The sequence below is a fragment of the Melanostigma gelatinosum genome (assembly GCF_949748355.1).
Source record: "Melanostigma gelatinosum genome assembly, chromosome: 15".
NCBI lineage: Eukaryota > Metazoa > Chordata > Actinopteri > Perciformes > Zoarcidae > Melanostigma > Melanostigma gelatinosum.
This window is the reverse complement of record NC_136648.1, coordinates 16,625,797-16,748,834: the sequence shown is the minus strand read 5'-3', so window position 1 is coordinate 16,748,834 and position 123,038 is coordinate 16,625,797. Positions and strand designations below refer to the sequence as shown.

Below are 123,038 nucleotides of genomic sequence, written 5' to 3'. Positions count from 1 at the left end.
TCAAGGGTCATTCCTCGGCCGTCTCCTCTTACTGATCACATCATTATTATTCCATGCAATAAATATTTAAGTGGTGAACCCAACTACCTGTCGTCCTTTCTCCAGTGAGATGTCCCACATGACATGACTATTGTCAAAGCATTACGAAACCACAAAAGGAGACGTAACACAGCATGCAGGGACAAAGGCACAAGGAGTAGCTATTTGCACGGCACTCTAATGACAGAAGATTGCCTTTACTGCATCATGGGAGTTCCCTTTATGCAACTCTGCTGCGTATAAAACAATCGGAGGTGCTTCACTTGCAAACATCATAGTGGTACAGTAAAGCAAAGAAAGAGCTGACAGCTGAGTCCAATGTTTCATTTCCGAGTGTAACAACCTCCCTTTAATGTGGACCACACAAACCGGTCTGAAGCAGTCTGCTGCAGAGAAGAGTTGTTCATCCTTTGCCCCTGCATGTATTTCTTTGAAAAATGAGGGCCTCTGCCGGAATCCACTGGTACAGCATGTTGTTTACCAAAATGTGTGTACCCCAAGATATCCCAGCATTCAGTGGACTCATTTTGTCTTATCAAATATGATCCATTGTAACACTGTGCTGCACATGCTGTCTGACCTGGCTTCCCACCAGGGATGCACTATTCACAATAGTACATTCCGGGAATCATATGCAACTCCCCTCTGTAATGTTTACTACGTGGCCTCGCTTGCTGATGGACTCACAAGTTGAATATTTATCCAGTAGTCACCTTTAAATATTGCCACACCGCCCTTCTATTTTCAGTCCGTCTATTGATTTGGTTGGTTAAACAGCGGGCCGCATGCAAAAGGGTAATATTCACAGAACAGGTCAAAGACTGGGTGACAGGAAACCGGCTTTATCTCCACACAAGTGTGCATGGTAGCCGAGCGTCACCGAAGAAGCCGAAAACAACATTGATTGGCTTTGTTAAGGGCTGGGTATCGGGAAGAGTGATTGATTAGACCGGCCCTGCATGAATGCACATCAGGCCGTGTCCCGGGGGTCACACATGCAAACACATGCAACGTTTTCCTGTGCTTTGATATTTTCCTCCGAACTGCACTGGGATCCTCTCTCCGTGCGCTCTACTGTGTACATTTCCTTCTCCCTGGGCCCACATATAGATTGGTGAAAAGGGAGGTTATGCAACAGCCCGGCCACTTGAATAAAGTGCCATTTACTGAGGGTGAATGGAGGAGTTAAGAATGGCGAGGGACACCATTGTCAGTGGCCATTGATATGCAGAGCACCGTAGCGTTAGTATTCGGCCTCTCGTTGGCTTCAATCAAAATCTGCTGTATCTGTGAGGAGCTTTCTTCACCATGTCACCCTCAAACTGGCCCAGTCAGAGAGAGCCAGCAGGAGCAGCCCGGCCGTCACGAGGCCCACCCATGCATGGCACATGGAGGACCAAAACACTCCTCAGAATGAAGTTTACCTGATATGTTTTCAGATTAAATCACATGTTCAACGGTACTCTGAGAACTCTGTTACCAATGTTGAGTAAACACTTGCAGGGTCGCAGGGAAGGCCTAAAATAGGTTGCTGTATCGTCACCAGTGAAATGAAGCAATCACCAAAGGTGGACACTGAGTCACAGAATCATTGGCATTTCCTCCTGCACTAAATAAGGTCAATGCTTTTATTCTGACAATGAGCAGTGTTTTTCTCTTTGGTTTTCTGACATAAATCAAAAAACAGTGGTCTGTTTGTAGCGCCAACATTTTCCAGTCACAGGGTACATTTGGTAGCTGCTGTGATAGAAGAGAAATCCAGGTCAAGTGTCTGCTGAGAAAGTTTAGCATTACTCATAATTTGGCATACGACAGAGAGCTATCAAAAAAAAAACAAGTTCATTTTAGCAGCAGTCTGCAGTCTTACTGAGGAACCGTAAAACCAGTATTTGGCCGATACAAAAAGGGTTGGAAAGGCCGAGGGAAAGCGGTCTTTTCACAGTTTTCACAGAGCATGGGGCCTACTTTTTGTGGAAATCAAAGCTTTTTCCAATTAAAGTGCTTATGAAAAGAAGGCCGAATACACAAGGGAGGGTTTAAAGGGCAAATGGTGACTTCCATTTATCCCCCTTTTTTTGGTGACAAGTAAACTTTAACTGCGGTTACACCATGACACGTCTCCCTGACCTTTGCTCATACACATGGGAATATCCTCCTCAGGCTGCATCTCCCCTATAAACCTGCGCACCTCCAGAAGGCAATAAATTGTCCAACCTCCAGCTGACTAAACATTTAATATGTTTTATGAGCCTCGTCGGTGAAGGCCAACAGGCAGAAGAGGTTGTGTTTCACGGTTGTAACGCAACATGAACCTGGAAGCAGTTGAAAGGTGAGGAAACAGGGGGTTTGAATGGTGCAGCGCTTCAGTTAGTATGTGTAACACAGAAATACCCCTTGATATGCAGCCTCTGTGTTCTTACCCCTCTGTTACTGTATGTTAAGATGCATCTGATAAATGGGTCACACACAATCTTTGTTGGTTTAATCCCAGCCGCGTTTTATGTAACTTTGAGCTGAAACTCATAGACGTGGCCCTGGCGCCCTCCAGTGATAAACGCTTTAAACACACTTACACGCTCGTAGAGGAGCCAGATGGAGCTCATATTGAGTGGTTTCTCAATGGCATCTTGATGTGATGTGTTATTAAAGGATGAGGAGCTTTCCCTGTTCGCTTCTTCGGAACACGTTTCCAACGAGCCGGACTGAGATGTTTCACTGCAGAGGGCGATGCCACAGGGGCTGAAACAACAAGCTGATCAGTTGATAATCGTTAGTTGCATCTCTAGCTGTGACACTGGAAGGACTGGTTGGTTTGGCATGGAAGGACCTTCTTTCTGACACTTCTGGGGGATCGTTTCTGATTGACGTCTTGTTGGTTTTCCCACAAGCTGCTGTTATAGAATCTTCACAGTCTCCCTCTTGGAATGAATAATGCTTGTAAAGACAATCACGCCCCAAAGGAAAGGCGGCTATCCCAAGACTACACTGAACCTGTTTGAAATTTAAACATATAACCAATCCAGTTGGACATTTTTATTCATTTCACTTCATGATGACACCAAAACGCAGTGTAGCAGGAACACGGTGTTGTGCCACACATACATAATGAGCAACCTCATGTTCTAATGAAAGAGCCTTTTTTTATTCATATCTTTTGAAGGATTCACATTTGAATCGTCACTTTTGAAAATAAACAAATTATAATCTTCACAAAAACATTCTATCCGTACATTTTCCCAGATTTTTGTCGAAGTGCTACACAATTTAGACAGATAACACCGATAGTTCACAACGGGGTGTTGTTGTGCATTTCCATGATCTCCGAACATGCAAAAGTAAGCTCAGCACGTCAGACGGCTTACACAGCATGGAGGTTTACGCTGTTTAAGGGAATGCTCGCTTCACTGAGCTGTGTCCGTATGCACGTGTCCACTCTTCTGCTGCTCCACATACATTTCTGCGGGGATGGAACATTTAAGCCGTTTGCATGCATTTGCAATACCCATAAAAAAAACTAAAAAAAACGTTGAGGCTTTCCGAATAATATGGAATAAAAACCCAGAGCTTTCTGAAGAGAAATGCTATTGTGCACTTTTGTTATAGCCCTCATTGGTTTGATCCTGATAGTTCAGTCTAAGGCAACTTTTCCTTTCAAAGGAAATCAGGGAATGTCTCTTTTGACCAGTCGAGTTCACAGTGATGGGGGAATTAGTTATTTTTATGCAATCTGAATATCTAAACTATGTGTCAGACTTCTTGGCTTGCCTCTGTCGTACATACAAAGTTCAGTGGCGGTTAAGTTCTAAGTTTGTCACATCAGACGTTAAGAATAAGAATTCAGTACTGTGACATTCACATGTTCACATTTGTAAAGCGTTCCTGCGTGGAGTCCCACCGTGAATTGGAATTCGTGATGGCAAAATCGTCGTTATGACACATTGGTAGGTGAGGTATGGCCCTACTCCGCTTGGAACGCGACCTTAACTGCATTGCACCGTTTATGAATGACTGTAAATGTTATGATGAACGTGCCCTTAAAACTGTGAGTTGTGATCACCTTCAATGGAAACTGAATGTGAAATCAGAAAAGAAAGCGGTGATGTGTTGATGTTGGCGCGATGACAAAAATGTTGACGTTTCCACGATCCGACATCATACACGGTTACATGTAAATATACTGTAACAAGCTGTTCAATATGGACCGTTATTCATTACAAAGGTGTTGGGTGTAGACAAGAAGTGTGTATTCTTACTTGTGAAAAGAACAATAACTACAGATCATTTATTCTCAGGTGAGAGAATATTGCTTTGGGACTTCTGTGAGTTAAAATATCTTATGCCCCCAAAAGAAGTTCAGCACTGAGAATGGCACACAAAATGTCAAATGTCACAACAGACGTACCGGCACAGTTCACTGTTGACCTTTCACATCTAATCCTAACGTGTTCAGAACAGATCAACAATCAATATTTTTCATGCCAGCCCTCTGAAATCACTGCTGATGGGTGCGTAGCAGTGAAAGATAAAAGTTGTTGATAGACTGTTCATAAGGCCCCATGTTAAAAAACAAATACCATGGAGGGGAAAACAAACACACAGCACAAGAGCGGTAGGAATTTGAATTCCAAATCTTATGATCCACAAACACTTGGATGTTTCATTAACTTTGCATGCTAATTACCAGTTGGCTGCGCAGCAAGGAAATCAAAAGCATTCTGTACACAACCAGAAATATGGCACTACGTAAACTAGAGGACACGATCACATCCAGCAAGCCCTCGGCCCAGAAGGATATTTACACTGGCAGCTCCGGCCTCGGAAGAGTTTCTGCTCTGCTATAGGCGACCACTTCTTCACGCGGCAGGTTGAGCCTCACCTCCCCTCCTGCTGCCGTGGAGGCTGAGTAGACTGCGGTGGCGGAACCAGAAGGGGGGCCATTGGTCTCCATGGTGAAGAGCTTGCAGGGTCCTGGTAGGGCCGCGTCAGGAGCCTCCTTTTCTGGGCTGGACGCCCGGGACGAACCCGGGGATGAGGTGGGGCTGAGCTGCACAGCTGTGGTATCCTGCAGCGTGTGCTCGCTGACCTCTATTTCAAACGCTGCCCCACCAGCCAGCCCGCCGTGTCCCATCAGCCCCGCGCCCCTGCCGCCCACCTTGGACCTCCGTGAGCTGTGGGGAGGGGGGAGGCGGCTGCACACGCAACAGGCCCCGAAAAAGGAGAAGGCCACCAGCAGAAGGATCGGTCCGATGATGATCGGGGGATTGGCAGAAGGCACCAGCGTGCTGAAGGCGAACGCTCCCACGAGGGTGATGTTGAGTCCAGCCAGCATGATGCACAGGCCGCAGGCACAGCAGAGCGCCGGAGAAGGTAGGCCATGAGGGCGAGACGTCCTCCTCGTCTTCTTCGGCTCCTTTTTAGGTACAGAGGTGCCAGTGTTTCTATCGGTGATGACCATGTCTTCTCCTCCCGAGCTCTCTCTCTTCCACTGTGTTATCAAATCTCTCCGTGTTTCAGTCCACACTCTTCCCCATGGCAATGTTTAAACAAATTCACAGCCAGGAACATCTTTGTCTGTAAATGACAAAACAGCTGTTAGAGTATCTTTTTGGATGCACACAAGAAACACTCTGATAATCCTGCTCTTGTTCGGTCCACCAGTGTACTGAACAAATATCGAATGATCATTGTGTACTCCCTGAGAGACTTTGTGTAATGAGCTCTGAACATGCATCACTCTGCCCTGCTACTCCTATAAATTACACATTTCATGAATAAAATCTGATCAGCTAAAAGCTGAATACACTGGCCACTATGCAGGTGAGTGTTACGGTTGGCTCAGTATTGCTGTGGTTAATATCATAGAGACACCGGAAGCCTGTCTCACACGTATACGGGGAAGGACTGCTGAAAATACTGAGCATTTAAATCAACTGGACTATGTTTTAAATTGGATTTAGCTTCTTTTGCTCAATTTTCATGTAAAACAACACACACGACAAGTACAGAGCACATCATACCAAAAAATAAATAAAAAAAACATTGAAATAAATTGGTGGGACCGTTAATTGGGAATTTAACCATCTACACTGTTGCATTACAATACAAATGAGATGCATGCACCCTGTGACTCTTGCACCATCATATTGAAAAACAAGTCATACTGCTTAATAATTAAAGAGGTTTGTTCATAATTGCTGCTCATTCGATAGGTCTGTGAAGTAAAATGTGTGCAATGGCACTGCAGCTGCTTCATTTAATGGCATCAAGGCCACGGTGTGAATGGCTTTTCAGTATTTAGTTGCAATCTAATCAGCCCTGTCACAGTGCAAATGAAGAAAGGGGGTGTGGGGAAAGGATATCCTTTTTGTAAATGTGTATATCAGTAAAACTATGACCACGCATGCAAATACAAACAGTACGATTCATTGTGAACTAGGCTTTGCTTAGAACACATTTAAATGTACAGCACAGATGTGTTACATTCCTGTGTAATTAACCCGTAAAAAAAAAATCTTACCCTGTATGTCGATGCACTGCAGGTCTTTCCATTGTCTAATCAGTAGATGCCTAATTACCGCGCGTAATTACTGAGAGGTTGAAAGGACGCATAAACACCAAACGAGGGGTTTTCATCCTGCCTTCGTGGCTTCGCGGCGCTGAGGGCACAAGTCATGACAGCCGTTCAATCGGTGGCCATGGAAACACAAAAAGCAACGCGATCCGACCTGCTGAGGAACATACCACGAGGAGAAGAGGGGACAGATCTCTTAGGTGACTGAGATGGCATCTCTTCTGAGTTGGCACACAGACGCAACACCGCGCGCTGCTCCCGATGTGGACCGAGACGCACGCAGCAGCACCGGCGAGGTCATCCTGCGACGGAAACGAATGGTGGGGTGACCGGGGACCGGGGAACCGCGAATACAGGCGAGGTGTCTCTCCGGTGGTGGGCGTGTCGTCAGATCATTATTGCATACATTTTTGATCCGCCGCGCAGAGCATCTTCTCTCCTCTGTGAACCTCTGGATGCGACTCTCCTGTCTCCTCCTCAGCCATCCTTGTGTGTGTGTGTGTGTGTGTGTGTGTGTGTGTGTGTGTGTGTGTGTGTGTGTGTGTGTGTGTGTGTGTGTGAAGGGGATGATGAAGGTGAAGGCTGTTGCACCGTGCCTGTGCTCACTAGCTCCCCTTTACTTACTTGTTGCTGCTTTTTCTTTAAATTATATTTTAAAATTAAAGCCTCAAATTCATTTTTTTAATGTAATTTACAGTCGGTTTCTTTGTTAAGGTGTTTTCAGTCATACCATTAAATAATATGATGCCACTTTTTTATGGAGGAGTCATAAGTTGGAATTAATGGCTTAATTAAAGGTTAAGAAATCAATTAAATGTAAAAATAAAGTAATTAATTATAACTAATTAATTACTTTGGTGAAAAATGTCACCACTGTTAAGTCAAATAAGTCATTAATACGCCATTAATAAATAAATATGCCAACAGGTTGGCAGTTATGAATGTCAGGAAGATAAAATGGGCAAGTGTTGCCTAATAGGCCAACAAATTCAGTAAGTTGTATGTAAATAAATCATTAATTACGGGTTCAGAAGTTCATAGGTTGAACTGTCTTTGTAATGATTTAAAGAGCTAAAACCGACATAGCAAATGTCCTGCTGGAGGAGGATAAACACCACCTGGCAACCCAGAATCTGTTGTTATGAATAAAGCATTACCTCTTAACTCTTCCGTTTGTTTGCTGAGACCGTTCATGCAGCCTTTGGTTTGCAACCCGACCATTGAAATTCAATTCACATTTATTGCGTTGGGCAATTCTAGATTGATACCTCGAAAATCTCTTTAAAAGACTCCTGCAGGCTCCTCTGGCTACCGTTGCTGACACAATTCATGCTCGCAGCACGCCACCGTTATTGTCAGAGCGCAGCATTCTTCCCCATGCAGCAGTCATTCTGCCTTTGCCATCCTGAATATCAATGTATTACGTTTCACTGCGGGGGTGCAGTTCAGTGTGCGCGTGCAGCAGGATGTAACTGTTTGCGTGTCGGTCTGTCTGCACACATGTATTCCAATTTATTTTGCTCACGGCAAATACGAGCAGGGGAACTTGAGCCGACACTTGTACGAGTCCCACCGTCACATAACGACCGTTACCATTTCTTAATTGGCGGCTGAAGACATTGTGAGGCGGTGAGATGAGCTGCACACAAGTGGGACTACTTGGCTTACTTTGTATTCACTCATTAGCAGGAAGTTTGGAACTACTTCTCAAGCACTCACGAGTTCATCTTTGGAGGTGTTTATTCGGCCACACAAGTACAATGTCAGGAGGTCATCTCAACAAACGCTCCGCAAGTTCAGCCACAATTCTACAGAAGACCATTATCTTTTGCCCCACCTTTGAAAGCCACTTCATGACGAAGATTTAGCAGGGAAGTTGAATAAAATTGGTCCGTCAGGTCATGTGATGACATCATGGCAGGTCTTGATCAGAAGGCGGCTGCTTGGGCTTCCGTCTCGATAAGATGTCTGGCATGTCTGAAGATGTCCTGCAACACGCCAGAGCAGGACTCACGTAAGCAAAGGGATGATGTGTCTGATGAAGCTGAATGAAACATCTCGAGGCAAAATTAGAAGATTAGAAATTAGGAAAGTATTTGTCTGTCTTTATCTGTTGTGTTACGTCTTCCCTCAATTTGGGACAACCCGTCTTACGTTCTTCCCCGAAGTCATCTAAAAATGTAACCGATAGTTTTGAAAAGCCTGCTCTGCATAATTTGTGTGTTGGTATGTCACTAATGCAATGAAATGAACACAACATACATTTTACATGCGTGTCCCACACAATTTGTGGTCTCTGTGGATCATATGAAGCTGAAGTAAGAAAACTAGCATTGGCATTGCAAGACAAACGTGACCTTAGTAGTCTCAATTTAACAATATCAAGCTTTGACAAATGATTATTTTAAAATTTTCATATATGTCAGTCACAGGTTTGCTAAAATGCTTGTTATGGATATCCGAACATCCAAAGTGACTGTGAAAGGAGGTGATACTTTGTAATGTTCCCTTTTGAAAGTCCCCATTTCTCCTCTGAACACAAAAGCACATGTTCTTGTGTGAGGTGTTTTGTTTGCTGGTCTACCGACATTTTAGCTCTGTGATCGAAATAATATATGAGTGCAGAGAATACAGAAACATAGTCCCTCATGTAGCATGGCTTAATCACCACCGCGCCCTTTATATTTAGCGATTGATCATTTTGTCCATGAATTAGTGCAACAGCTTAATCTTGTCAAGGTAAACTAGGTTTTTTGGCACCTCAACATCTTCTCTTTTAAACTACGGCATAAAGAAAAGGTTACTGGACACGTCACAAAAAGAGCACCATCGAATACAATTAATAAGCCATCAAACCGCGTAGATCAATCTCATGCCTTGCAGTGACCGCCTTAAACCCGAAATTGACTCTGAGAGAGACTGCCGACACACACATCGAAACAGTGCAGGTCAAATCACTGCACTGCTCTGAAGTCTCTGTCTGGCAGGGCGTCATGATCTCATTACAATGAAATAAAAGCATGACTCCTGAACATTATCCTAGAAAGATCTGTGTTACTATAGTAAGTTAAAGCGCTTGTTCCACTTCATAAGGGCAGTTAAAGTTAAAGGCAGCTGAGTTAACACTCGGCTTTATGTGTCATTAAAAGTCTGTTTCAGTGAATTGATGTTGGGGCATTTACATGTGGATTTATGATGCATCCAAAACAATCTCGCAGTGTTAGGTCAACAAATGACAAAGTCAGTGTGTGAAAATATTCTAATGTTGAAACGATCAAGGGAAAATCAATGATGAACGCAGCATTTAGATTCTGGTGAGGTTGATGATCTGAAAATGTCCCCACTGTTAAGTCAAATAAGTCATTAATAAGTCATTCATAAATAAATAGGCCAACAGGTTGGCAGTTATAAATGTCAGTAAGATAAAATGGGCAAGTGTTGCCTAATCGGCCAACACATTCAGTAAGTTGTATGTAAATAAATCAGTAATAACGGGTTCAGAAGGTCAGAGGTCGAGCTGTCTTTGCAATGATTTAAAGAGCTCAATCTGACATAGCAAATGTCCTGCTGGAGGAGGATGAATGGAGGGAGAGGAACCACTCGGTTAAGGTGACATGTTCTTTCGTGTTAGAAGATGACAGCAGAGGAGACTTTCAATGGGACGTTATCTTTCTTGCACTTTATGAATGTCAACCCGCTTCTTGCTCTAATCCACATTAGTCGCATGTGGAAAAAAATTCCCTGCATAAATAATATTGTCCACGTACCCCTCATCTGGGTTGGTCTCAGCCATCGGTCCGCCCTCCACAAAGGTTCCCATTCGACTCTTAGACCGCTCCAGATTTAGCTGACTCTGAGTCCCTGTCGAGAGCACGGGAGTCAATTCAAGTCCATTTTATTTATACGTGACACTTTCCATGTAGAGCGTGTCGAGGCCGTACTCTTTAATTTACAGAGACCCCCAGGAGGTCTCTCCAGGAGGATAAACAGAGAGATTGATGCCATGAGGAGGAAATGAAAGGAGAAATTGCCATCTCACTGCTAATTGATAATAACTCCTGACCAACGCTTTTCTATTTCATCAGTGAAATTTAACCGGAACATTTGGGTTTGAAAATAATAATACATGTGTTTTCTGTACAAACGACAGTAAATCTGTTTATTGCATGTTCTACAAAGATATTCAGGAAATGAATTCAAGAGTTAATGCTGGATTGTATATGATGGATTATGCCCAAATAATAGAATGAAAAAATATTAAGAAATATTTCTTGATTCATACACAAAGCCGGTGTGCTGAAAGAATAAATCTCTGTTAGAAATGATCATGGAGAGATGCTCCACATGTTTCTTAATAAATCTCTAAAATCTCTGAAATGAATTAAAACCAGATTTACACAAACAAACGACCTCTATCACACATGAAAAGATTTCATATCACTGACTTCCAGTGTTTGCTTTCAATATACAAACTATTTAGTGTTTTCATTCTAGTTATTTTCACTGGAGCACAAACTCGTGTTCGGTTCTTGTGTCTTGTGATAACATTCATGTGGCCATATTTACATGAATGCATTTCCAGTCAGATTCTCTCATCACTGTGAATATTTTCTCTTACATCTTTCCTCGATCTCATAATGTTTTCCATCCAGGTCAATAAAAAGTGGTTATGAAAGAAGTAAACTCTCTCTCTCTCTCTCTCTCTCTCTCTCTCTCTCTCTCTCTCTCTCTCTCTCTCTCTCTCTCTCTCTCTCTCTCTTTTTTGTTGTTGTTTTTTTTCTTTTCAACTGCACCCCGTGCGATATTAGTAAGATGACTGATGCTCTGCAATAACCACATAGACCCAACACCTTTCTCACTGGTGTTAACTATCAGCTCCACAGTGTGCAGACCGGTGTCAACACATACTGGACAGCTCACTAACAACAACATGGATATGGTTGACTGACTTTTCTGTTGAAACATTGCGCATCAGGCTGGCTCCACACTCGCTCACCTTCTCTTCGTAGTGTCTCTACAGGTTGAGCAGGAGCGGGATTGGCAGGTGTGGGGTGCACTCTGAAGTTCCCTGGGTTGTTAAGACAAGAGACGAAGTAACGTGTGACTTTAAATATCTTTAAAAGTGTTTCAATTGATTGTTCAAATCAAACAACGTACCGAAGGATGGAAGAATATGGTTGATGTTCAGCCAGGCTCTTATGAAGGGGTAGATCGATATGAGCAGGCCTGGAAAGCAGACAGCAAAACTAAATTGATGAATTACATATAAACACTGCTTTTATTATAATGTCCGAACCACTATTGGTAGGATAAATAACCAGTAAGAACAGATTAACTGCAATGTTGGCGCGACTGATTTGTCACAATCTTGTACTCAAAAGAAATGATAATCAATCATGTTTATTTTCTGACCGGTATTTGCTCTAAAGTGGGCACACCAGAGGGCAGAGCAGCTCTTCATATAAGCTGAGACATCACATCAATGACAGCCTTCGATGAAATAGCCTTCAGACATTTTTACATACAGAGTGTGATGTTACTTCCTGCTCAGCTCCAAGTATAAATTAATATCTGAACCGCAGGGCCTCTCAGTGGCACTCCGCTCCAATTCAACAGTTATTGATTTCCCTTATAAGCCACAAGAGTCGACATTAAACCCCGGCAGGTCCGGAGGGTGGCTGTGACGAGCCTGAGTGTGCTCAAAATGTCATGCAACTGCAGAAGGAGTGAAAAGAATCTGTCGAGGACACTCTGTTCACACTCATTAGTCAGCCTGTGTGTCGGAGCCCCAAAACACATAATTAGATGCTACTTAGCTGCACAAGTGCTGCACAGAGTGAACGACTCCATCAAGCTGCTGCGCTCACTTTTTGATTTGCCAAACGCTTGTGCACATGAATTATTGATGAATTATTGAAAGCTGATCAGATCAACGGTGAGAATACATTTACCATTAACTATGCATGCTGATGTTGTCGTCGTCGCATCGAAAGCCCTGCCCTTCGCTCTTTCTCTCACTCCTTTATCTGGGCAGGGAAGCTCCTCTGGCTTTCAGTTGGTTCCAGTTACACCGTTGTATCAAGTGATCACATGGTGTTTTTTTCAAGAGCGGCAGAGGGGAAATGTCACAGGGCAAAGAACTTTCACTAATTTGGGATTTAAATTAAAAAAAAAAAAAATGTTCCTCAGTTTGCCCGTTGGATATGAACGTGTCCTCCTCGAAGCAGACAATACTCTGAGGAGAATATACGTTTTACTTCCTCATTGTTTGGGGTGTCACAGATTGTATATGTAGAGATAACGATTCTTACTAAATACAATTTTTTCCCCTCTCAACTTATTAAAACACAATATCTGGAAAAGTTCCCACGTGGCACTTTCCTTTTTACACAGCCTAAACTTGCATATTCAATGAAGGTGACAAAACATTATTACATCAAGTAAGGAAATATTTCTTTATTGGGTATGCATGGAAAATTATATATTTCTTTTGTTTTTCAATAAATCATTCATAAAAAAAATGTAGAGTAGGTTTTCCTCCATATTGAGGAAAGTTAACCTGTTAAAATCCATCAGCGGGCTGGTGGATAGGGGTGGTGAGGGGTGAATGGTTGGTTTTGAATGATGGTATCAGGGTTAGAATTATTATGTGATTACCCATCGTGTTTAATAACCAGGTGTCACAGACTAAAAACAGAAGTATGTAACATTTTCCATAGAGGCCTCCAAAAGAAATTATGGAAATGTTAAAGCTATTCTCTTACAAATTAAGAAAAGTCATGAAGTGATAAAATAATGTTTTTTAAGCAGTTTATAGAACTCTTCATCAATATATTGTGACACGACAGAAAAAGATTCATGGAAGGGAGAAGCTCAAAGTATCATGACACAAAATACCGTTCCCACAACTGGGTCAGCAGTTCCTAAAAACTTCCACACACACTCACCGAGGCCTCCCGCTCCCAGGAAGATCCCTCCTACAGCATCGGCGTCACACTGCCTGGATATCCCGATGATGATGCAGCCCGCCACAATGCTGAGCAAGGCTGATCCCACCCGTAGCCCATGGTACTCCCCAACGCTGACGGGGTTCATTCAGCAGGTGGAGGCCCCCCCACTTGCTCCTCAGACACACACACACACACACAGACAGTGAACAGTCTTGATACTATACTCCGCTTCAGGCCCTCACTGCCAGTTGCACCTTCACTGACATCTGCACCAGCCTCCCATGCTTTCACTCTCTCTGACACACTTCTCTGGCGAAGCCTCCATCTCCGTTCTCCAAAGCTCAAGACGTCTCATGCATCTTTAAAGACTGAGCTCTGGTTTCCGTTGCCACCGAATATTAAAGCTTGATACGTGTGCCGCAAATCTGATCACAGCCCTCTTCCAACCAGCACTGGCATCCATAGCAACACATACGCAATGAATGGCTCGAGTGTCATTTTGGTGAATATGAACACTAAAATGACGAAACAGCTGTGAGGCATGTCTTTAGCATGTGCAGAGTGTCACGCACTTAGAAGTACAAGGCCAGAGCAGCACAGAGGCACAGAGGGAGATGGAGAGAGAGAGAGAGAGAGAAAGGGTGACAGTTAGAGAGACGGAGTTAGAGTATGTGCTACTTGTGTGATTTGTCTGTGAGCTTGAAGGGAATGTGTAATGAAAGGTTCAGAGAGTCCTCTACAGTGGGGGCCTGAGGCCATCCACAAAGGCCTGCAGTTGCCATAGGAATAGCATATCCATGGCAACAGAGGGAAAATGAGGGTAAGCAAGATTAACACAGGCGAATAGGATAACAAATTAACTTAGTGGGGAGAAATAAAAACACGTTTCCTGTTGGGCAAGTCTATGTCAAGTCTGTATATGTCTACATCTATTATCAATCCATGCTGGATATATGGTGTGTGTGTGTGTGTGTGTGTGTGTGTGCGTGACATAGGCCGCCTATAACTTTGTGACCCTTTAAGCGACCCATTGTCAAAGGTTATATCTTCGTGTGTCAACACTTGAAGAAAATAAGAAGAAGAGTGTTTGCTATGTTCTCTAACCAGAAAGTCAAGCTCCCTCAAAGTGTGAGTGCATAAGAAGGGAAATGTTAACATCTTGAAGCAAAATTGGAGTTAAGGTAATTTCTGGGACACTAAAAAGAAATCAGTGGTGTTGTACACGATGATATGAGATGAGCATTGAAGGATGGCAGGCCTGTACTAAAGTGGCACACCATCTCTAGTGTTCACATAATGAACACACTAAATCACCACAGCTTGAGCTCAGTCCGGGTTGAGCACATTCATTACATGTGAGGCAATACAGGCATTTACAGCTCTGTATATGTAGTTTTACAAGATTATCTTGGAAGCCGCAATTCTGAACATACAGTAAAGTTGTTTGATTCATCATTTACATCATTCATTAAATGAATAAATTAAGCCTGAGCGATGTAGTGGCACGATCAAAAAAGGATGCGTTGGCCGGGAATCGAACCCGGGTCAACTGCTTGGAAGGCAGCTATGCTAACCACTATACCACCAACGCTACACAGTAAACAGAAGCGTCATAACCATTCAAAAAATCTCAGCGATTGGGTCGTTCGCTTGAATAGATTGTGTGTTTCAGTCAGTTTCTAGCGAGAGAGAGAGAAAGAGAGAGAGAGAGAGAGAGAGAGAGAGAGAGAGAGAGAGAGAGAGAGAGAGAGAGAGAGAGAGAGAGAGAGAGAGAGAGAGCGAGCGAGCGAGAGAGAGAGAGACGACCTGCTTTGCTATGGAGGACAGAGTATAAGTCAATAAATACAGGAATAAATAAATAAATGCAGAAATAAATGTATGCATACAGAAATGAATAAATAAAATAATAAATAAATGCTGAAATAAATACAGAAATATTTAAATGCTGAATTAAATAAATAAAAGTTGACACCTAAACAGGACATAAATAAATAAATCTATTTCTACATTTCTGTATTCCTTCATTTATTTATTTCTGTATCTCTGTGTCCGTATGTTAATGAGGTAAGCAGGATTGGTCAAGTAGGGGAGCAAGACAGAAGCAACCGATTCCTAGCAAATCATCCCTGTAGACGACGTCAAAAAACTATCTAGCAGCACTAACGGCTTCCACAGTCTGCAGCTGGGACTGACCGCCTGTGAGTGCTTTGGGACGGCAGAGGGGCTCACGGCAGCACCCGCTGTTCGTTGAGGACAGTAACTGCAGAACGATATGTGAGTCAGAGTCTCCAAAACACCACAAAGGTCTTCAATAACACGAGAAAAAAATCGCTAGATTTGTCGCTCGTTGCTTTTGACAAAGAAAGTGGCCAAGGGGATTTGGAAACTCGCCAGATTTAGCGAGAAAGTTGTCAATTTGGCAACACTGGGCTGACTTCAACGATACTGTGCAAGACAGAAGTAGACCAGAAGCATCACACTCCTGTGACCAATCCTGCTTTAGACAGAGGTTAGGACCTCCCACTACATTAGCATACAGACACATAAATGAATACATTTAGGTGAAGAGAAATGTAGAAATAAATATATTTGTTTATGTCCTGTTTGATTATAAACATTTATTTATTTATCTATACATTCATTTATTTATTTCCATATTTATTTCAGCAGTTATTTGCTTCTTTATTTATACTTAAGTCATATTCTGTCCTCCATAGTATTGTACAACGTGTTTTACATTTATGTGGATCATTCATTTAGGTCCTAAATTTTAGGATAACTGATGTCATCAAGGAAGCACAAAACACTTGGCCAGTAAGGGTATCGAACCCGCGACCTTGGCGTTATTAGCACCACGTTCTAACCAACTGAGCTAACAGGTCAATTAACCTAACAATTAAGGCATATATCCATGTATGGCGATACATTTCGCTCGAGTGTATATGTGACATCATAGTCTCAGTCCATCAATTCCTACTAATACTCATTCTGAGTGAATAGGTAATTGACAGGACTTCGTGGCGCAACGGTAGCGCGTCTGACTCCAGATCAGAAGGTTGCGTGTTCAAATCACGTCGGGGTCAATTATTTTTGTTCCTATAGATGGATGGATGGATCCTCCTCCCGTCAGTTTATTCCTAGATAGATAGATGGATGGATGGATGGATGGATGGATAGATAGATGGATATGTTAGATAGATAGATAGATAGACAGATAGATAGATAGATAGATAGATAGATAGGTACTTTATTTATCCCCAGGGGGAAATTAGTATGTTACAGCAGCAAGACACACCAATTAGCAAAGTAGCAGAGTCACCAAAAATATTAAGTATTAAAAAATGCACAATAGAATAACAGAGTAGGACAAATTAAAATATCAGAATATAGAATATATAAGATAAAACAACAAAAATGCACAGTATATACAATGAAATAGAATGGTGTTGAATTATCTGACTAGGTGAAGAACAGTAGTGCAAAAGTCAACCCCAGCAAACAACAGTGAAGCAGTGTGTAGTTATGTGGAGGATGATCTGGCCAGAGGTGATTTATTGTAAAGTCTTATTGCAGTGGGCAGGAATGTTCTCCTGGATCTTTCCTTGTGACAGCAGAGCTGAATCAGTCTGTTGGAGAAAGTGCTCCGCTGTCCCTGCAGGAGGTGGTGGATAGGGTGGTCTGGGTTATCCAATATGGATTATAGTTTCTTCAGTGTCCTCCTCTCCACCACCTCTTCCAAATTGTCTTGTTTGCAGCCAATGATGGAGCCGGCCTTCTTAACCAGTTTGTTCATTCTGTTGGTGTCTCCGGCTCCAATGCTGCTCCCCCAGCAGACTACGGCGAAGTACAGTGCACTGGCCACAACAGGCTGGTAGAACATCTCCAGCATCTTGCTGCACACGTTGAAGGATCGAAGTTTCCTCAAGAAGAGTCGACTCATCCCCTTCTTGTACACAGCATTGATGTTGGTCTGCCAGTTCAATCTGCTGTCGATGGAGACACCCAGGTACTTGTACTCCTCCACCATGTCTACATCCTCTCCCAGAACTCTCACCGGTTGTGGAGTTGTCGTCTTCCTCCTGAAGTCGACCAACATCTCTCTGGTCTTGGCCACGTTCAGACGCAGGTGATTTCTACCGGCCCACTCCACAAAGTCATCCACAACTGCCCTGTACTCCTCCTCCCGTCCGTCCCTCATACAGACGACCACTGCAGAGTCATCAGAGAACTTTACTCATTTAAGAAACATATTTTCAGCATAAAAAATAAATGCTGAAGTAGATAGGTACATACATATATCAATGCTGAAATAAATAAAAATAAGAGATCACATTAACTGAAGAAACCAATGCATAGATAAAGAAATATGCATTCCCTCGAGGTTCTTTAATGCATGTTCTCTGGTAATATCAAAGCATTTTCCAGTTATTTTATTGATTTCAATTAATACTTTTTTAAATTCACTTCATTTCATTTTCAAACTGAACTACTGAACTGAAAGAACTCACTTGATATGTATGAGCTGCATACATCTACCTGAAGGGATAGTAGGACACTGACACTGACAGTGTCACACAAAAGACTGCATAATATAATTTGATAAAAATGAGAAGGCGACATACTGACAGCAAGAAGGTATTATCCAAACCAAAACGTGGGCTCGTCCGGGATTTGAACCCGGGACCTCTCGCACCCTAAGCGAGAATCATACCCCTAGACCAACGAGCCGTGAAACGCATAGAGCGCGATGAGTTGTTAGACAAAGACCTGAACAAATTCCGGCAAAACTGATGCCGTTCTGTTGGCAGGTTTTCAACATATAATAGTTTCCTTACCTTTGTGATCACCTACCATCGGATTGTGGCGCCTCTGGCAAATTCCACGACACTTTAGTACTACATCAAAGCCACCTGTTTCAAATTCGGAAAATACATTTTTTTGCAAGAGTGCAGCGAAATAATTTATTTAGGGAAATATATTTTTTGCAAGAGTGCATCGAGCTGGATTGGATCGCACTAGAGTTAAGCAACATGTAATCTGATTTAGTTTCATTGCAACAACAGCAGCTCGAGTTAATACGGAATGGGTGTTTCCAGATATGTATTCATATATTACGTAAGCGTCCAGGTAACATTTTGGGATGGATAATGTAAAATTGGTTACCTTAAGTCTTCATAGCAAAATGGATTGACTGTTGCCACATTATTGAATTAACGTTACATTAAGTTAGCTAGTTTGCAACAGTTTGACTTGTTGTAGTGGGCGGAAAACAGCACTTTTCACAAGATTTTGAGATATAAATGCAACTTTGTTTTAACTCAGACAAATATGGCCAAAAAACGGAAACCAGATCCATTCCGACATCTTATTGCCCGTAGATTCTGTTTCCATCTGCAGATATCTGTTTATCTTAATTACTTTGGTCCATACACACAAGGAGGGTGAAGGTCAACGAGGCAACAAACTGTGCCAGCAAGCCTAGCAAGGCCCAAGTTTACGCGAATCAACACACTAGTGAAACCAATCCTGTTTCAGACTGAGGCCCTTACCTCATTAACATACAGACACATAAATAAATAAATGGAGATGAATACAAATGTTGAAATTAATTCAAGTGCTATCGTGTGTAGCTTTGTATTGTGTGTCTTCGTGTGTGTTCTTTTTTTGTATATCTTTGTATTATGTCTTGACCTTGTACTGTTTATTATTGTGCTTTCCTTGTTTTAACCTGAAGGGACTACAGATGCGAATTACCTTAAAACTATAATCTGGCACGGTGCATCAAATGGTGACATTTATGTTTTAAACTGTACATGGTCCCTTTTCAATAAAATAAATAAATAAATAAGATATTTGTTGATCTATTCCCTGTTTCATTATCAACTTTTATTTATTTATTTATTTCTGCATTTAATGCTTCTTAAACACCTTTTGTCCTCCATTTCGGCGCATATAACAGTGATAAATACAGTATAAATACAGTGATAAATACAGTAATATTCACTCCACTGTCTGAGAATATGTACCCGTCAGCAACACGGCATACGGGGTTTATCTGTCGTCATGTGACCCACACTCAGCCATCTTGTGGAAAACGAAGAGAGAGAGAGAGCCACACAACTCGCATACAAACCTTGTGCTGTCAGAACAAGCCGAGGTAAGACAGCCAAAGTTTAATACACTAGCAAAGAAAATTCGTACATTTAAGTACAGTGCCATGTCATAGAGTCATGTGCTGATGAGCTGGGGGTGCTTGGGGACTGTTCTTAAACAACCATGTTTACTTGGCCTTGCAGCACCGGGCTCCAGTGACTCGGTGTGCTGGTCCGGGCCGCCAGTGTGGGACGTTTTGTCAAGGAAATGTTGTTGTGGATCCGGTCTGTTCGAAGGCCGCGTGTAGCTAGTTAGCCAACCTGTTAGCATGCTAGCTACAAGTGTTGATCATAGGGATTAACTCATGTGTCGGAGCGGTGTTACGTGTGTTATACAACGGTAGACTATAGAACAATACGTTCTCTCCTGTAATAACCGAATTTAGCGGCAACACATGTCGATCTTCACGTATGACATGCACACATTAGCGACGATGGGTTATAACACTGCTAGCTAGCTAGCTAACGTTAGTTGGCCAACTGCTGATAGCTAACGCGCTAGCATGACCACCGTTTGCTATGAAATATACACTGGTGTGGCAGCAGCATATAGCAAGTGGTAGTTAAACTACAACTCCGATTCCACCTTACAACACAACCGTTACTCTATTGTCAACGTTTAACCATTGGGAGATGTGTGGGCTAATGTCAGTTACTTGTGTCATGAGTTTCAACGTTAGCTCAATTATCCATGTTAGCTACTCATTTGACTGGTTAGCTTGCTACGTTAGCTAACGTCATGTTGGTAACGTTAAGGATGATTTCCACTAAACCTTTCCAAATGATCACCACTACTCGAGCCAGCGTGTGACGTTAACATTAATCAGTCACGTAAATAATAGTAATATAATAAAAGCTTCAGTAAGGTTACAATGTACAACATCAGAGCGGGTATCTGCTGAAATAGCTTAGCTATTTGTTTAGCGTTAATGTTACACGGTGGAGTCAACAATCCTGACAACTATGCAAGAATATAGTGATCATTTTTTTTTTTTCAGCTGACTGAAGCAGTTTCCCCTTATTAACAATGGAAGTCCAACAGAACCGTACAAATAAGAGTTTTTATTGGCGATTCGGCAGTTGGCGAGCTTTGGCTCTTAAATAATTTCAAACAAGTCGTAACATTATGTCGTCTTCTAACTTTATGTTCACACTGGCAAATGTGGGAAGTGTGCTGGAGAATCGGTACAAATGCTGCTAACTTAAGGCATTCATTTATTGCTTTAAGTACTCTAACTTGCACGTGGCTTATCCTGGCTTCCATATGGTCAGCGGTACTGTCTGTCTACTGTCACCGTGTGTGCCTGATGTCTGAGCAAGCCTCGCGATGTAATAAGTCCTTGCTTTGAAGCCTAGTTACGTGTAAGGGAAAGTCTTAGCAGTGGAAAACGACACACAAGTAAACAAACAGCTAATCTTGTTGGCAAAACGTGATCATTCTTTTCTGGTTATATGCTGAAGTAAAAGGTGTCTGGCAAACCCTCTTTGCAGACTGGGAGACTTCCTAAAATAGCTTTGGCATACTGAAATTGAACACTGCTTGTGTGCTAGTGGGATGGGCTGTTGTAACACATTAAAGCAGGTGATAAAACCTTAAGTATTTCTCCAAATTCTGTTGGTCAGATTTATGCTGTGATGAATACATTGTTAAATACAAATATTTACTTAAACTAATATGGTAAAACATCATAGGTGTGGTTATTCCTTTTCTGTAGATATAAATTGATTGCAAATGTATTTGGGATGGAAACAGGATTGAAGTTTAGTTATCCAGATGTTAAGATATAGTAATTGATTTTGAAAGCGCTCAACCCCCCGATGCAAGACAGCGCTGCGGGGACTTAATGTACATTTATTGTCTTGAACTTGTTTTTTTCAACACTAGAATGTGCCGTAACAGTATATACTGAGTGGTACTAATCCGTTCTCTCCCTTTTCATATTTGTAGAACTTCAAGGAAGAATGGCTGAAACCCAGACACTTAACTTTGGACCAGAATGGTAAGTAAACTAGCATGAATTTCATGATTAGTCTGCGAGAAATGATTTGTAGGTTGTGAAACTGCTTTTCTGTTGGGGCCCAGTGCAGCTTTTCTATACATGTTCAGACATGTCAAGTTCAGCTTATCTGTTGTCTCCCCTTTCTCTGTCCCTTCTGCTTTTACTATGCCTTCTCTCTCTCTCTCTACAGGCTCCGTGCCTTGTCTGGAGGAGGTAGTGGCGGTGGTGGTGGTGTCGGAGGTGGCTGCGGGGTCGCCTCTCCACCCCTCTCACCTGTATTGCGAAAGTATAAACTTGCAGACTATCGCTACGGGAGAGAAGAAATGCTAGCACTTTATGTAAAGGACAACAAGGTTGGTAGGCCCATGATGTCCGCAGCTTAGCTGTCGATGCAGGCTTGAAGTCAACATGATTTGCATACACATTGTGTTCCTGCCCAGATTCAATTGACATCTTATTTTGGTGTGTTATAACATATTCTTTCAAACCTTCATGCATCTTGACAGTGAAACCTGTGATTGTTTAGATCCCTATAGACCTACACGATAAGGAGTTCCTGCCCATATTGCAAGAGGAGCCCTTGCCGCCTCTGGCTCTCGTGTCTTTTACAGAGGAGGAACAGGTAGGAGTGCTTCTATCGGGTCTCTGTCTTGGTGAAATCAGAAACACTTCCTTCTGACTTCTCGCCCAAGCTAGTGTGTGTGTGTGTGTGTGTGTGTGTATATATATGTGTATGTATATATGTGTATGTATATATATCTCAATCAATCAATCATATTGCCCTCAGGCCAGTTGGCTCCTTAATGTAGTTTATTGGATTATGAAGTACTTTTGGCAATAAAGGTACCAAAATGCAGTTCAGGTGCAAAGAGGAGAGCTAAGAGCTTACATTTTGTCTCCCTCGCTCCCCTCCCCCGTTTGTGTTTGCAGAGAAATTGTTCCATGTCTGTAAACAGTGCAGCTGTACTTCGGCTGACAGGACGAGGAGGCGGGCCCATAGTAGGGCCACCAAGAGGCCGAAGTACCTCAAGGGGTAGAGGTGAGAATTTCGTCATGTTTCCTTCTTTTAATTTCAAGGATAAGTAGCTATATTTAACCAATATTTTATTTGAGCTATTTAGCTCTTCTGTCTATGCAGTTTCAGAAGTCCCAACAACTGCAGATAGTTGAGATGCCTTTTGAAGAATCCCCCCAACTGAGACAAGGAATGTTATATTAGCACTCTGAAGGTGTTTTGCATACTCTTCCGCAGCTGCTTGAACTATTGATGCGTCTCAAACATTGAAAAAGAACTGCTAGTAGCACGCTGTATGGTACAGTGCTGTATGGTACAGTGCTGTATGGTACAGTGCTGTATGGTACAGTGCTGTGTAGACTGGGTTCAGAGTACTGCTGTTAGAAGGCCCATGTTTTGTGTTCTGGTCACAGAAAAGAAATGAGTGTCTTGTTTCTGTACAGTGGCATCTTTCTTGTTCTTTACTGTGGTTGGAAAGACCAACTAAACATTTAGGCTGTAACTTACTGACTAACTCTCAAGAGCTGAATCATGATGCTGCAAAGTCATTGGCATTTACTAGGGCTGTATCCGTATTTTTTTTTTCTAGTGGGATTTGCATGTTTTACATGTTGTATTTGTCTATTCATTCCTTCTTGTTTTTTAAGATTTCTGTCAATCCGAAAGTCCATTTGCATGAGTTCCAGTGATGATTTCGACCACATTTACATTGTCAAATGTGCCGAGTTTTCACGGTTAGCCAAAAATAGCTTTACACTTCTCGATGGGTGTTTTTTTTCTCAGTCTGCTTGGTAGGTTAGGGATAGTCACTTGATGTGGGAGGATCCTCTCGTTAGCCGTGTTTTGTGTGTGTCGGTGTCACTTTATTTTTTGCCTGCGTCATCACCATTCATATCTATTCATATCTATACAACCAATGTGTTTGAGTACAATTCACAGGTCACATTCCCAGCTTTAGGTCCAGACAATGGGTGGAGTTCAATCAGTAGCGGCAGCTCTTAACATCGCTGTGTAGGTTGTTTTGTACTTCAACTGAACTTAGTTATCTGGTCATGTCATTTCTAGAACTTTTTCTGAACTGCCTAAATTGAAGGCTGGTCAAGAAGCCACGTCATACAGAGGGTTTTATTATAAACGGTACGTAGGGAAAAAATCAATGTTAACAGTAGTGCACAATATTGTTGTTTATCATCCGACACATGCTGTGAGAATACCACAGCCTCACTGCTATGTCACTGTTGGAGGATGTTGTCTATGAATAATTGAGAGGATAAATTAATTAAAATCCACAAGAGTGGGTTTATGGTACATCATCAGATATCTGCGTATTCACCAGTGACTAATGGCTGTACAGGGTGCGTTCAGACTTTCTGATCGTCTTTTGTGGAAAACCCTCTGCTGCCGTTTGATGTTTGAGTGCAACGTTGACAATCCTAACTAAAGGCTGGTTCGTGCTCAACAGCAGCACACAGTCAATGGCAACGTGACCCCTTCAGGTCATACTCAGTCACGTCAACCTGTGATTGTTTTCAGGCCGGGGAAGAGGAGATGGAGGTTTTTACCAAAGAAGTTTTGATGACGTGGAAGGTTTTGGTCGTGGAGCGAGGGAGATGCATCGTTCCCAAAGCTGGGAAGAAAGGTATTGAAATGCACAATTGTGGAGTTTTGTTGTAAAAGTCTGCCCTTGTTTGAACCATGTATAGATGTTCAATATGAGAGTTTTTTTCTAGACAGAAATGAAACATATTATACTTTACAAATTGTGGTGTTTTTTTTTCTCCTCACCAGGGGAGAGAGACGGTTTGAAAAGCCAGGTCGAAAAGACCCAGGTTGGTGTTACATTTTGTAGCTCAAATAATCAATACATGTCAAATGAACTGGTTTATTTACTTGTTGTGTTGTCACCCTAGCAGAGGTTGCCCCGGGACATTTTCCGATGAATCACAGTAAGTGTAGTTTAATATCGAGTTCAGATTTATTTCAGTTGGTCTTAGTGACACGTTTGATTACAGTTAGTTTTTTTTTTAACTGATTGAGGTCAAGTGAGTGTGATAATCATTACACTAATGATGGCTTCACCTTTAACCGTCCCGCTACTCTTTGCAGTCCGTGGCAACTACGAGGATGGTGTGACGGGCCTACCGAGGAAGATCGATTTCACACGCTCAGAGAGCGAGAACTGGCGCTCTGCTCAGAATGGTGAGGATGATGAGGGGGGCTGGTGCCTGGCAGGGTCTCGTCGGGACAGTGAACGGTGGTGCCCCCTGAGCCCAGGTGGGCACAGCACCGACCATATTACCAATACGTCTATCTTTGATACATGTATTTGTGGTGTCCTGCTGTGTTTGTCGTATGGGTTCGCCTCCACTTTTTCTTTCGCTTTAGTGACGGTTTTGTCAGCTTTGCTTTCAGCATGATATGATGCATAACCGGTACCAATTAAGGCTCAGGTTTTGTGAAAGAGAGACGATTCAATGGTGAACTGGTCCCTCTTAATGCACATGCTCAAAATCATACTGTTACCGTGTGATTGTATGTGGATGCAGTACTGGTGGCCGAACATTTACTCCCATCTTGATGACGCTAAAGTAGATCACGTGATTCAAGATGTCGATATGAAATAGTTTAATCAGATGGGCCTCGGTCAGCAGGGTGGCGGGAACACCCGGACCAGCGACGTCGCTTCCCATTCGATGCAAGAGAAGACGAGCGCGGCTACAGGAGGCCGCGGTCGGGCAGCGGCAGCTTTGAGGACGAGAGGGACAGCCTGCCGGAGTGGTGTCTGGAGGACGCGGACGAGGAGGCCGGCACCTTCGACTCATCGGGGGCCTTTCTCTCACTCAAGGTCAGAGAAGAGTTTTGGTTAAATCAATGAATGAATGACAAAGACTTTGAAAGTAGGCATCAATGAGTCATTTATTGAACTGTGCTGTCTGTGCTTAGACTTACGGATGTATTGCTGAGTGAGTGCAGTGTCGAGTGCAACCGCTTAAGATCTATGGGACATATTTATTAGTCGTGCCCTCTCAACACACACCGGGTTGTCTATTGAGAGCGGGCACTATTAACTGGTCCAGGCAGTACAGCTCGCTCTCCATCGATGTTGGTGTGAGGTTTTGCACCCACATTTATACTCTAGCATTGCTGGGGGATGCAACCATACCATGGCAGGTGTATTAATCAGGACCCAAGGAAGTGCAGTGTCGATTGTGAAGTTGTTCGGATGAGCGGTTCTCAAGAAATCTGCGAGCTACAATACGAGACGCTATTAGCATTCCATAAATCCTTCAGTCTCGGGTGGCAGAGTGACCGGTGTTTTTTTTTCTTGGGTATTCAGAAAGCCTCCAAGGAGCCAATCCTGGAGGAGGGAGAGCTGGACTTCAAACCCTTGGAAGAGTGTGAAGAGGGCCTGGAGGAGGAGGACGGTCAGCCCAGGGAGACCAAAGAGAGGGTAGCAGAGGCCAAGAGAGAGGCCGAACGAAAAGGTCAGATAGTTTGTGTGCTTTTTGCGTTATTTTCTATGTTGTAGGACAAGCAGAGATGAGAAGTCAAATGAACGTAGTGCAAGAATCTGAATTCTACTTTCATAACTGTCTTAAATCCTTCCTCGGCCTCTTTCTACATTGTGGTGAGAAGTTTAGTTCAGCTACAAAAAAGCATCACAGATGCTGTTTTTTTTTTTTGTTTGTTTTTTTGAACGTGGGAACATTTTCTGTCGCTTTACTTTTGACACATTTAACTGATCAAAAGAAAATGCATACTTGCGACACATGCATGAGCATGCAGGAGAACTTTAGGATTTTATACCATTTTCAATACCACAGGAACTGAAGGCATACCATTTTTGTGTTCATTAAAAGATAAATATAACAAGGCTATAACATGACAAGATGACTTCTCTACGACTGCAGAAAATGCTTCTTGAAACGGTTTCAAATATTCAGTATCTCTGTATGAGAAAATCAATACTAATCTCATGTAAGCATTACTCGCAAATCCCTTTTGTTAAACGGGCCTCTGTCTACAGCTGGTAGACGGTATTCTGTTTGTGGTCGATGCCAATCTGTTCCCTTGACACCAGAATGTGGCCCAAATAATCTTCTAGAAACGGTACAGTAACTGTAACATCGCAGTTATTACTGACATAAGATTCACAAGCCAGTGTTTGTTGTTTAGGACACAAAAAGACAATGGATTGCTTGGCTGCTTTGTCCACCAACCGCCGTGATGAAATAACAATTTACCGTCAGCAATTTCAAAGCAATCAAAGCATGTGAGCATGAACAAAGAAAAGGAAAATGGCCGATGTGGAAGAGGTTCTCATGCTCATTGTGAATTACGTCAACATCAACCACAATGAAAACTGTTCCTTTTTTTTTATTTTTATTTTTTCAGTTGAGGGTCACAGTTATATTAGTTATGGTACCATCTTATATTTTTGCTATTATTATTATCATTATAAATATATTTTAGAGTTGTTGACCGCGTCGGAGGAGGCTTTACCTGTGGCGCCACCTCTTGCCCCCCCCCTGTCTCAGAGCCCCAGGTTCCTGCCCAGTCTCTGGCCCTGATCCAGCCCAACAGAACAGAAGAGGCTGAGAGGCCAGCTGAACGGCAGCCACCCCTGGAGCTCCCACCAGAGCCCTGCAAAGCCCCCCTGCACGTCCCCATGTCTAACAGCATGCTCGAGTCCCTACCCATGAACCACATTACAACCCTTGCCCAAGGTGGGATTTGAGTCTTCAATTTCACTGTAAATATGACTTCTTTCTTTTCCCCAGTTGGTTTTAGAGGCAAACGTAACTTCTGCCTTCTCCTCATGCTGTTCTGTACAGAAGTGTCTGCTCCATCGCCCAGCGTCCAGCTACCGCAGAAGCCTCTGGAGGTTCCTGTGGCAATGAACAATCCGTTGCCCTTCCCTTCAAGTTTAATGGCGCCTATTGGAAGGCCCACTGCTGTGCCACACGACACTGATGAAGATGAAAGACTGAAACACTTTGAGCAGGTAAGTTAGTAGAATTTGTACATGGAAATCTGTCGTAAGATAGGAGGGCTGTCCTCTATTCCACAGTCATAAATTATCTTTGACTGATTTCAAAGATCTCTTAAAATCTTGTACTCGTCAAAAAGGAAAGCTTAGTTTGTGAATATTATAACAGATGTAACTACCCGTACATTTACTTTCAGAGACCATACAACAATTCATACAATTTCTGTCCATTCATACAATTTAGTCGACCAATCGGCTAAGACGAAGCAGGAAGCTGTAGAATGCAATATCTTTTCTAAAATCCTCTCGCTGTGTCCTCGCTCCAACTTTTCCCCAGGAGGCAGAAAAGATGGTAGCATACCTACAGGATAGTGTGGTGGACGACGACAGACTCAGAGCGAAGACGTCAAAGAAGCCCAAACCTGCAGGCCTGCCGCTCACCCACGAGGCTGCTCTCAAGTGGTTCTACAAAGACCCCCAAGGGGAGATCCAGGGTGAGACGGGAAGAGGTTCTGTGTGCTCAAAATGTGACGTGAATGCTGCGCATTTATTTTCCACACTCTTCCCCTGACTCTGCTCCCTTGTTGTGCTCCCTCAGGTCCGTTCAGTAACCAGGAGATGGCCGAGTGGTTCCAGGCTGGTTACTTCACAATGTCTCTCTTAGTCAAAAGAGGATGTGACGAAGTATTTCAGGCGCTTGGAGAGATCATGAAGATTTGGGGGAGAGTACCGTTCACCCCAGGCCCTGCACCACCACCTCTACAGGTATGCGTTTGCTAAATGACTGTCATTCCTCATGTCCAAAGTCTAATACTAGTTGCCATTACGAGCCATGACCTGCAGGTGGTGTGGTATTCCACTCTTTCTACTCGTAATATGTTTTAGAGGAGTCCTAATTGTTTTCAGACCCTTCTTCTCGCTGACTGTGTCCTTCTCTTAAAGCAACAAAGAAAATCGTCTCAGACATTTCTACAAATATGATTTAAAATAGTTTGTTGTTGTTTGTCTTGTTTGAATGCTGTGATTTATTCCGATTGTCTTCTTATGTACTGCAGGGGGATGGTGATAAAGAGAGGTTGAAGAGGCAGCAAGAGCTCACTGCTCTCAATCTTTACCAGTTACAGCAGCTCCAGTATCAATACCTCCTCAGGTACAGCAGGCTCACATCTGACACTTTTTTGTTTGCAGTTGCAGCATGATTGTTTGTGTCATAATGACAAATGTCCAAATATACTAATTTACAAACTGCCTCACTTCCTGGACTTAATACAGAAATAGATTAAAGATTTAAAGTACGCATCAAAATGACCCAAATGGATTTGTAAAACACCGAACATTTGAATCACATTAATTGCAGATCGTAATCTAGAAACCATCTTGCATTGGCATCACACCAGTCGCAACGGCAAATTGGTCCAGGGGCTTCCTTACACCCTTACTTCCAACACTTTAGCTTGAACTACACCCATCTTCTGAGGCCAGCTACACACCTGTAACGCTTCATGACTGCGTCTTGCTCGGTTGTGACGCTATCGCGGTGACGAAACCTGTTCAAAGACAGACGTATAAAATACCTCAATACTCAAAACCACTTTAGTGGTGGTACCAGCTATAGTACGGTAGGTGTCTCCAGAATGTTGACTCCTGCTTGTCTCATTTCTGTGTTCAGGCAGCAGTATGCTCAGGCCCTGGCTCAGCAGAAAGCTGCAGCTCTTAGCTCAGCTCCTCTTCAACAGCAGCAGCAACACCAACAGCAGATCAACTTGCTTCTACAGCAATACCAGGCTCTCAAGCTAAGGTTGATATGCTACCTCTGAATACATCTGTACCTGTGCTTCAGTGTTGAGAAAGATGTAAAGAGTATTGCATGTATATTAATACGCCTGTTTTCTTGTGTTTTTGCAGAGCATCTGAGAGCCTCCTACCTCCCGTTACCCGGCCCCTGTCTGTACCAGACTCTGGTTCTGTGTGGGAAATGCAGAACCCGTCCTCTCAGGCTTCCTGCACACCAAACGTACAACAAGCTGCTCCAAACGGTGAGGTCTACCTTAAATGTTCTGCAGTGTTTGGTTCTTCTTGAGTCACATGAGGGGGACAGAGAAGGTGTATGTGGTGTTATGGCAGGTCTAATGCATCGTGTTGTATCACTCTCCACAGCGTGGGACGGCAGCAGCGTGTGGGATTTACCTATAGACTCCATGGCACAGGCTCCAACCATCGAGCAGATGCAACAGTTAGAGAAGTCAAAGTCTGCAAAGGTAAACAGTGTTTCTGCTCACTTTTCTCTTTCTAAACCTGTAACAGTCTTGGGTACCGCAGCATCCAATGAGTGTTTTTTAAAGAAGAAATGATTTGAAAGATGAAAAAAGATTGCGTTACAATAGTTATTGGGCGGATGAATCTATGATTTTAAGATGTAGGACGTCACATCTCTGCAGATAATATCATGAGGGGGTATTTTTTTCTTTTCTCATCCGACAGTTGGAGTTGGAGAGGCGTGAGTCAGAAATGAGAGCCAAACGGGAGGAAGAGGAGAGGAAACGCCTGGAGGAGGCCCTGAGGGCTCGACAGGAGGAGGAACGCAAACGCCTGCAAGAAGAGGAGCTCGCCCGGCAAAAACAGGTTGAGCATTCAAACAATATCGATCTGAAGCACCCAACGCCTTTGAGCTACTGTTTCACTGCGCTGAGAACTGACCCAGTTTTGTACATTGCTAGGAGGAAGCATTAAGACGGCAGCAGGAGCAAGAAGAGGCACAGCGTAGACAAAAAGAGGAAGAGGAGAGAATGGCACAAGAGGAAGCTCTCCGTCGATTAGAGGAGAGGCGGAGGGAAGAGGAGGAGAGAAATAAACGGGAAGAGTTCCTCCGCAAACAGGTGAGCGAATGAAATGTCACGCACTTCCTACCTCCTTTCTGGATTTGTGAAATGTCTCTCTAGAGTGCCATGTTGTCTACCTCCCCAGGAAGAGGAGCGCAGGAAGCAAGAGGAACTTGAAGCATTGAGGAGGCGCTCGGAGGAAAAGCGAGCCGAGGAAGAGGCGGCAGTTGCTGCGGCGGCGGCTGCTCTGGCCCAACAACAACTGGAGGAGCAGAAGAGGAGAGAGCAGGAGGTCCAAAGACAGCAGGAGCTGCAGAGACAGAGGCAGCAGCAACAAGAGGCCCTCAGGAGACTTCAACAACAGCAGCAGCAGCAGCAGCAGCTTGCCCAAATGAAGGTAAGCGCACAGATGATAAGCCAGCAGAAATAGACGGTACAAAAGTTTATAAAACACCTGTCCTGCTCTGCAGCTGCCATCCTCTTCAAAGTGGGGCCAGCAGTCGGCCAACCCTATCAACCAGACTCCGAGCGCCCAGTCACTGGCTGAGATCCAGAAACTGGAAGAGGAGGGAGAACGACAGACGCGGGAGGAGGTAAAGGCAGCGAGCAGCCGGGTTTTGTTTGGCTGTTTTAGTGCCTCTATGAGTTAAAAAGTAATACTTTTTGAATATATCTTGTCATTTTATTTTATTGATCCGTGTCCTCCTTTTTCCTTCTCAACCCCGCAGCAGCGACGTCAGCAACAGGAGCTCCTGAAACTACAGCAGCAGCAGGCCTTACAACTGGCTCAGCAGCCCCAGTCCAAGCTGTCTGGTTGGGGAAGTGTGGCCAAACAGCCAGTGGCTACCAAATCTTTGCTGGAGATTCAAAGAGAAGAAACCCAGCAGATGAAACAACGGAAGGAGCAACAACAACAACAACAGCAACAACAGCAGCAGCAGCAACAACAACAACAGCCGCCGCCGCCGCAGCCACCACAGCAGCAGCAGCAACAACAACCACACTCCATTGTCACCCAACAGATCCGCACTCAAAACAGAACTGTACGTGACCGACATGATACTCTGTCTTATTGGCAGTAAGGAGATGAAAGCTATGTAGCGCTGCAGGGATTTCTATTGGATTCAGCAATATTTTGACATTAAGAAATTCAAATTGAATGTCGAAAATATTCCTAGATGTCGCTTTCATTTCATTTGAATATGTAAGAAAGTAATGGGAAGATTAATCGATACTGAAACGTAGTGTGACTTGCAACCCTAGAAACCAGTGTTATGTCAGTAACGGTGTCTCACTCTCGTCACAGACGTCGTCTCTGAGCAGCTCGGTGTGGGGGTCCGGCAACACCAGCATCTGCACGAATTGGGGCTCAGACTCCAGCAGTATCTGGGGGGACACCCACAACGCTAACATGGGCTTCTGGGATGAGGCAGTGAAAGAAGCTGTTCCGCAACCTCCTCCAACAAAGAAAAGCAGCGCGCAGAAGAACAACAAAGGCAATGCCAACCTCAGGTATTTGTTAACGATGCCAAAATAGAAATGTCTTAGTCACAACCTCCTGGTGAAGCATGACTGATATGAAGGATATGAGTAATACACACAACGTAATGACTTTGTTTTGTCTTCTTCCTGTATGGTAAAGTAACTCTGTCAGTGGGCGGGTCAATAAGAAAGCAGAAGAGGAGGAAAAGCTGGTAAAGTTGTTTCAAGGGGTCAATAAGAACCCGCAGGACACCTTCATGCTGTGGTGTGAGCAAACGCTGCACACCCTCAACACGGCCAACAATCTGGATGGTAAGACTTTTAAAAATATGCTTTGCACAAGCAGTCCACCCACAGCTATTGATAAATATCTCTGTAAGCCAAACTCCCAAATGTTCTCCATCCGTCTCCCTGCCAGTTCCAACGTTTGCATCCTTCCTGAAAGAAGTGGACTCTCAGTACGAGGTGCACGACTATGTCAGGGCCTATCTGGGGGACACTCCCGAGGCCAAGGACTTTGCCAAGCAGTTCCTGGAACGTCGTGCCAAACAGAACGCTAACCAACCGGCACCGCAGAACCAACAGCAAACCCTCAAGCAGCAGCAGCAGCAGCAGCAGGTGAGCGAGACTGAAGTGGTACCAGTGAGTTAAAGGCTCAGTAGGAGGTGCCAGATGTTTTTGTCCCATTTTTCATCTCGTAATGTGACTAGAAAAAGCCAAACCAACCGTCAAACACGAGTGGTTTTGGGTTCCCTCTGTTCTACATTTTAATTGGTAATGAAATCATAATTTACTGGGACCACATCCAGTCGAGTAGTAACGTTCTGACGTTGATGGCGTTCTGCACAGGATTCTGTATGCGGTGGAACAGGATCCTCGTCACTCCATCAGTCCAACCACACGAGCGGCCAGCAGCAGCAGCAGCGCTTTGAGACGGTCACCTCTGGGAAGAAGAAAAAGAAGCAGAAGATGGTCCGTGCGGACCCCAGCCTTCTAGGTGAGAGCGAGCACCCAGCTGCTAAATCCGAAAAACCTGTAGCGACGCGTCACCGCTATTTATATCTCGCCTGCTAATTGGATCTTTGTTTGTGTTTGCTTCAGGTTTCTCTGTGAATGCGGCATCTGAGAGATTGAATATGGGAGAGATTGAGACTTTGGAGGACTGATTAGGGACTACGGCCAAGCAACTCCAACTGACTGTATCCGATATGAACAGCAGCTGTTTTACCCGAAGCCCCTGCTACGCCCCCCCCACCCCCCCGACAGCGTCCACAAGTTTCACCTTTATTTTCAGTTCCGTATTTATCAGACATACTCTGGTAATCCCTCATGAATTCCAAATTGCGGACAAGCGGTGATCTCTGAGGCAGGGTGTGTTTTCCTATTGCGTACGGACCTATACTCTAACGACCCTCGGGAGAAATGGACCGGAGCAAACTGGCCAGTGAAACGTCCGAGAGAGATCCGTCACCACACAAACTCAAGTTTCTGGAGAGGTCTGCGGCGGTGTTGGCAGAGCATCAGCTGCTTGGACCCGACTCGTGTCCTGAAATTCAGTGACAGCAAATCATTTAAATTTGGCCTCTGTTGTATGGGATTTTTTAAAGTGTGGATATATGGGTGGGGTGGTTTGGGTATTATGGGAAAAGGGTTAGAGAGATTATATCCTTTTTTTTTTTTTCTTTATTTATTGAAAGTTTCCCCCCAATGCTATGTTCACACTACGAGCAACAAAAAACTGCTACCTTGCGGTCGAGTCTCCCAAGTGTTGCTCAGGTGCTCGTTGACGTAGTTGTGTCCTGAAACGGAACTTGCTAACGGCAGTTTTTATTTTGTAGGTGGAACAGAACAGGGTGGAACAAAACCACATGATTGGTTGACGCTTAATCGCGTCATTGGAGCGCTAAAAAAATGTTGAAAGCAGCTCCACCTTGATACGCAGTGCGTCACGCAGCAGCAAGTGTCTGTTTGTAGCTTCATGTCACCGGCGGGCATTGAAAATTACTTGTAGAATGTTGCTCGTAGTGTGAATGCAGCGTTACAATTGAATCCCCCCCCCCCCCCCCCCCCCCGGTTCCTCTGCTGGGTGTTCATGGATAATGACGGCGAAGTAGAGCCCAAGGATTCGTGGCCACTTATGTCCTGTTTTAAGGACGTATCAAAAGTTCCAAGTAGTTATCTATTTCTTGTAAAATACTAGGCTGTTTAAAGAATAAACTTTCAATTCTGCATCTGTATTATAATATATGAAAATGATCTGCTGGAGTCATACTTTTTTTTTAATTGACGGTATGAAATAAAACAGTCTGCTTGGGCTGTGCACACCTGTGTCTGAACTATTCAACAACAAAAAAACTACAAATATGCAAACTTCATTTGATTTATTGTAGTTGCACGACAATAAATCAGTGGGTTTCATTTCCTCTTTGTAGATTTAAAAAACGCGATTAATTTAATGTCAAGTATGCACTACGACTCAGAGGTTGCACTTTTACGTCCTGAAAAGTTGTCAGTGTCATATTGGAGCATCTGAGCTGGGGACAATGCATCGCATCTGCTTGACATAATGCATCTGAAAAATAGATGGAAAAAGGAATGTGATACAGTAATTCTTTTTTTTTTGTAACTAAATTCTCAGGCTTGGAGGAATTCAAAATGTTTTTAATTCATTAACATTGTGAATGGTGGTAGCTGGCTTCACTCATGTAACACCTGGCATTGGTTCATTTCATGTATACATTTCCGTCTCTTAACACTGACAACTTTTCAGGAAGTAAAAGTGCAGCCGCTGAGTCGTAGTGCATATTTGACATTAAATTAGTCGTGTTTTTAAATCTACAAAGAGGAAATGAAACTCACTGATCCCTTCGCATGAGAAGCAACATATTTCTAAATGCGCACACACTTAGTCACGATACCGAAGCTGACTCCTTTATTTCAAAGCCTTCACTGTCAAAGCCACGCTGGTATTGTCACATTGACCACATTGACGTGTCAATGTGGTCTTGGAGACGCCTACTGTAGCAGGAAGTACATTATATCAAGGCTGTTCTGTCTGTGACGGCAGCGCAAGATCAAGTCAGGAAACTTAACACGTGTAGTTGTGATCAGTGAAGGTTGAGTTTAAAGACTGGTGTGAGCCGGGGGGGGGGGGGGGTGTTTAGGAAGAGGCACCCCGACTTTGCGCCATTTTGCCTGATTTTGATGAGGTGGCTCAAGATGGTCTCAAAACACACCTCAGCAATACTCCAACTCCTTCCTTACTTTCTCAGGCTAACTGCTCTTTAGCTGAGACCACGCTATTGACACTCAGATCATCAAAATAAGTAAAAGTAAGTACTGTACTTGTGTACACTTTGGCTGTCTCTCTTTATCTCTCTAAACATATACACACCACTTGTATTTGACAGCTTTAGTGACATGAGTTGCATGATGGGAGATGATTTTAGATCGCAATACTTCCTCCACCACGGCCATCTTTTTCATTTATAAGATGAACTAAAGCCGTAAAACGTCCAGCAGGAGACCTTCGTGACCCGGCCGAGGTCAGCGGCGACCGAATGTTTACCCCTCACACCCAACTATGTGGCTGGAGGAGTTTGGAGTGGGTGGGCCCTTCGATGATGTGCTCACAAAGTCCACACTGTCCAGACGGTCCTGTGCACACCTAGTCCCACCCCTCTCACCCCTCGGCTGCCTACCTCTCCCCCTCCTGCGCTCCCCGGGACTCTTCTCCTGCTCCTCTTCCATGGTCAGCCACTCGTTTGAAGTTCCAAGGAGTTTTGGGAACGTCTTTTTCGCTCGTCCCTCGCAGCCACCATGGTTCGCAGCATCTGTAGATTCCTCCTCCTGGTGCAACTAAGCCTCTTGGTAGCCTTTGTACACACAGGTAAACCCGACTTCTGAGTGTGATCGATGTGCTTTATTTCATTTCCGTGGTTACGAGATAAGTCTGATTTATGAAAAAGAATGTCACCTTTGAAACGAAAGGTGTAATGTGAGAAATTGTTCTTTAACAAATAAGGCGAAAACTAATTATATCAAGAAATTCTGAGTGAAGTCATTAGCCTCTTGTTATAGAAGAATTGGGTCATTTAAAATCAATGCTGATCATTGTTTGCACCCCGATGCTTCGTCCTGTGGAACATTGCAGAACAGATTTTATGTTCAAATAGCTTCTAGTTGTTTGCGTATCTGCTGATGTTTGGACATCTGTAGGCATCAAATCAAAGACGTGAGTATACGTGTCATTTTTGCTCTCTTTTCCACACACACTCACAGGCCTGTGATGTGATACCGTAGCCCGGTGTAAATGATGCAGTTGTTGAGACTGAGAGCTGTGAAAGCTGCTCTTTGACAGACGGGATGATTTAGTTGCTTTCCCGGTGCCTGATGTTCATATGAAAGTGAATAGCTGCCGTCCTCTGTGACTCCCGCTGTAAAGTTGAAGTGATTCTGTGTAGCATCGGTTTGAGGTAGTGAAACATCCACAAGTGTGCAATTTATTTCATGTAGGTGGAGAGATTGAAGTGGTGGTAGTAAGAAGCAGGCACAGATTTAATGTCTGCAGCTGTGAACATTTTCTTTTAAGCGTTTACGCCCAACATCACCTGGTTCTCAGCATGAGTGTTTTATCTTAACAGATAAGCACGCTCACTGTTCTTTCTCTTACTGTATTTTTCTGCTCCTCTTTGCGACATCTCTCAAATCAACTTGGAAAAAAAAGCTTAGGACACAGCAGAGCAGCGCTCTGGTGCAGAGGACACAGCACAGGTCAAGAGGGCAGCGGGACGACGGGGATGTAGCAGGTCGACAATGTCCTCCCTGTCCTGTGGGGGAAAAAACAAAAAAACATGGCTGTCACCTTTTACAAAGCCTACTGTGAAAGAAACACTATGCAGGGTTTCTAACACTGAGGTGCCATGACCTGCCTACACCTAATTCTGATAATATCCTGCAAGAATATCCTTGAAGAAACCCAATTGTAAGGTGGAAACATATTTTCAAGACTCAGTAAATACAGGCAGGAGAAATGTTCTCATTCACACTTGAGTTTCCACTCGGCAGCCATCTCTTATTTATATTTCAGAGAGAACATCATTTACAAGCATGAATGAACAGACTCTTCTATGTTAATTCTTCCCGCAGGCAGTTAAATCCAGCATGTCTCATATGTTCAGAAACCGTAACTATTGATAAAAGCGGCAAATGAAGCGCACTACGAGGCAAAGCGCAACTCTTTTGAACAAACGTACCCTCTCACATCTGAAATGAAGACACAGAAAATAAACCTAAGAGCCCAAAATGATCAGAATCCTAACGCATGAATTCACTGTCCAACAATGATGTTACCAGAGAGAATAGAGCTGAAACAAGTGTTAATAACCGATAAAGTCCATGCTCACTGATTTATCTTTTTAGAAGACAAAAATATTATATTGTAACTTTTTTATTGACATCACTTCACACCTGAATGAACTGAATTTAAAGCTGCAGGACAATTCAGTGAAATTAATGTTTCTAAAATGAATTACTTCATTTTAAGATGCACATTTTTCAAAAGCTTTCTGTTATGTCAGTTATTCTTTAATCCAGCCCTTATTGTGCTTGAAATGAGAAGAACATTGATTTATGTATTGCTATGTATTATTCATAATCCATCCAGTTAAATTTGAAAACTGAGAACAATAATTGTTAAAATATAATTGATGTGTACTTTCTTTATTTGATTTGACAGTTGTTGACTACACAGAGACATTGGTACTACTACTAGGCTTCTTCAATATATATATCTCTATCTATATATATATATATATATATATATATATATATATATATATATATATATATATATGGCACTAAATAGCGCGAGTTAGTTATTATTGTAATGTTTCGGAATTCGGACCTTTGCCCGAGGAGATTTTCTCAATCTGGACCTTTTGGAATTTTAGTTGAAGACCCCTGGCCTACAGGAAACCCACCAGTAACCATGAACCCAGTGACTGAACCAGCGTGACGTCTAAAGTGACAGAGGCTTGTACTACAATACAGAGAAGGGGTTCACCACTAGTTTTGAAACCCCATTCCTACTGTCCTCATTTCAGAATGAAAGTCAAAACACGCTGGTCAAATGTCAAATATTTTCCAATATAAACTGCGTCCGCCACCTATTTCAGGAGGGTGGAACAAGGACACACGACAGCAACAAGTTTGGTTTTCGATGCTCGGGCAGGTTGCTTTTCACACACCCGTCTTGTGCGTCTTGTCATCTCTCTGGCTGGTGTGAAATCCTGACCGAAGAGGCTTGAGGTACCAAACAAATGGCCTTCTGTGTTCTGAGAGTCTGAAATCTGTCTTCCCGACAGTCTGCCAGGTTTTTATGAGTCTGGACTTGTGTATATGGAAGGAGGGCTCTTGATTGACACGAGGAGTCATGTCTTTAAAAAGTGTGACTTATAGTGCAGTGATTCCCAACCAAAGGGTACTTCTACCCCAAAGTATAAACTCACAAAGGTAATATTGGGATTCACCCACGTACAAATAGTGATACCAGTCTTTAGTAAAGTTACAATAACTGAACTGCCGTACATTGAGCCACGTTGACGTCATGTGTTGCAGTTAAGAGGAGTTGAAAAAGTTATCTAAAAGTAATGGAAGCACAGTTGTAACAGCTAGTTAGCTAAAGGTAATGAACAATTAGTGGAAACTGAGAGAAGTGATTGGTAGACAGAGGAGGGTGGCACCCATCATGACGGATGGTGTTGATGAAGGTGTGCTTCAGCTCATCTGATATGGCCGTGCGGTACATCAGACAACAAAAGTAGCCACTGGCTAGCTGTCAGGTGAGAAGAATTATGTTTTTGTCTTTCTTGAGGCGTCAGTGATGTTAATTCCATTGAGCTGGAGTGAACTCTTCCTCATGGAAACAAACACCGATGGAAACATTGTGTTATTATTTTTCGCCTTCTTATTAAATCAAGCTGTCCAGAAGGCCCGGCCTCTTACACACAGGGACTATTTAATAAACAAGTTTGTTTGACATCCAGTTGCCCAGCCGGTGCCTGGTTTGGGCCTGGCCGGTTGTTACTGGTTGCAGCCCGACGCCCTCCGCGACCGCACAAGCCGCCTTTTGTGCGCTCGGCTGAAGGCCTCATTGATGACTGGGCTGGCCGGAGGCCCGGGCCTCCAAAACCTCCAGCCAGCTACGGGACAGGAAGCTGCACACGACTCAAGAGTCAACACGGCAGCATCAAAATACTTGCATCAGAAGGGCATATCAGAATTTAGAAGACACCAGAGCTAACATGCTGACGTTAAACACTTTATGATATATAATGATAGCATATGCAGTAGTTCCTTAGTGATCAAAAGAGATACTAAGAAGCTTATTTGACAGTGACAGAGGAAAGATAAAGCAGGGTGAAGGAGTTACTGAGGCCAAAAAGTAAATATGTAGCGTTAAATAAACTTGAGTGCAAATATGTTTGGATTCCGGTTTTGTTGGTATGCGAAGAGTTGAGGATGGGATACGTGAATCAGTGAGTAGGTGGGCTTGTGTGTGAAGAGTTGTTTTTTGGGGGGGACATGAAGATCAAATGTTCCTCTGAATTTCAAAAGAAAGATGTGCAGCTGTTATTATAAAGATGTCAATAATGATCATTTTTTTAACAGTCTCAGGGTAACTTCATGCTCCGATGGGATTAATGGCAGAGGGCAGTCTGGGGTGGAAGGAAGACAGACTATTGATTGGCAGAGACAGTTGTACACCTGAGCTTCATGCACAGTCAGCAAATCACTGCCTCTCCCTCAAGCAAGTTTGTGCTAAAGCAAAAAAAAAAAAGGCAGACTACTCCACTGAAATAATGAACCGAACCTTGGTTAAAGGAGGTTTTTTTTTGACAATTATAGACAAGCTTTGATTGGACCCTTGAAACACGGCAAGAGGCTACGTGTAGCTCAAACGGACCAAACGTCCATCCTCTACAAAGACGTCCTTATGCCCAGGCCCGAGCCGTTAACCCAGCGAGACAGAGAGAGGCTGTTGGGGTCATTACAGACGGGGGCCATGTGTGCAGCTCTGCATCACCGAGGCCTCCGCGTCCAGAAGAAAAAGTCAAACAGCCATTGGCAAAGCTGTGAGCGTGGTCAGTGAAGTGACCACCGAAAGAAAACATGCAGAAAGTCAATACGGCGCAGGAATTAAGTGACTGCATCGAGATGATCAGCCATGTTAAAAAAGAAGCACAAGTAGAACATGTTTTTGGGGGTTTTCTCTCGGTCTGCAGAGACAGTCGCAGACTCAACAACCAGAGACAACCAGGACACCATGTCTGGAGAACCACCCAGTGACGTTACCACCAAAGACCCTTTCCAGGACATGACGGAGCAGTCCTTCACCTTCGACTACGAGGACACCACTCACTCTCAGGCCCTGGACGAGGAGGAGGGTAAAAGCCGACACTTCAGGCAACAAAACTGTGTCAATCGTGTGTGTTCAAATGATTAATATTGTGTGTGTGTGTGTGTGTGTGTGTGTGTGTGTGTGTGTGTGTGTGTGTGTGTGTGTGTGTGTGTGTGTGTGTGCAGGGGTCCTGGGGCCAGGAGCCATCACAGCCATTGTTATAGCGGTCTTCCTGGGAGCGTCTGTCCTTCTCGCCCTCATCGTCATCACGCTCAGGAAATTCACCGCCTCCTAGAGTCAATACATCCCACATAGTGTGTGCGTGTGTGTGTGTGTGTGTGTGTGTGTGTGTTTGGATGTCTATGTTTCTCTTTTGTCTCTCGTCTCAATCTCTCAGCTCTTTCTTTTAATCTGAGTCGTGTCTTTCGCTTCGCTGTAGATGCTGAAGATTGTGGCAGGTCCCTTGACTGACGGTTTACAGATTTCCTCCTGTCGACACTCGTAATTGTTGCTCAACATGTCCACTTGCTACTGAAGGCTTAATGTTAGAAACTGGCTGGCTCTTCCAGTGGAAATCTTAGCATGTCTGTGTGATGCACTTTGTATTTCTCTTGGTCTTGCCCAATAGGTTTTTAATGTTTGTGGGCTGTTTGTCTTTTCTGATGTGGAGCATTCTGCATGTGTTGGCTTTTATTTGTCAGTCTGTGTCCTACTGTTGTCATTTATTAAGAAAGACACACATGAGGTTCTTATTAGTCTTTCACAAATGATTTTTAACTTGAGCCCAAATCATGTCTAAAATATTTCCTTGGTGTCCAAGTTTGTATTCTGCCATTTACAAACATTTGTAGAGTCAGAATGAGGAGGAACACTTTCGAAAGACTTCCTCATTGTACGTGAACAGGGTAGTTAGTTAAGTTGTTCACTTGTAGAGCAAAAAGAGTTAGAGCGTGGATGAATTTGTTTAGCAATCGAGTGAGTAGTTTGTTGTTGTTTTATTGGCAGGGGATTCTTAATTGTTTTAGTAACGTTAATGTATCTTTTTCTAAGTCCTCAGTCATACCATGGTAATGTCACTGCCCGATTATTTTGTAAGAATTAGGTTGAATAAATAAATCCAATAATTACGATGCCAAATGTCTGACTCCTGTGTGTGTGTGTGTGTGTGTGTGTGTGTGTGTGTGTGTGTGTGTGTGTGTGTGTGTGTGTGTGTGTGTGTGTGTGTGTGTGTGTGTGTGTGTGTGTGTGTGTGTTTTTAACACACGACCAGTGAGTCAACACAGTGAACATGATTATATTTAGAGATGATTCTTTCTATTTATTAAATATTATAACCATTTATTTTCTTTGTTTGTCAGATAGCATTTAGGTATCGTATGAAACACAGTCTTTAGCGCCAGTCCAGTGATAAAATAAGCAGCCATGTCATTTAATGCAGTGTTTCCTACACTATTTTTCTGAGGACCCACTTTTTAAAAATGACAAACCATCACGACCTCATTCACAACGGGTCTTATTGATCATGATAACAGAGAATTTGTGGATAAATGAATGTTCCTGACCATTCTACTGCAATTGCTACTTTATACTTTTAGGCAGAGTTAACATGTCCTCTCATCAGTTAAACAAGCAGAGCGTACACGAGCCTTTCATTTTAGATTCCATGTTATAAGTAGGCTACAAGCTCATTGGTGTGGCTCAAAGGTGGACTGCAGATACACATGTTTAATTGGAGGAAATTCTTCAAATGTAAGTGGCGACCCCAAATAAAGGTTCTCTATACATAATTCAGAGCATATCTAATGCCTCAACATGGCTGAGCCGGCAGCCAGCCCGGCTATGTCAACAATTTGCACTTCCAGGAAAATAAAGGCGATGGTTTCCCCAAAAATGAAAGCTATCTCACACTAATTACCCTCAACCTTTCTGATTTACGCCACATAAATATACAAATCTCCTAACTGACCAGGATTGAAGTTTAAACTGTTTTGCATTTCACATGTGAACAAAAGGAGGAAAAACAATCTTCTCAAACTTTAAATACGTCTAAGTCATCTCAGCACCTGAAACCAGGAAATCCTCAAACGCAATCACTGTCTATAAATATGCCTTTGCAGCTTCTCACCGATCTGAAAGAACAAACGCTTTGACTGCTTCGGCTTTCGGTCTCCCTTCGACACAGGAAGACTGATTTCTACCGACACACTCGTACCAACACCAGCACTATTGACAGTACTGGTATCGAAATCCCAGCACTGGAGTCATCATGCTTTATGAAGATGATCACTGCTAGATTTATTTATGAAGAGATGGAAACTAAGTCACCGTGTCTATGTCTCAGCTTCAAGTTTAGTGAACAACAATGGTCAACACGGTACACATTGTACCTGATAACATCAGCATGTTAGCACTGCCATTGTGCTGATGTTGGCATTTAGACTAGAAACCGCCGCTGTGGCTTGGCACCGTCTCCCAGAGCAGCTAACGTCTCTTTATTCTTGTTTCTCAAGTTATTCTTGTTGACTGTATGAATGTTGTAAGTGTTTTTAACATTTGTTTTTATATTATTATTTGGGCTGCAACTCATGATTATTTCCATTACTGCGTTGAGGCTTATTTTTTGAGTTAATCAAATAATAAATCTTTCTTTGTAAAAAGCAGTTCAAAGGAAATGATTCTCAGTTTACACTGAAAACAGAGAAAAGGCAACAATTCATCGTTTCAGCTCTAGTTATTGTATTTTCTGATAATAACTTTATAGACAAGATACAACTAAAACTAAACTGTGCAAATCAAATCAATGCAATAAATACAAATCAAAATAAAATGCAACAAAAGCAATAAACATGAATCGAAATAAAATCGAATAAAAGGAGTAAAAAGATAACATGAAAATCCTCACATGAAAGCCAGTCTGCAAAGATGAGTTTTAAGAAGTCATTTAAAAAAGATTTTCTCAGGCAGGTTGTTCAATAGACGAGGGGCCCTGATGGCAGAAGCACAGTCACCTTCAGTTCGAGCCCCGACTTTGGAACAGTCACCTGGAGATCTGATGATGCGGTTTGACTCATACGGGGTCACATTTCTTCTATACTTCTATGTAGCTTGGGGCCAGACCCAGATGTGCTTTGAAAAGCGATCAGTAAAATCTCAAATCAAATTCTTAAACGAACAGGGGAGCCAATGGAGAGAGGCCAGGATCGGAGTGATGCGACGTCGTCTGTTGAAACCAGTGAGAAGTGCTGCGACTACAAATGTGATCTTCTCTTCCAGCAATTTGCAGTGATCGTGTGTGCACATCTCTTTAAAAAGCATAGAAAGGTAGCTGGACAGGCTGCCCTCTGCCCTGATTTGAAATGGCTTTACACATCTAAAGACAAAAGCATGATGTTTGGCATGACTCAGGAAGTGGTGATGAAACAACAAAGGGAAAGCAGAAGTGTGTCTGGCACGAAGCAGCCAGTCAGCCACTCTGAACGTTCCCCTGAAAGACTGGCATCCGTGAGGTAAGAGCAGCAACATTTTCCACTGCACAATGTACAGAAGAAAGTGCTCGGTTAGTGTTGCATTTAAATGTTAGCACAACAGCACTTTCTTTAATTATTTTAATTACAAGCCAGACTTTCATTGTTAAGATTCTAAAATTCGAGGATATAAGTAAGGAATACGTATAAAGGAATTGCAAAATATTTTAGACTTGATATTAGTTGGAACGACATTGATTTAAATGAGCAAAGACCTCGATCTGGATCACTTGAATGGGCCAACGATGTACTGCCGACGTCTGCAAACGCTATCTATGTGAGTAACATATGCTTGATAGTGGATGATTTTACTTCTTCTACACACACCACTGAGGGAGCTTTGGGGTTTTCTTTATCACAAGATCACATTTACTGCAGCGACAACTGCAGAGACCAAAGACTTTGTATTAAATTGTGTTGAAATCACGAAAGCCTCAGATCCTTACGGTACTCTTTATTTGTGTTTGATGAAATAAATATCAACATGTAAATAATTCACCAATGTATTTCAAACAATACTTGACTTATTACTTCTAATCTAAACTTACATTGAAAATACTGTTCAGAGCATGTGAATGAAACTAATATGATCAACTTTTTTCTTGGTGACTTTGTCGTTTACATCTGAAAGCAGATACAGAAACAAGTCGACAGCTTCTGAACCCACACAACGGGGCGGTTTCTCATGGCTCGGTGGAGTGGTGTATATATTGTTCTGTGTGGGAACAAAGAGTAATGACAGGAAGGACAGATTCACTTTGAAGTCCCCACAGAGCTTGTTGAAATCAAATCAAACTATTTCCCTTGCAGCAGCAGCAACGACACCATGACAAGCAACTGCTCGCTTGAAGTGGCGGACCACCTGATGAAATATTTGGAGCTGTCCATCTACATCCCCATCTTCCTCTTTGGTTCCATCCTCAATGTTGCAGCGCTCTTGGTGTTCTGTGTCTTTCTGCGTAAATGGACGGAGTCCACTATCTACATGACCAGCTTGGCTCTGATGGACCTGCTCCTCCTCTTTCCTCTTCCCTTCAAAATGAACGCCAGCCATCACCTCTGGCCTGCCTATCTCCAACCTCTCTGTTCGGTGTTGGAAAGCCTGTATTTTGGTGGGACGTATGGCAGCATCTACACCATCATGTGCATAGCTGTGGACCGATGGATGGCCATCTGCCACCCGTACAAAGCCAAGCAACTGCGTTCACCCAAACTGGCCCTGGGGACCTGCATCGGGGTCTGGGTGCTGGTGCTGGCAGCGGTCTCTTCGACCACCTATCGCTTCAGGGAGGCCCAGCAGACGAACTTCCACTGCTTCCACGAGTTTTCAGAGAAAGGCTGGAGGCCTCCGCTCATCATCTGCCTGCTGGTGTTTGGCTTCCTGGTGCCTGCGTTGGTGGTGGTTTACTGTTCGGTCCAGACCATCTGGGCGCTTCAGCGGTCTGGCAAGCACAGCGCCCAGAGCCGCGCCTGTGTGAAGATCATCTACAGCAGCCTGAGTGCCTTCCTGCTTCCTTTCAGCCCCAGCCACCTGGGCATCCTCCTGCAGTTCCTGGTGAGAGAGACTGCGAGTTCATTTTAAGCAAACTGAGCTCTAAAGTGAAAATGATGAAGAAGGTTAAAGTAGGTAACAGATAAAAAGACAAACTCGCCTTATTTAGTAGCTGTTCTGGAGGTTTTCGTCACATAATCTTCATCAGCAAATGGGGTTTAGAACAGTTACGATGTAGACGTTGATATTTATTTTTTAACAACTTCTTGTCCATGCGTTAGCCAGTGGGGCACACTCACATGCATGAACATGCAATAAAGAGAGTGCCGCCCCGGCAATGTATGAAAGCTGTTACATTGGAGTTAGAAGTTGTGCTTCGTCCTTTGATTTTAAACTGAGCTTAATGTGACTGATGCAATCAGGACTTTTTGTTGGTGTTGTTGTTTTTTTTGCCAGGTTTGGTTAGAGAGATGACAAACCCATGCGCTTACGGTTATACTATTCTATAGGACAGATATAGACATCTTATCTTATTTTATTCAATTTAAATGTTACAAAGATATGTGCATGGAAGCAAAGAAAGCAAGTGGTGAAGCATATAATGCACTGTTCCTTTCATTTCAGTATTAAACATGTCATCTTTGACCATTATATTTCAATATATATAAGGCTGTATATCATTTTAAAAAGATCCTGGAGCTACGACATAAACAGATGAATAAAAAAATATTCAAGCTCATCACTGACGTTGACCTGGCACAAAGAGAGCGTCTTCAAAAGGCCTGACAAGAACCTGCACAACCACAACAGAGTTCCCACTGCTGGGTAGCCTCTAGTGTTATTGTAAGATGGCCGACTAATGTTTCTCTGTCCTCTATCACATGATTGCAGGTACATCAAGGAGTGATTCAAGACTGCGGCAACAAGACGAGGATCAGCCTGTTCCTACAGACGGCGTTGTGCCTGTCCAACATCACCTGCTGCCTGGACGCTCTGTGCTACTACTTCATCGCTCATGAGGTGAGGAGCCCCAAACATACCTTCAGGGTATCAACGATCGGCCAAAGAAGAGCCACCTACAGCACTTCAGAGGTCTGAAGGCACACTTGACTTAAAGTAAAACATGATATTTGTACTCAGAGGACGGCTGGAGGTCTGGCTTCATGTATTTTAGCAGGGCATTGAAACTGAAAAAGAGACGGTATTGTTTCCAGTAGCTGATGGGTGAAGTGTGGCATGCGTTTAGAGTAACGGGTCTGAGTGCGATCTCATTTAACCACAGTGTTTGAGATTAAGGCTGAGCGGAAAGGGTCTGACGAGCTCTGATACAGGATTTGGTCCAGCGACAGGAAGCCCGTATCCTCTGTAACCTCAGACAGCCCTGACACCCAAAATGTAGGAGATGGTGAGGTTGTGAGATGGCTTCATGTCGTCCATTCCTGCACACCGATTAACTGATGTGGGGTACGATTCGTTTCAAAGCAGGAAAATCATTGCAGAGCTTTGTAGTCAAAGGCGCCAATAAACTTTGGACCAATGTGGTTCAATAGCATCTCGTATATAAAATGCAGATTTGAATAAAAAGTCAACTTGAAGAAGTAAATTATCAAAACTGAAGCAAGTAGTAAGTATATTAATGTAACTTACAGATTTCATTCAAATATTAATTCAAATATTGACTTACCTAATATCAAGACACCAACCAGTTGAGATCTGAAAAAACATGAATATATGATGATTATTAATTGATAATTAGTTATAAATAATAGCTTATTGACAACATATTTTTTATCAACTCAAACTGATACTTAAAACATTGTATTCATATGGAAATTGTTGACATTGTGTTAGGTAGATCACTTAGAAAACTGGGAGCATAGCTTGAAAAATGTATTCAACCCATGCATTCTGGGAATTCTGACGTTTTTGTTTTGTTTTGTATTTGGTGTGGAGGGACGTTTGTGTGTTAATCGTGTACATTTCTTTTGTAAATAAAGCCTGAGGCTGAGTGACAAACATGTTCTGCTTGTATAGATTTGAAATAGATCTTGACCGTATCAACTATATATATAATATAAATATATATATACATATTATAGGACATGCTTATTTGTCATGACATATGTGAATATGTATGAATATAAATATGCACTTTTTATTAGTTTTTTAATTACATTTTTTACAATATAACTTCAAACGTGCAATAATATTATTAAAATTGTTTAAAGCCTGCTATTAATAGCCTCACATGTGTACTGTTGTGATATTAGTATGTTTACGAGGATTGATGTGAATGTCAGAGTCAAGCCCAAACAGGAAGTTGCACTCGCAGTACATTAGGCCGCTCTCTGTTTTATTTTGCTGACGTTGAACAGAGTTACCTTCTGGCAACAGTGGAAGGTTTTTCATAAGTCTCGATTGGGGGATTTTAGTGTGTATTAATGAAACTATAAAGCTTTATTTTATGATACCGTCATGTTTTGGTTTACTTGCATCACTTGTGTCTCGATACTTTTGCACAAGCCTCCTCTTTGTTGACTTTCTCTGTTATTGGTCTGTGCTCAATTCAGTTTTATTTCCATTTTAATTTCTGTTTCTGTTGTTTTTCTTAAAGTGTAAGTTGTTTTTCTGAAGCCATGGAGATTCTTGATCTGCTCTTTTTCTGTTCTTCAGTGCAAGTGGTCTGAAAAATAAAGTAAGCCCAGACAAGAACATAAAGACATGAATATTTATCAGAGCAAAGTCCTTCGGAGGTGGATTATGTAGATTTCGCTGACTAACATGTGTTTGTATTTTATACCACATGCACTTAGCTTTATGGCCGATGTCTGTTCTAAAACGACACGTGGCTGCTGAAGAAAGTAACAGAAATTATTACTTTACTCAGCTTTTCTCCATTATATGCATGACATGTATTTTGAAACCAAATCCTCCTCTTCCCTTTTAAAGTGAAATACATCTAACCACAAGAGATTCAACTTGTGATTTGTCACATTCACCATGGTGACGCTGCAGTTTTACGTTCTGTAGAAACATTCTCCTCAGATAGTGAGCGTCACATTCAGATACGTGTAGACTGCCCAACAGGAACTGAACTGATCGGGGCTTTGAGTTTGTTACATTGTGTCTGCAGCTGTGATATTTTATATTGGTATACTTTATAAAGACTAGATGCCTGATTAGAAGCTGCACACCTTGAAATAATCACAAAAACTACTCTACCCTATCATTTTCATATTCATGATGTGTATGATTTACTGACACTGTTGCTGATTAACATCCAATACACACAAAAGTTTGATAATTTATTCTTAAAGCAGCAAGATATTACAAGAAGAATCGACTGTACAATGAAAGAAAGTATCCAGGACAATGACATATGAGCACATGTCACATGTCTCTCAACAGACTTATTTGCTCCAAGTTTTACATGAGGAAGACACCCCAATGTTTACTAAATTTTGACAAATAAACATTGTAGAGATTATAATGCCAGAATAGGACCGATTGGGAACTGGCGAGAGCTAAAGACAACAGGCAGAATCCAAGTGAAGAGGAGGAAGAGCAGGACAAAGTGTTAGCCTTTGATATCATCTACAGTAAGTGATCGAAACAAAAAAGCACTCTTTCTAAATATTTCATATATCCTTAACACGAAGCGTAGCATCTCTGACAGCAGACTTTGGTTCCTTCTGTCCCTCTAAAGCACTGCTACTAATTACAGTCTAAAGCCTTTATATCCAAGGAGTAGGAAAGTGTGATGCCAAAGGAAATAAAGAGACAAAACAAGTCGATTTCAGATAAAAATCTATGCATGTAGCAATGTGAGATCCAGAAGAAAATCTATTTACAGTATATATTGCTTAGGAACAATCAAAGTTATGTACACCCTTCATTAATGATACAAACCAACAAAGAAAAATCTAAAGTACATGAGGTATGTTTCACTATTTCGTGACATTCAAAACTAAATAAAAAAAACAACCAAGAAACAGATATTAACATGAGTGCACCATGCAAGCAGCTTCAAAAATACCCAAACCATCACCCACAGTGCACTGGGGTACTAAATAACAACAAGGGCATTTCTAAAATAAATCTAAATCAAGTCTTAATCTGATGTAAATGAAACTAACTGACACACATTAACATCTTATGTAGTGCTTGACAAGCTACAGATATATCCAAACACATTTATAACATCAGACTGTGAATAAAAAAAAGACATTAACATCGTACATGAACAAAAACAAGAGCATTTCCAACTTGAGACGAGAAACAAAAAGTAAAACTGTTGGACAGACGGTTGCTCTTAAAGTGCAGTTCAAAGCCTAAAGAATTCAAGAGGTATGCTTTCAGAGTTGGATGGCTGTTATTTCCTCCTTAGATTTAGAACCTGTCGCAGATGACTGTCTCAACCACAAATGTGTTCTCGAAGTGCCGAATGCTGTGGCACCTCTTTGTCTCGCGCCTCTCAATACCTGGAATAGAAAAGAAGACGCATTTAGATCACTGCTCAGCAATGGAGGTTTGCAGTAGTACCGGTGATGTTATTTCTCGTGCTAAAAGCCTACGCGTGTTCCCCACAAATCACGCCCTTATATGTACTGAGGGGAAGCTTGTTGCATCATATCTCTCACACCAATGAAAGAAAGCAACGACGGAGATATCGCTGAGGCGCATCACTACCTCCTCCACAGTGTGTGGATGTGTCCGCTGCACTACCCGTGACTCACTTAGCAGGAAGTTCCCAGGCTGCGCCCACATACGCACACTGACATGATAATCAGGCTGGTAGAGATACAATGTCTGAAATGGACACTAGGAAACCCCTATTTGGTTTTGGTTATTTTCTGCTTGGTCACATTACTAAACACTTACTGGTCTTGGTGTGAAAGAGGGGGATAAATTAGCAGAAGTGACCCATCCCTCACATTTAGCATTTCATACTGCCGTGATTCAGTCGACTGGAAAAAGGAAGTGGATGTGGGCACTCACGTCTGTGCTGATTGCGGCGTCTGAGGCGGTAGGTTTCTTTGCCATAGCAGAGTCTGTGGATGAACGAGCCCAGCTGCCTCATGTTCCTCACCCTCCCCGTCACCATCATCTCTTCCTGGATGATGTAAGTCTGAGGAAGGTACGTCCCTCTCTGTGGCAACACAAACAAACACAAATTAATCAGTCGATCGGTCTGTGGGGAGAACACTGCACACCGGAAGATGGGAATATGCTGTCGTTCATCTCCAAACGACGCTTTCACATCAGCAGAGAGCGGAGAGTGTGCCTCACCTTGACATTGACGAGCAGCTCCCACAGGTTCCGTGGAGGCATCACCAAGGTTGTGTTCAGCTCGGTGATGTAGCATTTGTCCAAAGCAATGTCGTAATAAGCTGTGAGGCCCTGAAATCAATTTAAAAAAAGGTTACAACCTAAACTATAATGAAACACTCACAAGAAAATGCAATGAGAGCAAAGCAGTGAACATACGGAGGCATTGACCTACCCTCTGAAAGTCGTGGATGATATCGGCGGGGTCACTGCCTCCGAAGTGTGGCACGGGTACACTGATCTGCTCGTAGTTGTCGTCAAGGTAAATGCCAACATTCTCCTCGAGTTCCTGTCGGCCCCTCAGAGGAGCGTACACGGAGTCCTCGTAGACAACCCGGCAGTGGAACAAGCTGTCTTCCGGAATCTGCTAATGGGGCGCGATAGAGCTGAATTAGCATGTGACATGTTTTTTACTTTAAGTTGTATCTTCTTTTTTTTAATATTTGTGTTCATTAAACAGTCTGTGCCACTGGGTTCAAGATACAATCTAAGAGAAGGGATCCAGCATGAACTGACCTGAGGTATAAAGTAGTAGCGATAGACATAGATAGAGGACAGCACCAGTCCTGACATGAAGACCACCAGGCCAAAGGTGAGGCAGCAGAGGCCGGCTGGAAAAGGCTTTTTGTGCCTGACAGGAAGAACCAGCTGCCCCTGTGAAGAGAAGAGCAGTTTGGTTAAGAAAAGTCCGCTAGTTTGCCAAGAGATGTGTAAACTTAACCTGTATCTTTTGACATGATGGTATTACATGGTATTTAGTAGGACCCTGAAGCTTTCACAACATAAGGTGCAAAGTGATGAACAGAACATGTCGGGTTTTCCGTTTCTATGACGTTAATTGTGACAGGAGGTGGTTGCAAAGTCGTCAGTAATGAGAGGAGATCTGACAGACGTAGGACGTACTGAAATGAAACGTACCAGATGCCCACCCACAGTCTGCTGCCTCTCACTACTACTGTTGCTATGGAGAGCGGAAGCAGGGAGGACAGATTGTGCCAGGCTCTGACGAAGATGCTGGCACGTGGCCGTCTGGGTCTATTCTTGGAGGCCTACTTCCACACTCCATATTTGTTAGTTCCTTCGCGCCCTCAGTGGGAGTCAAAGCGAGAGGAATTGCGTGGAGGAGTCCCTCAGCGGAGGCGGACACATTAATAGATCTACACACATTGGCTCCGACGCCTGGCCTACTGTCGCAGCCAATCAGAATTCATACAGCCTGTTAGATCATGGCTTATTCTTCTGTTGACGTAACAAACGGGTGAAAACTTGTATGTGCCGAAGCGATGGATGCGTCATCAAGTTGTCATCATTGTGTACAGTGTGGTGGGAAAAAATAAGGGGGCTTAGACAGGCATCCATTGTGTGCCAGATATCTAATTATGTTTAACTCCTGGGAGGTAGTCCAGAAAGGAGGCTAAGAAGAACAGGACTTATTGTGACAAGCCCAGACATTTAATCCCAACTGGGAGATGATGATCAGGCTGGGAACATGATCAGGCTAATTCAGTACTATCTATCTATCTACTTTAAAGCAGTTTGTTTCATTTGGATCAAAATGTTGTAATACCGGTTGAGCCCTGTTGAGCAAAGGATTTGGGATATGCCATGTTGCAGATAAATTGCAGGTAATCAGTTGCTATTGTAACACAATGAGATTGTCAGTTCCTCTCTGAACCCCCCTTCAAATTAACTGAGATCCGGCTCTTACTCATAGGATACAGGAATCCCTTTGGACAAACTGGTATTTTTTGCTAATATTTAATCCTGATTTTTTATGACAATTTTGATACAAAAGCGCTATGCCTTCTGATCACGTGCACTGTAGATATACAACACACATTAATCCTGGATTCCCACTCTTAATCACAGGCTCGTAGTCTATCAGGCGCTACCTGCAGGATCCACGTGGTATAGTCTGGTGACGCCACTAACTGGTGCAGTGATTCTACTACAGTTCTGTTGTTTACTCATGTTGACAGAAACTGAGGCTATTTGCATTCCTGCCGCCTATTCTGACAAAGGGGAAGGTTTTACCTTTACATATTTGCATGTTTAGACTTATATTACATGTAGGTATGAACCATTTCGATTACTTGTGTGATATTCTGCTGAAGGCACAATTACAGGGCAGTCATCTGCAGTGTGTCCTCGCGGTGGCCAAACAAGGTGACGTAATGTCAACATCCCCTGGCTGGGATGGTCTTGTATGATGGGTCTTTTTCATTGTTATTATGACGTTACAGTGCAATAAGCTTTTTTTGTCAGGAATAGTGTCCTAGTAGTAACTGCACCAGAAAAAGTAACGTAAAAAAACTGCACTAGTGATTTTCAACCATTCAGTAGCATTAAAAAAACCAACTGCAACATAATATTTTAAGGACATCCTGGCTTTTGAATACATTTTCAAATGCATCATCAAATAGGTCACGAAGTACCAGTTCAAAATGAAATCCCAACGAGTGGCATGACGATGCATAACCATGCAAATCAAACAATCCAGCTTAAACGAATTTAGTTAATCTACTTAGCTATTATTACATATGCAAAATGTGTACGAATGCTATACTGAGACACAAGACAAATGCAACAACACAAAAACAAAAAAAAGAGTGCAAACTCACGTGAGCCTGAGGTATAATGATCTTGTCTTCATCGATCTCTTTTTCAGGCTTCTGCGCCGTAACTGCCTGGAAAGTGATCTTCACCATGTTTGTTTGGTCAGTGTATGTTTGCTTTATCCCGTTAGCTGATCTCAGTGCGCTGGTTTCATCCACCGAGCCGGGAAGATTATATAGCAGTGGACCAGTCTCGCCCCCGGGGATCGCTGACCTCAGAAGAGCGTATTCTCTGACGAACAAGCACTGTGTGGGTCTGCAGGAAGAGACGCCTCGCGGCTGTCAAAATAACAGTTCAGATCTGGCTACAAAATTACATTTAACACGAAATACGCTGTTTGTGGGCTCTTTGGTAAACACGTTAATATGATTTATGTTTGAAGCTGTTTTGTATGAAAATAAACTATTTTCATCTCCTGTTTGTTGGTATTAGACTACGTTGTGCCCTTATTCTGAAGGCAAGTGCCCGATATGGTAGTGCTTTCCGTATTTTATTTAAAGCTGCATGTCTTGTTCTCAACACGATCATCCGGAAATATAGGGTTGTTTCAAAATCTCAGCCAGCAACCAGACTGCAATAAAGTTAGCTCCATGTCACTAACACTGATAATTATAATGATGGTAATAATAACGTTTGCACATGGGCATTAGCAAGGCATGTACTGCATACAGTGGTGTACAGTGCAGTACAATGTGTGCTATAGTACAATGTATACAGTAGGTTTGAGTATTTAATGTATAGTTTATAAATTATAGTATAATGCAATGTAATATGAGTATTTAATATAGTATAAACCTGTAAGAGGACCTAAAGCGCATTTTACATTTCACTGCATGTGGCTACAAAAGGTATTAGTGTTGTAGATAATAAAAATAAAAATAAAAAAAAGTTACAAATTCTTAGCTACAGACGAATTTCAGAAATACAAATGTCATGGTCAAATCATCAGATGTAATTATTATTTTTCGATGCATGTATAAATGGCGGCCACAATCTTAACAACCAGCAGCCAGACTATCAACAGTGTACTGCAGCAATAATAGTGCTGTAACAGTGGATCACTGCAAACCAAACTTCATGAAATATATCTACCCGTTGCACAACACATGCAAATTCGCAGACCTGCACACAGCTCTTGTCACCATTTAAGAATAGCCACGAGTGTGTTCATATGATTCACAACCTAAATAATGTGTTTGAGTTTAAAAACATGACTAACTATAATTATACTAGAACTGACAATGAAAACGTTCAAATACAGGGATGATCTCTTTTTTTGTGACAGCATTGTTTCAGGCTGCTTAATCATTTTGAGAAGCTAAAGGCTCTTAAGTGTACTTCACAAATGGCTCATCACGTCCAATTCACATTATTTAATTTATTTCTACAGAGCACTCGTCCTCATAGGTGCACTGATGGCTCACAATCAAGCAAGACATCCAGCTGACTAATGATGCAAAGTGACAATTAGCAGATAGATAGTGGTGTCACACATTAAAAGAGAGTGCTTAAGAATATTAACATTAAGAAGTGAAATGGTGTTTGTTGTTTTTGCAAAAAGGAGCTTGATACAATGAAATTATCTACATGTGAAGCACTGGTTATAATTTGATTTCAGAGCAATGTAGCATGGTTGTTGTCATGCATTTCTATCTAAGATAAATGCTTTTTATTTGTTACATTATCTCATTCATTTCAGCCAAAAGAGGATCATCTTTCTTGAACCCATCTCTGTTGAATTTAACTTCAGAGCTCACGTCTTTAATCTTCATGTAACGTGAGGTTCAGACTGAAGTTGGGGACAAAAACTGACGTGACCACTGGTGACTAGCGGGTACGAGCCTTGCGCGCCCTGGATGTGTCTCGCTCTCGTCGTAGCCAGTTGACCCATTCATATGTAAATGAACCGTCATATATACCGAGCAGCATTGAGTAGCCCAGTCTTTCTGCAAGCTTTGTTGGCCGCTGGGATCGCCCGGCCATCTGTCCCATTGACGAGCTGCAACGGCTCTTTGGATTACACGCCGACCTCCAACCCAGTTGGTTTCTGGCAGCGCTTGGGTTAAACTTTTAACATGGCCCCCATCCGTAACGACACAAACGCAGCGGACGGAGGTGTTGACTGCAGTGGCATCAAATCTGACAGAAAGGTGAGGGTTTATGTGGCCACTAAATACAAAGACGCCTGTTTTGACTCGGCTGATAACTGACAAAGTAACTCCATTGTCGGTACTGTTTTTGGCAGATGAGGAAACCTCTGGTGGAAAAGAAAAGGAGGGCTCGCATCAATGAAAGTTTACAAGAACTCAGAGTTATCATGGCGGATGCAGACGTAAGTTCGGCTCCTATGCTTATATGTTAGGCCCCTGCTTTGTGTTGTGTGTTCTGCTCAAACCATTACATTGTCTACATTTGTGTTAGTTTAGCTAGCTTGTGTCGCCAGCGCTGGTTACTTACGCTTTTTTTTCACCCGCTGCAGTTACAATCAAAGATGGAGAATGCCGAAGTGCTGGAGATGACAGTGAAACGGGTGGAGGGCGTCCTGCAGAACCGGGCTCAAGGTATACATTGTTTATCGAACTAGGTTTACTTGACAGTACGCCATTAAACAACTGTTCATTGTAAATTAAACTTTTCACAAGCAAATATTAACCTAAACTTAATTTACATGACGTCATTCCGCCGAACAATACAACCTTAATTTATGACGGTTAGCGCGTTTATCTCCTAATTAACTGCTGCGGCCACAGGTGCGCGTGTGCATCTTCAACCGCGGCTCAGCCAATCAGAAGGCCAACGGTTGTAACTGTCCGTTGGAAATGTCGCTTAGCTAACTCCTGAGCTAAAGCGTGTTTTACTTCATCTTTCCACAGAAGTGGATGCCGTAAACCGGGAGGCATGCGAGCGTTTCGCTGCGGGCTACATCCAGTGTATGCACGACGTGCACACTTTTGTGTCCAGCTGCCCGGGAATCGACCCAACAGTAGCCGCGGAGCTGTTGAACCACCTCCTGGAAAGCATGCCCCTCAACGACGAAGAGAGCCTCCGGGCGTTGCTCCCGGACACTGTGGCAGAGTGCCCCGGCAATAACAGCACTTGGTCCCTGTCTGAGGGCATGTACGCGGCTCTAGTGTCCCCGGCCTCCTCCTCCACCGACGACCTCTGCTCCGACCTGGATGAGACCCACTCGGAGCACAGTCACGTTTCTTCTTCTTCAGAGGAGGCCGACAGCCAGGATGTGTTGGGCTTGCCTTCCTTAGCCTACTCCAAGTCCATGTGGAGACCGTGGTAGATTACGTCAAACAAGATCAATAGCATGTTTATAACTACACTAGATGATTTAATGCGTTGTGTTAGGACGTTTTGTGGGGTAGGCCTCAGCACATGACAATAACACTGCTGAGATGACAACTTTGAAACTTGTTGAAAGGCATCTGAGAAGCTCTTTGTGTATTTAGGGGGGGGGGGGGGGGACTACAATACAGCTAAAAATGTATTTAATAAATAAAGTGTGTAATTAAATCTGTTTGTCAGAAGTCAGAGACTTGTAGGGTCTTCATTTGGAAGTGTATTGGCCTTATATGGGCCAGCCTTCAGTGAAGGGGTAAATGCATATGTAAATATTTACTTGTTGAATATGAATGGTCTGTATAGAAGGTAGCTGTCCCACTAGCAATGCGTTGTTCGTCGTGTGTAAATTATTTTGTATTTAGGATGTCTTTAACTTTGTATTTATAAGTGTCCAATGACTTTTAGTAGGCTACCTCATCTGCTTTGCCTAAGTTAAAACTTTTTAATAAATATCTTTTTGGCTTTTAAATTGCATTTGTTCTGATTCTAGGAAAGAAATGCCACATTTCACACACAATGATCCCACTATACACCCACCCACTGCTGTTTTCAAGATGTTAGTTATTACTCTGAAATTGTGGGCTATCTGAGTGCTCTCTCTCCAAGAGCCCTTAGCACATCGTAGGCATTTGTGAGGTGTGAAATGAGTAATTCACTCACTCCTTATATAGGCCTAGTTGAGGAGTTGACAAATGGGTTTTATAACTCCACTTGACTTCAGCTTTTTTGATGTAAAATGACATGGCAACAAATAACTTGCCAGTCATGGAACTGGGCTCTTGAGTAACAATGCCATCACTGTCAGGTTATCAGTTTCCCAATATATTATATTTGTAATGCACTGGATATGGGGCTTTTCAAATGTTTAGAATTACTAATCTGTTAAGCTCTGTACACACCAGTCCCATACACATTTGTCTGCACCCTCAGACATGACCTCTGTGGCCATGAGGGCCACTGTCAGCTGCTACAACTATGAATAAGAAAAGACAGCATTCCCTTAATCTATTTCTACTCAGATGGCTCAAAGTGTCATTTCTTACACGTTCTTACCCAGGCTCGTTGGTGAAATGACGAGAAAAAAGATTAATACAGTGAGCACGTGATTACACAGAGCATCTCTATTTAGCATCACTGGTACTTCACATGTCTATTTTATGCTTCTTTATTTACACTTTCACACCACCACATTTCAAGGTTAAACAGAGCTTTTTCACCAGCTATATTTATCTGACCGCAACAGTTTTCACTTTGCAGATTCTTGAAAAAAAAACATGATTTACTATAAACTATAAGCAGTCTCGATTGTCTCTACCTTCACCAGCTACAACATTGTCCAACATATGCTTTATCAAAATGGGAAATATTGCACTTTTTACTCCAGTTTATAGATATAGTTACTTTGAGTATTTTTTTGTAAGTCGGCCCACAAAATGCTGCTTATAATGCATCAGCAATAATAATAAGCATCCAATAACAGAACATATGAGAATATTAACTTTTTAAAAGTGGCCTTTTGCATTATTAGTATGTACACTGTGTAGTACAATGAATACCATGCGTACTTCTAAAATATCACATGAGCGATCCGAGTTCTTCCACCACCACCACAGATTTGACACAACGTGACTGGATGTATACCCCGAAATATACAGTCCGTCAGTCTGCGCGGGGACCAAACCGGATTTGCGGATCTCCAGAGGTGCAAATGACCGCTGCAGGAGGGCACTTTGATCATTTAGTTCAGGTGTGAACAGTGGAGGGAGGAGAGGGGTCGCTTTGATCCGGACTGCTGATCCTCGTACCGGAGGATCAATGAGTGTCTGCAGAGAAAGACGTCAGATGAAATCTCAGCCATTGTTCCAGTGGTCGGCACAGACAGCCATTTGCATTGGGAAGGTGAATGTCACGACTTCAGAATGGAGAAGACACGTTTCTTTTTCAACATTAGGCCTATAATTATCATCTAAAAACGTATTTGTAGTATCTGTTTATAGCCCAATATAAGCACTTTAAAATGTGTATTTTCATTCAGTTCATGTCTAAATAAATGGCTCCCTCCTCACCGTTTGTTAAGCATCGATCTGCAAACAGGCAATCTTTTTCTAAGTAGTTTGTGGAGCACTCATTAACTGGCCATCGGTCCATTAAGAGCTGCAATCCAACAGCTGGCGTTTGTCAAATTTAACCAAACATGCGCTGCTCCTCCTGTATGCAACGTGTTTCAAGCAGACATTTCACAACACACCTAACCCCACTGTAAATTCTGCATCACTTTATTTAGAGAAAATTAAACAGATTCTTTTTTGTAAAAATAAGAAAAAAAAAGGTGCATTGTTGTCAGCGTCAGTTCAAATAACAGAAAGACAAATGACAAATTCAGCAAATGGTCCAAGTTGCACAGTTTCGTCTCCAACGACATCATAGGAGCTTCTTCAAAGTGAAGGAAATCTGTCCACAGTCACTTGACATCTGTCTGAGCCGCTTTACACCAGTGCAATAACCCTAAACTTCGACTTCTGAAGTGACCACACAAAACGGTAATGAGCTTCAGACACTTCCACAGGATACTCGGGAGGCTCTCTTCCACATTTATGAGGGGCAACATCAGGACATTTCAAGTGTTATGTGGCAGACTCTTAAAACTGAGGAAACATCAATATTCTCCTCACATTTTATATTAATCATCCACCATAAACAACATACTTCTCCAGTATTTCCAGTCCATGGTGGGATTTGTCCTAACGATCCCATTTAAAAAATTGATTTGACATTAAATATTAATCATCTTGGTCCTGCTTGTTTTTTTAAAGATATGTTTCCATAAATACATTAAAAACAAGAATCTCTGTATACAGAAATAATTGGTGTATGTAAAACCACATATATATAAAATATATATATGCTCAGAGTCAAAGGCTGTTACAAACATTCACACACGCATTGAAATGCATTAAATATACTGTTTCTTTAAGTGAGAGGCAAGTTTCACAGCTGATACTGAAACAAATGCTGCATGGAAATATGCATAAAGAATGAAAACTTACAGCTATTAGGTACCGTGACACAGGCAGCTGGAAAAATGGAAATTTGTCATGATAAATTCTCAGAAACAATACAACTTGATGGGTTGCTGGCTAAATGTAGCTTGCTTGCTATCTCACCTGATTGTCCTTTTCTCAGCAGTCTCACAAGTGTTTTCACCTCCATCGTGACGAAGGATTAGTAACGGATGTACTTAAGCATTTCAATTGTACACCTCTACTTCACTTCATCTCAGAGGGAGGTATTTTACTTTTTGCATCGAATGGTACAGTTGTTTTTTTTGCTACTTTTACTTGAGTGAGGAATCTGAGTTTGTTTCCAACTGGGGATGTATGAGGCGAAAAGCTCCAGCCACTGGCGGTGAGTCCATGCCTGCTCTCTGCTGTACACAGGAGCAAGTCTGTATTTTGCACTTTCCTTTCAGTGACTAAATGCAATGTCAGCAAGTCATTTGGGCAAATACTACAGATGTAAATGAGATGTAAAAGAAAGCTTCCAGTTGGTTGGTGCACATTTGACCTCAGGTGTGCTGCCTGGTGTAAGAGCACATGATGCGTTTCACTCACTGGGCTCGGCTTCTCCTGATCAGTGCAAATGCTGCGCTTTGTTTAGTGCTACAGAGAAACAAACAAATGAACACACGTCGTCACAGTGTCCGACACTCGTACATTAACAAGAGTCTTGACTGTTGAGCCAATTTTTTCTTTGACATCTAAACAGCAAGACCGAGACATTAATGAAAGGCCTGTGTGGTGCTTCATGGAACAGTTGGTCCCTCTTCACAGTCGTAGAACAAGAGGCTAAAGGGTGATGAATGTCACTGTAAAAATATAGGGCGGGTTACGTCAGGCTGGATGAGTCCGAGAGCGTTAGAGGGTTCTTCTCTGGGCCTCCGCTGGCAGCCGACCTCCCCCGTCTCTGTATCACCGATGTCCAGCTCTGGCTGATCCTCCGCCGCCGCCGCTGCTGCTGCTGCTGCTTCCCCTGAAGCGGCTTCACAACAGGAGCACGCCTGAGCAGGACAGACAAAATGAGAAGGTGAGCGGTGACCCAGAAAAATGTCTGCCACTATTTATGTTTTTATACAATATATATATATATATATATAATCCAAACACATAACAGATGAACTCTGACCAGCATATGAACAACAGTCATGTATTAAGAACAATACTGTTTCCTTAAGAGACCACATGTTACACAAGAGACACATTTTAAAGCCAAACTAAATTGTAATGAAATGAACTGAATTTAATTTGTAAAATAATAAATGATATCCTTCTACCTTGATGTCCATCGCCTTGGGCAGACCTGCCTTCTTAATCCAGGCGTGGACCGCCAACAGCTCCTTCTTCTGCTCCTCTGAAAAGCGAGGCTGATTCTTCTGCAGCAGCCTCAGCTGCTCTTGGTCCTCTGAGCACTCTTTGGATGTCACTGCAGACACAGCCAACACAAACGCATTCAATACTCGACCCAACAGATGAACCTTTATGAAGGGTTGGGTTCCAAGAGAGTTGGATGGTACAGTATTAATGCTGGAGAATCACTAAGGGTGAAAACAACAATACTCCGATTTTTGGATCGATCTTGAGCTATTAAAGTCACTGAAACCTTTTGATAACCATCTATGTGCAAGTCCACAGGATAATGGACTGTCAGGCACCTCTTATCTAGCGACCGTGTTAATGTAAGGTGGCCATCTAGTGGTCAAAAGCGGTTCCTGCAATAACCGTGCCGAGCGTTTCTGATTTTGAGAGAAACTTGTGAGGAAAAGAGCTGGATCAAGTACTTTTTCATCGTTTTTATTGCCCTACAACAAGTGGTGGTATTTTTCTAAATGCAGACAATGTCCACAGATAAGCTATCATCACACCTTTCGGATGTTTTCTGTCTCCTGGCTGCACACACTATTCTATTGTCTGTAAACAGGAAACCTGTCTATTGATGAGGATTAGAGTTTGTCTGGATGCAGCCTTCCCCTTCTCCTTCCATAACAAACAGAAGGTTGGGTAAACTATCAAACAATAGTTCCTCTACATGGCAACTATCCTACTCCTCCGTGGCTACGCCCCATCCTCCTACTCACCGCGATGGCAACTCATTGGTCATCATGATCTTGTCATCTGTGTTGGCAGTGAGCAGCCACAGGGGGTCCAGTACGTGATCTCTCTGGTCCATCTCCACAGGCCTTCCCTCGCTGCCGCTCAAGTGACCGTTGACCTTCTTGCTGTTCTGGGAGGAGTCCACGCTGCCAAAGTATTGGCTACGGTTGCTTCCTGAAACACCCAAATAGCACAGAATTAATCATTTTGAAACAAATACTTTAACGATGCTTATGAAACACATTTTTGTAAATGTGTGCTTACATCTGTAAATCTTGTAATATGGGCTGTATATTAATAAACCTAGGACTATATAGATGAGCTAAAAGTCCAAATAGGGTCAGCACTTATCACTGTTAATTAACTACTAAAATTAGAGCAAAGCTGATTGTTCACTTTGGTGTTTTCTACTTTCCATACTGCTACTTGTATTCAGTTTTTCCCACTCATTCATCTATAAAATTGAAACTTGGGTGCACACCTGTTCCACTGCCGGAGGTCCCACTGGCTGACGTCCTGCTTTGAGATGTCCCGCTGTTGGACGTCCCGCCGGCTGAAGTTCCGCAGCCGTTGGACCCTGAGCCAATGGACCCAGAGGTGGCTGAGCCGGTACCCGAGCAGGAGTCCTCGAGGAGAATAATGTCCAACATGTCGCTGGACAAAGAGTTTGCGTCGCTGTTGTTCCCGTCGCCACGTGAACTCGCCTGCAAAAAGACAAACATAAAAGCGACGCTGTGAAAGACGAGCTTGACTTCATAGCTTTGGCCAGCAGACTGTAGGACTTCCTCCATCTCCTGCATCTTTACGATACAGGCAGGTGCCGCATCATTGGCAGTGTTAGATCGCGCTTCTGCATTTCTAGACTCAACTGGGAGTATATTTCTGCAGTCAGCATGGGAAATTGTCCACCTCGTCAATCACCTGGTGCACAATACCCTGTGATTATCATAGCTACACAATAAGGCTGAGCATAGTGAGCATAGTTACTTAAAACTGGTTGTTACTGCTAATGTGCATTGTAATGGTCAAACACCCTGGGCCACATTTCATCTGAGGAGTCCAGACTGACTTGACTTTAAACACAGCAGACTACCAACGGGGGGGTTTAAACAACCCACATTGATAAAGTTCAGCGAGGTATTGAAATTTCATCCTGACAGTTTAAGAATGTTACAGGTGCTTACCTGCTTCAGCTCTCTCTCCATGGCTTGGCTGCCATTTGCTCCTTTCTCCCTTTCAGCAGCGTTATGCTCTTGTCCCCCAGAAGAGAGCACTGTGCTGTCCTGTCGGTCCACAGACTGCTCCAGCTCCAGGTTGAGGGGTGAGCTGCAGCGGGACTGGAAGCGGGGTGGGGACACCGGGGCCTCCCCCTCCTCCCCTCCTCCACCCGGTAGGGTGTCATGCTGAATGGATAGTACTCCTTACCGCCACTAGAAATGAGTTAGGAGAAAAGATGAGTTCAAATTAATGCTACAAGCAGCTACGAACGGGCCTTCGCACCTTCCCGCATGGCGAAGGTGCTGCCAGTTCTTTTTCTTCCTCCGTTCAACAGGGTCTCACCGACCCCGGGTCAGTGCTAAGGCACTTATAATGATGTGTTTGTTCAAACGAAGTACAAGTTTTCACAAATAACGCCTGTCCAGGTTCACAAGGAGGCAGTGTTTAGCCATGTTTCCCTTCATATCTGTATGAGATGTATTAATGAGAGTGGTGCATGTTCATTCTATTATTTCTGTTCTTCAGAGTTTGAAACCTAAAGTGTAATGATCTCTTCTTTCATCTTTTCATCAAAATGAGAACTTGGTTGAAGGTTTGGCTTGAGAAGAAAAGAGTGAATGGAAAGTCCTCACGAGTGCAGTAAGGTGTGCGTGTGTGTGTATGTATAACATTGGCCTGGAAAAATAATCTTATTCACAGTCCACAAGCGTACGATGTCATTAACGAATTGAAAAACATCGCGAGTGGAATGAAAGTATGAATAAAAACTACACACAGGTTCGAGCAGCAGATGGCCCGACACACACACACCTAATACGACAGAAGAAGGACTTCTCCTGCATGCAGTCAGGCGGCGATGACTCTGAAACGGGGAAAAAAAAGAAACGTTTTAATTCAAAAGCAACATGATCCAGCTGAATGCTGTTCGGGGTCTTGGCTCCAGCAGGTGATGAAGATTAATTCCATTAAAAATACATCACTGAGGAACGCAGCTCTGCACTTAAATGCAATGAATTTAAACAGAGTTGATGCTGAAGTTGATGTGCTCGCCAAAATATTTCCAGGCATATGGGGGACAAATCACATCTCATCATTGACTTATTTCGTTTTAGCCCATGAGACAGCTCAGCCTGGTCTATCCTGCTTGGTTGAGAGGGGCAAACATCATCAGTTTCATGAATAGTTGAGGTCAACTTAACCCACCGCGTTGATGGCAGCCTGTGCTCATCAGCTATACGCAGACTTACTATTCAGAGATCTCATTAACAGTCATTGTGTATTATCTAGAGCTTTGTATTGGCACTGCGTCAGCAGAGAGCTGCCTAGTCGCTACATATTTACCTGCTCCAGTGCACATGCTCCAGGAGGGCAGACGGTACGGCGTCGTGAAGCTGGAGAACACACCAACATCCTGCGGTGACAAGAACTCCACAAACTTGCTGTTCTTGAACACTTCTCTTTTGCAGTTGAGGATGGAGGCAGCCTGATCAGAAATGTAGACTATCCTTCCGGTGATGAGAGAAACTGCAACTGCAAAAATGTCCTGTTGAGGAAATTCAAATGGGGGGATAGATGAGAAAACTTGTACCCAACTGCTCAATTTAAGGATTTTTGTTCACAAACATTACACCAGTATATGCAGAGAAAAATATCTAAATATTAGTTTGAGCTTGAAGATACTCCAGTGACTCACGTTGTTTTTGAGGGTGTATTCAGAGGTAATGCTGTCTATCTCCTCAATCGTATAAGAGGACACATCCAGGCTTGAAGGTTGACTGTCATTGGTCATCAACAGCTGGTAATATTCCTCATTGGCTGCAACACACAGATAGGGGTTTTAATACAGTCTGATCACAGCAAAATATACAAAACAGAGTCGATGGTATGTGGAAACCGATATTTTGCTGAAAGCAACATGAACCAAAAAGTTCAACAAAAAGATGATCTCTCTATAGTGAAGTCAGACATTTTTTTATGATTACAAATGTCTCAGTGCTATACGCTAAAAAATGCGTCGCAATCCGTACACCCAAACTGTCAGTACTGTTGAACCTCTACCCGCCCACTTCCATCTGTAAACATTTAAGCAGGGTAGAATTCAGCCTTTACAGACCATTACCCATAGATCTGCCTCGACAATGTTCCCTCCCACGCAGAGTCACGTCTTTATTTATTTCTTGGATCTCATTTAGCTACGACGCTTCCTGATTTCCAAAGAACAGAAAAGAGATTCTTGTTGTAGCTTAATAATAGCTCTTTTCATGGAACAGACCATAAAAAAAGCACTGTGTAGTAAGACACGAGCAGAGAAGCCACAAAAGAGACGTGAATGCACTTTACCTTCCACTTGTTTGACAGCGCAGCGTGTACTTGAGGGCGTTCAAAGTGGAGGCAGCCGAATCAAAACTGAGACAGTCGTGTTGGCATCATTTTTGGATATTTCTGAAGCACAAATTTCACACACAAACACACAATGACACACCTACTTCTCACCCATCCGAGACACCTGCTGTTGCTAAGGTGCTCAGTGCCACCCCGACACTCTAATTGCTCCCCCCCGCCCCCCAGATACCACCTACAAATCTATGCCACGCAACAAGGATGTAATAGAAAAGCTATTATCCAAATATGTCTGTGTTTACATTGTAGTTTACCTCTCATGGTGTCAGATAAAACCGATTGAGAGTTCAGTTGTGTTTCAAACACGAGTCCTAGACGGCCATCACTGAGGCCTTGGCTCACCTATCTAGGGACATTAGTGAACGCCGACAAACACATCCGGTGCTGATAGCTGCATTCATTATGTCCAAACTGCGGTGATGGAAGGTTAAGTGGATGCCTAAAAGACGTCAGCCTATGGATAGGTCAAGGTTAACTACGAGGGATGAGAAGTGAAATCCAGCATCATTTTCAGCTGTCGGTCGGTTTAATCCTAAAAAAAAGGAATGGGAAAACAACCACCACTGACCTCTTGTTGCTTTCAGACGATTCCAGCAGTGCAGAGTCTTTACTGGTGCCATTGGAGCTGACCACGGACTCGTGGCCGTGGCTCTCATTGCCACGGCTCTGGTTGCCGTGGCTTTCGTTGCTGTGCGATCCGCTGGACCCGTTGCTCTTCATCTCCACGTCCTCCTCGGGGAGCGATTGGGAGCGGGCGTTCTTGCGACGCTTGTGCGGCGAGGCGGGAGGGTCCTGACCGCTGGTGTCGCTGCCCTCAGAGCGGAGGTCTAAGTCAGCCCCACCTTGGCTGTAGCCGCCCATCCGGTGGAGCTGTGCCATGGAGCTGCACCCCGAGGCCCCCCTTGGCATGGAGCTGCAGGAGTCTACATCCTGGTCCTCCAGCACCACGAAGCGATAGGGCTTGGAGTCTGAATCTTGCAACATCATGAGGAGGAGTGCCACCATAGGTTGCTGCAGCATCTGAGAGACGAAGTCAAATCTATATCTGGAAAAAAACATTTGATTTTTTTTAAGATTTTAATCAGCGTTTTAAGCAAAATGTTGATGTTTGGCCAAGGTCTAGCCAACCCTGCAGTGGTGAATTCAGCTTTCCTAAAGGAGAGAGCCTGTGAGAGATTTACTAATATTTTAAACAGTGTGTTCACCATCTTATACAATGGATTGAATTTGCATGATAGCTCACATAAGTTTACAGTGAGTGGTTCAATGAGAGTGAAGCACTGAATACTTAGTTATTCCACATTATGCTGAAATTCTGCATGATGCTGGACCACCCAATGGTGTGGCACACTAAAGGAGTCACTGATTATGCTTAAGACTGTTTTACCAAAATAATTAAGGAGCTAAATTAATTCAAAAGTCATCTTTAAGTAAAAGCAAACTATGAAAAGTAAAATGGAATCGGGTATCAGCAGTGAACCATTGAATTGTCAATACACTGAACAGTAAAGAGTTTTTTACTGATGTTTTTTATTTAGACTCTAGCAATGTCTGATACTTGTATCTTCGTGCTTTCAGATTGCTGCAGCCCAGAGACAATTGGGGGGGGGGGGGGGGGGGGGTGTTGTAACTACAGCTGAATACTAGCATGAAACAAATTAAAGTTAACTGTTAAAAAAAGTGAATACTTAAGTTGAAGTATCACCAAATGGTGGGCTATTATATAACAGCTGGCTTTAAAACACTTCCCACCTCTGACAGCTTCAACATAACTGTCAAAAACAAGTTATTATGAATGAACGAATGCTTCCAAGAGGCAAAGTCCTCTTTATGCAAGATGTTTTACCTCACAGCCAGCAAGCCGCATCATGAGACAGAAACAACCGCTCACATCTCTCATATTCTCTCATGACCCTCTGTCAGGTGCTGCTGCGTTCAACTCTTTATGCCGGAGTGCTTTTGTTATTATGAATGGGACAGCGCCACCAGAAAACACATCTACAGTGCACCACAACCATTTATTCCGGTCGGCTGTTTAATAACAACTCTGCTGCATCGCCATAGGGCATCAATGTTAGTGCGTAACGCGTCTTATGTAAACGTGAGGTCCGCAGGTCACCTGTGGTGTTTCTCCTCTCCTGCAGCATTAATAGGTTGCCCTCCTATTAACGATGGGGTTGCGTCCGCGCTGTCCCGTGGGCAGGAGGGCTGCGGGCCTGGTCAGTCTACTGACCGGGATCGAGTCTCACACTGACACAGTTATGCAACTATCACGCTTTCCCGTTCATACGTAGATATTTTACATAATTCGGAGCAGATCGCGTTAGCGCTTGATGTTGCATTTAAAAAAACATGTCAATCACACAGTAATAATGTACGTTAACGTTACATCTCGCACACGTATAAGTACAATTACACCAACCTCACTAAAAAAGAAGGAAATCCTCTCTTGATCCCGCTGTTGTTCTTTAGAGCTCTTTAAGGTACCGCGATCCTCGTGCTGGTCTGGTCTGGGTCTGACACTCCGCTCGTTCAGGTTTCCTGATACACCCCTCCGCCCTGGATCTCCAGCGAAGGCGCTGACCTCCCGTCGAGCCACGCCTCCGCGGGCTCTTCGCCCATTGGTCCGGAGAGACGTTCCTCGCTACCTCACGGCGCTGCGAACCAATAGGCACCGTCCGCCCCCACGAGGGCGGTAACGGCGACCGCCGCTCCGCGTCGCTGCTGGTCCGCGGCGCTGTCAGTCTTTTTACAGAAGGATGTCGCCGCTTAAGGAGAGACAACATTGAACACGTGGACATAAGTTCGTCAAGGATTTTTGCATCAACACAGAGGCTCATGACACTTGAAGCTTTTCCCCTTCAGTCAGCTGCAATCGTCTATTGTGAATAATTTTCCTCTCTTTTTAAACCTTACATGCACACGTGTGCACACACACAGTCAAACTCACAGCTTTCAACAAGGCCATTTACAGATCCGCACAACGGGAGCGTCAGGATCGCTTGCTTGCATGGGCTTGACACATACGACTAACTTTGTTCGACTAAATAAACACAAATTGATCCCACAAAGAGCTCAGGTGAATTAAGGAGGGCATAGAGCCGAGTGTCTTCAGTCAGCATAGATAGATATTTTTCTATTTTCTACCCCAGAGAGAATCGATGGGGTTTTGTCAAGAGGAAGCTGAGACACCAGACCCAACAATGCAGACGAGCTGAAGGCCCCTAAAGCAACCTGGGCTTCCATAACACCTCAGCAGGGCCACAGGCTCATCGCCTCCATGCCACGCCGCATTGATGCAGTAATTCATGCTAAAAGGGGCCCCGACCAAGTATTGAGTGCATTCTGTATAATGTACACAGACACACTTTTCAGTCGGCCAACATTTCTGTATTAAAAATCCTTTTTTTGAATTGGTCTTATGTAACATTCAAATTTTCTGAGATACTGAATTTGGGGTTTTCATTAGCTGTCAGCCATAATCATCAAAATTCAAAGAAATAAACGCTTGAAATACACCTCAGTGAGTCACATTGTGTGTAATGAATCTATATAATACATGAGTTTCACTTTTTTAATTGAATTACTGAAATAAATTTACTTTTCGATGATATTCTAATTCATTGAGATGCACCTACTCTGGGACAGTGCTTCTCAAATGGGGACACTAGCCTAATAGGGGTACTTAAGGGTATGTGATATTTAATTTTCATGCATCATTTCTAAAATAATGATGCTATAACAAGTTCAAGGACAAAAAGTAAAGGCAAGTTTGATAAACTACATTCAAGATTCAATATTCCTATTTTCTATGCAACAGTTAACTGCTGTTAACTACCAACGGCTGCAGCAAACAAGTTTTCTACCAAAAAATGTCATGCTGGGTACTTGTCTGAAAAAATATTTCAGAAGGGGTGTATTCCTGAAAGAAAGAATGTTGAGAACCACTGCTGTAGGACGTATAAAGCGTGAATCAAAATGACCCCAAGTAGCCGAGGCTATCGCTTGCCTTTAACCAGGCTTATTTCCATCCTGACTCACTGGTGTGAATTGATATCTCTCACACTACACTGACCTCCATTCACACATGTAAATACACTGCTGTGACACTGTCTCACCATCTGCTCTAGAGAGACGCTTTGCATGAACTGATCGTCGGGACCAGGCAGATCAGTGGAAAAGAGCCAGATGTAAGAAATCATCACTTCCCAATTAATACAAGATCCACATATTTGTTTCATTTCATTGCTTCAATCCGTAAATGTGACAATTAGCCGTGTTTTAGTGAACAAAAACCACACAGAAAGTTCTGAACACAGGATTTGTATGAGTGGGTCGGTCGATTAAGTCTAATTAAGCGACACTCTAGAATATAAAATATTTTTTAAATATCCAATTAAAGTACTGTGCTTTTTAACCGCTGAAACAAACCAAACAAATCAAAACTGTTGTTTTCTTGATTCATTGGGCCGACAGACGGAGCGGCGTCTGCAGCGTAATCCATACTCAGAATAACAAGTTTCCGCATAAGGAACAGACCAGCACCAGATGGCCACCGGTGTTGGTTGCCCTGTGCTCTGAGTCAGGCTGAGCCTATATGCAAAGAGCAAAGGTGAGAAGTGTGGCGCATGTGCAGCACATACATGTTTCAACTCCCATACCAGTCACATCCTCGTCCACTCACACATTCATGTGAGATAAAATAGATGTCCATGTAGATATCTACATGTATACACAAGATGATAGGTATAGGTGTATAGACAGATTTAAGAGGTTGTATAACATTAAGTGACATTGCTGTTCGGCTATAAACTGGAATGCGTACTGCTACTTAAATAAGGGCATGTACAGTATTCAGTGCCTTATTTAGATGTTTTTCAAACTCACCATCAGCCTGAAATGAACATGTAGGTGTTTCCAGTGCCACTGGAAACAAGCCTCAGGCTAATCCACCCTCACGCAGTCAGTGACGCAGACATCCTAATATGTCCCTGGGTTAGTAATAATAATATCCACGAAAACCATTGAGGGCTCACAAACACGATGCGACACGCAAGTGTTTCCCTTGTTTGATGGCTGAAAGTAAAACATGCGAGAACGACGTCCTTGCCGTCATCAGGGCCTCGATGAAAACAAGGGCATCCCCGGCATGAAACAGCGACCATATATGATCACCAGCGGCACTTCTAGTCTCACTCAAACAGCATGCTGGAGGCGTAAATAAGTGAGCCGGAGGATAAATCGCCGCAAGTTGTTTGCACCGAATACTGATGCGATCGTGTGGTTAAATAAGCACATATAAAAGTGATTTAACGGTGTAACAGTCTGGAGAACACTGTTACACACTGAGGCCGAGCGTGTGAATGGTTCTGACCTCTGGAGTCATGTGGAAATCCAATAGTTTAGCAATTTGTGTTTCGGAGATTTAAGCAAAACAATTTTTTGTGGTAGAATACCACAAAACTGGCATTCCAAATCACAAAAATATATATATTGTATTTTGGGCATTGAAGTCTTGACAAAAGCTATAAGGTCAGTGGTATAAATCTGTGTTCTCTAAGTCCACAAGTAACTTGATATGTGGAGGTTGTGCGTGCAGTAGGAGGAAGAGGCTTACACTCACGATAAAAAAAAAAGACTAGTGTCTTCCTCCCACTCTCGCATGAAGTGGAGCTATTTCCAAAGTAACAGTACTGTTGAACTACGTCACTAGTGGAGTTTCATAAACTGCTGCCAGAAGATGTGGGATACTTTCACATCAGGCTGCAGATAACAGAAGCGCTACGGGATGAACCGCTCCCACTCTTTCTATTTTACATTTCAGTGGTGAGGATAAAATTGGTCTGACAGTTTACTGTACTTGTCTTTTTTCTGAGCATGAATGACAGAACGAACAACAAATTGACAGATTGCGAACCATCTGTAGGTGGACAATCCGAATAAAGTTTTACTGAAACATACTAATATCATGCTTGGTGACATTGATGATTACCACCGGACACAAGGACAGCAATGAGCATCAAGGAGACACTCAAACCTGGACAATCTGTTGACAGAGTTGACGGTTATGTTGCCTGACTTGGTAATTAGTTCAGAGTACGACAGTATGTGGGTGGACAGTCCATCAACATGCATTACACTATTCCCTTTACGGTAATGAGACAGCTTTTCAAAAGTACTTTGGATTTCCAAAGTCTTGTCAGTAGAATAATGACAGCAAACTTCTCTCATTCGGCTGTTTGGAGAACGCAATACCACAATGGCATGACTACGCGACTCAAACCTACAAAAACACACAGAAAAACAATCAATTATAGAGAACATGTAACCACACTGAGGCAAATCTATTTTTTTGTTCTTTTAAGAAGGTGGTCACAGGTCATTAGCATTCTTTCCCTCATATCTACAGTTTTGATTGGATTCATCAGTGTTTCTGGAATTCTTCTAAATCAGTGTGGACATCAGGTGTAGATTATATATATATATATATATATATATAAAAAATCATATTTGTGTCAGGTGTGTCTGCCCTTCCAACAAACATGACCCAACATGTAAGGCAGAGCCACATTATGCCATGGTGCATCCCCCATTTACCAATAAAATAACTGTCAATACTGTTTCTGAACTACTCAACACACGTGCCCTGAAATGTTGCCCTGTGTACTAAGTGCATTGGACCAGTGTATTAAATCCTTAATATTCGAGCAGGAGTCTCAGATACTCTCATGCCTGTGAACGTGGTCTCCCTGTTTAGCACTTAGAGCCCAGACTGTGAACACGCTCCCTCCCACATGCAGTTTGTCAGTGACATGAAGCAGTCGGTACTCTATTAAAACTCATGGAATTCTGCAGCCAACGTGACGCAAAGCAGCAGATGGCGTTGTCTCTTCGTCAGAAGGTACATTGGAGCTGTTGCCCGCCGCCGCCACGCCGGACTGCCAACGATTAATTGTATTCGTCAGGTTATTTTTCATGCCAAGCTAAACCAGGTGACAGCTTATACTTCAGACTGTAGAAAGTGTGACGTATGAAGCCTGGTATTATGGTCACGGCTTGAAAACATGTCAGTCCCAGAGCAAGAAAATCCAAACTGAGACACAATTGAGCAAACATCCTCTCAAACATTCCCACTTTTAGGCCCCAATGTCTTGAAAATGTAGCAGAAGTTTTCAGCATCAACACTGAAACAGTCGGGCCGAGGCGCTGCCCTTTTAAGGGGAAGTATTGACTGGCTACATCTAACGGTGATTAGAGAAGCCTCGAGTCGTCTCCATAGTCTGCTACAGTGCGATTGTTCAAATTACTCACGCCAATAAAATCACACATCTTCCGACAAGGCATTTTTCTCAAGTGATTAGAGTACAGACATCTTGTAGCTAAATTAAATAATTTTATCGGTCACAGTCCGCTGGAGGACCTGAATGATCCAAAAGGTCAGCAGTTCAGAGAACATTCCTCTCAATCAGATTGCTGTTGTGACAGGATGTCCATGGCCCTTTAATGGCTAAATTCCTCCTATTGATCAGTGGATGTTTCATGATGACCTGCAGGTCACTCATTTCCATGTCTCAAGTCTGAGAGGATCCCAACACGGGAGTCAAAATCAATCAGGCATTAGTCAGCAGGCTACGAGCGCAAATTCAGACCTCGAACTGAACTCTTGTTCAGCTCCTCTTCAATGGTGATACATGGACACCATTGCTTTTGCAATTTTGAATGGAATGGGTGATGTGAATTCATTTTATCCATCTTGTAAAACAAAAGCAAAGTTTACAATGTGTTAATCACTTTGTCCTAAACAGTATACTGATGAAGAGATTCCTAAACAGTTCCAATATAATTAAAAGGGCCGGCAGGTTTGCCTTTACTTAAGGGGAAATTAAAGGGGAACACCACCCAAATTAAGAATTCCAAGGCCTGTGTCATTTCCAAAGCCCGGGAGTTCTATTCCATTTCTCGGGTTCTGATGGAGCCAGCAGATAACCGGGCCCAGACCTCCTTTTCCGTGCGCTGCTCGTAGTTTACAATCTGATAAGCAACTAGAGATGCGAGGCCGGAGTTTAGAGACGATGTGTACGACCAGATTAATTGACAAGTAGCCAGTGTACAAGCTGGTTTTAAACCAATCAAAATAATCATCAGACAACAGCCGGTGGGTTCCAAGATTGCATTCCAGCCAATGTGTTTAGCTCTCCACATGGACAGTTTACCTGCATCCAACCAAAATCATTGATGGTCTGCCTTGAATTAATCCTAACTATTTATACTCATTTTATATTGTCCGTTTCATTTTTAACAAATACACGTGCAGTTTCTTTTTCTGGAGGTTCTCTGGTAAACCCTGCATTACCAAGTACAAGCCGCAGAGGGTCACCGTGATTTTAATATTCAGTTCATTACGCCTTTCCGGTCGCATCAAGTCTTCCTGCATCTGCTGCATTGATTATTTGTGATTTCCAAAACAAAGTTTGTCTTTGAAACTATGCAGACAAGAAAGATTCAGTCCATTATATCATGCTCACGTTTCCTGTTCCGACTGAACGTGGTACCCATTTATAGCTCTTTGAGCCAAATCTGTGCCCAATCTGCCCCCCCCCCCCCCCATCTGTGAACACACTCCTTCCCACATGCGGGTCGTCAGTGACACGAAGGCGGTTGTCGATACTCCGAAGTGCTAACTCATGGAATATTCTCCAACCAAATGTGACAGATGCCGTCGGCTCTTCATCAGCAGGCACCATCTCGCACCACACGTTATGCCAAATGACTCACTGCGTCATTGAGGCAGTTTTCAATGAATTATAACTAACTCCCTAATAAGGCCATCCCAGATAAGAGGCTGCTACATTTGAAGAATGATACCAGATTATGTTAATGACATAATTTACACATACAATAGTTTTCTCTACAGAACTGAGGCAAAATAATTAGGGGTGAATTTCAAGCTTGCCCTCTGCATGAGGAACAGCTTCTTCCACCAGGCGGTCAGGATGCTGAACTCTCTCCCTCCCTCTCTCCTCTCGCTCCCCCTCTCTCCCCCCCTGCCATCTCTCCCCTGACCTCTCTACCCTCCCCCTCACCCACCTTTCCCCACTGCCTCAAATGGAACATACCAGGACATCTACTCCCCCTCACACCCCTTCCCTCATCCAGCACCAGTCACTTTTTCTATTTATTTATTTTAATTTTTTATTCTCTGCTGCTACGAACAAATACCCCCCTCACACACCCTTCCCTCATCCAGCACCAGTCACTTTTTATTCTCTGCTGCTACTTGTTAATCCTTTATCTAGGCCCTTATGTTCTTAACTTTATTCTATTTTTTTCTATTATATGTTATATGTTCATGTCTATATTACACTGTGGGACTGCGAGAAACGGCATTTCGAATTTTCTGTATGCATAACACATGTGGAAACTTTGACAATAAAGTGAACTTTGAACTTGAACTTTGAATAATGTTAGGCCCAACAGGTCCACCAGTACTGGTCGGAGTCTGATGCTTAGGGTGCTAGTTTGAGATGCAGAAAACTTGTGAAATATCTGATGAGCCTACATATGTTTAAAGTACAGATTCACAGTTATAATCTGGCATCGACACAAACAGCCTAGTAGAGGCAGACTTGGTACATACAGAACATCAGCACTGCCAAGACACTGGACATACAGCGCCCTCTGCAGGCATTCAACAGCCAGGATGCTGTACCTCAGCAGCATTCGAAATAGACTTAAAATTAGACAATAGGTACGACTAACTGATTGTTATTAATTTGCAGTAAATCTCCCTTCTCATTTATAAATAAGTTGTAGGAAATAAATGTGATTTAAGACAACAATTTAATTAATTTTTCAATTTACAAAAATGTTCAAGTGCGTTCCCCGTGTGGCAAAATACAAACTGATTTTAACTACAAGTGAGCTGCAAGGACTTTTCCTCTTTTCACCCAACAAAATGTGCAAATCCTACATTTGTATACCACTGTGGCCCCGCCTCCAAGTGATGACTAAACAGCCTAAAACAACTCGTCATTTTCAATATCCAACTGAAGTAAAGTTGGTCATCAAATCCATTTCCCCTAAAGGTCTTAATAACATAAGGGCGACAAACTGTATAAATGCACAGTGTGGCAATGACTCAAGTATAAAACTGGTTCGGTCAGGTCTTATGTTGTGGTTGGCAGTTTAAATTACAGGTCAAAAAATGTATTACAAGTGGCACAGTCCCATAGACCAACTATACCAGATCAGGGTTGTTGATGGATTCAGAGTCAAATGTTAGAGGTCAATAGTGACCACAGGCGTGACGCCGTGAACGAGCAATGTTGGGCCCAGGTCTCGACTCAACACGTCCACCTGGTGCAAGTAGGCCCGGTAACGGCTGGTGTCTGCTGGTGGGCGGGGCAAATATAGGAAGCGCACAGCAGGCTGGGGGGCACCGTGTGTGCGAATCAGATGGTTGACAGCACAGATATACTCATCCGTCAGCAGAGCATCATTATTGGGAAACATTTGGATAGCATCTTCCTGCTCCGCTTCCTCTGGTCTCTCCCTCCTCTCATCATTCTGGGCAGACCCCACCAGATTCCAACTCTCTCCTCCTCGTCTCTGCCAGTGCAGCGCCACCACCTGGTCCCATGCCACCATCTGCACCTGAGCTGAAATCCTTAGATTGTTCAGCAACACCCGGAGCTTATTCTCGACCTCCTTTTCCTTCAGACTGCAACCAGCCTCCACACACAGGAAGAGGCGGAGTCTTGCATGGCTCCAGGCACGGGATTCTTGGAGCACGCAGGCCAGCTGCATTAGGAACAGTGAGCATGTGTCGACGTAGCCGCGGCTGTCTGGTCGAAGCAGATTCAGAGGCCACACGTCAACATACGGTCCCGTCGTGCTTCTGTGGCCCCCAATCTTTCTGCCCGACTCCAAGACCTCCTCACGGTTGAACTGGTTGAAGTAACGAGCCAGTGTCACATTCTTCCCCATTTTTACGGCGTCAGCAATCACCGACACATATTCATCTTCCGGAAGGTCTTTGAGTTCCTCAGGATAGCGCACATTAGGGAAGAAGGGAGACCATTGCTCTCGGGGGTCTATGGACGGAGAGCCTGTATCCAAGCCATGTCCTGCAGACAGCAGGATTTTACCCTGGAGCTCGTCTTGAGGGGTGCAGTCATCATAGAATCCCAAGACGAGAGTGTTTGGCCTCATTCCGCCTAGATGCAAACAGATGTATGAAATGTGCGTTTCGGATAAGAACTGTAAAGTTTGTAAGCAGCACAATCACAGTTCAATGATGGAAAACTAATATCCTCATACAGCAGCAATATAAACTTGCTTACCAAAGCCTGTGATGAAAAGCAGGTTCTGAACTCCGTGTCTGACTGAGTCAGACAGGGTAAGGTTGACAAATGCCTTGATGTTTAGATGGTCCACCAGAGAAAGCCAGGAGTCGTAACAGCTCGGCAGAGGATCAGAGGGCAGCCCATCTACAGAACCACACACAAAATGTCAAATGTGGAGGAAAGAGAACCGTCGTGCGTTTGTTGCAAGTTACCAACATGAGCAAATCCCTGTGTAAGCAAAAGGATGCAGGTATATGTTGGTGAAAGTAGGACTGATACGATGCATACTTAACAGGTAAGAAGTTGATATGTGCATTTTGACATGTTTTCCTCTCACTGTGAATACGTGTCAACATTAGAATTCATTGGAACCGATGGGAATTCAAGCTACACTTTAACAAAGGCTATAGCTACTAGCTTAAAAAGCCAACTCTCAAACTTGAATTTTGGCTTTAGCATGACCAATGACACAATTCTTACCCAGCAAACCCAGCTTAACATGTCCCAGTACTAGAAGGCCACTCTTCTTCAGGTCATTAATGAGCGTCATGAGGTTTGTGCAGCTGCGAGGGTTTGCCACCATCAGCAGCAGCTGGGGCCTCCAGAACTTCACGTGGTCCTTACGCACATCCAACATCAACAGGTACTTGCGCACCTGAGTGAATAAAGATGCGATGATTTAGCAATTTGTGCAAACTTGCATCGTATTGTTGAGTCAGTGAGACAGAGGGCTCGTTTGTGACACCTGGTGGAAGATGAGAGCCTGACTGATGTAGCCCCAGTTGCTGATGGGACCGAGGTGGTGGATAAGCAGCAGCAGCAGCAGCATGAAGGCAATGCTGGCAAACGCATAAATGCCATTGATCAGGAACATCATGACCAGGCACCCAACAATGCCCAGACAACAGGTATGCCATGTGAAGCAGCGGAATGAGGGCCTGAATCAAAAAATAATGACAACGACAGAACAGGGAATGGAGATGAACTTTTCAACCAAGATTGTGCAAATGAAATCCAACACAGAAAGCCTGCACCGTACCTGAAGTTTGGTGCGGAAGCCCATTCGAGAGCCAAACAGGCCAGGTTCACAGCAGCATACACCAACAGGAAGAAGATGGTTACAATACTAGCAATGGTGTTCAATTTACCAGCGAACAGCACCACCTAGTGGAACAAATGAAGAACATTGATTTGGCTTACATGTCTAATCAATATTTGGATTCTTGTGCTGCTTAGATCTCATTCAGGTTGCAGCTACAATTTCACAAACAAGCTACAAATTCACAAACAAGCTACAAATTCACAAACAAGCAAGCAGTGGCAAGATACAGTACGATGTAAAATGTTGATGAAATTCAAGCAATTGTGGATTATTAGATTAGGGCAACAACGTTCAAACTTTGTCCACTTCTCTCTCATGACTGAAAATGGATGCCTCCTGTTACACATATGTAGCAGAAAGCAAAATGGGAACAATCAAAGACAAACAATTAGGGTGTTATATTTTTTTATCTTATTCCGTTTCAGGGTTTGTGGGTAGCAGTCAGTGCATATTGGTTAAAAAATATCCATTTTGAATGAGACTAAAAATTCACTTCACAGGCTGAGGCTGTGTACCAGGTCACTAATCTAACATGCAAAACACCAACATGAACCGGAAGGGATTGAGAGCCAGAAAAGACTGTTTGAGCATTCGGAGAGCTCAAGCAGAGTGACTCTAAACTAAAACGGTCACCACCCCTCGCGTACAGCGTACCAGCCTACCTGTACCAGCAGCCAAGAGGCAAGCACCGAGGCCCAGGGGTTCCCACTCGTAGACGTTTTCCTCGCCAGAGCCAGCACACCACCTGTAGACATTACCAAAGGCAAAAGTCACTCAGTTATTGCTCACGCTACTAAATCAGATAAACAACTGACTCATCCTAAACTTGTCCTCAAGCCAAACACACAATGAGGATTTTTTTTTTTGTCTTCAGAGAAATGCAACACTGCAAGCCATCTGTTGTCAAACGATGCTTTGAAAATAACATGCCTCCACTTGGATAACAAGACATGATGAAATTAATAAAAAGTGTCAATTTCTCACATTTCAGATGGGAGGCCTCTTTCAACAGATGGCTGATTATTAAATGCTGACTCAGCTTTGTGGAAGACTAGCTGGAGTTGGATATTCTCTCATATACTCTGGATCAACTATTTAGCCCCGATAATAACCTAAACAAGCTAAATTACTACTTAAATCCTTTTTACGACCGATACGGTCAGAGGCCACATCAGATTAAACCTCACTCTGCCAAGAAACAAATAAAAATGTGCAACTCTTTCATATGAAATTCCTAATGTTGTGGACAATTGGCAAAACAAATAGTCAACATTGGGCAGCAGGACAAGAATCTCACCAAACAGGCAGTCCTTGGACAGGGCGTACAGGATCCTGGAGGCTCCTATCAGGTTACTCATGGCAGCAGACATGGCGGACGAGTAAATCCCAATTGTCACTAGGGGCGGCCATATATTGATGTCTCCCAGGAAACTGTAGTCTTTTTGGAGGAGGTGACTAAGGAGAATGGATAAAACCACATTTTACAATCACTTGACATGTGTACAAACAAAACTAATTCAAATAAACGAGAAAAACAAAAAAAGACAGCAAGAATATTCATAATGGTAAATTCTCCATTAAATAACAAAGTCCCATAGCAGTATCGGTGATGTTTCTATAGATTAAGGTCGGTTATTTATTTGTGCCAATACTACTGCATATGTTTGACTGTGTTTTCTAACCGGTCACAGGACCACGCAGCCAGCAGACTAAGCAGGTTGTACGTGATGAAAGTTGTCAGAACAGCTGCAAGCGTTCCTCTTGGGATGGAATAGCTGGGGTTTTTCAGGTCGCCTGGAAATCACAACAAAATGTATTCATTAAAAAAAAAAAAACACAACTATTAAACTCCTTATTGAAATTCTGTCACTGTTCAGCCTTGCAAGACAATGTGTACACATGAACTGCCTCTAAAATCAGGGGCTGGATCCACCAAAGTCTGCATTTCTAGAGCAGACATGTCTTGACTAGTTATTAAAAGGCTGTTCTCCAAATGCTGCTGAGAAATGTAGCTTTCTTCCCTCCTCAGACCCTTTGATTTGGAGAGACTCGGCCAGCTCGGCCTCTGGAGGACTCACCGTCATGGGCTTTGCGTTTTGGCTCCAGCCCCTGAACTGGGACAAAGCTCTGGGTTCTTTCCTTCTAAAATCAACAAATAGTTTGAAAAAAAAGACCCATTGTTTGCCCTTAATCTTAATGTATTGACACCATTGTAACATCATCTTACCAGACATGTTGGAGCCTGCCATGATCCCAGTGCAGCCATTGAACATGACAGCGAAAACTGTGGCAAAACTCATGGTGGCACCAGTGGTGTAGTCCACTGTGTAATCGGCTAGAAGGCGAGACAGGAGACTTGTTCATTCACACAGATCAGGGATCACCAACACAAACATGGATGTCCAGCATGTTAAGTACATTCTGTAACCTCTGCTTAAATAATCAACGTCCTGAATTAACACATCAGAGCCAATATCATAAAGGCTATTTTTTCTTACTTACGCAATAGGTTGCCCTTCAAGGTGTGGAGGCGGAAGCCAGTGTAATTGGCAGTGCTCCTGCTGGTACGGTTGAGACCAGAACTTTCTGGCAGAACCACCACAAAGGGCCCCACAATGAAAAAGTTGATGAAGACGATAGCCAAAATGACTGCGACTATGATGACGATAATAAAGGTGGCTTTTGCGTAGATGTGGGTACCGACCTGTAATGAGAAGCCAGTTCATTTATTAACTACAGACTTATGTTTTACACAACTTATTAGATAAGATAAGGCGTTAAACAGAGAAATTGTTGGAATAGACAGAAACATCTAGACGAGACGTCCTCGCTCAGACGACAATTCTTATGATTTATGGCCTTTCCTCTAACGCTGCAGTATGGACAAACTTTACACTTCTTCACATTTAACAGCAGTAGGATAACTTTATTAAGTGTTGAGTTCATAAACCAATACTTTAAATGTGTACAATGTAATCAACACCTTTACGGTTGCACCTGATACCAATATTAGATATCAGGCTACCACTGACTCAAATAACTAGATCGGGTATTTGAGAGAATAGGGCCAATTCATTTGTTGCTGCATTAAAAAAAGTTTACACTTTGATAGTAATCCCTGATTATTTTGAAGATCGTTACCAAGTTGCTGATGCTAAATGTATTATTTTTAGAATAAATAACTCAACGAATGTATATCTATGTATTCATGTGTTGCATTTCTGTTTTACAGTTAAGAAAGAAATGTTTAAGTCAAGCCTGATGTCGTCTTACACATAAAGGAATGATGCCAGTCACTTCCACACAGTGAGGCATGGAGCTCATTAACTAAACACCGGTATTGGATTGGTACTCTGTGTCCACCGATATCCAAAGCCCAGGTGTCACACTCTGTATCTGGACTGAAACGGTCTTATCGGTGCATCCCCATTTACAGGCTACCAGCTGGGACTTCAAAAGTCATTTTATTGTAAATAGTTATTGTTTAGCAAATAATATTTCTCAGAAAGATAAAATCACAAAACTCTTTGTATAAGCCAAAGATGAGCAGGCAGTAGAAAAATGAAGTAAAATGACAAACAATGAATCCTCACCAAGCAGACAATGAAACACAGGAAGAGCAACACAGTGCCATACAGCAGAGACCACCAGTATCCAGAGGGCAGCACCTGATGTGGACCTGCAACAGCACCCTCTAAGGGACAGTCAAATATATATAAAAAAATATAATATATCAACACACCCACATGCCTAGACGTAATTAACTAAAAGGTCCCTTACCCTCTGGGATGCCAAAGGTAGACATGACAGCCTCGACCAGACCTAAAACATAGAGAGCACTGCCGCACACATTGGCAAAGAAAAACATGATCCCAATGCTGCCGCCAAACTCTGGACCCAGGGCTCGGCTGATCATGTCTGGGGATCCAAGTTGAGGGATTTCAGACGCAACAAATGTAAACTAAGACTGGACACAACAATATCGCACCTTAAAAGGCTGTTAATTATAAACAAAGGGTCAGATTTACACCAAGAAGGAACCTAAAAAAAGCATTGTAATTTAAACAAAGCAAGAGTTCAATGACAAGTAACGCAAATCACACGTTCATCATCAGTTAGTAGTGACCCCTCAAATTAAGTGACACTAAATGGATAGTAGTTTCTTTAAGAAAAGGTGATGTAGGAGACAATCTGCACTATAAAGCTCCAAAGCGTGTGATGAGGGAATATGAGCCAAATGCATTATAATGGCAGGCAGTGATGAGTTAGGGCTAGCAGAATATTTATTTTGGTCGTTACAGCCGGCAGTGGCATAACACATTCACAGCCCAGTATATTCTCTGTTTTTTCTCCTCACACATATTGGAAGATGTCAGTTTTTTTAACAACCAGTAGTTGGCCTTCAGGTACAAGAAGGACGAGGACCCTGGCAGTAAAGGATACAGTAGGCCCCTCCAGCGTCTAGAGCCCCGTTAGTGGAGATGGCACAGATGGACAGCACGGTCATGGTGATGATAAAGTAGGCCACTAGGAACATGGCGATGGACTGGTAGAACCCTGCTTGACCCACCACAAATCCTGCAAGGAGAACATTGTCGAATCACTGTAGCCTTCAAACCTGATGTTCAGGGAGTTTACTGCTTATCTGTTTAATAAAGTTACTAATTGTATACTGAATATCTTTGGAGTCTACACAGTACTGGTCCAACCCCTAAGATATGTCCTGGGAAACAGTCATTTTATGACAGGTTTAAGCAGTTTCTTTCACCCTCTTGTTAGCATTGACCAAACAATCAACTTCATTCAAATTGAACCGGAAGGACATTTTTTTGCGATATCTGTCTGTTATTTTAAAGACTTTCATGTATAAGATTAAAGTTGTTTGCCCTCTCGCGTCACTCACCAATCCGCAGAAACACCACCACGCTGAACATGGCCAGTACAGTAGGTGTGACCACGCCGAACACCACCCCGAGCTTCCGGGCCGTGGTGTCCCTGGACCGTCGGCCGTCTCTGCCCTCCTTGGCCCCGCTGTGCGTGAACTCATCGTTCGTCGGCGGACTGTCGCTGCTGGTGAGTCGGTAATGTAGAAGAGGGGTTTTTTCTGCCATGGCGGTCAAGTTAGAGGGAACTTAATTAACGGTGAAACGGCTCGGTGGCGTCACCTGAAAAGTTTCAACCGCACGTGCGTAATTAAACGCCAAACGTGTTTCGTTATCTCAAGGAACCGTTCTTTATCTGTGTCTACGGAGACTCCTGCGAACACCCGAATCAAAGTTTAGCTCGTCGAGAAGCCGCCATTAGCTTCCGCACGGCTCACTTACCGAGCACGGTTCATCACCTTCTGTCGTTAATGAGGGTTTGCTAATAAAACAAATGACGTAGTCTCTTGCATTGGGCTCATCCAATCAGGTACAGCTTCTCCCTAATGAATACACCTGCTACTTTGTTGTTATCTGATGAAAACACGAGCAAATGAGTGGTAAAAAATATATATACTTAACGTTCATCACTAACTAACGTTATATAAAAAAAACTAATAAATAAAAGACGAAAAAAAAAATGTATTAAATAAAATAAAATAAACGTGGCAGTTGGAGTTTATTGCAATGTTTTGTATCATAAACAGCATTCACATCAATATAGCGTGTTGTAAAAACGTCAGTGACTTACAGAAATTCACAAAAATACCAACACATAAAGCATACACATCTACAGCAAATAAAACATTAACATGTAAACAGAGATACTATCTGAAAGTGCATTGAAAATAAATGTAATTGGCTCACTAAATTCATCCTAGAAATGCAACACTTTGTCAGTCTGCCTCATTCTTAAGTAAGTATCTGTGATTTGTTTTTAATTCAGTTAATGTGCAATGACTGTCCAGCACTATTTGCGTGAAAACCAGAATGAAATAGAACATTTGGAAAAATAGTTTTGGGACTGAACATGGGCTGTGAGTTTTTATCTACAAGCAAGCCTGGCCTTAAACCCTGATTAAACAAGTAGCCTTTGACCAGTGGAGACCTGGAGAAGCTGCCTGTAGGCTACAAAGTATAACAAATAAAAGACACCTGCCTTTTGGCAGATTGTAGGCTTGTATAGGTTCTATTGGGGCCTTCAACTCAATTTAAAGCCTCGCTAATTGTATAGAATAGAATAGAATTAATACTATCTTTATCCCTTTAAGGGGGACATTTTTCTCTGCATTTGACCCATCCCTCTCGGGGCACGGATACTCCAGAAAGCCACAGATGTATGTGAGAGCAGGATATTTCCACACCGCAGGAAACTGATAATGCCTCTGAATCCGATGCAAACCAGTGAGAGAGAAGCCCATCAACATGTTTTCACTCAGTTTGTGTGAACATTCATCGACACACTGATTAGTTTTGCTTGGCCGTGTTTGCGTGTGAGTGGCGAGGAAGACAGACTGAGCCTGGTTAGCTTTGATTTGGTGGTTTACAGGTCAAAAGGCAAACCAGACAATAACGTTTCACAAATTCGGCTTTTTCAAAGCATTTCCTTGTCTACATTGATGTGCATACGGGAGCGTCTCTACTTTGAATAACAGATATTTAAATCTTTTGACCAATCACCAAAATCAGTGCTTGTGCGCTTGTTTGCATGCAGTTTGTCACCGTGCCCGCTGCGTACACTCAGCTGAAGGTGAGAATTAGCAGGTAGTTGTTGATGTTTTTCTTCAGTCTCTGCAGCAGCGAAGCGGCACATCCTGGCTGGCTTGGGGCCTTCAAAACATTCACACCTTCGAGAAGAAGCCTCAAGGATGCAACTATGTCTCCTCTCTTCTCCTGGTGCTGCGGTAACCCACACACACACACACACACACACACACACAATCACCCCCAGCAGAAACAGAAATGTTGGGAAAATGTATCTGTGACAATCATATCCTGCAGCGCACTCTCTAACCCACGACATTCATAGCCCTCCTGGCGCCCTTATTACACACAAACTCTATGAGGTTGGTCTCAGCATCCCAGACCTCCGAGGCTACCATGCAGAGCAGCAGGAGTCCTGGACGAACACGTAAACACACGCTGAAGCGGAGGCGCCACAAACCAGCTTGTTCCGCTCATAACAAGTGCACTCAATTCTCACAGGTCAAACTTTTTAGGCTCACTACTCACTGCTTAAAGCCATGCCCTGCTCGGCCGCTCCCAAGGAATCGACATTTGTTCCATTCAGAAATGTGCCAGGTGGAAAATGCCCCCGTGTCCACTGCAGAGGAGCTGTGTGTCCTTTTTTGTCTTCTCGCCACTTGATTTCCCACCTTTCTCATTCAGTAGTGGGAAGTGCGCGTGTTATCTAGCCGGAGAGCAGGATGCGCTCCAACTTCCCTGCTGCGCAGCATAACAAAATGTTGCAGACCCAAAATGGCATTTCATTATTAATGAGCTGCACTATTTTGCTTCTCATTGGGCCACAGTTGACTTTCGGAGTGTTGAGCAGACAGCATACTAGCTGAGTAAAAAGGTTAATGATTTATTATTGTGAAAGACTCCATTTACACAGCTGACATTGAATCCCGTCACTACTGCCCGAGGCTATTTGCTTTTTTTGTCAGGGTTTGCTCCAACCAATAGCGGTAGCAGCTTGGGTTCATATGATTCACAAAATGAGTGTCCGGGGTAAACCCCATCATGGCCTGGACATTGACTGAGACCCTGTCCTACTCTATTTACGCCGAGCCGTTTATGTGTGCCATGATTAAGACGCATGCATCTATTAGAGCCAAAGAGTGCGTCTTGTGACATACAAGAAGGGAGAGAGGGGGAGAGAAAGAGAGAGAGAGAGAGAGAGAGAGAGAGAGAGCATGAACACTAAACACATGCTTTCTACCTCTGCAGTCAATCCCGACCGCCGTTAATTGAGACGAATGTGCGCCGCTGCTCCGCAGATAATGACCGGTGCGCGTGGATTTCTGCACACAAAGACAAAACTGCGGGCGATGGCACCGACGGTACCCGCATTGCATCACGGACACGACACCCGGTACCCCGCTGTCTCCCTCCCACCTCAGCTGGTGCCGACCAGGAGACTGTATAGCATCTTGTCATAGAGTTTTGCCTCGCAAATCCCATGCAGCCGCACTCTCCAACGACCGGCTGTTGTCGCTCCCGGTCTCCAAAGCCAACCAGCAGCTGCCCGCTCCGCATGTGCGCTTCTGCTCTGGAGGCGCAAAAGCGGTAATTACGCGCCGTGTTGACAACTTTTGCGCGGGCGCTGTAGGGATTGCAACGGGCCAGTTTCTGGTATCTACTGAGATTTTTTTTCCTCGGCGGAGTGAAGTGTAATTTTCCCCGGGAGTCATCCGCTGCGCGATCACATCATCGACTGAGTGTGCGCTGCAACCTGTAGCTGTGTGCCCCGTTATATCAGTCATTGTTTCCGCCAAGGCGCAATGGAGGGACACAGCTGACGGTTTCGAATCCGTGGCCCGAGGAGGAGAGAAGAAGAAGAAGAAAAAAAAGAGGAGGCAAGCAGACTCGGGGGGAAACCGTAAGTATGCTGCGTACTGACAATATGCATCAATCTCCAAAGTGTCTGATCTGAGCTTGTCTCCCGAACTTTGCCCACATCTGGCTCAAGGGCAAATGGTAATTGGAGATCTGATTGGGAAACGGTGAATTTGCTGGTGTTCTGGTGTAATTCTGTGATCATTTGCGGCGGGTTAAGTGTTTTCTGTCAGCCGAAGCGAAAAGGAATGACCGCAACTGGTCATGTAACACAAAACAGGAGCACAGGTGGTTGCACATCATTGCGCAATGACTCAAGGTCCTTGTAACACTGTGGATGTATCGCAGTCAAATAGATGTGTGAGAAGATGGACACATTCATGCCGATAGTATGTCAGATTAAATAAGATTGATGCTTTCATGTCCGTCATAAGAAATAATGAAAATAAAGACAGTCTGAGATTATTCCTCTGATTTCCATGACTTTAAGACATATATTTCCCTACAGTGACACACAAATCACAACACTTAACTAAACAAAACCGTAAATGCTTCATACTATTTTTTAATGAGGGCTGCAAATGGATTCATTTCTCATCATGTGGTCATTGAGCTCTACTCTGAACTGTCACTGTCACAGGGGACATGTTGTTTTTCCTCTTGTATTTTGGAACCGAACCTCCATTAAGTGGTGGGTGGTTTGTATTTCTAAAGAGTCCTGTGGAGATGGAAAGATGTGGGTCAGTGTGCTGGTGCTCGGGGCTGCAGAGCACCCAGTTCCTCTGCTGCCGGGGCCCCGGTACCCCTGCCTGTCTGTGGCTGCCAGCTCCCTGATAAAATGAAGTCGCTGACACTCTTTACCCTCAGTTAAAAGGGAGAGGGGGGGATGATGTGAGGACATGCTAGGTGTGTATAAACCCGGAGTGCATAAGATGTGTGAAGAGGGGAGTGCTTTTGGGTGAAATCACTCTGCGGTCTCGGAGGCCCTGGTTCTGGTGCTGGTGGTCCAGCGCTTTGAACTGGTTGCCCTGCCAACAGCCAATCAGCTGCAGTCTTGTGCCCGTTTTATCTGTCAGCCAGTCAGAGGCATGGACTCCCAGAGGAGTTAAGTCGTTTAACCTGTAAAGGATCAGAGAGTTTGACATTCAAATGCACACTGGCCCGTGACAAGGTAAATTGTAAAACGCAATGAATTCATTAGCTGCTATTTTGGTGGTACAACTTTAAAACAATGCTGGTGGCTATGGTAATCATTATTTCTTTGGACCTGATAAAGTTCTGAACTGCTGAGAATTTGAATTTCCTGTCGTCCCAGACCGACTGAGGGCTTACATGATGGATGTTTGGCATCCCGAGGAAGCAGCAGTGAATCCTTGGAACAGGTTATCTTTCAGGTGCGAGTCTCTTTTGGCACCGCATCTTTCAGCGCGATAGATTTCCCTGCCAGTGAGTATAGCACCTCTGAAAAGCCTTTAGTGAAAGCCCAGAGATAGGAGCTCACAGCATTGTAATACATGTGTCATCTGAGGAAAGGAAGCGATCTGAGACTGTAACAACACGTAAGTGCCCCTTACGGAGACATTTGGCAGCCAATAGTAGAAGACTGGTTCTCCTAAATACACGTGAATATGAGGCAATGCATATATTACAACATTGCATTGGTTCTACCCGTCTTTGAGCTCGAGGGATGAACACCATCTCCCACATGATATTCCGTCATTTGGTGTTTTGATGATGTCAAAAATCTTTCATAGGGGTTCAGTTGTGTCGATGCCATATTCTCATTCATTGACCCTGAATGGGGCCAATGTTCCCTCTAAGCTGCGCGCTTGAGCAATCGCGCACTGCTCGCACATTCTCAGCGCACAAGAAAATCTATGCAGCGCATAAAATAAAATTCAACATAAACGTATTAATTAATATCTAATATTAGTCCTAATCTTATCTAATCAATTAAACCAATAATAATAATAATAATTTTGTTTTCTGTACTATTTTGCAACGTAACTCAGTGAGTGACAGGTGTCCAGCCAATGATACGATTCGGTTCACTTACGCTACGCAGCCAATCATAGCATTGACACTATTGCCCTGCCCATTCGCCCCGTGCAGGTTAGCTAGCTAACAACAGTGCGGCGGAGTTACGAGACGCAAATGCTAACCCCTTATCATGGCGAAACGAACGGGCAGCGACACATCCACTCACCAAGCCATTGGAAAAAAGAAATGTGGTTCTTTTAAGATGGAATGGCTGTCGGAGTATGTTCAAATAGAAGAACAAGCGGTGAAACTGGGTGAGATTTTTTCTTTTTCGAGGGGGAAGGGTCTACTCTGCAAAACATGCAGCGAAGCTAAAGTAGCAAATGAGTTTTCCGAGGGAAAAATGTGGACTGAATGGAAGTTGGACTACCTCAAGCGTCACATTCAGCAGAAAAAAATAAAAAATAAAATCAAAACAGCATCCAGAAATCGTCTTGAAGTGGCACATTTGGACCAGCTGATGCGCATAAAGTCAAAGCAAGAAGCAGACGAAGCCATCAACCTGGACAAAGTGTACAACCATTGGAGAAGTGAGAAGGACAGACGTGAAAAATAAGGTAAAATTTAAGTCAGATTTGTGCATATTCTCGTGACATTTATTAAGATTTTTTACTTATGGATATTAATCATTAAATTATGTTACTACTAGATCATTTATGGGTAGTAGAAATGATAATAAAAAACTGAGTAATTACATATTTTACAGACAGAGTTACAGGAATTTACACTGTATCACAAGCTACAGCACACGTCATTGTGCAAAATGTGAATGTTTTAATGTGAACAAAATGTTATGTCTGAAAGGTGTATATGTATCATTTCTTCCAGAACAGGACCCTCACACAGGCCACAACAGGACCTCACACAGGCCAAAGCAGGACTCTTCCCATGGCCAAGCAAGACTCTCACATAAAACATACTACACATCTCATGAACAACAAGATTTTTGTCTTTTTCCTTTAAAGTTTGTCAAATCACTTATATTAAAAGTAAACTAGTGAAAATTGCTGCTGTAATTTGATTCTTTTAATAAGCCATGTAACTTGCTATGATCCAAGGTTTTGAACAGGTGTGATACTGGTGTGTGGCCACAGCGTGCACATCTGATGTTGCTCACAGTGGTCCTCAGTGTGCTCAGGGAGCTTGTGTGTATGCCCAGACACATGAAAAATTAGAGGGAACATTGAATGGGGCTATTGCTAAAAGGGACCACTCACATCAGGTTTTCACTTTAATTTGTTGTCGCATGTGTCACATCCAGGTGAGTTGCATGTTTTCTGTGCGTGTGAGAGAAAGTAAACTGCAAGCCAGTGGAAGTCTTTACATTTTTGCCACATTGGTATTGTTCTTCGCGCTATCAATCTTTCTGTGATCTCATATATTGTCCCCAGACAGCTTAAAAAAAAGAAACAAAAACAAAAAGATAAGAGAGTTGCTGATATTCCAGTTCAGATTGTATCAACGCGAGGGCTTATTAAAGGACCATTCCACTGCTTTTTAAACATGACATTAGGTCATTTTTCATGAATCGTCATCAGAGTTAATTTGAGTTGGGCTGTGAAACTTCAAGCCTGTGGGAGGGTGTAATAAATACATTGAGTTGCATTATGGGAAATCGTTTTTGGGGCTTGCCCATTCAGGAACTATAAGTCAGGACATCTTCTATTCTTCTTGTGCTTCTGCTGCATTGACTTTGACCATGCAGTCTTTATTTAACGTGTCTTTTGTGAGAACCCATCTTTACAAATCTTAGAAAATGATAAACTCATTGTACAAAACACTGGATTCACTTCACTTGGAACTATATGTTACATGACAGTGAGACACGTGAAAAACGGCATTGGCTACTGTAAATCACAAATGGGCGATCAGCCACCGTCTTTTATTTACTTACTAAAGGGCTGTTGTAAAGATGCATTTACGACAGGACGGAGCCGTAAAACTGCCTGACAACAAGGTAATCAAAGTAATTCACATGAAACCATTAAAAGCATAAAGGCAAAAGTAAAGGAGATTTAAAACATACATTGAAACATTAAAACACAAAATAGCGTGGGACTCCTACCCCGCCTCGGGACTCTAACCCGGCCTCTCTGAGGTCTTAATCGATGTCTCCCTGAGACATTACGCTGTACGCAATCAACCATACACTGCCGCAATTCTGCAACTACTCGCACACAAACCACGTCTGGAAAAGATCTCTGCCGATCTGCGTTTTATAGTGTACGCTTTGCACAAACTCGGTCCCGAAGGAAATGCCGATATATTGTGCAGTTCTTTTATTTAGCGTGGGACTCCAACCCCGCCTCGGGACTCTAACCCGGCCTCTCTGAGGTCTTAATTCAAAGTGCTTCACATAAAACCATTAAAAGCATCAAAACATAAGGCAAAAGAAAAGGAGATTTAACAGCAATTAAGAACAGTGTAAGAAATAAAATGCAGTAGTAAAATGCAGAAATGCAGGAAATTGATTAATATATTAATTGAATGTGGTTCAATTAAAGGCAGCAGCAAACAGAAAGGTCTTCAATCTTGATTTAAATGAGCTGAGGGTCTCAGCAGACCTGCAGCTTTCTGGGACTTTGTTCCAGATATGTGGAGCAGAAAAACTGAACGCTGCTTCTCCATGTTTAGTTCTGACTCTGGGAACAGAAAGTAGACCGGTCCCACACGACCTGAGGGGTCGGGATGGTTCATAAGGTAGCAGCAGATCAGAGATGTATTTTGGCCCTAAACCATTCAGTGCTTTATAAACCAACAACAGGATTTTAAAGTCAATTCTTTGTTGGACAGGAAGCCAGTGCAAAGACCTCAGAACTGGAGTGATGTGGTCCACCCTCCTGGTCTTAGTGAGGACTCGAGCTGCAGCGTTCTGAATCAGCTGCAGCTTTCTGACCGACTTTTTACAGAGACCTGTAAACACACCGTTACAGTAGTCCAGTCTGCTGAAGATAAATGCGTGGACAAGTTTTTCCAAATCCTGTTGAGACATAAGTCCTCTAATCCTTGATATATTCTTCAGGTGATAGTAAGCCTCACCCTTATGAATTACTCATCGCACTTGAAGCAGATGACTCAAATCGGGAGCAATGCGCAGTTTGTGAGATACCACGCCAGAATAAATAACAGCAACACGTCCTATACACATCCTCATTTGTCCAAATAGGCTATTCATTACACCGGAACCTGCACGCGCCTCTGCACAAAAAAAAACCCCCAAAAAACATCACATCATTCATCTAGTAACTCCAGAGAGACCGTGGGAACGGTGCAGTGGAGGAGGGAGGCGGTGTTTTGCAGTCAAACCGCACGAGCGCTGCTGCGAGTCGGCAGCCGGCGATATACTCTCATCTTGCACACACACACACACACACACACACACACACACACACACACACACACACACACACACACACACACACACACGCGCGAGCACATCGCATCGCGGCGGCGCTGTGCATAGCGCAGGACGCCTCATGAGAAGAGACCTGTTACACGCTGCACATGTGACGGCCCGGTCCTCCTCCGCAGATTATTGTGTGCAGCTTTTTATTTTTATTTCTATGGAATATTCCCTTGTTGGCTGATTGTACTGCCTTTTTTTTGCCCTGCTCTCCCTCAAGTGGCTGCAGTGCTCTCCCTTCAGGTACCTCGATCCACAGGTGTTGCACCACTCTCAGCCTCTGCCTGCCTTAATTCATTCTTATCAGATTAATTGAAGAACTGCATGCATGGCTATCTGTGATTACTTTATGTGTGGCCTAATGGGTCATTATTAAGATGTTAATATCCAATATAAGATTAGAGCCTCGCTCGAGCTCTAATGTATTTCACTCACGTCCTCTGTCTCCCTGATATCTCCCCTATTTCTCCCGCAGACCTGGTCCCTCCCCGTGCCCCCTCATGTATTCCTCTGTCGTCCTTTCTACTTTCTACTTTCTACTTTCTACAAAAAGTGCTTCTATATATGAATTGCTTCATGCACCAGTTTTACCCGCTCATGTGTGGACAGTGAAACCCTGGAGCACTGAATATACTGAAACTGAATATAGATGCGCAGGGACATCTATATTCAGATGAAAGGGAGAGACAGACCAGTGGATTAAAGTGATTCTGTGACTGGTTTGTATCTGTCTTCCTTTCCTCGCTTCTTTTTTGTGTCCACTTATTTTCACATGTGCATCTGTCGGTCAGTCGGTCTTCGTGCAGAGGTGTTGGGCCCAAGTGGTACAGAGGTGCTTTTTTTTCTGCTCTTTTGTCTGTGGGAAGATCGATGCCGTGCTGTGTGTCTCAGTGCAGAGATCGATAGTAATGTAAGATGGCAGTCAGAGTCTCTGAGGATTGGAACGTGCCATCTGCCCCCCTCCCGCTCCGTTGACCGTAGCACTCGGATCGATGGCTGAATCACTCATATGCAGTAATTAACCCGAAAATAGATGCATGCATGTTTCTGCACATGCAAGCGTTTGTGCAGCTTGTGTCCCGATACTTTCTCTGTACAAAGTGACAGCGCTATTTATCAAATACCTTTCCTCTGGTTAAACAAAGCACCTGTGTTTACCTGTTAGAAAACTGAATGACATGCACAGATAGATATTAACCAAACACTAAAATCAGATAAGTGACGGCTCACAGAGTTTATTTGCCTGTGTAGCTGCAGTCTTAAATTGGATTATAATGTTGACAAAAGGATCCTCTGCTTTATTGTTTGCCATCAGCAAGATTCAGAGGATTTTCAGTCATGCGGTTGCTTGAATCGTTTGGCAGCAACAGAAGCACTGGTGCTGCACAGCAGGACTAAGCAGATAGAGACAATTTGAGATCTGTCTGATAACTTCTCCACGAGGACGCGGCACAGAAATGTCATCTCCTCGTTCGCAGCTACTGCACAAAAAAATTGCCAATTCCCTCAAGTAGTTCTACATTTCTGGCAATAGTCTTTTTATAGAATCAGCAGCTGATTGACTGTTTAACGTGTTGAAGACAATTGAACAAAAAATAACCGTTTCATGCCTGCTGGAGCTTTACAATCACTGAGCTTTGCTCTGACAGTCAATTAAGATAATATGTGGCATCATAAACTCATCATATAAATGAGCTGAACGGCTGGATTTCATTACATTGCAAATGGCCATGATTACATTTCCCTTTGTGCGAAATCAACCCCGAAAGCAAACAGTGACTTGATATGTAACTAATATCCATTCATATATTCTGCAGCAGCACTTGATGCTGTATTTCCGGCCACTGCACCAAACGGATTTCTTGGATATTTCTTAGAAAGCATCCCCCACTAACCTCTCTGAACTCATGACCCAAAGAGAATAGTGAAACTAGAGAATAAACAAGCTATTTATAACCATCAAGATATTTGTAAAAAAATGAACAAAAAAAGGCAGCAAGCTGTTATTTTCCTGTGCGGAGTTCCAGTAGAGACCCTTTGAGCAGTTGGAAAGCGACCAGGGTCTGGTGCATGGGTCACTGGCTTCTACAACTGCTGTCAAGTGCTGTGCATGCTGTGACAGCAGCGCCTGTCTGCCTCCCCGGCGTCCCGTGGGATGGAGCAGGTAAAGTGGACAAGACGCGGATCAGAGACTGAAAAGGAAAGAGACAGGCAGGGTGTGGTGACTTGGTGTCAAAGTGTTGCAGCCTTCTGAATTATCTGAATTATCTGAATTATTTTCAGAAGTGTGGGAGGGTCTGCGTGTGTGCGGGCATGTGTTTGCTCTCATCAAAAACGTGGGCAAGTTTGCTCCATAGGTCTTGTGTGTGTGTGTGTGTGTGTGTGTGTGTAGGCGGGTACGCACTGTGTACCTGCCTACACACAGACGTGCTTGTGTGGTAAATCTCTGTCGGAGCAGATGTTAGAGACGGCATGTTCATGTCCTTCCTGCAGGGGGAGGCTTGAGGATTTGGCTGCCGCAGGGATCAAAGTCATGATCCACCTGAAGAGGAAAAGCATCCACCCAATACCTCCTCTCACTCCCCCCACCACCACCACCACCACCACCCTACCCCGCCTCCCCACAGGGCACTGCAGCACCGCGGAAGCACAAAGCCTGCCGGCCTTTCTGAATGTACGCGTGTGTGTGTGTGTGTGTTCAGTTTCTGAGCAACCTGCTGCACTGACTGATAAGACACTTCTCACTGAGAAGAGCCACTTCTCACCCTACCGTACCTCTTGTCCATTTGTCTGGGGTTGATGAATATTTAAAGCAACGGGGCCGGGAAAAAAAAGAAAAAAAAGAAAAAAAAGAATGCAAAAATGTCCATATAGTGGCTCAGGAGAAGAGAACTTATCTTACTTCACTGAACTCGTCAATTTTATATTCACCAGCTACAAAAACATGTGGATGGATACAACACAGTGTTGAGACTGCACATACTTGTATATTTGCATACTTGCTAGTTTGCACTGTGCAGCATGCGGACACAGATTGTCTCCTTAACAGCAGTGAGCAAGCAGTCGTCTCCACACAAAACTGGACTGTGAGATCTGTTGCCTCCCACCTCTCTTTTGTATTGTTTGGTGTAATGTGCCACAGACCGGTTGGGTTGGTAAATACGAGCAGCAAGCTGTTTGCGGTTTACTTCCATCGCTTTTGAGGATTTCTGTGTTTTGTAATTGAACAGCGTCACCGTACAGCTCGTGGCCATTTGGTGCAGCTGAGAAGCTTTATGAAGGACACTTTGAATAGAACTGAAATAGAAATTCATACACGTCTCTGTTGTATCTCCGCATCTCTCGCTCTCTCCGTCTGTCACACACACACACACACACACACACACACAAACACAAAAGCGCTGTCTCTCCAAGGGGTTCTAGTTCCTCATAGTCAGCATTCTGTCCGTTGCTCACACACAAAAGCTGGCTTGAGTCCATTTCAGCTCCTGTCACTTGCGAATAGTGCCGTCCCCTGCAGGCCACTGAACAAGCCACAGCAGAGACTGCAGACAGAAAAAAACAATCCATCTCAATTCATTTGACTGATAAAATAGACCCAGCTCATTGTACTGTAATGTACTGTACTGTAGAGGCTGTACTCACGAACCGAAGCGCTATTACTGCCAAGATACAATACATTATACTCTGTTATTTAAAAAAACTCACAGGGTGTAGGGCCTAATCATTTGAAATAAACAAAAGTGGAAGAAGAGATCCCTGACTTGAATTAAAAGTGTGGAGGTATTTATAAGAAATAAGCGTGTTATATATTGTCCTATTATTACTGAATATTAGTATTTGGGATGCATATAAGCAGCCTTTTAATGCTGCAGTTGGTCGATGTGGAAATCATTTGAACTACTTGATACACAGTCGGTTAGTTTATTCTATAACAATGCATCATATTTAGTTCAATTACCGTATGTTTTGGATGTAAAAAGTAACTAGTTATATCTGACTGAAAGGACTTCAACTATTGCTTATTCTTGATTCAAATAAGATCAAATTTTGCTACAAGATGGCAGTAGTGAAAAATACTCATCGCAACTTACCCGGAGCTTCAAATTGCTGGAATCCAAAGACATTTAGTCTTCTATCCTATAAGACAAATACAAGCTGAAAATCCTTCCAGTATTCTAACGATTGATCAACGATGAAGATAGGTGCAGATTCATTTTCTGTTGATCGACTACTTGATTAATTGCTTACATGGTTCAGATATTCTGTCAAATAAATGTGACGGAATGAAAAGTTTATGCCTTGTTCTGGAATGAGGACAATATATGCAGCGTCTCCGCTAACCGCAGAGTTGGCGGCTTTGATGTCGACATGACCTTGAGCAAGGCGCTGTTGAATCCAGTTTCTCCTGATGGAAGGAAGCGGCTGCCATCGCTACGTGCACAGCAGCATAAAATGGAAACAACGATGTCACTCAAAATTGCACTTGAGCAGTTTAAATTCCAGTACTTAAAGTGTAAATGTTGCCATTTTCTATACATGGTGTTTGCATGGTTTATCTTCACAAAGGCAGACTTTCAAGTGTGTTTATTTCCCCGTTCTGACTCCCGGTGAGGCTCATTTGAAACCTGTTGCAAACGTAATCTTCGTGGATCCGTGTCATGACGTCCGTAAAGCAAGCAGCTCCTCCCTTCAAGTCTGTTTCTGACAAGACGTCAGCAGCTCCATCCTTCAGTCTCACTGACATCACCCTCTCCCAACCGCCCTCCCCCATCCTTCTTTGTGCTGCCTCCCACTTGATCAGAGTGTGTGTTGGTGTATTTATTTATTTTTACTGGGTGCACAGGGTTTGCTCGACAGCATCAAGGTTTTTCATGTTTATTTGACTGTGTGTGTTTGCGTGTATGTGTGTGTGTGTGTGTGTGTGTGTGAGAGCACTGACTCATAGGTAACTATTCTGAAAGCAGCCCAGCTACCTATATTAATGTAAACGTAGACTGCGGGATGAGTCAAACATGTCACTTCCCCCTCTAATTAAATTTTCAACGTTGTCCTTGGAGGCTTGATGACTCAGATTAGCCCGAGTGCTTTAGTCCTCCTGTTGTTCCCCTGGTCTCATCAATACACACTCAGCACACGCTTAGTGTAATTGTGTTGTTTAGTTAGAGTTTAAGTGTGTGACACATCTTCCTCTCTGTAGAGAGGGGCCCGCTTCACCACAAAACAGAAGAGATTAAAGTCTTATGAATATTTATTCGTTAAAAAAGGCAACAAGGACGAGAGTTTTAGATGTTCTTCGTGAAGAGTGTCAACTATTTGTCCTTGCTGTCTCCTTACAATTAATAAATGATCCTACAGTGCCTTCTTGGGAGTAGCTGAACAATAACAAACTTTGTTTTAATTTTTTTTAATCTCATCTGTCGTGCGAGGCTTGCACACGGTCCGACTGAGAAAGGCGGCAAAGTGAGTGATGTGGCAGTAAAGTGGGGGGTCTGACGCAGTGGACAGTGGGCGGACTAGTGGTGCGGTTTTGCTGGAAGGCTCTCATCGGGTAGGTAGGTGAACTTGTGCAGTAAGTAGTGCTGTAGATGATGAGGGTGCTGCCATTGTTCTGTACGTATAGAAGTGTGTGTGCAACACAGCCAGTCCGATACCGGATGCGATATCTCAGGAACGCCTGGAGGGAAATTCATCACGTCCCACACAAACGTCCACCTGGACTCAAGTATGAACTGATTAGAATTTGGCAGTCACCGTTACCCCACGAAACACGTTTTGGGCCGTAATTCATGTGGTAATTATGACAATTTCCCCACGAATGTCTGAAAGGATAAAATGATGAAGTGATGACATTTTGGATGTAAGCTGCTACTTGACTGGTCGGCCCGAGGCAACGAAACCTTGAGGGAGCAATTCTAGTTCTGTGAGATATTTGATGGCATACGTGGGCTCTGTTGACCAAATTCACGATATTAATGCATATTTTTGTTTTATCTCAGCAGAGATGGTCATCGCCTCGTATTCTCAAAAATATCTGGACTGAACAAAAGCTGCACCTCTGAGTGGTAAAGGTTCTGCAAAAGAGTCACAGGCTGCAGTGTCCCACCAGATAAAAAGTCAGTACTTTCCTCCACAGGTAGCTGGGTCGAAATAGTTCATTTTACTTTTTCCTCATTTGTTTCCAGGCGGCAACTATGAGAATTGCAGGTGACTCATTCACATTCATAGCTGCTGTTCCTCTACTTCACTCAGACTTCCTCTCCTTTTTGACCAAATGGTATCTTGTCCAATTGAATTAGTTAGATGCATGCAAGTTGGATTATCTTTCATCTTTTTTTTTTACACTAGTTTATTTGTGAAACTATTTTGCGCCGAACTGGAACTCTTCTCTCTGTCGGCATTTTGGTCTCTGACAAACCAGTCAATAGCAACCTGTGGGAGGCCGGAGTTGAGCCGGTGTAGAGCGCTGTGATGCGGGAGGTAAACTGACTAATGTCGATGCAGAAGTTGATCATGTGGGAGGTGAACTGGTTACAGATAACAGCCTATTTAACCCACATGGTGCTATCCCAGGGGGCCGTGCTCCAGATGGCCAGTGATTGCTTTCACACAGGCCAAAGGAAGAATCACTAACAGGCCCCGTTTATACTCCCAGTGGGTGTTTGTCTAGTGTTGGGTTTGTGTGCCTCTATGCTGCGTGGAAATGAGTTTGCCAACACACAAGATTCACGAAGCAAAATTTTTATGTCCTCGTGTAGTGATAAAATAAAATGGACCCGATAAGCAGGAACACCTGTGACTTTCTTCCATGCATCATTGGTCAAGATCTTTAGAAGTTGACCGATGCAGGCCATTTCATTTAGGAAACAGCCATGTTGGTTCTGTTTTGGCAAAGAACCGTCTTCGTTTTTGGTTTTTCAGATTCTGTGTAGATACCTTTTTCCAACTGTGTGCAAAATGTTTTTTCTGTGTCAAAAATAAAACCACAGCACTGGTTTAGTTCTGGCTGGGGGCCTTTGTTGAATGCTCTTTCACTTTCTTTCTGCATCTCAACTGTTACTCCAGCAAAGGGAAAAAGCAAAACAGTTACTTGAAATTACAAATTGACGTTGCACATTTGAATGCCTTATACTGAGTTTTAGAATTTACACCAAACTGATGTGAAGGTTGAGTCCCTCAAAGCTGGAATACTAAGTCTCACTTTGTTTCATTGCAGCTTAAAACACCTCAATCACGCTAAAGAAATGCAGACAGAAGGCTTATTTATAATTCTTCAAAAGACTATCTGGATTTTTAAATACGATAGTGTTGAAGAGCCCAGTTTTGCCTGAACAGTTAGTTTCCACCGACTAATTTGCTTAATTCTAGTATTTAGCATGCAAACCACACCGACTACACTGAATCCACCAGTGTGCTTTTAATTGACAGCATTTTTTTTTAATCAGTGGCAAAACTAATTTAAATTTCACGCCACTGACATGTATATGCATGTCCACACAGCAGCAGTTAAGGGTTTGTCAGCTGGCACCCATTCCCCTATGGTTCTCACAGACACACGAGGCCGTGCCGTCTGATGAACAGCTACGATTTGGCGTCGCTGCTTCCCGGCAGGCTGGCGGTTACAGCGGATAGAGATGAGCGCCACCGACAGCGCGGCCGTTCCCACTGCTAGTCAGTCAGCAGCTATACCGACGCTCAGCTTTCCCTCTGCACCGGCATGAGAGCAGAAAGAGAGTCTGGAGGAGTCGTGATGCCCATCTCAATGAGGGGGGGGGGGGGGGGGGGGGGGTTGAGTGGGACAAGGGAGGTGGTGCGCAGGGCAGTGGAGGAGAGATGTTGCTGCATACAGGGAACCCTAGAGGGCCTGTTACGAAAAAATAATGAGGGGGGGCAAGCAGGAGACTAGCAGTGAGCCTGAAAGAGTTGTGATGCTCATCTTAATGTGGCATGCTACAGAGATCGGTGCGTGACAAGGTAAAGAGAGTTACCTCATGCTGTAACACCGGGTTTAGTTTAAGTGCAACATTTCCCCAACACCTCTCAGCGTCAACCACTTTTACATCCAATTTCTCATCACAGCTAATCACGCTCTCTGTATTATAGAGTCACATTTGAGTTATATTTAAACTTCCAGTTCATGAAACCTTGTGATTGCTCAGCACAAATCAAGAGGGGTTGCATTACATGCTCATCTGTACCGCCTCTGAACAAAAGCTACCTCAGCAAAAAAAGAGAAAGTATAGTGAGTGACCTTCAATGAACAGGCTCAGACCAAATTGTAAGCGTGATCTTTTATTAGAAGCCAGCAAGTGGAATCATTGCTTAGATGTGGCATTTGTAGCTTATGTCCTCTGCTTAGTCAGGATCACCTCTCCGCTTGAGACCAGAGCTCTCCGATTTGAGGGAACTTTCCTCCCGGCAGCTACAGCTCTTCCTGCAAGAGAAGGATGGAAAGTGCCGCAGTCAATAGATGCGTCAAGGTGACAAATAATTGGTCAAGCCAAAACATATTTTTTCAACCCCCCCACAATTTACGAGTCATAGAGTTTAACTGTCGTCCAGGATCGTGGCGCCAATGATTTATTTGGCAGCCTGTCATGGTTTAATGGAGCTTATAGCAAGAACACTGAATTGCAACACATTGATTAAGTAACTCTGGATTGTCAAACAATCTAAAAAATAAAAATAAAAAAAAAACACACAATTTGTTAGTCGAGCTACCCACGTTGACGGTGGCATGACTGTTCACACGCGTATGTGCTGCTGGGATAACACACTTCCACGGAACAATGGATGAACACCTGGAAGAGTTGGAACGTTTCAAATGTGGTCACGGAATTCAGATAACACTTTAAAAAAAAAAGTCATCATCAGGCCATGAATTACTGTACCGTGTCTCTCTGAGGGGAAAAGTCACTTTGATCCACAAATGTGAACATTTTAACGATAAAACGCTTGTGGTGCGTTGGGTAACTTAGCCCAGAGGAGCCATCCACAGGCACCATGGTGGTCAGGTAACGGTCATCCTGGTTGGGACACCTGGAGCCAACAAGAGCTCATGTTGAACCCAGAATTTAAAAACAGAAATGTACACAATCATTTTAGGAAAGCCTATTTTCATATATACCCATCAATCAGAAGATCCCACTGTGGCATGCTTTCAGGATTGGGGCTGGAGGTGGCCCAGCAGTGCTCCAGGTTCAGGAAGATGTTTGGGTCAGAGCGCTCCAGGATGTTCACCTCTACGTAGACTGGTTCCCTCAGCACTTTGGTGATTGGGTAGTCTGCTTGATCGTAGAAGGAGCTGTACACTGACTTTTCTGCAAGCAAGACACATCAGTTTTAGTATGGAAAAAAATTCTGCAATAGCAAACATCGTTATAAGAGTGTCCTGCCGCTCACCCTCCACACAGCCCTTTGTGAGACACTGTCCGTTGCCCAGTCTGAGCTGCACTCTGAGGGGTCCAGCAGCAGCGACGGGCACAGGCGGAGGAACACCGGTCACATCCATGACAAGAGCCTCCACTCCTGCGTCGGAATACCGACACTGAAACAATAACCTGTTTGGGGGGGGGGGGGGGGAGAGAAGCAGAGGACCTTTACCTCTCAGGAACCCTCAGAACCACAAAACAAAAGGATATCCATTTTGTACAAACTCACTCAAAATGGCTGTCCCTGGTGATAGATCCTCTGGGTCCAACTCCCACTTCATATGAGGAAGACATGTGGTTCTCGTACACCACGTAACTCTCTTCATCCTGCAAAAGACAAAACATGGCAGACATGTGGTTTCAAGCAGATTTCTCATTTTAAACTGAATCTCTGGGTTTTGGGCATGTTGGGCCAGGGGGGAAAAAAGAGACTATTTTAGATTGGGGAAAGGTATTTAGTGCCAGACTTCCACCATGTTGAACTTATCACACAGTAGCTAAAGCATGGACCAACTACCTTGAACGTCGTGCCACATCCAGTCACAGGGAACTGAAAGATGGCAAAAGCGGAGGTGAAGTCTACAGGGGTGCAGGGGGGATCGTTCATCTCCAGCAGGCTGACTGACTCCACATCTATTTTGGGCACAGTGGCATCTCGACCCACAACCACCACAAACTGGCCATCCCTGGTACACTGCACAGTCACTAGATGAGGGGGAAAACGACAGACACACGGGTGAATTTCTTAGTTGCAGCAGATATTTCACGCTCACCATTTCTTTGAGAGGCACTAGAACACCAGCAGAGTGCACAGTTACCCGCGTTCCCGTAGTAGCAATGGCTTCCATCAAAACAGCAGTTTAAGTTCTCGCAGAGCTCGGCGGTGGTGTCCGGAGTCCCACACTGGATCTTGTCTCCCTGCTCAACCTGGCACTTCTCCAAGAGAGCTGCAGCTGGAGGGACGTTGGGCTGTTGCTGAGTAGGAAGAGGAGCTTGGTGTTCCTGCAGAGGCGTTGACCAGTAATTCTGGGCAGTAGCATCGCAAGCCAAAAGAGCAACCACCGCCACACTGAACAGGCACATGAAAAGCTCCATTGCTGTATCAGTAACTATACACTGCTCCAAAGCTGCAATATGATCACCTACAGCGCTGACGCAGACTTTATACCTGATCATCATGTGTTGTTCGCTGAGAACTCCGCCTCTCATCGTTAGGAGTCAACTGTGTGGCAGCCGTGCAGAGTTAATCAGCTGGGAGCTGACAGGTGAAGCTTATTGTCTGAGAAGACGTCATTACACTACTGTTGTTTTTTTTTGGGGGGGGGGGGGGGGGCTGTGAGTTGCAGGCAGTGATTTTTCTGACACCTGTATACTCTGAATTTGAATATTAGTGTGTTTAAACAAGATGACCATCTTCCCCTTGACCCAACACTGTATTTCTTTCACTGCCTCCCACTTGAGCCGACCGTATAAAAGATGTCTTTTTTTCTGTCTTTCACGCACGCAGATGTACGGGCGGTACACCCAGGAGCTGGGTGTGTATGCCAAGGAGGAAGCGGCCCGCCTACGGGACGGAGGAGCGCGGGACGCCGGAGGACTGCGGAGGAGCACCAGTGTTCGCAGTCGTGCTGCAGAGCTGCTGAACTACGAGAAGGACCCCTGTGCAAAGTGCCATTGTAAGTGGCGAATCGCACGACGAGCCCCCGAATCTTTCAGAGTGTGATCGCAGGGACAAAGTGTGCAGGGGGCTGCAGTGCTCATGTTGCGAACTTCAGACCACATCAGTGTTCAATGCACACAAACAAAGTGGATCTGATGTGTGTGTGTGTGTGTGAGATTGTAGCTCTCCAGCATGTGTGAAAGTTGTGTGAAAACATTGACTTCTTAAAGCACAGCAGGGTGACTACCTGACACAAGGGAGCAGGAGAGGATGTGAACACTATTAAACGTGACCGGTCTGAGCAATGACCTTCAGCCAAGGAGGGCTGTCTCAATGTCAGACAAAGACAGCCCCCTCTGCTGGCTGTGTGTGTGTGTGTGTGTGTGTGTGTGTGTGTGTGTGTGTGTGTGTGTGTGTGTGTGTGTGTGTGTGTGTGTGTGTATTGTTGTTTGTGTAAGCAGAACTCTGATCTGAACTGTCAGATTATTTTATGTCTCGTCTTCCCAGATGACTGCAGATCAGGGAGTGGCACCAGAAGAGAGCTCCACTTCAGACTGATGTACTCCACGATATAAAGGAGTGACAGATCCTCACTTGGGTGTCTTCGATGTACTTTATTTAACCTTCATTGCAAGTCACGAGAGCAGCCAATGCATTTCTTTCAGGGTCAGTTCACCCAAATTGAAACATTTGAACTCCCTTGCGGTGTAGAAATAGTTCCCATAAAATCAATTCACGCTGATGTTTGCGGATCATCCGCAGTAACAAGGACACTGCTTTTGGACACACTGTGTTTGCACAAGTCAGCCAACGTGGCTGTTGTCTGTCGCTTTCTGTGCCGTTTTGCTCTTGTGACTCGTGATCTGATTAAAGCTCGATACATCACGCCATAGGTGGAAGCGACACTGCCGCGGCCCAGCCTCGCTCTCCCTCCACCATAATGGAAGCCATTCAACACAATCACTCTCGGATCAGGAGCCAGCCAGAGTGATGTGTGCGCTCGCTGTCTGTGTGCTCGTAGATCAAGCCGTGCTTGTATTTTGAGACTCGTTTTCAGATCGACGCTCCGGCTCGACGGGCACTGCTGCTGTCCTGTTCAGTAATGTGTGTGGAGAGAACCTTTTCAGATTTGGAAGTGGGAGTATTACTGTTCCCCCCCCCCCCTCATATATCTGTGTGGGAACAGCATCTCTGTGGATGATGGACTAAGAGTGTGTGAGCCTCTGTTCAGATCAGTAACTGGAGCCGCAGCTTTTGAACAAGGCAGCCTACACATTGCAGCCAAGGGCTCTGCGACCCGGTCGTGATGGAGAGCTAAAGACATGCGCTGCCTTTTTTATTTTGACTCACAGAGTGAATCTTTTTTGGGGGGGGGGGTATTGTAGAGCCGGCGTTATATCCTCCCAGGAACGGCATCATCGTGTATTATGTCACGTTATGCATTCAGCGGCTTTGCACCTTTTTGAACATACTGTTTAAAGGTGGAACACCTCCTGCATATTTTTAGCATTGTTCCTGATTTACAGCTAGTTGGCTTCAGGTGATGGAATGCAGGACTAGCAGAGGTGGGTAGAACATTTCTGGCGGTGTGATTTTCTTTCTTTTTTTTCATAACGAGATCAGGAGAAGACATCTGTGATCTCCACTGAGCCTCCAGATGTGAGCGAGAGCCAAGATGCACACGGAAGTACGTGGCTTTGCAGGTGCCAGACGAGATGTGTGTGTGTGTGAGATAGAGAAAGAGAGAGAGAGGAATAAAGAAAGAGAAGCTATGGGATTATGAATTTCCTCAGCTTCGTCCAGTGACCTGTGAAATAAAAATGAAAGATCCAGTGAAGAACATGGCAGTCCAATAGATAGATTCACCTTTAAATGTTTCTTTTTTAAACTTAAAAAGCGTGTCCACTGTGTGATGGGTTTGTCTGCGCATGACTGCGTTTGCATGCGTACGTCCTCTGTTGCCACCTTACCGTCCAGCAGGTGGCCTGACGTTCCGGGCAGCTCGCCACGTCATGCACACAGTTGTGCTCCACCTCCCGCAGGAGAGTCAGCATCCCTGCGTGACCCGAATCCTGCACCAGAAAAAGACTGCTGCAATGTCTGTCTTTTTCCCATTCATTTATGTTGTTTATTATGTCTGTGCAGTCGCAATGTCATTCAAACAACAAGAAGTATTTGTGCGGTTATAAACATACAACCAGCATAGTCACACATTTGACAAAGTGTAGGAAAAGAAAAGCACAATTGTGAGAGTTAGAACATGTAAATATAGGGGGATAACGATGCATCTGTAAGATTGCTGTCTCATGTTCAACAGTTATTTGATTTTAGAAATAGTTTGGAGCTATTATTCAATTTTTTTAAGTTTTTAAAACTTTCATTTCGTTTGTAAAACGTCCAGATGAAAGAGTTTAAAAGTTTAAAAAGGCCCAGTCATTTCCTGAGACACCTGGGAACTGTAGTTTTCAGCAAAAGTCAGCCAAACAGGAATTTATTTATTTTATTTTCTTTTTGTTCACTCTCATCATCACATCTGTTGCTCTCTTGGTCTCTCCTAAGATGCGACAGTTTCCTCCATGGCCACTATATGACTTCTGAGCGGCAGAGTAAACTAATCAAAACAACTCGGTGCATCACGACTGTCGCACTTTTATGAAATATGGATGTGGTAAATGTGTTAGTAGCACAGTCGAGCGTCTCTTGGGACGGGCACGTCTATGAACACTCTGGATGTTGAAGAGAATTCCACTGGCTTTGGCAGTGTCCGCAGACAAGAGAGAGGAAATGAGTCCAGTGAAGCCTCTTTTAGCATGACCTAGCTCAGAGTTATAGATTATAATGTAATGGCAGAATTTGTAAACCGTGACCCAGCTTTGTATCGTGTCTGTATTCTTTTTTTAATTTGAGGTAGATGAAGGTAAAGCAATGCTCTCATTCTCAACACATTCACCATATAATAAGCTCCTTTAGTTTGTTGTTGTTCTTTCAAATAGATAGTATCTCTGTCCACTCTTCTTGTCTTTAAATACAACATTCTTCTTTGGTCATGGGAAGCTGAATCCTTTATTCACTCTTATGAATGTTCTCATTATAATTGGGCAATATAGATAAAATCACAAAAGTGACACAACCTGATATAGCTCATGTGTCAAATGTAGTCATATTTTAAATTGAGAGACCATCGATAAAATGAACCACACACTAACGTATCTTTTTGGCTAATCTGCTTAATTAAATAGATGTTAAAGACAGCGGAGAGCTATCACAAGTGTACATGAAATGTATGTTGCATCGCCCTAATCCTTCCTTGCATTTATATCTTAACCTTTTTGTGCTTCTTTTCAATTTCATATTTGCTCTGCATCGTTTTAATTTGTGTTTAAAGCGCTTCTGTGGCCTAAATCCTTCCATTCATCCCTTTCTCCTCCTTCACTACATATTCATTTCATGTCTTTTCCTTCCCCTCTGACACAGCTGGTTCCTTTCATTCTCACACCCACACATATTTTTCCTTCAGTCTCTTTTCACACCTTTTAAGATTAATTTCAAGGATTTAATTTTTGTGCTTTTTCCTCTGTCTCTGTGCCCTCAGTGTGTGCGTCTCGCTGCCAGAAGTTCCTGATCTCGCGGGTGGGAGAGGACTGGATCTTCCTCATTCTGCTGGGGCTGCTCATGGCTCTGGTCAGCTGGGTCATGGACTACGCCATCGCCTTCTGCCAAGAAGGTGAGACACAGAGAGAGAGAGACAGATAGAGATAGAGAGACAGAGACAGAGAGAGAGACAGATAGAGATAGAGAGACAGAGACACAGAGAGAGAGAGAGAGAGAGACACACACAGAGAGTGATAGAGAGACAGAGACACAGAGAGAGAGAGACAGATAGAGATATAGAGACAGACACAGAGAGAGAGAGAGAGAGAGAGAGAGACACACAGAGAGTGATAGAGAGACAGAGACACAGAGAGATAGAGAGAGAGAGGAAAGACTGCGGTGAATGAAGGGCACAGAGGCAGCAAAGTATTAATGAGCCATGCTTTCCAGCAAACAGCTGTAAATGGTAAATAATAACACAAATTGTGGCAGAATTATATTAATCTGGCGCTTATGTCTTTCATTAGGATTTAAAGGATCAATAAATACCATTTTTACTTACATAGCATCAAATGCATCAATCATAATGCAAAAACGAAAATCCTCTGAAATGATTAACCTGTAACGCAACACATCCCGATAGCGATAACTGTGGTGTTTTAATTCAAAATGTTATTCCCTCTTTCTTTCTCACATCAATAAAATACCTGTAATTGATGAAAATAACAGAGTACCAAAAGTTTTTTGAAGTCTGAATGTCTACCCATATATATGAGCAGGTGTATTCATGAATCGTTTTCCAAAAACCTCTGTTACTTTTAACCTATTTCTTTTTTTTTTCTTCAAATGATGTTACTTTACACTTATCCATGATGGAGAGTGTTTTAGGAAAATCTCTGCTTTTAGGTGTGAAGGATGCGGGCAGAAAGAACCGCTTCCTCTAATGGGTTTCATGGAATGATTAGATAGGAAGAGAGCTAAATCCCCAATCATGGCGAGGTGGCCACAAAGCTGCTGTAGGCGCAGAAAAATGCATGAATAAGACAGAGAAGGGAGGTCAAAGGGCATTAATGAAGAGCAGAGGAATCGGGTGAATCTATTCACAACAGATACATCATATGGGGGAACTGGCTGTTAAATGGTTTAGTTTTCTACCGCATTATACTGAGATGAAGTTGTCTGTGTGTGTGTGTGTGTGTGCAGCACAGAAGTGGATGTATGGTGGACTGGACAGCAACATGCTTCTGCAGTACATCGCCTGGGTCACCTACCCTGTAGTGCTCATCACTTTCTCAGCAGGATTCACACAGATACTGGCGCCTCAGGCTGTGGGTAAGACATACACGCACGCACGCACACACACACACACACACACACACACACACACACACACACACACACACACACACACACACACACACACACACACATCCATTTCAACTATTGATGCACAAACACATGTATTCATGTCTGTAATGTCATTGGCTCTGTAATGCAGCATAAGGTCCTCCAAGGACACGTGCTGTCGTAGTGCTCACGTCTGCAGGAAATCCATGCAGTATAGCAGTGATGAGATGTGCATACAGAAAACTATATGAATATCAATCAGCTCTTCCCCTTCACCCGCCCCCCCGCCTCGCTCTTCATTTATTCCCCTCATCCTTTTTTCTCTGTAATTTCTTCCTTTCAACTCGTCTTTTCTCTCCTCTCCATCATCCGACCCGACATCTCTTTCCTTTTCACTTCCCAGGTTCAGGTATCCCTGAGATGAAGACCATACTGAGGGGGGTGGTCCTGAAGGAGTACCTGACGTTTAAGACGTTCGTGGCCAAAGTCATCGGTCTGACCTGCGCTCTGGGCAGCGGCATGCCTCTGGGAAAGGAGGTAGAGGGTTTCTTTTTCCCCCTCATCTCTCTCCATCACAGTCTCTTGGGCTGCACAAATTATACATGACAGACGGCTTTGACAATTTTTCAAAGTTCCCTGTCGGGCAGGATTTAATCATCTTGCTTCTTCTAGTCTCATTGAAGTTGCTGCTGGGAAAATAAAAAAATGATTTGTTCTAAAGTAGTTTGAATCTGAATCTGAGCAGGCGTTAATCAATTTTGAGTAATGCCCCTGAACTCGAGTACCGCATGCTCGACTAGAATGTGCTTTCAGTCATACCCTGTCTGCTAACATCCTAATCTCTCTCCGTCCTCTCCCTCAGGGACCCTTTGTTCATGTTGCCAGTCTGTGCGCCGCTCTCCTGAGCAAATTTTTGGCTCCTCTTTTCGGCGGGATTTACACGGTGAGGACAGCAACCACATTTACAAAAAGGAAATGCAGATTTCCTGATGCCCAAAGTTAAACCTGTATGAGTTATTGAACCTTTAAGGACCTTATGTCTCTATCTGGAACATTCAGCATCAACTAATCTGATGATTTAATCCCTCAGATTAAATCATTGAGGAGTCTTAGTGAACATACCATTATATTTATGTCGTTGGTGGTGCTCTCGACATTCAATTATTAAGAAATATTGATCATGTTTCATTCACTTTGTTCAAATTCAGTGACACTACACATCAGCGACAATAAATTCACCAATCCAGCGTCACATGACGGATTGCAGTTTTAAAGAATTTTAAAGAATGATGTCCAAGAGTGACACAAGAACTTCACTTTCATGCTTTCATCTGTACGTTAAAGGGTAAATCCACTTAAGGGTACCGTACTTTGAAACATCTATGGTCAGTGTGTTCCAGACTTTTTTTTTTGCGTAGCTGCTTCTCACTAATCGGCCTCATCTACTTGTGCGTCATGCTTTTTCGGAATGAATGATCAATCTGAACTTTTGCCAAATTATTAAAAGTCCACTAAAATATAAAGTAAAGGCATTTTGATTCCATATTACAGAGGCAGCACACACACACACACACACACACACACACACACACACACACACACACACACACACACAGAGGGTAATCACATGCTACAAAGGTTTCCATATTTAATCGGGTTCAGAGCAGTTACATGGTGCATAATCACCAAAAATCAAATGCATATTTTTCTCTTTTTTTCAACCTTTTATAAGGAAAGTTTCATTGTGATCAAAGCTATCTTTTACAAGATTCCGCTATTTACACACATTTACATCAGGGAGCTGCTCACTAAAACAGCTGCTGAGCGTTAAGTAATCGATGCAGGGACCATCACATCACAAGCCCACCTCTTACTTAATTAAATCCAGTTTACTGCTGAAGATTTAAGTAGTTGAATATTTTTTTGCAGTTAAAATGAATTGTTTCTTGCACTGGAAATACTGAATCTCAACATGACATCTCTTTGTCTATGTTGACCCAGCTACAGTTATTATAATATAGATTTTCTTTTTCACTGATTTGAAGTATTGCATGGTAGATTTTAACCTTTGATCCTTCCACTTATTGTAAAGAAGGGGTCTAAATAGTTGCTGAGAAGAAATGAGAATGGGCAACATTTACCCACATGGGAGGATTTCCTTCATCTTTGTGTCTTTTCCTTCGGTCCTCAAAAGGTGCGAAGCTGCAAGAAAACACACACACAATCAACGTTATTCTTCAAAATCTCTGTGTTTTACTTGACTCTCTACCGTTCCCCAGGACACACTCTCACCTCCACTTATGTGAGACCACACGCTCGGCTTCTGCCTATTTCTGCAGCGGGACAGTGGGCTATGCTTCTCCTCCATGTGCCAGCAGCACCATCATCACCACCATCAGTACGGGGGAAGATAGACCGCAGTGATGAGGAGGACGAGAAACTCATGTCAGCACAGTTAGAAAAGACTGAAATAGTCCAGGCGTCAACTGTGCAGCCGTTAAACATAGTCAGTCTGGGGGAAAATGTTAATTCAGTTCACTGCCGAATCCAGACGGGTGTTTGCTGAGGCTCATTCTCTGCTTGTTTGATTTTGTGTGGTTGGGATAGTAAGTTGGCTGTCCTCCAGGAGCAGAAATAAAAGGTAACCTCTACACTCACATATTTTTGTCTCTTTGTGCCCCCCCCCCTCCACTTTGACTGCTAAAGGAAGAACCCTTTGAGGGAAGCAAGGTATGAAACGCACGAGACAGATAGTTTATTTTATTGCCAATTCCATCAACATGAATAACCCATGCTGTCCATCTCAGGAGCAGAGAGAGATTGATGCTTTTCCATTTGTCTGCGCTGTTTGATTCTGTTCAGTGAACCGTCACAGCGAAGCATCGGTCTGCGCCGTCTTTGCTTCGACACAAACATGTCATTCCCATGATTTCATCACTCAAGCCTGGGTTTTTTAATCATGGCCGCAAATATCCCAGAACTCCTATATGTGATGTTGAATGTGCAAAAGATACAGTAGCTTTAATTGAAGCGTAACTGTTGCATTTGTAAACAGTTGGTGAATTTCGTTTTTTCATGAGAAATGCATTTGTCGTGTATTGCGTGTTTGTGGCATTTGCACGTCCATGTACACCTGTTGGGATGTGAGTGTGTGCGTGTGTGTGTATTTGCTTGAATGCATGGCTCTGTGTGTGTGTGTGTGTGTGTGTGTGTGTCTGTGTCTACCTGTGTGTATATCTGATTCTTGTTGGACAGAACGAGCTGAGGAACACAGAGATGCTGTCGGCTGCCTGTGCAGTGGGTGTGGGCTGCTGCTTCGCTGCCCCTATTGGAGGTAAGACAACATGGCTGCAGCCTCTGATTGAATGCTATCTAATTATGGTAGATAATTACAGGAGCTAATTGGATGGGGGGCAATACTTACCCCGCTTGGAGGAGAGTGGTTGTCAATTTCTGTCAGTCCGTCTGTCCAGTGGCGGCTGGTCAATAGAGGGCCATGGGGCCCCACCATGAGCCACACAAAAAAATAATAATGATTATAATAATCATAAATTATACAAATTGTCAATATTTGTGTTTTTGAACTATGGAATGTACCCAGTAATGTGTGTAAAATATGATATCTGCGCAAAATATATGCTTTTCCTGCTCGTCCTCTCCGCCTGTGTGCTCTCTGCTCGTCCTCTCCGTCTGTGTGCACGACACTCTGAGAACGCGCAGCTTGGGGGGCCTGATCGTTTTGGCCCAAAAGAGACGGGTCTATGAAGCAGTTTAGCCAATTGCTGATTCAAGATATAAATGAGTGACATACAATTTAGCCAATCAGCGCCCTCAAATAGATTCAGCTATGGGCCAGAACGATCTGGCCCCCCTCGCTGCGCGCTCTCGTCAGGAGAAGTCTCTACAGGCGCCCGCGCCACGAGCACTCCTTCTCCAAGACCCGTTTGAGAGGAGAACTTTGGCGGAGATTCTGCAGCCAAAGAGCTGATATCAGATCAGCCTGACCTCACAATCAGACAGCAGACTCGCGGGAAAGGGAAGCAGTACATGCGGAGCTTCTGTACGAGCTGTACACCAGACAGGTTTGGCTAGCTGGATGACGTCATGCTAATCATTTATTTAGCTTTTTAACCCTCCTGTTACTTTTGGGGTCAATTTGACCCCATTCAATGTTTAACGTCTCTAAATAAATAATTGACATCATTTTTTTTGCTTCATATTTAATGACTTTTCCTAATTTAACGGGGACAACTGGGTAAACATAAAATTAACATGATATGTTTTCAATGTCCTGTACACATGCGGTACGCATCGGTGTTCTTTGGGGTCAATTTTGCCCCAGGCTGTTTTAGCTGTGTAAAACATATAAGGTCATCCACAGGTCAGACACAAAATCTGCAGGTGCAAGCACAAGTACTTGCACCTGCGGTATATTGTCAAACAATCTACAAAGTAACACATTTGAACCAATTTTGGTTTGGTGACCATCTTTGGTGACCATCTTTTCTTCTACATAGTTGTCCTCAGTCTCATCTGCTTAACTTGGTCATGGAGGCATCAACATGTAATAGAGATGTTAAATTAACAGTGAAAACTCATCACAGCTTAATTTAACATCAGTATTCACAATTACACTTCATGTTTACTTCTCCTGATCTTTACCTCCTATAACAAGTTCCATAGGGGCATCTCAATAAATAAACATGTTATATTGTATTATATTATATAAGTGTTATTTACTGATTGTTTTCGTGTTGGAATACATGTTAAATATTTAACTGCCAAGTAATAATGCGTGTTTGATACTTATATTTTTTTTGCATGAAATCATACTGGGATGTTTGCTTAAATTGATAGGATGGCCCTACCTAGAACATTTTCCACCAGCCGCCACTGCGTCTGTCTACTGTTGCAACTATTTTCTACATCCTTGGATCTTTCTCTGCAGATGGAGTGGCCAATTAATGCAAATGTAGATGTTCAAATTTCCCCATTCGGCCATTTTCCACGATGGCCGTTCCAGTCTTTTCTTGAATAACATCTCCGAGTGTGTTTTGTTTGTGTGGCGCAGGGGTGCTGTTCAGTATTGAGGTCACTTCTACGTTTTTTGCCGTGAGGAACTACTGGAGGGGCTTCTTTGCCGCCACCTTCAGTGCCTTCATATTCAGAGTGCTGGCGGTGTGGAACCAGGAGGAAGGTTAGGGACGAATTATTTGTTTGTCAAAGACAAAAGTCCACATTTTTAACAACAGTTTTCTGCTTTGTGTACCTGGGTGTGTTTTGTGACTTTGCAATAGTGTGTTATTTCAGTTGTCTGGATGGATAATAAATAAGATCTCATTCAATTAGATCTGGAAAAAGTTAGAGAATTTAGTTTTAGTTTAATCATACCTTATATTTTATGAATAACTTCAATGGAACATGGACTGATATTAACATCTAAAGCCCCCATGTGTCACAGAATGAGTATATTGTTCTAATCATTTGTTGTCCAGTCCCATTTAAAGTTCTGTGTAATACATCTGCATCTGTAACAACAAGACGTATTGCTGTGAAGTCTACACAGAGTGACAGCAGTGCTCTTCTTCCTCAGAGACCATCACTGCTCTCTTTAAGACCCGTTTCCGTCTCGACTTCCCGTTTGACCTCCAGGAGCTGCCGGCGTTTGCCATCCTCGGGTGAGCATGTTTCCCCCGGACCGACGCCACATTACACTGATCCCAGGAGCAGTTCGGCGCCCGAAGGGACCTGAAACTGAGTCTCTTTCTCTGTAGTCTCGTCCTGGTCACATTCACATTCCAGTCTGAAGGTTGATTTGCATTCAATGAACGATGCATGAAATGAACTTCTTACTCTGCTGATTACCAAGTAGAGACTGTGTCCACATCTTCGCGTGCCAAATTCGATTCGATTCGATTGATGCCAATACGTTTTACTGGCGAAAAACAAGAAATTAACATTGGTTGGCTTCCGGTAAAGTGACTTTACCAGGCGCAATAAAATATAAAATAGTATTTGAGTGTGATTGCTTTGCAGTGTGGCTGGTTTTGTTCTTGTGTTTCACCTTCAACAGACCAAACACGTGTGTCTTTGTCTGTCTGCAGGATTGCCTGTGGTTTTGGTGGTGCACTGTTTGTCTACCTGAACCGGCATATTGTAGAGTGCATGAGGAAACAGAAGACTATTAACAAGTTCTTGCTGAGGAAGTGAGTATCTGACTCCTGATGTGACGCACAGAACATTTACACTTCTGGGGATTGACATTTTTGGGAAACTGTACTTCTTCGCTTTCTTGCCGAGAGTCAGATGAGAGGATCGATAGACTCTCTCGTGTCTGTACAGTCGGTACGGCAGACGGTTAGCTTAGCATGAACCAGCTAGACAGAAACAGCTAGCCTGGCTCAACTTGTCATTGTTACACCCAAACAAGATATAATGTGGTAATTAGTGAGCTTTAGAAATGCTGGTAGGGGGATGGAGTGACTTTTGGATAGATTCAGGCTAGCTGTTACCCCAGTCTTTATGCTAAGCTAACTGACTGTCAGCTGTAGCTATAGGGGCATCCATCTTCTCATCGAACCCCCGGCAAGAAAGCGAATATTCATATTTACCAAAAATAAATAGGAATCAATATTCAAGCTGCATCTTGAGAAGCCACATTTTAACCATTTAAACTGTAGCTAAACCTCAAAAGGATCTAAATCTGGCTCATGTGCCCCCAAACTTGTGTTTAACATGGGCTTGGTGTCTTATGTCACAAAGTTAACATCATATTTGGAGATGTAGGTGAAGTCCTTGTATGAATTGTTTTAGTTTCACACATCCCAGGGAGCTATTTATAATCTTTCCATCCTCACCACCCAGAAATCAAGCATGCACATACAGTGTGACAAGCACACCCATTAATGACCCCGCAGTCCGTCTCTTCCTGTCAGGCGTCTGGTGTATCCCGCACTCGTCACCCTGCTGGTCTCCACTCTCACCTTCCCCCCGGGCTTCGGGCAGTTCATGGCCGGACAGGTGAGGAAATACTTTCATGCTCTTCGGACACCGTTGTTAGATGATTGATGGTCATTTTAGACGAAGGGAGAGTTGGCGTCAGGTTGTGTATCATTTTGTGCTCCTCTTATTTGACAGCACAAAGCTGTCCAATAGCTGCCATGTTTCCCGATGTGGATAAAGACAAAAACAAAACCTTTTTTACTTCATCTTTTGCACAAATGCAACAGAAAACCTTTTGTTTATTGTCAAAGTCTTAGTGTCATTTTATATTTAGGGTTTTCTACTCATGCTTCTTAATAACTTGCGAGATACAACTCTGCAGAATTTGTGCAAAAGAAACAATGAAGAAAAAAGCCTCTGGTTCATTTGAATGGATGCAGACACATTGTTCTGCCACTGGAAACGTCTGACAATTGACACAACAAAGTGAAATGTAGTTTGAGCTTTTCTTTTCTTTAGAGATGCAGGGAACACAATTTTTGTGCTGGTGTTGCCTGTGCACCTGCCGCACTTCACAATCGTCCTGCGTAACAAGCCATTAAGATTTATTTTGGGCCTTTCAGACTGTCAAAAGAAGAAAAACGAACATCCGCTCGTAAGCTGAGGGAATACCTATTATTTGTCCTGTGCAGTTTTACAGGCAGCGGTGCTCATTTATTGAAAGAAATCCTGACACAAAACAGAATAAAACAAGTTGCTGAACTGGCATCAAGAAAGTTGCACTTGTTTCTCGACAACATTTGAAAGATTTAGGTCAATACCATCAGTATGTTTGCAGTGCACAAGTTACGAAACTCGAAATCCATTCAAAATCCTTTATTTCATCAGGACAATCCACTCAGTATCATCATGATCTCACGAGGAGAGTCCTGGGAGTTGTTGAAAACAAACATTACAATGAAACAATTAAATAATATCAACCAGTAGCATCACATTTTCAGTAGATTTCCAGTCGTCGTAGATCTCAACAGGTCCGGCGGAATAACAAACAGACATTCAGACGACTTCTCTCTCATGTCGACCCGTCAGCTGACGCAGCACGAGTCTCTGGTCGCGCTGTTCGACAACCGAACATGGTGCCGCCAGGGCGTGGCGGAGGAGTTCGACTACATCAGCCACCACCACGCCTGGAAACACCCACAGGTCAACGTCTTCATCACGCTCATCCTCTTCATCGTCATGAAGGTAGGCCTGTTCGACATACGTCCGGAAAATGTGTTTGGTTTGGATGGACTTTTCGTGACGCTCTGTCTCTCTGTCTCAGTTCTGGATGTCCGCTGTGGCCACCACCATGCCTGTTCCATGCGGGGCCTTCATGCCAGTTTTTCTTATTGGTGAATAAAATCCACTGTGTTTTCTAATGTCTTTACTGCAATGACGAAAAAGAAGCCCTTTAAGTAACGTCTGCTATCTGTGTGTGACGAACAGGCGCAGCATTTGGAAGACTTGTCGGAGAGATCATGGCAACCATGTTTCCTGATGGCATACATGCTGACGGCAGCGTGTATCCCATAGTCCCCGGTGGTTACGCTGTAGTTGGTGAGTTCTTTCACCCGCCGTACTTAATTCACCATTTTGTGTCTTATTTGCCTTGATAATTCCCAGGCACTCTTCAATTTTCCTGTGTGGTTGAAATCGTCCCCGCTGTAAAGCTGCAGCTGTTTCTATCCCTTCATGCCAGCTTAGAGGATGTGACTGATGAAATCTCATTCCACTTGTAGTTGAACACTACATTTTGGACCGAAGGTAAAATGGGAAATCGTTCAAAATTGCCACGGTCACGACTCACTGGTTAGTGTGACAGGATGGCCCTAAATGTTGTGAATTAGAATGACTGGAAATGAAAATCTGGTTTGGATTTGCCGACTTTCAGGAAATTGATTCATAACACACGGTTATTTAAACAGTCTCATTTCGAATTGCTGTTTTGAAAAGATGCCCGATCGCACACGAAATCCTCGTCTGTCCGTGAATGAATTTTAAGGAGGCAGGAAAAGGTTTTTCTTTAATTCCCTCCCACACAGGTGCTGCAGCGTTGTCTGGAGCAGTCACCCACACTGTATCCACAGCAGTCATCGTGTTTGAGCTGACTGGTCAGATCTCCCACATTCTGCCTGTGATGATCGCCGTGATCCTGGCCAACGCCGTGGCCCAGTCGCTCCAACCGTCACTGTACGACTCCATCATCCGCATCAAGAAACTCCCTTATCTGCCTGAACTGGGCATGGGACATCAAGAGTGAGTTTGTTTTTCATGAACGCTCAAGAAAGAGTTGTCTCTGACATTTGTTTATTCGATCTTTTCTGCCCTCATTTGTTATGTATCACCTCTCTCCCTCTCTTGCACCCACATCTCCCTGCTTCCCCCGTCCCGTCATTTCCTCCCCCTCTTCCATGTTTCAGGAAGTATAATATCCGTGTGGAGGACATCATGGTGAGGGATGTGCGCTACATCACTCTGAACTCTTGCTATCGGGACCTGCAGGAGATGATGCTGACTGGTCAGCTCAAAACACTGGCCCTGGTTGAGTCCAGTGGTAAGTGAATTCATATTTAAATCCATCTCAGCGAGTCTCTGCCATCGACTTGATACTCGTGCAGCAATCCTGTCGGATGTCAGGAGTAGGGCTGCTGTTGTTACGATACTCGTGTAATACTTTGCGTTTCAGTACACGGTAGACATGATGACTTCATCAATACATTACTTTCAGGAATATAAATACATTTCTTCTGCAAATCCTTTAAAAAAAAGGGATTAAAAACAAACCATAGTTCTCAAATGTTATCACGACAAGCAGTCTAAATAAAACTAACTCAATGGCAAAATTATGATTTAGGAATATGAACTGAAACTGTTGAGTCAACACCTCTCTAAAACAGCTTAAATACTGAACATTATAACCGTCTTAGAGGTAAGATTTGTTGCAGGACTCTTACATTAGTGTTGGTCTTAACGGCTTACTGAAACTGACACAACAGTTGTTTTCTGTTCCCCTTCTACCTCTGTGAGCTTTGTCTGCATTGCCACTTTCATCTCATTCCCTCACAAGTCCCCTGTCACCTTCTTTCCTCTTCCTCTTCCTTCCTGCTCCTTCAGACTCCATGATCCTGCTGGGCTCCATCGAGCGACTGCAGCTCCAGTCGCTGCTCTCTCTCCAGCTGAGCCGCCTGCGGAGGCTGGAGTACCTCTGCCAGTTGGCCCAGGACAACGGCATCCACGATCACCTGACCACCGACAGCACGCCCAGCTCCCCCTGCTCCCACATCAACTCCACCACCAACACAAGCGCTCGGCAAGCGGTCCGCTTCCTGGTGAGCGCCCAACAGGTGTGAGGCAAAGTCTGGCTTGGGTTGGGTTGTATTGGTAGACTAGAAGTGGATCAGGCGCAGCATGTGTGAAGCCTGTAGCAGTAGGTAAAGGCACAGGTGGAACTGTTGTGGTAAGTGTTTACTGTTAACTTTATAAACGTGCAGTGTTTCTACATTAACACATGCCTTCTTTGTCTCTGTCGTCTGTGCCCTTACCTGTGCTGTCCTGTGTGCACGCGCCCGTATTTGCCTTTTCTGTGTTCTCTGTGGCTGCCTGTGTGTGTTGCATGCGCGCTTGTGTCTGGCTTCCTCTGTTAATATCTTTTCCATGTAGATCTCCACAGAGGAGTCTTCCTCCTTCAGCCCAGTGGTTACCAATGTTCAACTTCCTCTGAAATCTGCCTTGAAAACTGTGACCGCCGTCAGCGACACAGAGACGCCAAATAGTATGTACTCCTACTAAACAATCCAAAATAAATAATGATTATTATATATATATATATTATAATTGTAAACAATACAAAGTTTATAGAAAGTGGGATACTGAAAACAAACTGATTGAAAATATTCAGATTTTAAATCCAAATGAAATGAAAACAGATTTTTTGCTTTTTTTCCCCTCTGAGGCTCTCAAACCCTTTCCTGTGCTGACCAAGACAATGAGCTGCTGGAGGTGAGAAAGAGAGAGGGATCATATATATATATATATGTGTGTGTGTGTGTGTGTGTGTGTGTGTGTGTGTGTGTGTGTGTGTGTGTGTGTGTGTGTGTGTGTGTGTGTGTGTGTGTGTGTGTGTGCCGTCTGTGAGTCCATGCCTGTGCCGTCCACCTCTTCCTCCTGCTGAAGGGCAGCATCCACCCACAGGCAGCAGGGTTTTCCTTTGTGATCTCATGCTGCGGAGTTTTGTTTCAAACACTTCTGTGAGTCATTGCCCCCTCACCACACATTCATCTCAGGTACGCTTTGTATGTGGCACAAATCTCCAATTGTACTGAAGGTTGAACTGATTAGAATGTCAAAGGTCACTGTCACCTGACAGAATACGCCATAACTAGAATTCATATGCTAATTGTGACAATTTCACTTTAATGTCTTTAAGGTCATAAACAAAAATTTTGGACAAATAAAAATAGATGAAAAGTCAAAGGATCATCAAAGTTGTTACAATTCATCCAGAGTGAGACATGAATGTTTGAACAACGTTCCATGGGAATCCATTTCATAGTTGTCGATGTGTTTCGCTAGAAACCAAAATGTGATACTGTCAGACAGTGTGAAATAATGCCTCAAAGTGCTAAAAGCAAACCTTTCTTCTGGCAGTGTATCCTTCAACCAATGTGGTATTAACATTGAGTTTCATTGCAGATTTGTGTGCCCTCACCTTCATCCGTGGTGTAGTAATTATACCCTTTCATCAGCATTGTGCTCACGTCACGGGCACTTCTGGGATCCCTGGGATCCCATTTTAAAATGCTAAACCTGTCCTGTTTCACTGATGCTCTGTTAACGCTGTGCTGTGTTGATCCTCTCTCTCCCCGGCCAGAAGAGTCCGGCTGGGCCGGCTCTTCCCGACAAAAGACAACGCGTGAGGATCTCCATGGCGGTAAGATTTTCCGCCGCCTAGAGACTGTTGCTTAGTAACCGTTGCCTTGCAACACGCACGTAGCGAGCGCTCGACCAAAATATTTTGAGAGAGAGAGAGAGAGAGAGAGAGAGAGAGAGAGAGAGAGAGAGAGAGAGAGAGAGAGAGAGAGAGAGAGAGAGAGAGAGAGAGAGAGAGAGAGAGAGAGAGAGAGAGAGAGAGAGAGAGAGAGAGAGAGAGAGAGAGAGAGAGAGAGAGAGAGAGAGAGAGAGATCTTGTCAACATCAGTGTTAAACCAAATGTACTGCGTCTGGTGGTGTCAGAGGGTTTTTGAGAGTTAGCATTGAGTTGAATTGTGTTCACTGGGATCATTCCCTCAGATCACTCCTTGTGTTGGTAGTGCACACAATGGTGTCAATCGTACTTTTTGTCTCCAAACCTTTGTGTGTTTGTGTAAACAGGGACATCGTATGTTTTGTCTTTTAGGACTCGACTGAAGCGGAAGATGGCATGACCCCATCAGACGTGAGACCTTCACTGCACACGGCGGAAAATACACAAAACATAAATTTTCCAACACGTTTTCATTGTCTCGTCGTCTTTCTCTTCGCAGATAGCGGAGTGGGAGGAGCAGCAGCTTGACGAGCCGGTGGATTTCAAGAACTGCAAGATTGATCCTGCTCCCTTCCAGCTGGTGGAGCAAACATCTCTGCATAAGGTACAATATCAACACCCTAGTGTCAAATGAAATCCCGTTTTTTTTTTTAATGCTTTCACTAATGCTGGGTCAGACCGATAATGGCCCGACAGACGTGGGGAAAATGAACGTCAGGTGGAAGAGTTGCTCATTTTATCCCGCGTAGTATCCAGTGGTGGAAGAAGTACTCAGATATTTTACTCACGTAAAAGTAGCAATACCACAGTGTAGAAATGCTGCAATGTAAAGTACATACTACGAAAGCATGAGCATAAAATATAAATATAAAAGTAAAAGTCCTCAATGTCATGTGTTCATCACTAAATTGACCAAATTTTAACTACTTTATTTACAAGATTTTAAGTCGACCTGTAACCATTTGGCTATCACTCTTGGGTCAGTAGCATTATAGCAAATACATCACACATGCATCTGTGTGTGCTGCAGACAAGCAATGACTGGTTGGTGTCCAAAGCCATGTCTCACAGCAAGAATTCATGACTATAGGATCGCCTAGTCTTACAGTGACCGTCTCAAAAGGGCAAAAACGTCGTGGTACAATGATTTCCATGACCCTGATCCAAAATGACGGCCCTCTCCGAGTCTGTATTCAGGCCATGACCCATCTCTCCTCCTACACAGACCCACACCATCTTCTCTCTGCTGGGTCTGGATCACGCCTATGTGACCAGCATGGGACGTCTGGTCGGAGTGGTCTCTCTCAGAGAGGTGTGCATATGTTGTTCTTCAATTGTTAAAGCTTCTGATAGAGATTTCTTCCTGTATCTGATCACCATCTCTTTTCTATCCCCCGTCCGTCCGTCTTCATTTCTGCTGCTCTCTTTCGTCTCTCCAGCTGCGTAAGGCCATCGAGGGCTCGGTGACAGTGACTGGAGTAAAAGTGCGCCCTCCGTTGGCCAGTTTCCGCGACAGTGGGAACAGCACAAACGTATCCGAGGTGACAGAACTGCACAAGCTGTGCATCCGCCACAGGGGTCTCTCATTGCCACGGGAACCCAACCCTCCGGACGTGGAGGACCAGCCAGACCTCCCGTACAAAGAGATCCCCGTCAACTTCTCGGACCCATCGAATTTGCAGTTTGAAAGCAGCCCCCGGGACATCTCGAGTCAGGAGTTGGTGCTCCAGGAGAGCCCTTCGTTCACCGAGGACCCGTCGGAGCTTACTTTTGACTGCAGCCCCTCCCACACTGAGGAATCAGAGCTGGGCTGTGACTATGACCCCCTCGCCCACACTCCGGAGCAGGACGACACGGAGCAAGAACAGGGGAGTCCGTCTCTGACCAAGGACCAATCAGAACCTGAGGGAGAGGGTGTCCCCGCCCACACTGAGGATCAATCAAAATGATCAGGGGGGGGGATCCATGCTGTTGCCTCATGAATGTTAACGTTTCTTACATTTGTAGAGGTCACTCTGGCCTCCAAGTCCAGCCTAGATGCCCGTGTTTCTAACGTTGTTGTGGCGTGATTGAGCGAGTGAGCAGGAGTAGATGTGACATCCATTATTGCGTTTCAAACTGTGCAAATGCCCGTTTTAAAAGATAAAGCCGGCTTTATTCTACATGTGACTTACTGTCAACGAATGCCATGAAAGGACCAAAGCCAACCGCTACTGACTCCCCCGTAATGTCTGCTGCTCTTTGATTCCTGTTGAAGAGGCAAATCTTTAAAGCCTCCGAACACCCACACAGGTGCTTCCAGTTATTCTGATTAGCCCTCTGCTCGGGTTGAAGGTGGGCCGGAGCTTTGATGGGAGTTCAATTAGGTCACAGATCTTCATCCACCACCAGGTGCAACAAAGCTAACAGGAGACTCGGTCACTTGAAATCAATCAGCTGTAGTCTGTGGACGCCCACACAGTCCTGAGAGGAGGTCTAATCAGCCAGGTCAACTGGATGGGTGCTCAGAGGCTTTAAAGAGGACGTCGCCAATTTTACACATCAAAGTCTGTGTTCTGGTGTTGGAGAGTGTTTTAATCATTTTCTGTGAAAGACTTCATGTAAAGCTTTTTTGTTGCTCCAGAGGGAGATATGGGAAGCGAACTGATTCATCAAAAATCTTGAGAACATCTGATAACGGCCCTTTAGGTGAGATTATTCAAGTCATTTCCTAAAACAGCTGGGCAGTGCAGGCTGTATTACTCAAACAAGCATTAATAATGCATTTATTTCAGCCACAGATGTGGTGCTCTAGCGAGCAGGTGTATGTGTGGGATTTGCCTCAGAAATAAAGACTTGTTGTATTATATGTGTGATATTGTAATGAGGGCGCATGCCACTCATTGCAACAATTTGGCTCGTTTATGTGTTTTAATACTTTTTTGGAGCAGTTCTTGACTACGAAAGACTTCACCAGTTTGGTCTTTTCATGGGATTTGTTGATAAGACAAATATGGTAAATTGTCAGCTGCGTGTGTGTGTGTGTGTGTGTGTGTGTGTGTGTGTGTGTGTGTGTGTGTGTGTGTGTGTGTGTGTGTGTGTGTGTGTGTGTGCATGAAAGATTCTTTTTTTTCCATGCCATGCTCACATCTGGT

At 43.5% G+C, this 123,038-nt stretch overlaps 11 protein-coding genes across 13 annotated transcripts; 5 read left to right on the top strand and 6 right to left on the bottom strand.

Moving 5' to 3' along the window:
- Positions 1-4,834: 4,834 nt before the first annotated feature.
- tmem275a (transmembrane protein 275a) lies at positions 4,835-6,607 on the bottom strand (the record flags this gene model as incomplete). Its single annotated transcript, XM_079285918.1, has 2 exons — positions 6,557-6,607; positions 4,835-5,610 (listed from the first exon to the last, which is right to left on the bottom strand). Exon 2 carries the CDS (start codon positions 5,492-5,494, stop codon positions 4,835-4,837), a length of 660 nt encoding a protein of 219 aa, XP_079142044.1. The 5' UTR covers positions 5,495-5,610; positions 6,557-6,607.
- Positions 6,608-8,522: 1,915 nt separating this feature from the next.
- On the bottom strand, positions 8,523-13,705 carry kncn (kinocilin; the record flags this gene model as incomplete). Its single annotated transcript, XM_079285145.1, has 5 exons — positions 8,523-8,598; positions 10,378-10,471; positions 11,607-11,678; positions 11,768-11,836; positions 13,558-13,705. The coding sequence occupies 5 exons, from the start codon at positions 13,703-13,705 to the stop codon at positions 8,523-8,525; spliced, it is 459 nt and encodes a 152-aa protein (XP_079141271.1).
- Positions 13,706-19,650: 5,945 nt separating this feature from the next.
- On the top strand, positions 19,651-34,469 carry gigyf2 (GRB10 interacting GYF protein 2). 2 transcript variants are annotated; one of them, XM_079285121.1, is made up of 29 exons: positions 19,651-19,717; positions 21,661-21,712; positions 21,903-22,065; positions 22,239-22,334; positions 22,643-22,751; positions 24,261-24,366; positions 24,516-24,556; positions 24,641-24,673; positions 24,834-24,926; positions 25,376-25,572; positions 26,065-26,212; positions 27,266-27,454; positions 27,563-27,732; positions 28,055-28,211; positions 28,316-28,482; positions 28,773-28,867; positions 29,387-29,515; positions 29,623-29,753; positions 29,875-29,975; positions 30,199-30,339; positions 30,435-30,593; positions 30,682-30,933; positions 31,007-31,129; positions 31,265-31,579; positions 31,843-32,048; positions 32,179-32,330; positions 32,437-32,636; positions 32,868-33,015; positions 33,120-34,469. In XM_079285121.1, the coding sequence occupies exons 2-29, from the start codon at positions 21,675-21,677 to the stop codon at positions 33,182-33,184; spliced, it is 3,924 nt and encodes a 1,307-aa protein (XP_079141247.1). In that variant the 5' UTR covers positions 19,651-19,717; positions 21,661-21,674; the 3' UTR covers positions 33,185-34,469. The 2 variants fall into 2 exon arrangements, with proteins under 2 accessions (XP_079141247.1, XP_079141246.1); XM_079285120.1 differs by having other exon boundaries at positions 24,638-24,673.
- Positions 34,470-35,777: 1,308 nt separating this feature from the next.
- snorc (secondary ossification center associated regulator of chondrocyte maturation) lies at positions 35,778-41,461 on the top strand. Its single transcript, XM_079285146.1, has 3 exons — positions 35,778-35,907; positions 40,304-40,465; positions 40,605-41,461. Exons 1-3 carry the CDS (start codon positions 35,838-35,840, stop codon positions 40,712-40,714), a joined length of 342 nt encoding a protein of 113 aa, XP_079141272.1. The 5' UTR covers positions 35,778-35,837; the 3' UTR covers positions 40,715-41,461.
- A 2,724-nt stretch (positions 41,462-44,185) lies between these two features.
- Positions 44,186-48,105, top strand: LOC306789272 (G-protein coupled receptor 55). Its single transcript, XM_079285133.1, has 3 exons — positions 44,186-44,220; positions 44,754-45,498; positions 46,327-48,105. The coding sequence occupies exons 1-3, from the start codon at positions 44,189-44,191 to the stop codon at positions 46,531-46,533; spliced, it is 984 nt and encodes a 327-aa protein (XP_079141259.1). The 5' UTR covers positions 44,186-44,188; the 3' UTR covers positions 46,534-48,105.
- A 655-nt stretch (positions 48,106-48,760) lies between these two features.
- Positions 48,761-53,575, bottom strand: itm2cb (integral membrane protein 2Cb). Of its 2 annotated transcripts, none has more exons than XM_079285136.1 (6): positions 53,385-53,575; positions 51,280-51,417; positions 50,939-51,130; positions 50,725-50,835; positions 50,434-50,584; positions 48,761-49,916 (listed from the first exon to the last, which is right to left on the bottom strand). In XM_079285136.1, exons 1-6 carry the CDS (start codon positions 53,469-53,471, stop codon positions 49,825-49,827), a joined length of 771 nt encoding a protein of 256 aa, XP_079141262.1. In that variant the 5' UTR covers positions 53,472-53,575; the 3' UTR covers positions 48,761-49,824. The 2 variants fall into 2 exon arrangements, with proteins under 2 accessions (XP_079141262.1, XP_079141263.1); XM_079285137.1 differs by having other exon boundaries at positions 50,939-51,127.
- Positions 53,576-55,222: 1,647 nt separating this feature from the next.
- On the top strand, positions 55,223-56,818 carry hes6 (hes family bHLH transcription factor 6). The gene is made up of 4 exons (XM_079285140.1): positions 55,223-55,529; positions 55,625-55,711; positions 55,859-55,940; positions 56,253-56,818. The coding sequence occupies exons 1-4, from the start codon at positions 55,455-55,457 to the stop codon at positions 56,669-56,671; spliced, it is 663 nt and encodes a 220-aa protein (XP_079141266.1). The 5' UTR covers positions 55,223-55,454; the 3' UTR covers positions 56,672-56,818.
- A 2,247-nt stretch (positions 56,819-59,065) lies between these two features.
- Positions 59,066-66,488, bottom strand: per2 (period circadian clock 2). Its single transcript, XM_079285917.1, is given in 13 exon segments — positions 59,066-60,787; positions 61,061-61,190; positions 61,192-61,209; positions 61,862-62,051; positions 62,359-62,581; positions 63,062-63,241; positions 63,244-63,307; positions 63,906-63,957; positions 64,437-64,638; positions 64,789-64,910; positions 65,436-65,449; positions 65,451-65,501; positions 66,064-66,488. Coding segments are annotated over 13 exon segments (1,857 nt in total). The 5' UTR covers positions 66,480-66,488; the 3' UTR covers positions 59,066-60,592.
- A 9,285-nt stretch (positions 66,489-75,773) lies between these two features.
- On the bottom strand, positions 75,774-83,053 carry LOC306789264 (solute carrier family 12 member 9-like; the record flags this gene model as incomplete). Its single annotated transcript, XM_079285123.1, has 14 exons — positions 75,774-76,711; positions 76,838-76,984; positions 77,321-77,495; positions 77,586-77,778; positions 77,880-78,004; positions 78,605-78,687; positions 79,240-79,397; positions 79,625-79,736; positions 80,170-80,277; positions 80,445-80,646; positions 81,536-81,636; positions 81,723-81,860; positions 82,386-82,520; positions 82,846-83,053. 14 exons carry the CDS (start codon positions 83,051-83,053, stop codon positions 75,774-75,776), a joined length of 2,823 nt encoding a protein of 940 aa, XP_079141249.1.
- A 3,370-nt stretch (positions 83,054-86,423) lies between these two features.
- LOC306789263 (chloride channel protein 2-like) lies at positions 86,424-122,825 on the top strand. Its single transcript, XM_079285122.1, has 25 exons — positions 86,424-86,468; positions 102,807-102,975; positions 106,552-106,683; positions 107,754-107,882; positions 108,301-108,434; positions 108,760-108,840; positions 110,604-110,627; positions 111,153-111,231; positions 112,969-113,094; positions 113,491-113,575; positions 114,002-114,103; positions 114,815-114,917; positions 115,929-116,084; positions 116,164-116,233; positions 116,328-116,438; positions 116,924-117,137; positions 117,302-117,435; positions 117,996-118,225; positions 118,542-118,653; positions 118,834-118,880; positions 119,755-119,811; positions 120,277-120,315; positions 120,404-120,508; positions 121,130-121,216; positions 121,344-122,825. Exons 2-25 carry the CDS (start codon positions 102,807-102,809, stop codon positions 121,851-121,853), a joined length of 3,036 nt encoding a protein of 1,011 aa, XP_079141248.1. The 5' UTR covers positions 86,424-86,468; the 3' UTR covers positions 121,854-122,825.
- On the bottom strand, positions 100,198-102,394 carry LOC306789270 (zona pellucida sperm-binding protein 4-like; the record flags this gene model as incomplete). Its single annotated transcript, XM_079285131.1, has 8 exons — positions 100,198-100,302; positions 100,594-100,669; positions 100,760-100,907; positions 100,996-101,188; positions 101,271-101,428; positions 101,529-101,626; positions 101,817-102,004; positions 102,118-102,394. The coding sequence occupies 8 exons, from the start codon at positions 102,392-102,394 to the stop codon at positions 100,211-100,213; spliced, it is 1,230 nt and encodes a 409-aa protein (XP_079141257.1). The 3' UTR covers positions 100,198-100,210.
- Positions 122,826-123,038: the final 213 nt, after the last annotated feature.

Coding starts and splice junctions, on each gene's coding strand:
- hes6 (XM_079285140.1), top strand. CDS start 55,455: ATGGCCCCCATCCGTAACGACACAAACGCAGCGGACGGAGGTGTTGAC. Junction 55,530..55,624: donor GCATCAAATCTGACAGAAAG/GTGAGGGTTTAT, acceptor TGTTTTTGGCAG/ATGAGGAAACCTCTGGTGGA. Junction 55,712..55,858: donor TTATCATGGCGGATGCAGAC/GTAAGTTCGGCT, acceptor CACCCGCTGCAG/TTACAATCAAAGATGGAGAA.
- itm2cb (XM_079285136.1), bottom strand. CDS start 53,471: ATGGTGAAGATCACTTTCCAGGCAGTTACGGCGCAGAAGCCTGAAAAA. Junction 51,131..51,279: donor GCTACTACTTTATACCTCAG/GTCAGTTCATGC, acceptor GCGCCCCATTAG/CAGATTCCGGAAGACAGCTT. Junction 49,917..50,433: donor ACGCCGCAATCAGCACAGAC/GTGAGTGCCCAC, acceptor TTTCTATTCCAG/GTATTGAGAGGCGCGAGACA.
- snorc (XM_079285146.1), top strand. CDS start 35,838: ATGGTTCGCAGCATCTGTAGATTCCTCCTCCTGGTGCAACTAAGCCTC. Junction 35,908..40,303: donor GGTAGCCTTTGTACACACAG/GTAAACCCGACT, acceptor CTCGGTCTGCAG/AGACAGTCGCAGACTCAACA. Junction 40,466..40,604: donor GGCCCTGGACGAGGAGGAGG/GTAAAAGCCGAC, acceptor GTGTGTGTGCAG/GGGTCCTGGGGCCAGGAGCC.
- LOC306789263 (XM_079285122.1), top strand. CDS start 102,807: ATGTACGGGCGGTACACCCAGGAGCTGGGTGTGTATGCCAAGGAGGAA. Junction 102,976..106,551: donor CCCCTGTGCAAAGTGCCATT/GTAAGTGGCGAA, acceptor CTGTGCCCTCAG/TGTGTGCGTCTCGCTGCCAG. Junction 116,085..116,163: donor TCCTCTTCATCGTCATGAAG/GTAGGCCTGTTC, acceptor TCTCTGTCTCAG/TTCTGGATGTCCGCTGTGGC.
- gigyf2 (XM_079285120.1), top strand. CDS start 21,675: ATGGCTGAAACCCAGACACTTAACTTTGGACCAGAATG. Junction 26,213..27,265: donor GAGAGAGGCCGAACGAAAAG/GTCAGATAGTTT, acceptor CCCCTGTCTCAG/AGCCCCAGGTTCCTGCCCAG. Junction 31,130..31,264: donor AACGACAGACGCGGGAGGAG/GTAAAGGCAGCG, acceptor TCAACCCCGCAG/CAGCGACGTCAGCAACAGGA.
- LOC306789272 (XM_079285133.1), top strand. CDS start 44,189: ATGTACTGCCGACGTCTGCAAACGCTATCTAT. Junction 44,221..44,753: donor CGTCTGCAAACGCTATCTAT/GTGAGTAACATA, acceptor TTTCCCTTGCAG/CAGCAGCAACGACACCATGA. Junction 45,499..46,326: donor GCATCCTCCTGCAGTTCCTG/GTGAGAGAGACT, acceptor ACATGATTGCAG/GTACATCAAGGAGTGATTCA.